A 143,196-nucleotide genomic window follows, 5' to 3' on the forward strand; every position below is an offset into this window, starting at 1 on the left:
GACCCGGCGTTGATTATTTCGGTACGTTACCTTTAGTTTTTCGGCTTATGCGATCGTGAGTTTGCCTTCAGCGACGAAGCTCGTAATGATGGCTTAGGCGGCATTTTTCCGTTGACGGACCCGGCGTTGATTATTTCGGTACGTTACCTTTAGTTTTTCGGCTTATGCGATCGTGAGTTTGCCTTCAGCGACGAAGCTCGTAATGATGGCTTAGGCGGCATCTTTCCGTTGACGGACCCGGCGTTGATTCTTTCGGTACGTTACCTTTAGTTTTTCGGCTTATGCGATCGTGAGTTTCCCTTCAACGACGAAGCTCGTAATGATGGCTTAGGCGGCATCTTTCCGTTGACGGACCCGGCGTTGATTCTTTCGGTACGTTACCTTTAGTTTTTCGGCTTATGCGATCGTGAGTTTGCCTTCAGCGACGAAGCTCGTAATGATGGCTTAGGCGGCATTTTTCCGTTGACGGACCCGGCGTTGATTATTTCGGTACGTTACCTTTAGTTTTTCGGCTTATGCGATCGTGAGTTTGCCTTCAGCGACGAAGCTCGTAATGATGGCTTAGGCGGCATCTTTCCGTTGACGGACCCGGCGTTGATTCTTTCGGTACGTTACCTTTAGTTTTTCGGCTTATGCGATCGTGAGTTTGCCTTCAGCGACGAAGCTCGTAATGATGGCTTAGGCGGCATCTTTCCGTTGACGGACCCGGCGTTGATTCTTTCGGTACGTTACCTTTAGTTTTTCGGCTTATGCGATCGTGAGTTTCCCTTCAACGACGGAGCTCGTAATGATGGCTTAGGCGGCATCTTTCCGTTGACGGACCCGGCGTTGATTCTTTCGGTACGTTACCTTTAGTTTTTCGGCTTATGCGATCGTGAGTTTCCCTACAACGACGAAGCTCGTAATGATGGCTTAGGCGGCATCTTTCCGTTGACGGACCCGGCGTTGATTCTTTCGGTACGTTATCTTTAGTTTTTCGGCTTACGCGATCGTGAGTTTCCCTTCAACGACGAAGCTCGTAATGATGGCTTAGGTGGCATCTTTCCGTTGACGGACCCGGCGTTGATTCTTTCGGTACGTTACCTTTAATTTTTTCGGCTTATGCGATCGTGAGTTTCCCTTCAACGACGAAGCTCGTAATGATGGCTTAGGCGGCATTTTTCCGTTGACGGACCCGGCGTTGATTATTTCGGTACGTTACCTTTAGTTTTTCGGCTTATGCGATCGTGAGTTTGCCTTCAACGACGAAGCTCGTAATGATGGCCTAGGCGGCATCTTTCCGTTGACGGACCCGGCGTTGATTCTTTCGGTACGTTACCTTTAGTTTTTCGACTTATGCGATCGTGAGTTTGCCTTCAACGACGAAGCTCGTAATGATGGCCTAGGCGGCATCTTTCCGTTGACGGACCCGGCGTTGATTCTTTCGGTACGTTACCTTTAGTTTTTCGGCTTATGCCATCGTGAGTTTGCCTTCAACGACGAAGCTCGTAATGATGGCTTAGGCGGCATCTTTCCGTTGACGGACCCAGCGTTGATTCTTTCGGTACGTTATCTTTAGTTTTTCGGCTTACGCGATCGTGAGTTTCCCTTCAACGACGGAGCTCGTAATGATGGCTTAGGCGGCATCTTTCCGTTGACGGACCCGGCGTTGATTCTTTCGGTACGTTACCTTTAGTTTTTCGGCTTACGCGATCGTGAGTTTCCCTTCAACGACGAAGCTCGTAATGATGGCTTAGGTGGCATCTTTCCGTTGACGGACCCGGCGTTGATTCTTTCGGTACGTTACCTTTAATTTTTTCGGCTTATGCGATCGTGAGTTTCCCTTCAACGACGAAGCTCGTAATGATGGCTTAGGCGGCATTTTTCCGTTGACGGACCCGGCGTTGATTATTTCGGTACGTTACCTTTAGTTTTTCGGCTTATGCGATCGTGAGTTTGCCTTGAACGATGAAGCTCGTAATGATGGCTTAGGCGGCATCTTTCCGTTGACGGACCCGGCGTTAATTCTTTCGGTACGTTACCTTTAGTTTTTCGACTTATGCGATCGTGAGTTTGCCTACAACGACGAAGCTCGTAATGATGGCCTAGGCGGCATCTTTCCGTTGACGGACCCGGCGTTGATTCTTTCGGTACGTTACCTTTAGTTTTTCGGCTTATGCCATCGTGAGTTTGCCTTCAACGACGAAGCTCGTAATGATGGCTTAGGCGGCATCTTTCCGTTGACGGACCCGGCGTTGAATCTTTCGGTACGTTATCTTTAGTTTTTCGGCTTACGCGATCGTGAGTTTCCCTTCAACGACGGAGCTCGTAATGATGGCTTAGGCGGCATCTTTCCGTTGACGGACCCGGCGTTGATTCTTTCGGTACGTTACCTTTAGTTTTTCGGCTTACGCGATCGTGAGTTTCCCTTCAACGACGAAGCTCGTAATGATGGCTTAGGTGGCATCTTTCCGTTGACGGACCCGGCGTTGATTCTTTCGGTACGTTACCTTTAATTTTTTCGGCTTATGCGATCGTGAGTTTCCCTTCAACGACGAAGCTCGTAATGATGGCTTAGGCGGCATTTTTCCGTTGACGGACCCGGCGTTGATTATTTCGGTACGTTACCTTTAGTTTTTCGGCTTATGCGATCGTGAGTTTGCCTTCAACGACGAAGCTCGTAATGATGGCTTAGGCGGCATCTTTCCGTTGACGGACCCGGCGTTAATTCTTTCGGTACGTTACCTTTAGTTTTTCGACTTATGCGATCGTGAGTTTGCCTTCAACGACGAAGCTCGTAATGATGGCCTAGGAGGCATCTTTCCGTTGACGGACCCGGCGTTGATTCTTTCGGTACGTTACCTTTAGTTTTTCGGCTTATGCCATCGTGAGTTTGCCTTCAACGACGAAGCTCGTAATGATGGCTTAGGCGGCATCTTTCCGTTGACGGACCCGGCGTTGATTCTTTCGGTACGTTATCTTTAGTTTTTCGGCTTACGCTATCGTGAGTTTCCCTTCAACGACGGAGCTCGTAATGATGGCTTAGGCGGCATCTTTCCGTTGACGGACCCGGCGTTGATTCTTTCGGTACGTTACCTTTAGTTTTTCGGCTTACGCGATCGTGAGTTTCCCTTCAACGACGAAGCTCGTAATGATGGCTTAGGCGGCATTTTTCCGTTGACGGACCCGGCGTTGATTATTTCGGTACGTTACCTTTAGTTTTTCGGCTTATGCGATCGTGAGTTTGCCTTGAACGATGAAGCTCGTAATGATGGCTTAGGCGGCATCTTTCCGTTGACGGACCCGGCGTTAATTCTTTCGGTACGTTACCTTTAGTTTTTCGACTTATGCGATCGTGAGTTTGCCTACAACGACGAAGCTCGTAATGATGGCCTAGGCGGCATCTTTCCGTTGACGGACCCGGCGTTGATTCTTTCGGTACGTTACCTTTAGTTTTTCGGCTTATGCCATCGTGAGTTTGCCTTCAACGACGAAGCTCGTAATGATGGCTTAGGCGGCATCTTTCCGTTGACGGACCCGGCGTTGAATCTTTCGGTACGTTATCTTTAGTTTTTCGGCTTACGCGATCGTGAGTTTCCCTTCAACGACGGAGCTCGTAATGATGGCTTAGGCGGCATCTTTCCGTTGACGGACCCGGCGTTGATTCTTTCGGTACGTTACCTTTAGTTTTTCGGCTTACGCGATCGTGAGTTTCCCTTCAACGACGAAGCTCGTAATGATGGCTTAGGTGGCATCTTTCCGTTGACGGACCCGGCGTTGATTCTTTCGGTACGTTACCTTTAATTTTTTCGGCTTATGCGATCGTGAGTTTCCCTTCAACGACGAAGCTCGTAATGATGGCTTAGGCGGCATTTTTCCGTTGACGGACCCGGCGTTGATTATTTCGGTACGTTACCTTTAGTTTTTCGGCTTATGCGATCGTGAGTTTGCCTTCAACGACGAAGCTCGTAATGATGGCTTAGGCGGCATCTTTCCGTTGACGGACCCGGCGTTGATTATTTCGGTACGTTACCTTTAGTTTTTCGGCTTATGCGATCGTGAGTTTGCCTTCAACGACGAAGCTCGTAATGATGGCTTAGGCGGCATCTTTCCGTTGACGGACCCGGCGTTAATTCTTTCGGTACGTTACCTTTAGTTTTTCGACTTATGCGATCGTGAGTTTGCCTTCAACGACGAAGCTCGTAATGATGGCCTAGGAGGCATCTTTCCGTTGACGGACCCGGCGTTGATTCTTTCGGTACGTTACCTTTAGTTTTTCGGCTTATGCCATCGTGAGTTTGCCTTCAACGACGAAGCTCGTAATGATGGCTTAGGCGGCATCTTTCCGTTGACGGACCCGGCGTTGATTCTTTCGGTACGTTATCTTTAGTTTTTCGGCTTACGCTATCGTGAGTTTCCCTTCAACGACGGAGCTCGTAATGATGGCTTAGGCGGCATCTTTCCGTTGACGGACCCGGCGTTGATTCTTTCGGTACGTTACCTTTAGTTTTTCGGCTTACGCGATCGTGAGTTTCCCTTCAACGACGGAGCTCGTAATGATGGCTTAGGCGGCATCTTTCCGTTGACGGACCCGGCGTTGATTCTTTCGGTACGTTACCTTTAATTTTTTCGGCTTATGCGATCGTGAGTTTCCCTTCAACGACGAAGCTCGTAATGATGGCTTAGGCGGCATTTTTCCGTTGACGGACCCGGCGTTGATTATTTCGGTACGTTACCTTTAGTTTTTCGGCTTATGCGATCGTGAGTTTGCCTTCAACGACGAAGCTCGTAATGATGGCTTAGGCGGCATCTTTCCGTTGACGGACCCGGCGTTAATTCTTTCGGTACGTTACCTTTAGTTTTTCGACTTATGCGATCGTGAGTTTGCCTTCAACGACGAAGCTCGTAATGATGGCCTAGGCGGCATCTTTCCGTTGACGGACCCGGCGTTGATTCTTTCGGTACGTTACCTTTAGTTTTTCGGCTTATGCCATCGTGAGTTTGCCTTCAACGACGAAGCTCGTAATGATGGCTTAGGCGGCATCTTTCCGTTGACGGACCCGGCGTTGATTCTTTCGGTACGTTATCTTTAGTTTTTCGGCTTATGCGATCGTGAGTTTCCCTTCAACGACGGAGCTCGTAATGATGGCTTAGGCGGCATCTTTCCGTTGACGGACCCGGCGTTGATTCTTTCGGTACGTTACCTTTAGTTTTTCGGCTTACGCGATCGTGAGTTTCCCTTCAACGACGAAGCTCGTAATGATGGCTTAGGCCGCTATGGCTCAGAAACGACTCGATTCCGAGTATGCCGAAAGGGAGCGAGTCGCTATGCGAGCCGCTATGGCTAAGAAGCGACTCGATTCAGAGTATACTGAAAGGGAGCGAGCCGCTATGGCTCAGAAACGACTCAATTCCGAGTATGCCGAAAGAGAGCGAGCCGCTATGGCTAAGAAGCGACTCGATTCAGAGTATACTGAAAGGGAGCCAGCCGCTATGGCTAAGAAGCGACTCGATTCAGAGTATACTGAAAGGGAGCGAGCCGCTATGGCTCAGAAACGACTCAATTCCGAGTATACCGAAAGGGAGCGAGCCGCTATGGCTAAGAAGCGACTCGATTCAGAGTATACTGAAAGGGAGCCAGCCGCTATGGCTAAGAAGCGACTCGATTCAGAGTATACTGAAAGGGAGCGAGCCGCTATGGCTCAGAAACGACTCGATTCCGAGTATGCCGAAAGGGAGCGAGTCGCTATGCGAGCCGCTATGGCTGAGAAGCGACTCGATTCAGAGTATACTGAAAGGGAGCCAGCCGCTATGGCTAAGAAGCGACTCGATTCAGAGTATACTGAAAGGAAGCCAGCCGCTATGGCTAAGAAGCGACTCGATTCAGAGTATACTGAAAGGGAGCGAGCCGCTATGGCTCAGAAACGACTCGATTCCGAGTATGCCGAAAGGGAGCGAGTCGCTATGCGAGCCGCTATGGCTAAGAAGCGACTCGATTCAGAGTATACTGAAAGGGAGCCAGCCGCTATGGCTAAGAAGCGACTCGATTCAGAGTATACTGAAAGGGAGCCAGCCGCTATGGCTAAGAAGCGACTCGATTCAGAGTATACTGAAAGGGAGCCAGCCGCTATGGCTAAGAAGCGACTCGATTCAGAGTATACTGAAAGGGAGCGAGATGTTGCGTGCCTTCAGAGAGATAGAGAATTATCACGACAGGCGATGGAAGACCGGCGGTTGAATCTCGAGTTTCGAGAAAGAGAACGAGCGGCTGTCGCGATGAGGCGTCTTGCCCCGGAGTTCAGAGAAAGGGAAATAGAAACTACCGCTTTACATACAAATGACCAGGGCCGGATTAAGACTTTATGGGGCCCTAGGCCCAAGTTTTTTTGGTGCTCCCTTTCAATAGCGAGCGAAGCGAGCTAGGCGCTTCCTCAATTTATAATTGAGAAATGGAAGGAAAATTCATTTTGCTACAAGATTTAGTATGTCGTCAGGGGCTAGACGGCAGTCCGTCAGAGAATGTGACAATCAAACGTTTTTGGTTCATAGGGGTGGACCCATTTACTAAAATTACTCCGGAAAATATTTTGTGAAAAGCAAATGATTAAAGTTTTGTACTTTTATTTTTTTCGAACCCTCTTGGTGCCCTAGGCCCAGGCCTATTCGGCCTATTGGTTAATCCGGCCCTGCAAATGACCCAAAATATCATGAAATGTTATACTTGAAAATGATTAAGGACACACCCTCCCATGTATGTGAAAGCTGTTACCGTTTATGGTTTAAAACGAGCGTGCAAATAATGCAGACGAGTCAGAGGGGAGAGCGTGAAAATCTTTTCCCAACATACGTTTGTATCACTTGCCAAAAAGAGATAAGACAAGGTAAAATACCGAAGTTTTCCATAGTAAACGGGTTTCTGTTCGTGAATCTCCCAGAGTGTCTCAGAAATTTATCCCCTTGGGAAGTGAGATGCGTTTCTCCTAGAATTCCATTCATGCAAATACCTCTCGGTGTTGATCGGCAGAGTGGAATCAAAGGAACTGTCGTTAATGTACCGATAAGCGTTGACACAACGTTATCGACGGTGATTCCGCGTGCCTTTAACGAGACTTACACCATTCAACTCAGGTTAAACCACCGGATGGTGTTTGATCACACTTATATGCACGAGTCCGTTCGCCCACATGTAATATGGTTAGCTGCCCGCCATTTAATGGGCTGCCTCTCTACGTGAAAAACGAAATAGTTTTATCAGAGAACGTGCTGAATGCCAATCTAGGGAGGTTTGACTTCATCGTAGATGAGAAAGATTGTGTTGCGCCTGAGAATCCTGGTACCCAACCAATAGGAGCTGGTCGCCCTGCAACCTACGGGGTTCTGCTTACAACAGAAGTTATTGCGCCCATAGCAATACCTGTTGTTGAATTAGATTCTGATGAAGAATGGAACGAGGTTACTGACAGAGACTTGGTAAACTGCGGTTCAAACGATACTTTATTGTTATCGAGTGAGGATTATATATCGCCGGCTGAATTGCCACCTCCGGGTGATGTCGCAGTGACGATAGCCCCTGGAGAAGGTCGTAGACCAACTGCAGTTTTATTCGATGAAGATGGAGAATGGTTATCTTTTCCTCATATATATGGTGGTCACGGGATGAAATTTAGCGTGAAAGTTACTTACGCTGATAGCGTGAAATGGGAAATGCTAAATGTCGATCGCCGATGCGCCAAAGACAATTCGAAATTGTTTTACTCATTCTTGAAATTAGAATTGCTGAAAATAAGTTCAGCAATTCAAATTTGTATGCGCAAAACCAAAGCTTCCGATGGACTGGTGATTACTGCTGGGGCTGTTAGATCAGAGGGTGGCTTAGATTTATTAGTCAAGCAAGACGACGGCTATAGGATCCAGCCCTGCATACTGGCAACACCGCCAAAAATAATTATTGGCTATGTTATTAGGCATTCCTACTTTTTTTACATGCTCTGCGGCTGAATCAAGATGGCCAGAGTTAATTAACGCACTTTTAAAGACAACGGGAAGACGCGTGTTAAGTGCGGAAGAGATAAAACAAATGGATTTTATGGAAAAAGCCAAACTTATACAGAACGACCCAATTACTTGCGCTAGGTATTTTGACTATAGGTTTAGAGCTCTAATGAAGCTGTTGAGAAGTAAAATGGCACCTTTAGGCATTATAGTAGACTTTTACTATAGGGTCGAATTTCAGCACAGAGGCAGTCCGCATATTCATTCTTTGCTTTGGGTCTCGGGTGCGCCAAAACTAAAATCCGACGGCTCTAACAAGGAAGAAATCGGAAGGTTTATAGATAAGTTTATTTATTGCGCTAAGTTAGAAGGTGAAGAATGGGAGGAGTTGTTAAAACTCCAAACCCACAAACACTCGCGGACTTGAAAAGTAAAAACAAGTGGCGGTCAGAAGCCAACTTGTCGATTCGGGATTCCTTTCCCACCTATGCCCCGTACAGTCATCGTCGATCCTGAAAATCGAGACTGGCCGGAATTGTACGGCAAACAAATTAAGGCATTACTTCCTAAGGTATTGAATGCAATTGCAGATATAAAACCGGAAAATGCAGCCGAGACATTGAAGCCTTTTTGCAGGCTTTAGATTTCGATATCTCGGAAGAAGAATACGTTGACACGGTGTCTTTCTCGTTGAAGAAAAAGGCAGTTTTGCTTAAACGTCAACCAAATGAAATTAGGCTAAATCCTTACAATGCAGATATTTGGCGCCTTTGGAGGGCTAACATGGATCTCCAATACGTTTGGATCCTTACGCTTGCGTTGTCTATATTGTCTCCTATATTGGGAAATCGCAACGTGGTATGTCTTTGCTTCTAGCCGAAGCTTGTAAAGAAGCTAAGCGAAAAGGTTCCAATATCAAAGACAAATTGAGAATTATTGGTAATAAGTTTATGAATGCCCAAGAAATAAGCGCGCAAGAAGCGTCTTACGGTGTTTTACAAATGCCCGTTTCTAGATCTAGCCGTGCGTCTATGTAAACACAAGTCCCCCTGAACAAAGGGTGCATATTTTAAAACCTGTTTCTGAATTAGAGGAGCTCGCTGAAAATAGTACTGATATTTATGCGACAGGCCTCATCGAGCGATACTCGGTTAGGCCTGACGACCTTAATAATGTTTGCCTAGCTGAGTTTGCAGCTTGGTACGAGTTTTCTAAGAACAAGCGAGCGAGTAAACAAGCTCCAGTCGAGAATTTAAACGTAGATAACGAGCCCGAGGATGAAATAGAACCCGTATCTGGTAGTTTCTTGCGCTTGGCGGGTCGAAAAGGTTACGTACGGAAACGTACGCGAGCGAAAGTCATCCGTTTCCGGAAGTACAACATGCAGGTAGATCTCGATAATTTCTACAGGGAACAGGTTATGTTGTTTCACCCATGGCGGGATGAAAACTCGGATATTATAGAGAAAGATATCAAGGGGTTATACGAGTTGAACCTGCTAGCGATATCTGCCAAACAACAGGAGTTTTTTGGAGATACCGACGAAGGAGCAATTGAAAAGGCTCTTCAGGACTTCCACGAAAATGAACTAGTCGTTAATCTTGACAATGTACAACCAATGTCTGATTACCAGGATGCCCGGGATCGTAATTTTACACTTGATGATCCGAATTTTACGGTTCAAGCTGACCACACTGAAGGCGCTGACATTGGGCTAGAGTTGGACGCAGTTCGTCCAACCGACGTCACAATGGTAACTCGTGTGGCGTGTTTGGGAGATTCAGATTACGTTTATTCGTGAGCGGAGGTGCCGGTGTTGGGAAATCGGTGCTTATTAACGCTATTTACGAAGCAGTGTCCAAATATTTTTACAAAAAACCAGGAGTTGATAATTCCAGTGTTATTGTTTTGAAAACAGCTTATACAGGGAAAGCTGCTTTTAACATAGGCGGCACAACTTTGCACGCTGCCTTTAGCCTGCCCACGGCGCAACATAGCGGCCAAATGGCACGTTTGCAATCAGAAGCTCTGAGTAAAATGCGAGCGGTATACAATAACTTGAAATTATTGGTTATTGATGAAATTTCAATGGCTGGAGTCAAAACAATTAACCAAGTTCACGACAGAGCCCAAGATATCATGGGCTCGCAACAAACTTTCGGGGGTCTTTCTGTACTAGTGGTAGGCGATTTCCATCAGTTGCCGCCTGTAATGGACAAACCGATTTTCCAATCTCCTCGCTCCACTTACGGCGCTTGGACTGAAATTATGCGACAGAAAGATGATAAACCGTTTGCTGAAGCTTTGAACCGAATGGCTGTCGGCGCTTTGACAGTTCAGGATGTGTATCTGTTTGATCGTTGTATGCTTTCTAACGCGAGGATACCTCCCGGGGACGCTATTCATCTATTTCATACGAATGTGGGGGTTGAAGCTTTTAATGACGCTAAAATCCAAAGTCTGGTTACTGAGAAAGTAACGTCTGTAGCTTCCGATTCGGCTACAGGTGACGTTTCAAACTTCGTTAAAGAAACGCTACTGAATACAGCTCGAGATCTTCCTGTCACAGTAACGAGAGAAATTTGTTTAGCTTGCGGTGTGCGATATATGATGACTTGCAACGTTGATACCTCAGACGGGTTAGTCAATGGGGCCACAGGACGGCAAGGTTCTACTATCGGGTTTCAAAAAAGGCTATTACAAAACGACCTTCTGAATTACTTAAACTAAAAAATGGAGCTGGTTTTGTAAAGATGAGGGTTAAACCTTTCCTGGTTCAGCACCCAAATCATGATTTAAATACATCTGAATCAGAGTATGAAAAGTTTTATTATGGGTTGTTGATGTTATTTTTACCTTGGAGAGAAGAAAGTTCTATACTAGGGAATCATAAAACTTTTAAAGAATCTTTTGAAAGTTATTTACCAAGGTTAAAGGATATGATGAAGTATCATGAAAAGTTAAATGCTTTACTAGAGGCAGAAAAGGAACTGCAAGAAGCTTTGACTAAAGATACACCACCTGACAATCAGAATAATTTTGTAGTAGCTAGCACTGATAATCCTATTGTGGGAATGAAGTGAACGCAGCTCTTAAGGAAAATTTAATTTTAACTCCTGACAGCTTAACTTGTGCGCTTGTATATTTAGAAACAGATCAGAGGAGTATCTTTGATAAAATCGCTTGTCATTTTTGCAGTTCAAACTCTTCTGACGAAGCACTGCATATGTTTATAAATGGATATGGAGGAACTGGGAAAAGTTTCCTAATTAAAACCCTTAGAATATTTGTATGCTCGCACTTTCAAGATAATTTTTACGTGGCTTTGGCAGCTCCTACTGGATTGGCTGCCTATAACATAGGAGGAGTTACTCTGCATCGTTTGTTAATGCTACCTGTTCAACGTGGAAAAACTGCGAAATATTACAAATTAGGCCCAGACACCTTGAAGATAATGCAGACGCGGTGGAAAAAGAAATGACGAGGCTTAGATTAGAAGCTTCACTTTCGCTTCCGTTTTTGGACGTCAGACCCGCTATTTGTTTACAAAATGTCCAATCGTTAGGTGCGCATATTACGGATATCTGCCACGACGCTGTTATGATAGGTGCTGATCTGCTTTGTCTGGTTGAGACATGGGCCAAAGAAGGTGACGATATCTCACTCCCTGGCTTTGCGTACTTTGGGGGCACTACGTTAAAGCGTGATTCTTTAAGGGTCGCATTCGGTTCGTCCATTTACCATAGGTCATCAGTTTTTGCTACGAACATTTTAGAAAAGGTGGAATATAGTCTCCTCCCCAATCGTAATCGTAATGCTAGGGCTCATATTGAGCGACTTTGGTTCGAATGCACTATTCGAGGCGAGCGATTCGATGTCCCCAGCCGCTAGTTTGAAATTGGTGTTAGACGATATTGGCCCATTGCTTGGCCAAAAGTATAGTAACTCAATTCCGACAGTCATCGTTGGCGATTTCAACTTAAGGAGCTTTTCTGCCCATATGGACTCGAGCTTATGCCTGGTTTGAATGGTAAATTTTCTACTGACGGAGACACGCAAATAGACTTGGCATTCGGCAATAACCTTTTCCGCGAAAAATATTTCGCTCTATACCGTGAGAGTTACTATTCATACCACAAATCGATTTGCTTTTATAACAAGAGCAGATGAGAAAACATTTTTTAATGGCCCTGATGTATAAATAAAAGTCTGAATATGGGTATGGAAATGGGCATAAACGGCGCCTTGATCGTAGCAGATTGCTTTAAAGGGAGTAGGGACTGCAGATTTTATGGTGGACTATGGGGCGCCAAACCGGAAAAAACTAAATGAACTAAATATACACTTTTATAACCAAAACTCGCGTATTAAGAACGAGATTTGTCATTTATTCAGAATGAGACTCGCGTATCCAGAACGAGATTTTTCATATACCCAGAACGAGATTTTTCATATACTCAGAACGAGATTTTTCATATTCCCAGAACGAGAAATTTCATTTATCCGGAACGAGATTTTTCATATTCCCAGAACGAGATTTTTCATATACCCAGAACGAGATTTTCCATATTCCCAGAACGAGATTTTTCATTTATTCAGAACGAGATTACCTTTAGTTTTTCGGCTTATGCGATCGTGAGTTTCCCTTCAACGAAAAAGCTCGTAATGATGGCTTAGGCGGCATCTTTCCGTTGACGGACCCGGCGTTGATTCTTTCGGTACGTTACCTTTAGTTTTTCGGCTTATGCCATCGTGAGTTTGCCTTCAACGACGAAGCTCGTAATGATGGCTTAGGCGGCATCTTTCCGTTGACGGACCCGGCGTTGATTCTTTCGGTACGTTACCTTTAGTTTTTCGGCTTACGCAATCGTGAGTTTCCCTTCAACGACGAAGCTCGTAATGATGGCTTAGGCAGCATCTTTCCGTTGACGGACCCGGCGTTGATTCTTTCGGTACGTTACCTTTAGTTTTTCGGCTTATGCCATCGTGAGTTTCCTTCAACGACGAAGCTCGTAATGATGGCTTAGGCGGCATCTTTCCGTTGACGGACCCGGCGTTGATTCTTTCGGTACGTTATCTTTAGTTTTTCGGCTTACGCCATCGTGAGTTTGCCTTCAACGACGAAGCTCGTAATGATGGCTTAGGCGGCATCTTTCCGTTGACGGACCCGGCGTTGATTCTTTCGGTACGTTACCTTTAGTTTTTCGGCTTATGCCATCGTGAGTTTGCCTTCAACGACGAAGCTCGTAATGATGGCTTAGGCGGCATCTTTCCGTTGACGGACCCGGCGTTGATTCTTTCGGTACGTTATCTTTAGTTTTTCGGTTTATGCCATCGTGAGTTTGCCTTCAACGACGAAGCTCGTAATGATGGCTTAGGCGGCATCTTTCCGTTGACGGACCCGGCGTTGATTCTTTCGGTACGTTACCTTTAGTTTTTCGGCTTATGCCATCGTGAGTTTGCCTTCAACGACGAAGCTCGTAATGATGGCTTAGGCGGCATCTTTCCGTTGACGGACCCGGCGTTGATTCTTTCGGTACGTTATCTTTAGTTTTTCGGCTTACGCGATCGTGAGTTTGCCTTCAACGACGAAGCTCGTAATGATGGCTTAGGTGGCATCTTTCCGTTGACGGACCCGGCGTTGATTCTTTCGGTACGTTATCTTTAGTTTTTCGGCTTATGCGATCGTGAGTTTTCCGAACAACGACAAAGCTCGTGATGATGGCTTAGGCGGCATCTTTCCGTTGACGGCCCAATTCGCACTACTTGGTCCATTTCACGTGGGGGGGGGGGCGTAAATTCATCCCGGCAAATGAGCTCCGAACTAGGGAGAACGATAGTTGGAGTAACTGAGACGGAGAGAGGAAACGAGCTTCTAGGACGTCCATTTCTCTGAGCGGGTTAACTTGCGTCTTCAACTTTTCCGGTGCAGACAATGAACGAAGAGGTGATCTTCGTGTCCATATGTAATGTAGCGGGTCGCTTTTGTTCCAATAAATGATTTTTAATTGGAATTATGTGATTAAATAACATTTGTTTTCTTAACAAAATTATATAAAATTTAAATTTTAATTATTTGATTAAATAACATTTGTGTTTTAGTAACAAAATTAGATATAATTATAACTGAGGGAAATAACCTTGTGCGAACGGCGGTTGTACCTCTTACTTGAGCAACGGACGGGAATAAAACAAAGAATGTGAACGGAAATCCGTCTCACTGGACGGGGTGAACTCACCCCCTTTGTGAAACGAATCAAGTAGTTCGAATAATGTTTAGCTTCACTCAAAACGGGGAAGGAGGGGGCAAGCCAGCTTGTTCTCTCAGCGACTTCTCTAGTTCGAAATTACAAAGTTCGCCTCGTTTTGGGTTTTACTTTTACTTTTAAATAGTCGGCCGTTGAAGTGACTACTCTCGTCCCGGCGTCCGCGACTCCGCCCGTTTGCGGTTACGGTTATAGGCTGTTGCTTCAATTTCGCTGTCAAAGTCAGTTAAGCGACTTTTCTTTTCATTTTGAAAACCAGACTCTACCTAACGACCAAACAAAACTGCAAAATGTATACATTGTAGAAAGACCGTTTTAGTGTCCCATTCCAGATCTGACAGGTTGTTGTTATTATTTTGGAAATGATAACGTCTTAGATATTTTACAAAATAAATAAAGATGTGCTACTTTTGAATGAGTTTGTCACTTTTGTAGTTAGAAAACGCTTAAAAATAAAAATTCCAAAAAACCCCGGACCGACCCCGGACCGACTGAATAACGTGCATCCTGATTTACGTGGAAAAGTTAGTAAAACCTGAATAATGTGGAAACTGAAAAGCGTGGAGTCTGAATAGCGTGGAAACTGAATAGCGTGGAAAAGATTCCTTTTGGCGTTGCTAGAAGTCGCCCCAAACAGAATTTTGAAGGCGTCGTTCTCCATATAAACAAGTTGGTCGAATCGTAACCATAATTTCACTTGCTGATTTCTTCAGTGTAACATTAAATATTTCTTCCTCTCTTTTCTCGACTTTTTAAGAGGCTGTTATTTTCTAAGATGATGTTCGCGGTGGTGGTGATCACTTCACGCCGCCTCCTCATCCTCCGACTTCGGTCAGGAAGGGGCTGGTAACTGGGCGTCGGCTCAGGCTACCGGAGAGGGTTCAGGCAAACTGGCCGCCTTGAAGGATTGGGTAGCCTGCTGTGGGTCTCCGTATGAGGCGCAGAGGTCCTGTTTCCCGGCCTTTTGGGGCTACAACGGGTGTCCGGTGCCAACTGTGCCGGGTAACGTGGGCCTCTGTGTACCTGCCGTTCCCCTTTGTAGCTCTTTCTGTAGGGTATGGTTCTCTACATACGTGGGTAGTGTGTTGGCTGGAGTTGCTAAGGCATTCCCACTGCTGTGTGCGAAGTGAGGGGTTGGTCGTCCCATTGTTGCACCTTTTGCTGGGTTGAGTGGCTTGCGTCGAAGGTGAGACCGTCAGCGGTAGGGTTCTCTACCTGCCTTGGCTGTTCTGTCACCTGTCCGGGCTGTGGACGCTGGCGTAAGGTTTTATGATGATAGACCTCCGGCGGCTGCGGTTAGATGGAACGGCTAGCTGCGGCTACAGCGGTTTGGATCACCGGTATATAAATTCCGACCACAATGCTGCGGCTGGACGGGAACGGCTGATTGCGGCTGCGGCTGGCGGCAGCTTGGAGCACCTGTATATAAATTCTGACCACATGGCTGCAGCTGGACGAACGACTGGCGGCGGCTGCGACTGGACAGAAAGGAAGCCTGCAGTTGCGGCTGGACGGGAATGGCTGGAGGCTTTAGAACTCGTTGTAGAAGCGGCTTATTAGACTCGAAGTCCGACTCATTCTCCCTCCGAAATATATATATATTTTTTTTCTAAATCTGATCAGGAATTTGAGAAAGTTCGAGGTCGGAAGCTATAGCGTCGCGGCTGGACGGGAACGGTTGGCAGCGGTTGCAACTGGACGGAAAGGCTGGCGGCAGCTGTGAATGGATGGAACGGCTGACTGTGGTTGCGGCTGGTGGCGTCAGAACTCGTTGTAGAAGTGGCTTATTAGACTCGGAGTTGGATTCGTTCTCCCTCCCAAATATTTTTTTATAAATCTAATCAGGAATTTGAGGAAAGTTCGAGGTTGGATGTTATAGCGCCGTGGCTGGACGGGAACGGTTGGCGGCGGTGGCGGCTGGACGGGACCGGCTGACGGCGTCAAGACAGGGACGTTCGACGGCGACAAACTCGTTGTAATTATTTTTTGTTTTCTTGTATACTTTTGGTAATAGTGTTTATATCATAGATAAAAACTAGCCCACGTTGTTTAATAGTAATTAAAATTCAAATTAACTTTTAACCTAAATAAATTTCGAGCGATACATAATAATTAAATATAATATATACAGATCATAGAATCAGTGCTTCCCTAGCTTTTTAAGTCCAAGTAGTAATTATTTTGGGAGTTTTACGACCTATAGCGTTGGTCAGTTCCAAACCGAAGGAGCCAAGAGTTTCGATGGCCACTGCTTTAAACATATAGCGTTACTCAAGCGCCAATTATTTGGATCTCTTCTTCGTTTCAGCCTGGGTAGCGGCGCGGAAAGGGGCTGTTGAAAAATTCAGATTCCCACTGATTTAGATGGAGTCCGTATAAAATTATCTTAGTATTCATTAATTCTTTAAGAATATGTATTGGTAATTTATATTCCCTTTTATAACATATCTAAAACGAATGGAATTTAATAAAACTTGGGCACGGAAAGTCAAGAAAACTCGACAACATCTAACAAGTGCTGAATGTATGAAGTATTTTGAAGAATAAAAACTTCAAATAGAAACGTTTGCCCGAGAAAAGGAAGTGTAAAAATATTAAGGCCGGAGAAACCGTGAGCGAAAATTTTGAAGAAGAAAACTGTTAAATCTAAGCGTGGAAAACGATGCGCTACATGTGATTTACTTCAGAGTACGAGGAAAAAGAATGATGAAGGATTAAAATTTTTAATATCTAAATATTAAGATTCTGTTTTTAATTGATTCTATGATCTGCATAAATTAAATTTATTATGTATCGCTCGAAATTTATATGGGGTTAAAGGTTAATTTTAATTACTCTTAAACCACATGGGCTAGTTTTTATCTATTAGGGGTTGAAACTTCAAGTCTGACGTATTGAACATTCGAATAACATGTAATTATTTATTATTATAGGTGGGGTGGCGGAGTGGTTAGCGCTTTCGCCTCGCAGCAAGAGGAGCCGGGTTCGATCCCAGCTTGTGGCACTGAGTGAAAACTCGAAACTACTCCTTCTGCGTTGAGTTTGCAAGTTCTCTCCCCACTGGTTAAAGGGGTTTTCCCCCGAGTTCTTCGATTTCCCCTTCCATAAAAACTTGTAGAGGTTAACGGTAATAGTTAGTGTAGGGAGCTGTTGGCTCGCGTGGCATGTAGGGCTTGCCACCACCCTCCTACGCATTGTAAGCCGGCCACCTGAATTGAAGGCTTCAAAAGTCGCTAGATGACTTGGGCCTAAGGTGGTGCCTTGGGTATTAGCCTAGCTGATTATTATTATTATTATTATTATTATTATTATTATTATAAACACAAATGGCAAAAGTATACAAGAAAACATAAAATTAGTACGAGTTCTGACGCTGTACACTCTGTTTAAAAAGTCTCCAGCAGGTGAAATTTTTGCCCTCTTTTTAATTCTGCTATAAAACTGTAATAGATAGATCGATGAAACCAATTGCAACTATTATTTATTTTCCAATATCTTTCGTTATTTATCGGTTTCGTCCGCCAAAAATTTGTAGTTTTTGCATGTACCGTCAAAGCTCATTTTTGACAACTTTTTAAATATTGGTTCTACGGCACTAACTCGCGCGTTTTTAAATTAACAATGGTCGATTCATATTTAGAGAGTGAAAAACTTTTCCCTCTACAACCAACGGTTGAGAAGTCATCGCGTTTACAAACTTTCATCGAAATTGGGAAACACCTAAAATGCATCAAGCGATTATTAATAACGCAACTTCGACAGCGATCCACCAACATATTTAATTAAAGGCTGTTTTATAACCGCCGCCAACCGTTCCCGTCCAGCCACGACGCTATAGCTTCCGACCTCGAACTTTCTCAAATTCCTAATCAGATTTATAAAAAAAAATATTTGGGAGGGAGAACGAGTCCGACTCCAAGTCTAATAAGCCGCTTCTACAACGAGTTCTGACGCCGGCAGCGGTTCCCGTCCAGCCGCAGCCCGCCGTTCTGTCTAGTCGCAGCCGACGCCAGCCGTTCGTCCAGCTGCACCCATGTGGTCAGAATTTATATACAGGTGCTCCAAGCTGCCGCCCGCCGCACCCGCAATCAGCCGTTGCCGTCCAGCCGCAGCATTGTGGTCGGAATTTATATACCGGTGATCAAAACCGCCGCAGCCGCAGCTAGCCGTTCCGTCTAACCGCAGCCGCCGGAGGTCTACACTGTTAAAAAAATTCGGTCAGAAGACGTTCAACTTAGAACAGGCTGTTCAAAAATGAACGATAGCGTTCTAAAGGTATGTAACCGAGAACGGTGTGTTGAAGATATTTTATTTCGTTCCAATAAGGACGAAAGCTCTTTCGCCCTCTGGAGGAAGGCTTGAAAACTACACAATAGAATAGATTCGTTCCAATAGCTAGGAGATCGTTCCCCTTAGAACAGGTCTTACACACAATCCTATATGGATTTCTTTGTATTGGTTTCAGGTACATGTATTAACATATAAGAGTGACACTTTCATGTATGACCAAAAGTAACAAATAAGTGTGACACTATTTTGCGGAAAACGTCATATGTACAAAAGTAACAAACAAATATAACTTCCATAAGGTAATAAATGAGTGGTTTAGAGTGTGCTTTGTTATAGGTAGTTTTTCGTACATTATTATGTTGTTTTAAGTTAGTGTACTGAATTATTAAACTATTATTCGTAGTAATTTATTTACAGGGTGAGTGTGTTTGGAAATCTACCGAAGATTCAATTTCATTGTTGGAGCGTAGCTCCTTCACTAGAGACTCAAACGCTGGAGTTAGGTCTGTAACGCTGTTTCTCAGAAACTACCCCATCATTACGAGCTCCGTCGTTGAAGGGAAACTCACGATCGCGTAAGCCGAAAAACTAAAGGTAACGTACCGAAAGAATCAACGCCGGGTCCGTCAACGGAAAGATGCCGCCTAAGCCATCATTACGAGCTTCGTCGTTGAAGGCAAACTCACGATGGCATAAGCCGAAAAACTAAAGGTAAAGTACCGAAAGAATCAACGCCGGGTCCGTCAACGGAAAGATGCCGCCTAAGCCATCATTACGAGCTTCGTCGTTGAAGGGAAACTCACGATCGCGTAAGCCGAAAAACTAAAGGTAACGTACCGAAAGAATCAACGCCGGGTCCGTCAACGGAAAGATGCCGCCTAAGCCATCATTACGAGCTTCGTCGTTGAAGGCAAACTCACGATGGCATTAGCCGAAAAACTAAAGGTAACGTACCGAAAGAATCAACGCCGGGTCCGTCAACGGAAAGATGCCGCCTAAGCCATCATTACGAGCTTCGTCGTTGAAGGGAAACTCACGATCGCGTTAGCCGAAAAACTAAAGGTAACGTACCGAAAGAATCAACGCCGGGTCCGTCAACGGAAAGATGCCGCCTAAGCCATCATTACGAGCTTCGTCGTTGAAGGCAAACTCACGATGGCATAAGCCGAAAAACTAAAGGTAACGTACCGAAAGAATCAACGCCGGGTCCGTCAACGGAAAGATGCCGCCTAAGCCATCATTACGAGCTTCGTCGTTGAAGGGAAACTCACGATCGCGTAAGCTGAAAAACTAAAGGTAACGTACCGAAAGAATCAACGCCGGGTCCGTCAACGGAAAGATGCCGCCTAAGCCATCATTACGAGCTTCGTCGTTGAAGGCAAACTCACGATGGCATAAGCCGAAAAACTAAAGGTAAAGTACCGAAAGAATCAACGCCGGGTCCGTCAACGGAAAGATGCCGCCTAAGCCATCATTACGAGCTTCGTCGTTGAAGGGAAACTCACGATCGCGTAAGCTGAAAAACTAAAGGTAACGTACCGAAAGAATCAACGCCGGGTCCGTCAACGGAAAGATGCCGCCTAAGCCATCATTACGAGCTTCGTCGTTGAAGGCAAACTCACGATGGCATAAGCCGAAAAACTAAAGGTAAAGTACCGAAAGAATCAACGCCGGGTCCGTCAACGGAAAGATGCCGCCTAAGCCATCATTACGAGCTTTGTCGTTGAAGGGAAACTCACGATCGCGTAAGCCGAAAAACTTAAGGTAACGTACCGAAAGAATCAACGCCGGGTCCGTCAACGGAAAGATGCCGCCTAAGCCATCATTACGAGCTTTTTCGTTGAAGGGAAACTCACGATCGCATAAGCCGAAAAACTAAAGGTAATCTCGTTCTGAATAAATGAAAAATCTCGTTCTGGGAATATGAAAAATCTCGTTCTGGGTATATGAAAAATCTCGTTCTGGGAATATGAAAAATCTCGTTCCGGATAAATGAAATTTCTCGTTCTGGGAATATGAAAAATCTCGTTCTGGGTATATGAAAAATCTCGTTCTGGGTATATGAAAAATCTCGTTCTGGATACGCGAGTCTCATTCTGAATAAATGACAAATCTCGTTCTTAATACGCGAGTTTTGGTTATAAAAGTGTATATTTAGTTCATTTAGTTTTTTCCGGTTTGGCGCCCCATAGTCCACCATAAAATCTGCAGTCCCTACTCCCTTTAAAGCAATCTGCTACGATCAAGGCGCCGTTTATGCCCATTTCCATACCCATATTCAGACTTTTATTTATACATCAGGGCCATTAAAAAATGTTTTCTCATCTGCTCTTGTTATAAAAGCAAATCGATTTGTGGTATGAATAGTAACTCTCACGGTATAGAGCGAAATATTTTTCGCGGAAAAGGTTATTGCCGAATGCCAAGTCTATTTGCGTGTCTCCGTCAGTAGAAAATTTACCATTCAAACCAGGCATAAGCTCGAGTCCATATGGGCAGAAAAGCTCCTTAAGTTGAAATCGCCAACGATGACTGTCGGAATTGAGTTACTATACTTTTGGCCAAGCAATGGGCCAATATCGTCTAACACCAATTTCAAACTAGCGGCTGGGGACATCGAATCGCTCGCCTCGAATAGTGCATTCGAACCAAAGTCGCTCAATATGAGCCCTAGCATTACGATTACGATTGGGGAGGAGACTATATTCCACCTTTTCTAAAATGTTCGTAGCAAAAACTGATGACCTATGGTAAATGGACGAACCGAATGCGACCCTTAAAGAATCACGCTTTAACGTAGTGCCCCCAAAGTACGCAAAGCCAGGGAGTGAGATATCGTCACCTTCTTTGGCCCATGTCTCAACCAGACAAAGCAGATCAGCACCTATCATAACAGCGTCGTGGCAGATATCCGTAATATGCGCACCTAACGATTGGACATTTTGTAAACAAATAGCGGGTCTGACGTCCAAAAACGGAAGCGAAAGTGAAGCTTCTAATCTAAGCCTCGTCATTTCTTTTTCCACCGCGTCTGCATTATCTTCAAGGTGTCTGGGCCTAATTTGTAATATTTCGCAGTTTTTCCACGTTGAACAGGTAGCATTAACAAACGATGCAGAGTAACTCCTCCTATGTTATAGGCAGCCAATCCAGTAGGAGCTGCCAAAGCCACGTAAAAATTATCTTGAAAGTGCGAGCATACAAATATTCTAAGGGTTTTAATTAGGAAACTTTTCCCAGTTCCTCCATATCCATTTATAAACATATGCAGTGCTTCGTCAGAAGAGTTTGAACTGCAAAAATGACAAGCGATTTTATCAAAGATACTCCTCTGATCTGTTTCTAAATATACAAGCGCACAAGTTAAGCTGTCAGGAGTTAAAATTAAATTTTCCTTAAGAGCTGCGTTCACTTCATTCCCACAATAGGATTATCAGTGCTAGCTACTACAAAATTATTCTGATTGTCAGGTGGTGTATCTTTAGTCAAAGCTTCTTGCAGTTCCTTTTCTGCCTCTAGTAAAGCATTTAACTTTTCATGATACTTCATCATATCCTTTAACCTTGGTAAATAACTTTCAAAAGATTCTTTAAAAGTTTTATGATTCCCTAGTATAGAACTTTCTTCTCTCCAAGGTAAAAATAACATCAACAACCCATAATAAAACTTTTCATACTCTGATTCAGATGTATTTAAATCATGATTTGGGTGCTGAACCAGGAAAGGTTTAACCCTCATCTTTACAAAACCAGCTCCATTTTTTAGTTTAAGTAATTCAGAAGGTCGTTTTGTAATAGCCTTTTTTGAAACCCGATAGTAGAACCTTGCCGTCCTGTGGCCCCATTGACTAACCCGTCTGAGGTATCAACGTTGCAAGTCATCATATATCGCACACCGCAAGCTAAACAAATTTCTCTCGTTACTGTGACAGGAAGATCTCGAGCTGTATTCAGTAGCGTTTCTTTAACGAAGTTTGAAACGTCACCTGTAGCCGAATCGGAAGCTACAGACGTTACTTTCTCAGTAACCAGACTTTGGATTTTAGCGTCATTAAAAGCTTCAACCCCCACATTCGTATGAAATAGATGAATAGCGTCCCCGGGAGGTATCCTCGCGTTAGAAAGCATACAACGATCAAACAGATACACATCCTGAACTGTCAAAGCGCCGACAGCCATTCGGTTCAAAGCTTCAGCAAACGGTTTATCATCTTTCTGTCGCATAATTTCAGTCAATTCGAAGAATCGGAAATCTTCCCAGCACGGACCATCAATCCAAGCGCCGTAAGTGGAGCGAGGAGATTGGAAAATCGGTTTGTCCATTACAGGCGGCAACTGATGGAAATCGCCTACCACTAGTACAGAAAGACCCCCGAAAGTTTGTTGCGAGCCCATGATATCTTGGGCTCTGTCGTGAACTTGGTTAATTGTTTTGACTCCAGCCATTGAAATTTCATCAATAACCAATAATTTCAAGTTATTGTATACCGCTCGCATTTTACTCAGAGCTTCTGATTGCAAACGTGCCATTTGGCCGCTATGTTGCGCCGTGGGCAGGCTAAAGGCAGCGTGCAAAGTTGTGCCGCCTATGTTAAAAGCAGCTTTCCCTGTATAAGCTGTTTTCAAAACAATAACACTGGAATTATCAACTCCTGGTTTTTTGTAAAAATATTTGGACACTGCTTCGTAAATAGCGTTAATAAGCACCGATTTCCCAACACCGGCACCTCCGCTCACGAATAAACGTAATCTGAATCTCCCAAACACGCCACACGAGTTACCATTGTGACGTCGGTTGGACGAACTGCGTCCAACTCTAGCCCAATGTCAGCGCCTTCAGTGTGGTCAGCTTGAACCGTAAAATTCGGATCATCAAGTGTAAAATTACGATCCCGGGCATCCTGGTAATCAGACATTGGTTGTACATTGTCAAGATTAACGACTAGTTCATTTTCGTGGAAGTCCTGAAGAGCCTTTTCAATTGCTCCTTCGTCGGTATCTCCAAAAAACTCCTGTTGTTTGGCAGATATCGCTAGCAGGTTCAACTCGTATAACCCCTTGATATCTTTCTCTATAATATCCGAGTTTTCATCCCGCCATGGGTGAAACAACATAACCTGTTCCCTGTAGAAATTATCGAGATCTACCTGCATGTTGTACTTCCGGAAACGGATGACTTTCGCTCGCGTACGTTTCCGTACGTAACCTTTTCGACCCGCCAAGCGCAAGAAACTACCAGATACGGGTTCTATTTCATCCTCGGGCTCGTTATCTACGTTTAAATTCTCGACTGGAGCTTGTTTACTCGCTCGCTTGTTCTTAGAAAACTCGTACCAAGCTGCAAACTCAGCTAGGCAAACATTATTAAGGTCGTCAGGCCTAACCGAGTATCGCTCGATGAGGCCTGTCGCATAAATATCAGTACTATTTTCAGCGAGCTCCTCTAATTCAGAAACAGGTTTTAAAATATGCACCCTTTGTTCAGGGGGACTTGTGTTTACATAGACGCACGGCTAGCTCTAGAAACGGGCATTTGTAAAACACCGTAAGACGCTTCTTGCGCGCTTATTTCTTGGGCATTCATAAACTTATTACCAATAATTCTCAATTTGTCTTTGATATTGGAACCTTTTCGCTTAGCTTCTTTACAAGCTTCGGCTAGAAGCAAAGACATACCACGTTGCGATTTCCCAATATAGGAGACAATATAGACAACGCAAGCGTAAGGATCCAAACGTATTGGAGATCCATGTTAGCCCTCCAAAGGCGCCAAATATCTGCATTGTAAGGATTTAGCCTAATTTCATTTGGTTGACGTTTAAGCAAAACTGCCTTTTTCTTCAACGAGAAAGACACCGTGTCAACGTATTCTTCTTCCGAGATATCGAAATCTAAAGCCTGCAAAAAGGCTTCAATGTCTCGGCTGCATTTTCCGGTTTTATATCTGCAATTGCATTCAATACCTTAGGAAGTAATGCCTTAATTTGTTTGCCGTACAATTCCGGCCAGTCTCGATTTTCAGGATCGACGATGACTGTACGGGGCATAGGTGGGAAAGGAATCCCGAATCGACAAGTTGGCTTCTGACCGCCACTTGTTTTTACTTTTCAAGTCCGCGAGTGTTTGTGGGTTTGGAGTTTTAACAACTCCTCCCATTCTTCACCTTCTAACTTAGCGCAATAAATAAACTTATCTATAAACCTTCCGATTTCTTCCTTGTTAGAGCCGTCGGATTTTAGTTTTGGCGCACCCGAGACCCAAAGCAAAGAATGAATATGCGGACTGCCTCTGTGCTGAAATTCGACCCTATAGTAAAAGTCTACTATAATGCCTAAAGGTGCCATTTTACTTCTCAACAGCTTCATTAGAGCTCTAAACCTATAGTCAAAATACCTAGCGCAAGTAATTGGGTCGTTCTGTATAAGTTTGGCTTTTTCCATAAAATCCATTTGTTTTATCTCTTCCGCACTTAACACGCGTCTTCCCGTTGTCTTTAAAAGTGCGTTAATTAACTCTGGCCATCTTGATTCAGCCGCAGAGCATGTAAAAAAAGTAGGAATGCCTAATAACATAGCCAATAATTATTTTTGGCGGTGTTGCCAGTATGCAGGGCTGGATCCTATAGCCGTCGTCTTGCTTGACTAATAAATCTAAGCCACCCTCTGATCTAACAGCCCCAGCAGTAATCACCAGTCCATCGGAAGCTTTGGTTTTGCGCATACAAATTTGAATTGCTGAACTTATTTTCAGCAATTCTAATTTCAAGAATGAGTAAAACAATTTCGAATTGCCTTTGGCGCATCGGCGATCGACATTTAGCATTTCCCATTTCACGCTATCAGCGTAAGTAACTTTCACGCTAAATTTCATCCCGTGACCACCATATATATGAGGAAAAGATAACCATTCTCCATCTTCATCGAATAAAACTGCAATTGGTCTACGACCTTCTCCAGGGGCTATCGTCACTGCGACATCACCCGGAGGTGGCAATTCAGCCGGCGATATATAATCCTCACTCGATAACAATAAAGTATCGTTTGAACCGCAGTTTACCAAGTCTCTGTCAGTAACCTCGTTCCATTCTTCATCAGAATCTAATTCAACAACAGGTATTGCTATGGGCGCAATAACTTCTGTTGTAAGCAGAACCCCGTAGGTTGCAGGGCGACCAGCTCCTATTGGTTGGGTACCAGGATTCTCAGGCGCAACACAATCTTTCTCATCTACGATGAAGTCAAACCTCCCTAGATTGGCATTCAGCACGTTCTCTGATAAAACTATTTCGTTTTTCACGTAGAGAGGCAGCCCATTAAATGGCGGGCAGCTAACCATATTACATGTGGGCGAACGGACTCGTGCATATAAGTGTGATCAAACACCATCCGGTGGTTTAACCTGAGTTGAATGGTGTAAGTCTCGTTAAAGGCACGCGGAATCACCGTCGATAACGTTGTGTCAACGCTTATCGGTACATTAACGACAGTTCCTTTGATTCCACTCTGCCGATCAACACCGAGAGGTATTTGCATGAATGGAATTCTAGGAGAAACGCATCTCACTTCCCAAGGGGATAAATTTCTGAGACACTCTGGGAGATTCACGAACAGAAACCCGTTTACTATGGAAAACTTGGGTATTTTACCTTGTCTTATCTCTTTTTGGCAAGTGATACAAACGTATGTTGGGAAAAGATTTTCACGCTCTCCCCTCTGACTCGTCTGCATTATTTGCACGCTCGTTTTAAACCATAAACGGTAACAGCTTTCACATACATGGGAGGGTGTGTCCTTAATCATTTTCAAGTATAACATTTCATGATATTTTGGGTCATTTGCCGGGCCGGATTAACCAATAGGCCGAATAGGCCTGGGCCTAGGGCACCAAGAGGGTTCGAAAAAAATAAAAGTACAAAACTTTAATCATTTGCTTTTCACAAAATATTTTCCGGAGTAATTTTAGTAAATGGGTCCACCCCTATGAACCAAAAACGTTTGATTGTCACATTCTCTGACGGACTGCCGTCTAGCCCCTGACGACATACTAAATCTTGTAGCAAAATGAATTTTCCTTCCATTTCTCAATTATAAATTGAGGAAGCGCCTAGCTCGCTTCGCTCGCTATTGAAAGGGAGCACCAAAAAAACTTGGGCCTAGGGCCCCATAAAGTCTTAATCCGGCCCTGGTCATTTGTATGTAAAGCGGTAGTTTCTATTTCCCTTTCTCTGAACTCCGCGGCAAGACGCCTCATCGCGACAGCCGCTCGTTCTCTTTCTCGAAACTCGAGATTCAACCGCCGGTCTTCCATCGCCTGTCGTGATAATTCTCTATCTCTCTGAAGGCACGCAACATCTCGCTCCCTTTCAGTATACTCTGAATCGAGTCGCTTCTTAGCCATAGCGGCTGGCTCCCTTTCAGTATACTCTGAATCGAGTCGCTTCTTAGCCATAGCGGCTGGCTCCCTTTCAGTATACTCTGAATCGAGTCGCTTCTTAGCCATAGCGGCTGGCTCCCTTTCAGTATACTCTGAATCGAGTCGCTTCTTAGCCATAGCGGCTCGCATAGCGACTCGCTCCCTTTCGGCATACTCGGAATCGAGTCGTTTCTGAGCCATAGCGGCTCGCTCCCTTTCAGTATACTCTGAATCGAGTCGCTTCTTAGCCATAGCGGCTGGCTTCCTTTCAGTATACTCTGAATCGAGTCGCTTCTTAGCCATAGCGGCTGGCTCCCTTTCAGTATACTCTGAATCGAGTCGCTTCTCAGCCATAGCGGCTCGCATAGCGACTCGCTCCCTTTCGGCATACTCGGAATCGAGTCGTTTCTGAGCCATAGCGGCTCGCTCCCTTTCAGTATACTCTGAATCGAGTCGCTTCTTAGCCATAGCGGCTGGCTCCCTTTCAGTATACTCTGAATCGAGTCGCTTCTTAGCCATAGCGGCTCGCTCCCTTTCGGTATACTCGGAATTGAGTCGTTTCTGAGCCATAGCGGCTCGCTCCCTTTCAGTATACTCTGAATCGAGTCGCTTCTTAGCCATAGCGGCTGGCTCCCTTTCAGTATACTCTGAATCGAGTCGCTTCTTAGCCATAGCGGCTCGCTCTCTTTCGGCATACTCGGAATTGAGTCGTTTCTGAGCCATAGCGGCTCGCTCCCTTTCAGTATACTCTGAATCGAGTCGCTTCTTAGCCATAGCGGCTCGCATAGCGACTCGCTCCCTTTCGGCATACTCGGAATCGAGTCGTTTCTGAGCCATAGCGGCCTAAGCCATCATTACGAGCTTCGTCGTTGAAGGGAAACTCACGATCGCGTAAGCCGAAAAACTAAAGGTAACGTACCGAAAGAATCAACGCCGGGTCCGTCAACGGAAAGATGCCGCCTAAGCCATCATTACGAGCTCCGTCGTTGAAGGGAAACTCACGATCGCATAAGCCGAAAAACTAAAGATAACGTACCGAAAGAATCAACGCCGGGTCCGTCAACGGAAAGATGCCGCCTAAGCCATCATTACGAGCTTCGTCGTTGAAGGCAAACTCACGATGGCATAAGCCGAAAAACTAAAGGTAACGTACCGAAAGAATCAACGCCGGGTCCGTCAACGGAAAGATGCCGCCTAGGCCATCATTACGAGCTTCGTCGTTGAAGGCAAACTCACGATCGCATAAGTCGAAAAACTAAAGGTAACGTACCGAAAGAATTAACGCCGGGTCCGTCAACGGAAAGATGCCGCCTAAGCCATCATTACGAGCTTCGTCGTTGAAGGCAAACTCACGATCGCATAAGCCGAAAAACTAAAGGTAACGTACCGAAATAATCAACGCCGGGTCCGTCAACGGAAAAATGCCGCCTAAGCCATCATTACGAGCTTCGTCGTTGAAGGGAAACTCACGATCGCATAAGCCGAAAAAATTAAAGGTAACGTACCGAAAGAATCAACGCCGGGTCCGTCAACGGAAAGATGCCGCCTAAGCCATCATTACGAGCTCCGTCGTTGAAGGGAAACTCACGATAGCGTAAGCCGAAAAACTAAAGATAACGTACCGAAAGAATCAACGCCGGGTCCGTCAACGGAAAGATGCCGCCTAAGCCATCATTACGAGCTTCGTCGTTGAAGGCAAACTCACGATGGCATAAGCCGAAAAACTAAAGGTAACGTACCGAAAGAATCAACGCCGGGTCCGTCAACGGAAAGATGCCTCCTAGGCCATCATTACGAGCTTCGTCGTTGAAGGCAAACTCACGATCGCATAAGTCGAAAAACTAAAGGTAACGTACCGAAAGAATTAACGCCGGGTCCGTCAACGGAAAGATGCCGCCTAAGCCATCATTACGAGCTTCGTCGTTGAAGGCAAACTCACGATCGCATAAGCCGAAAAACTAAAGGTAACGTACCGAAATAATCAACGCCGGGTCCGTCAACGGAAAGATGCCGCCTAAGCCATCATTACGAGCTTCGTCGTTGAAGGCAAACTCACGATCGCATAAGCCGAAAAACTAAAGGTAACGTACCGAAATAATCAACGCCGGGTCCGTCAACGGAAAAATGCCGCCTAAGCCATCATTACGAGCTTCGTCGTTGAAGGGAAACTCACGATCGCATAAGCCGAAAAAATTAAAGGTAACGTACCGAAAGAATCAACGCCGGGTCCGTCAACGGAAAGATGCCACCTAAGCCATCATTACGAGCTTCGTCGTTGAAGGGAAACTCACGATCGCGTAAGCCGAAAATCTAAAGGTAACGTACCGAAAGAATCAACGCCGGGTCCGTCAACGGAAAGATGCCGCCTAAGCCATCATTACGAGCTCCGTCGTTGAAGGGAAACTCACGATCGCGTAAGCCGAAAAACTAAAGATAACGTACCGAAAGATTCAACGCCGGGTCCGTCAACGGAAAGATGCCGCCTAAGCCATCATTACGAGCTTCGTCGTTGAAGGCAAACTCACGATGGCATAAGCCGAAAAACTAAAGGTAACGTACCGAAAGAATCAACGCCGGGTCCGTCAACGGAAAGATGCCGCCTAGGCCATCATTACGAGCTTCGTCGTTGTAGGCAAACTCACGATCGCATAAGTCGAAAAACTAAAGGTAACGTACCGAAAGAATTAACGCCGGGTCCGTCAACGGAAAGATGCCGCCTAAGCCATCATTACGAGCTTCATCGTTCAAGGCAAACTCACGATCGCATAAGCCGAAAAACTAAAGGTAACGTACCGAAATAATCAACGCCGGGTCCGTGTAGAGACTGGAATAAAAGTTTTAAACGTAAGTTTAAATTATGAAATACATCTTATTTATAAATCGCCACCTGAGAATAGAAACATCGTCACTCGGTTTCGGAATTTCAGAGATAATACACCCATAATTTAACATTAAACCAAAAAGACTAGTTTCTAAAAAAATTGAGTTTTAAAAAAAGACGGGTGCAATATTTGGTTTAAAAATATTTATTTACCGACTAATTTCTCAAAAAATTTTAGTTTAAAATTACAGGTACAATATTATTTCGTTCACCACCTAGTTCCTAAAAAATGTTCAGTTTAAAAATAAGGGTAAATCATTATTTGGTTTTACTAACAATTATTTTTTTTAAATTCAGGGGGAATAGGTGTTTTTACAAAAGATCGGTGGTCACGTGTTTTCAGTAAGTTTGCGTCACTACGGTGAAATGATATCTCGAAGTTGGCCGATAATTTAGTGTCGTCCGCTATTTAAGACAAGGCTTACCTGTCGTTTAGTTTAACAGTAAAGTGAAAGTTCTAACTGCTATAGAAGATTATTTATTTTTGCTGATAATTTTATATCTTTTAAGGTTAGTAAATAAAAAATATCTAAAACCAGACTACCTTATAATATACATAACACATAAAAAGATATTTTTAATACAACCCTAGCCTTATCTATTTATCTATTTGTAACGCTGTTAATATTTAAAACTAAAATTGTCTATACGCGGGACTTAGTATCAGCAGCCGGATCTTAGCAGACGATGCCTTGCTCAAACATACTGAATTCCCATGAGCCTCTATAGCAAAAATCTTTTGTAGAACCACCTATTAATTTATTGAGACGCTTTTCAGCTTTGTCTATCGACGGACACGTTGAGGCCCTAACCCCGTCACGCTAAAGAGGGGGGGGGGGGAAAGGAAGCGGTCTTATTTTTTGCGTCCTCGCAGCAGCGTTAATCGCGTCGAGATTGCAATATTACTTGATTATATTAAAGCGGAGGAGCATACCGTGGGCCCCAACGGGTGGAATAGGAGAAACGCTAAAAATAATCTCGACATATTCATTCCTCCTGAATATAAATAAATGCATGCTTGATATCGACTTAACTTTTATTACCAATGTATTCATTGATTTTGAAGGATGAGATATCAGAAAGAACACTTTAAAAAAAATTAATATAGTATCAAAAATGTAGAGCTGTACATTTTCTTACTTAAATTGGAAGTGTATGAATTATTTGATGAAAAAAATAATGCCCTCCCCCCGCCTTGGAAATAACCAGTTAATTAATTGCTCAGATCAGTTTATTTAATCAAAATTTGGGGTCACTGGTCACTGTGTCCAGTTTATTAATTTGAAGTAATAAAAAAACTAGGGCTGTGAGAGTACTCGAAAAACGCGAGTACTCGGTTTCGAGTCCGAGTCGGGTACTCGGACTCGGGATTCGAAAATCATATTTCCAGTACTCGATCGGGTACCCGAGTCCTTCGCCAAGGCTTAAAAATTACTCGAGTGGACTCGAGAATATTAAACAATACCCGTCGAGTCCACTATTTCCCGTCGAGTTTTCTTCTGCCTGTCCCCCATTAAATTAACTTCCCAAATACCCTTGTGGTGGGCTAACATGTTCAGGGGTTGGTCTACTACCAGGGTATTTGCTTTCCAGGCAAATTATTGTAAGTGGGACAGGTGGAAGCAAATCTAGTTAAGTTCTTAATTTTAGGTTTCTCTTTTCTGGTCAAGATTTGTTTGTTTTTGGAAAAAATATGGCGAATAATATTATTAAGTAGTCAATATTTATCATAAAAGTAACAAATCTCTGATAATAAAATTTAGATTTCAGGTTTTTTTTTATAATTTTTTAATTCCAATTGGCAATGGCTCATAAATTTATGTTAAGGACAAACAATAATCATTTAAAAATAATTTTTTCTGATTTCAAATGGTTAGTATAAAATTAAGGGCTCGAATTGGACTCGCTCAGAAAATTTGGACTCGAATTGGAGTTAAAATCAACTTCTTATGGACTCGAAGACTCGAACGAGTATTGAAAAATTGGACTCGAAGACTCGCAAGTCCAATTTTCTTAGACTCGGGACTCGACTCGAAACCCAAAAAACAGGACTCGCACACCCCTAAAAAAACCAGAAGGTGACCAGTTTAATAATTCCAAATAATAGGAGATGACCTATTAATTCAAAGTTGGTATCAATTTTGATTTCCCTATTCGCGGCCGCACGTTTGATTTCCCTATTCGCGGCCGCACGTCGAGGCTTTATGTTAGAGTCCCTCGCTCGCATCCCTCGAACGAGTCGAACACCCCTCTGGCCTCAAAGCCTTAATCCTCTAGTCTCGCTTTCCCCCGAGTAAGGTAGGCTACGCGGTAACGGACCGGGGACTCTGGAGTTACGGGGCCTAGAGAAAGAGAGATAATACCAGAGATACTGACAATATAGAGATATGAAACTCCCTATACATCGCTGCGACCCCTTTTTTTTTCGTTAACGTCGGCGCCATCTATCAACCGGGATAAAACTTTTTCTTCACGTGTTTATTTGTAGTAGGTTTACGTGCGAATGAAATTCAATGAATCATATGTGCAGCTTTAATAAAGAAATACGATTGCTTAGAGGATTTTCAATATAATTTATTAAGATAAGATATAAAGTAAGTGTTTAATTAATTATATTTAATTATTTTAAGAACGTTCATATATTAACTATTTTTTTGTTATTTTAGACCTTTGTTACTTGAATCAGGGCCAGAGGTTAATTAATGATCATTAATCCAAGGATATTTCAGGGATAAATAATTGGAATATTATTAATAAAAGTATATGTTATCGAAATGGTTAATGACTAAAATGTTTGGTAAGTATTTGTTAATGTTGGACCTTAAGTAATTTGCGATCTAGACGTTTCTGGGCTTTGTCATACTTATGGTTTAAATTATGTTTTTCCAATGTACTACGAATGGAAAGTTGTACAAAAAAATTTATTATTTCTTTCAAGTAATCAACACATGGAACATGCTGATGCATCTCATCTTTTGAAATAAACCAAGATTGATCGATTGTTCTTGAAATAATTCTGGTAATCCTCTCTTTGACTTTATTAATGTGTATTACCTTTGGGAAAAGTGTATCAAACTTGTCATTGACCTCTGATACGTAGCTCAGGAATCTTTCAGTTGGTATTGTCAAGCCACTGAATGTTGATGTATCACGAGACTTAAATGATGCTAATATATTTGACTGGTTGAGTGTTTGTTTTTCATCTACAAGTTTGGTTTTGCATGATTCACAATTGTGGTTTTTATTACAACGTGATAAGACATATCCTGAAATATAAGATAGTATGTTTTGTTTTCCAGGCCCTTGGCTTTCAAGTGAACTTTTTCCTCCGAACATGCCCTGGGATAATAATTATTTGCTGATGGAAGACTTTCATCATAATCATCTGGAATTATTATATGGGTCTTATATGAGTCAATGTTAAGAAGGAATTCTTCCATATCATCGCAACAGTTGGCATTTGATGGTTTGAGGAGTGAGTTAACCGATGCACTTCTATAAGAACTTCTGAAATGCTGTGGTGTAGGGTGATCTCTGCAACCTCCCTTTAATCTAATGGAGCCAAACAAATTCTCAAGAAAGTCCTGAGATATGTTTCCAGTTAATAGATATTTAAATCCATAATTTATTTTCAGGTCCTTCCAAATCATTAACATACTGCAGATAGATAACTTCCAGCCCTCAATACATGACAAAGTTTTAGATCTACAACCTTGGATTTTCCATTTATCTAGCCAGGTCAAAGCTTCTTCAAATATCTTTTCATGCATAGAGCAATCATTCATTGGTCTCTTGTATTGATTTTTATGATGGATCTGTCGACTGTTGCAACAGTCGAATAAATCATTCATTCGGTCTACAAACTCAGCAGTGTGACATGCTTCGAACGGCAATTCCGCTGTACCAATTGCAGCTTCCATGCCATTCGCAACACTTTTACTAAATACTTGTGCAGCTAGAGATACTTTCATCTTTGAAAATGCTGGTAAATCCCAATGTTTTTTCTTTAACTTGTAGGCAGCTCGAAATTTACCTAATTTAACATCAATGTCATAAAATTTTCGAAGGTAATCCCATTTGACTGGAACACCATCAATTATGAAAATATATCGCTGCAAGTTATTTCGGACACTCTTGAGCAAGTGGGGCACGTCAAAGAAAAAGAAAATATTTTCTCCTTCAATGGTAAGAAATGGTTGTTTTTAGCTAATTCCAAAATTTTTGAACAAGGCTTGATTGTTTGGTCCTTGATCACAGACAATTGCTTTAACTAAAAGGCCAGCATTTTTCAAGTGGGCTAGGCATTCTTCAAGCAAAAGCTTTAAATTTTCAGCCGAACAGGAATCTTTCGTCAAAAAAAAACCTACAGGTTGTTTCCATTTGCTTTTTAAACCCTTCACCATAAAAACTAACGCTTGGTTTGCATATTCATTAGTGCGACCTATTGGGCCAAAATCTACAAAACCATCTACTTGATCATCTTTGACGTTAACATTAGTGCTTCAGTGAGACTCATTTCATCAAATGCTACTAAGCATAACCTTTCACTTGCTGGTTTGTTTTCAAATCTAGCTTTTATAGCATGAATCACGTTAACATCAAACCCTGGCTTGATCTCACTCTTAGATAACCATTTTTGTAAGGTTCTCTTTGTTGGTAGGCACAGAACATTTTGCCATTGACGATATGCCTGAGGGCTATGATAGTACAAGGATAACGCCCAACTTTTTATTTTACTTGTGTATCGCCTGCCTCTTGCTTTTCTAGATTTTAACTTAAGCTCAGAGTCAAAAATGTCTTTAGCAATGTCTGAAAGGAAATTTGTAGCTGTGTTTTCACCCATGTGTACGTTACTTGCCAACTTTTCATTTAGTTTTTTGATTTTCAATTGCAACCTTTTTATTTTAGATTTCTGTTTGCTTATAGTTCTTAAATGTGATGTTTCCTTTTTTGTCTTAAATCCAGCGGCTTGAACCTTTTTGTTTTCGTATGTTTTGCTATCTTCTGTTTGATAATTTTTGTTTGCATAGGTTTTCAAATCCACGGTTGTTTTATTTGACTTTGTCTCGATATTAGGTTTAGTAGCCTGCTGAATTTCAATTGTAGGAATTTCCACTAATAAAGAAAATCATGTTAAAATTTAATAGAGTTGTTTCGAATAAAACTGTTTACAATCCTGTTCTGTAGATATAGTTTCACTGGAACTTGCTATAACTGAAACACAGGTCCTTTTCGTAGGTCTATTGTTGCGCTCTTCCACCATTTCTACAGACCGTTTACTAGATTCTATTTGAAAATTGAGTTTTAACTTATGACCCCGTTACTAATGTATAAATTTCATCGTACCAGTCCTTGATATCATTTTCTACTAAGTTCTCCGGAACCTTTACGTTTGAGCAAATAGCTAAATTATCATTCCCTAGAGAAATATGATTAATTTAAATTAACTTATAAATAAACAATACTTAAAACTCAATTTTTACTTGTTGGCTTAAATTCATTTGAAAATATTGTTGGAATAGCGTTTGATGTCAGTCTGTTTTTTGTTTTACTATCCATAAAACAAGAATCCTCAAAATGTAGGGCGCATATTTTATTATGTATCGCATCTTTCAAATAAAGATCGCTTATTCCGATATTTATCAGCCATTTCTCAGAGCTAAGTTTATTGACAAACAACATATTAAAGATAGGCCAAAAAAAGAGATATTAATTAATTTTTCCCACCGTTCTTTCTCTTTTGGAAACTTAAACAAGGAGATCCTTTGCTTTTCTTTAGAACTGTTACAAAATTTTACAGAACAATTGCTTCAAGGCATATTTCTCTGTCAAAACGCGTATATAAATTTTTGCGTCTGAAATCCGCTGTTTGGGATTTCGAAAAATGCGCTTTCTCCCGGCCGTTAGGCGTCGCTCCGCTCAGGATTTTTTAAAATTCCGGGGTCGCTTTTCAGGCGGAGTTTCATATCTCTATATTGTCAGTATCTCTGATAATACGGTAAATTACGTGGGTCTTCTAGGCTATGGCAGTAGTCTTAGGTGAGATAGTACTATATTGTACTATCCTTGTGGTACTCATAAAATAAAGTTAACTATTTTGAATACGTGTAAAATTAATGTTACCAACATAATCTAACTTCTAAACATGTAGTAAAGGTGTTGTTAGGCTTATAAATGATATTAGAACATTTTATATAACACCAGTTTCATAATTCATAAGCTGAGGGGTCACTGGTCAGAAGGACCAGTTAAAAAAACTTCTTTCCAAGGCTGGCCCCACAGAAATATTCTCCGAACGCCGCCGTTATGCACTAGCGCGACCTAAGACTATATATCCGCTTTGAGCGTGACGTTGTAATTTTTGTGCGGTCCCCGTCTTTTCCAATTTCCACTCCTTAGTCTTATTCCTCTATGGTGTAACCTAGGAGCAACAAACACAAGGAGAACGCAGCTAGCCTTTAAACACGCGACCGCAGTGTTGTTTACAAATTTCATCGGACGAGCCTTTACGCTGAACGTTTTACGGAAAGGGAGAAGACAATTTCCAAATTCCCCCCTTTCGACGGCAGCAGGCGCTAAAGTGTCTAACCAATGAAAAACTGTACACAAGAAAATGCACAACTTTTGTGTTTTAAAAGGGAAAATCCAAATCACGTATTTTTATTTACTCTTTTTTTGAAGAGTGATTTATCTAATCTTAAAAAACCTACTAGTGGCGAAAACCTTTTTTAACTTTAATTAAATAATTATTAATTAAATATTATTATTAATTATTAATTAAATATTATTATTAATTATTAATTAAATATTATTATTAATTATTAATTAAATATTACTAGAGTGTATATAAACCTAGCTATCAACAACACTTAATTCATGAAGTTTGTAGTATGTTATTTTCTCAGGTTACGGAATGAAGATTTATCATAATACTATGTTGTACCAGTGAAAAGAATCACCAAATTGCCAGGAATGTTAAACCAAAACGCACATAACACGGACACAAAAAATTTAAATACAAAACCAGAACGAACACAAAATTTAAAAAAATATATAGAATACAAATAAAAATTAAACTATATACACGCGAAATTTAAAAAACAAATTATAAAATACTAAGAAAACGAAGAGAGCAAAAATGTGATAACAGCTCTCGAAGTCCCGCTAGCGTAACTGGTGATCACCACTTTTAACACACCAAAAAAACCTTAAATTCCCAAAGAAGATTCCAACTAGCCAATCCCTAACAGTGGCGGCGCTAGGGGGTAGGCCAGGTAGGCCACTGCCTACCTTAAAATTTCGAGGGGCCCCAAAATCACCCTATAAGGGGCCCCAAATTGATCTAGAAAGGGTCTCAAAATTGTCCCAAGAGATAAAATTATTTATAAATGAAACAATTGTCGATAATGAATTTAGAAATTTTTTAGGTATCTCCTAGTAAATGAAACCAGTTCTGTTATATTTGGACTCGTTTTACTGTTGTTAGAACTTTTTTGTTCGTCACATACATCACTACTTTATTTTATTGAAGCATTTCGTTGAGAAAAGGGGGGTCGGGGGCCCATTTATTTGGTTTGCCTACCCTCGCGAAAATTCCTGGCGCCGCCACTGATCCCTAAAACCCCTTCGGCGCGAAAAATGAGGCTGGACCGAATAGTACAACTGGGGGCGTCCAAGGGCGGACCGAAACTATGGAGGAGATCGCAACCGTCAAGATTATAACAACGGAGGTCGTCATAGCCAGGATACTATCGAGAAAACAAACCTGATGTTTGAAATGTTGAATTTTTTAAATAAATGATTAGGCTAATTATAAACCACTTGATTTTAATTGGTTTTAGTATATTCAAACTAATCCTTAAAGTGTTCAAGACTAAAAGTTCCAAACTTCCCACCAAACCAATCCTATAACATTTTTAATTCTTTTTCAAACTAATTGCTCGTTGAAAAACAAATTAACGGCACTGCGCGTTCTATCGTTTGATATAAAACGTACCATCCTAAGTTAAAGAGTTGACTTTAACGTATTGTTATTAAAGGGGGGGGGGTCGTAATTGTGACCCCTGTTGACCTGACAGACCTGAAACTGGCCATCGGTAAAAGTTCTGTAGCCCCACACTGAAATTCAAACTTCCCGCCACACCCGTGCCTAGAAGTCAGCGGAACAAATAAATTTCAATTAATCATTAAAATTAGTATTATTTGTTTTATACGAATAAATTATACGATTAAACAAAGATTTAACTTTATACGACTAAATTATACGATTAAACAACTTATACGAATAAATTATACGATTAAACAACGATTTAACATGCCAAATTAATCATTTTTTTCGAATATTCTTAATAACGATTTAACATGCCAAATTAATCATTTTTTTTCGAATATTCTTAATAACGATTTAACATGCCAAATTAATCATTTTTTTTCGAATATTCTTAATAACGATTTAACATGCCAAATTAATCATTTTTTTTGGAATATTTCTGAATAATTCTCGGTTATGGATAAATATAAACAATCGTATAATTTCTTATCGAAACGCCGACCTCTACCCGCAGCTTCATCTACCGTGTCGTCGCTTTTCCACGCCAAACAACGTACAACATACAACATACAACATACAACATACAACATACAACACTTAACGACAATCCGTCCATAGCAATAGTCCCACTTCGATATATATATCTCGATGTGGAACTAAAAACGAGATAACGAAAATGTTATTAAATTTCTCTGATATCCCATTTACATATGTTATTCCTAAATATTTAAATTTTTCATTATTGGTTTTTTTCTTTTTCTAATTTTCTTTTGATACATAGGCGATTTTTCTGTTTTGAAAGTGCTTTGTTGACGATTTTTACATCATAGCCCCGTTCCAAGGCAATGGCCTTAATATAATTTAATTCTTTATCTAGGGATATATTATCGGAACACAGTTTTAGGGCTCTAAAAATTAATGTTTGAAAAACACCAATCTTTTGGCTCATTGGGTGGCATGATTTAAAATGTGGTACACTAGGTACGCTACAGGTACTTAGATGATTTGTATGTCTAGTGATTTTAATGTCGAGAAATGGGAGTGTATTGTTTTCTTCGAATTCAAAAGTAAATTGGATACATGGGTCGATGGCATTTAAGGATTTTAAAAAATCGGGGAATGTGTCAAGTCCTTCTTTCCAGATAATAAAAATATCGTCTACATAACGAAGCCAACATTTGGGTTTAGTGATTTGTACATTGCTTCTCTGTGAATTCCTCCAAATAGATATCGCATAAAAGGGGGGAGAGTGGACTACCCATAGCTAACCCATTCTGTTGTTGAAAGATTTTGTTATCAAACTGAAAATAGGTGAATTGTCAGAACTAGTTAGACTTTGTCTCTCGTCCACCTATTTTCAGTTGTAAAAATCGTCAACAAAGCACTGTCAAAACAGAAAAATCGCCTATGTATCAAAAGTAAATTAGAAAAAGAAAAAAACCAATAATGAAAAATTTAAATATTTAGGAATAACATATGTAAATGGGATATCAGAGAAATTTAATAACATTTTCAATAAACACAAAATAAAAATAGGGTGGCAACCTAGAAATAAATTAGGTAATTGTTTTAAAAAAGGCAAAGATAAACTGGAAAAAATGAAAAAGAATGGGATATATAATATTACATGTTGTTGCAAAAAAAACTACATTGGTCAAACTAAGAGAAATCTAAAAATTAGAATTAACGACCAAAAACGTAACTCTAAAACTAGCACTAATTGCGAAAATTCGGCCATTTCTAAACATGTATATCAGTCCAAGCACCAAATAGATTGGAACAACATTAATTTATTGATATTTTTAATACGAAACAAATAACGAAATACGTGGAATTTTTGGCTTTAAATAAGCTTAGAACTTTTCGCCATCATTTAACCAAGATTTAACGATAGTAATCGGGTTTTTCCGTTTCAAAATACGCAGTAGATTAAACCGAGGCTTATTAATATTTAAACGCCTTAAATATTTTGTCTACTTTAAAGATACATTCTGAACGAACCAATGAATGAAAAGTTATGAAACTAGCTTTTAAGTAAACCTTGAAACTTATTTCAAGTTATATTTATAATTCACTGATGACAAAATTCGTGAAAAGTATTAATATCGTTCCGAATTACAACCTACTTTCGCCAGAAAACTTCGTATTTTTATTTCCTTCTGACGATTCTTCCTAATAACGTTTGGGAGAGCTAACTTTGAGTTTGTTCCTTAATTAGCCGACTGAAGAGCTAACTAAGTTTTAAAAACCCAGCCAAACCCGCTAACTTTCAATACGCGAAAGAAAACCGAAAAATAATAAGGTTCGCGAAAAGCAAAACTCGAAAGAATACCGAAAAATAATAAGGTTCGCGAAAAGCAAAACTCAAAAGAATAATAAAAAATAATACAGTAAAGAATACGGGCGAAAAGCAAAACTCGCTAACTTTCAATACGCGAAAGAATTCCGAAAAATAATACTGAAAAGAATACGGGCAAAAAGCAAAACTCGGTAACTTTCAGTACGCGAAAGAAAACCGAAAAATAATACGGTAAAGAATACGGGCGAAAAGTAAAACTCGGTAACTTTCAATACGCGAAAGAAAACCGAAAAGTAATACGGAAAAGCAATACTCGCTTACTTTCCCTACGCGGTTTTAACCGCTAACTTTGGAGCCTTTATAATTGTTGGCCGGGGAATAATTAGCGGCTGCGGGAGGGCGAAAACGTAGTGGGACAACCGGAACGGGTTCAAGAGGGCGAGCTAGAGACCGAGAGCGAGGGGGGAGAAAAGTTAGGGGACGGTCGTCGATCGGTCCACGGAAGCCACAAATACACAAACATTGAGGATTATATATAAGATTTAAGCATATGTAACATATGATTTAAGTTCATATAAACGGGAAAAATTGTCAGTGGAATATTCCTTATATTATTTGGTAGGTTAATTAAAGTGTAATTATCGCCAACTTTACATTAATTTCAATGGGGCGGGGGAAAACTTTTAACCAAGTTACGCGCGAGCGCGCCTCTAGAGGCAGCACAGATGGCGTTACTGTCGTTTTAGCCAAGAATCTAATTGGTGCCTTGTCAGTCATTCGATTAAGCGTTCTAGTTTGTTATCCGATTTCTATGTGTACATCCATAGAAATCTTATAACATAGAATGATTCCGTATAAATACAAAATGGGCCAATTACATTTTCGGAGGTTTCGTCATTATCAGCCAATCACGATTCAAAGAGTGACTACGGCAACGACTCGTTGCCATCTAGTTTGAGTTACTGAAAATAATAATTTGATTTTATATTATGTCACCTTAAGAACCCGCATTTGATTGGCCCACGTCAATCGAGTCACGTGAGCGCGTGCAGGGTGCCGTGATCGAGTTTAATGTAGTTTTTAAACATGGTAGACTGTTTCTTTACTCGTAAAGATTTTTCTCTTATATGCAAACGTTTTGGATATATATTGCGTTGTTTGTTGTTATGGCTCCTCGATGTTTCATTTCCACATGTAGAAAACGATTTGCGGTGGACGGTAATGTGTCGTTGTACAGGTAAAAGTTTGGGTTTCCTTAAACCGATCGAGGGGCTAACCACTCTTAGAAAGTCTGTATACCGGACCACGGCCAACTTTGATTTCTTGCGCATCTCTCGCGCTACAGCGGCCATCTCATTCGTTGACGTTTCTGTGTTAACCTATGAGCAAAAGATGTGTATGACGTCAGCACCCCTAGCGGATTATTATTTTTAGTATAGTTTTTACATTGAAGACAATATAACCACCGAGCGTGGCGCTGACCTCCTACACATTATAGTACAGTTTATAGGGGGAAAATCCTTGCTCGCGGAATTTCAACGAATGTGTTGGCCGTAGTAGCGCGAACAACGCGTTATCAAAGTTGGCCGTGATCGGACTACGCTTAGATTACCACTGTCAAAGGCAGGGACTTCAAAGATTACGCGTAGTCCCATTAGTACAGTCAAAGGTACGGCTCTGTACACCGATTACGTGGAGTGATCAGCCCCTCGCCTTAAACCTTGGGGCATTTTGAAATGTTAACAAACGGCGGGCTTTCAAATTGATGATTTGGTAAAAGTTACTTCAGGAAGTTCAGTGAGCCTAGTGGAAAAACAACTCAAGACTATAATTACTGCAATATCCGTTTTTTTTAAAAACACTATTTAACATTGTAAATATCGGTCTTCGTTGAGTACTATCTCTTATGTTGTTTAACAGTGGAATGTTGAATTTAAGCAGAGTGCGAGACATTTATCTTGGCTAAGCTTCTAAGACAAAAGCATATTATTAAATAGAAGGTAAAGTTTTGAAAAATAAGACAATTATCAGTATGATTGTTGCTGTTTAATGAAATGACTGTCGTCAATTCGTCATAAGTGTCATTCGTTAGTGTAATGTATTTTTTCTGGGATATAATAAGGTTTTTGTTTATCCAAGTTTCTACAAACATAATAATAAATATAATATTACTTACTTTAAATGTGAAATAACCTTTAAATACAAAGGTTAATACTAAGGACCTTCAGTCACTGCTTCTCCCAAAACTGCCATTGACATTGCCTGCTATTTTAAAAGTTAGGCCTATGTCAGGCCTAGGCTTAAATATTTTCAAAGCGAACCTAAACGAAATATTATTTATCTTCCTCACAATGGCATTTAAATATTCCTTATAATAAGTAAATATGAAAATAAAACTAAAAGTTCAAAAAATCTTAACACTTTCATTAAATAAAAATCCAAAAACGTTGAAGTGGTTCATGTGAAAAACTCCAGCAAAAACCTATGGGAATTTTGCGAGCTTGGATCGGATGGATCCTGTAAAAATCCTCTGAGCTTCTACTATTTTTAACCGCCATGCTATGGCGCTAGCGGCTTGCCGTAGTCAATTAATGGCCGCTGATTGGCTGAAGCTTAAGCAAAGACTATATAATCATTAGTCGTTGCTACAAAATGACTTGGCGTCAGGTTCTCCCGTAGACGGGAGCATTCTAGGTAGGAGTATAAGATTTCTATGTGTACATCATACAGAATTAGACAACAAATTTAAAGTATATAAAGACAGCATATGTAACATAATTACTCATAAGTATGCCACTGTACCTTTATTCCATTCAAAAATCTTTACTAACGGTTTGTTTCACCACGAACCAGTAAAAAGGTGGACTACGTTAGATTTTAACCTTTTTATTCATCCTAGTAATTTTGGGAGTCACACTATTGGCTACTAACATATTTATTTAAGCCAATGGAAAACTTCTAAATTGAGAAGGAATTTTTTGCGTCGAAATTTTAGTCAGCCCAATTTTGAAATTTATAAACTCGCTCGGCATGCGCTCGGTTTGTGCGGATGAAGTTAAATAATGAGTAGTTTAGAAAAAGAAAAGGTTGGGGAAAATGACCAATACGGTTCGGTTCAGAGATCACTTTCCGAAAACGTAACAAGTAGTCGAAGTGGGATATTTCACCAGCGTTATTAAAACCCATACCAAGCCTAGAAGAGTTAGGCCTAGGCTCAAAAGAATCTGCAAAGACTCCAACCTTGGATTAACATTTAACAAATTCTTAATCCAAGCTCCAACCTTGGAGATGCCCCAGAAAAGCTCAACCTGAATTTCAACTATTTTTTTCAATAAACCTTTTTTTTTGACAATGCAAATTTATTTTAGAACGTGAGTCTCCGAAAACTTTATTAATTTGCATATTAATAGCATTTACAGCACTTGACACTATATTGTAGTTCATTTTAGCTCCTAAGCCTTGGTTGTTCCAACCGGTTTGTTTACTAAAATAATGGCCGTCGTTTTATCAGAAGTAGAGCTAATTGCGCGACGGCATAATCGGTATTGCGGAGTAGCTCGAGTGGGGTTTGATGGGAGCATAGAAATCTCATAGGTAACTAGAATGCTGCCGCCTACCGCCGAGCTTGACGCCAGTTCGCCTAGAACCTTCAGCCAATGAGAGGCCGTAGAGTGGTTCCGCCAAGCGGGAGACAGGTGACGTCATTCTCTCTGGTGACATTAAATTCTTGGCAGAACCACTCTTTGAGCTCTGATTGGCTGAGATCTGGCTATCGTCTGCTACGGCGTTTGGCCCATTTGCCAGTTACCCGGCAGCATTCTAGTTACCTATGAGATTTCTATGGATGGGAGAGCGATTTGTTTTAGTTTTTTTTTAAATGGTCGACTGAAAAATCGCTTAACTAATATTTGAATTTGTTGAGGTTAAGTTAAAGCTACGAATTCAATTTCTATTCGCGAACTGTGAGTTATTGTAACCTTACAAGAAAAAGTCATGAGTTTGGGTTTTTTTAAAGTTTTATTTTTAGCGACTAAATATTTGACTCCTTTCCTTTGGACGCCAATTGAAAAAAGTGCCCGATGGAGGTCCGAATTCTTCGTTCCTCCGTTGTTACCAGGGGGCGAAATTGTTTCGAAATATACTGGTGCAGTATTGAAAGGAAAGGAAATTTTCCAGTGACGCGCGGGTTTTCCCCGCTCATCACTATGTCTTTCCTTTTACGATCGAGGGTTTTACAAAGATCGAGAACGAAATTATTAACAAAGGAGTATACAGGAAAAGTTTTTCGTAATTTACAGATATAAATTTAAATTTACACAATTTTAAGATTCAAATAGTTTTACACGATTTTATATTTATTTTAGGTTTAATTTTATTTTATTTTAGGTTTAATTTTATTTTATTTCAATCAAATTCTTAACAATCGGCATTTGAGATTCGATTACGTCAAATATTACATCAAATATGACGTAAAATATTACGTAGGGTACGGATGACGCAATATCTGTGAAACAAACCGTTAGTGAAGAAATAGAGCTAGTGGCATACTTATGAGTAATTATGTTACATATGCAAACAGCGATAAGAAGAGAAATAAACAAACCAAAAACAAAACTATTGGACTCGGTAAAGTTAACGAATGCCAAAGGCGCGGAGCAGAGTACACACGTCTGAAATAATCGGTAGTGCACGGTGCACCTCGAGAAAAGGCCATACGGAGACCCGATACAGAATGGAGAAAGTCACCTGCAGTAAGCGACGCCAAATACGAATGGCGGCGACCTCTAGCAGCCCGACATTCAAAAAGAATGTGGTGAAGCGCCTCTATCGCCGCGCACTGACCGGAGCGACACACCGAAGACGTTCTTAAGCGAAAACGGAAAAGCACCGCAGCAGTTGGAAACCGTTCACAGTTAACACGTGGTACTAACGAGTCTTGCCAACGTGGCAACCGAAGACCCGCAATATAGTCCCGTGACGGATCAGTCTTGTACCACCCGACGCCCCGAGCCAAAACAAAGTGATTCCATGAAACCTGCGAAGAGTCCGTAACCAGAACCGAAATCCGTGTTTTAAGGTAGCTTTTTGTGCGAGGCAAAAAAACCATAGGCCGCGCAGGATGGTCGATAGCCGCTACTGTGGCACATTTGTCCGCCATCTCGTTCCCTGGGATACCGGCATGAGCCGGACACCACAATAGTTTAACACGCCCGGAAACGTAGCACTTGAGGGTCAGGGCCGTCCCCCAAAATCATAGCCAAGGCCGATTGTGAGTCGGAGCATACGACAATGTTCCCTAGACCTTCACTGCGAGCGAAAGCCACCACTTGATTAATTTCATAGATCTCCACCGTGTTAATCGGGTGGCCCGGATCCACAACGAACGGACGAGTGACATCGCGATCAGGAATGCAGAAGCTGGCGCCGGCACAGCTGGATACGTCCTGGAGGGAGCCGTCGGTATATATGACCACGGAATCGCCGGCCATTGCATGGAGTTCGAAAAAAAAAGAGCTGGCGCAACTCGACATCCGAGAACTCGGACTTTGAGGAGCTCAGCCAGCGACAGTTGACGTCCGCCTGGACAGGGGTCCAAGAAGGAGGGGAAATCAGGCTGGGAGAAGGAACCAAATCATGAAGCCAGTCAAGATTAAGAGTGAGAAGTTGACGCCAGTATTTAAGGATCTTTGGAGTATTATGTATCGTCCAGATGTGTTCAAAGTGACTGAGAGTGGCCACCGAGCCAGTTATGTAGCGCCTGTAGTAGTCGGGAGCATCGGCGGCGGCGGCCAGGTTGACAAACTGCATACCCAGCAGATCTCTACGGTGGGAAAGCGGCATGATCGCCGCTTCAGCTTCCATTAACTGAATACTCGTCGACTTGGGAACACCCAAGATGACACGAAGCGCAGCATTTTGGAGACGGTCCAAGCGCCGTAAGTGGGTGACAGCTGCGGAGTTATAGACGATGCTAGAATAATCGATCCGGGAGCGAATAAACTGCAAATACAACACCTGGAGGGCGCGGCGAGAGGCTCCCCAGTATGTACCAGAAACTGCGCGCAACAAATTTAGCCGTTGCATGGACGATCGATATAAGGCATCAATGTGGGCGCGCCAGGTTAGTTTATGATCGAGGGTAACACCGAGGTAGACAAATTGTTCCACCCTCGCCAAAGGAGAGGTCCCGAGTGAAAAGTAGATATCATCGTAAAAGGCCGCGCTTCGTTTGCGGGAGAAGACCATGTATTTGCACTTAGAAGGTTGAAAAGTGAGGCCCCATTCGCTAAAATACTCCACCATATTGTCAAGTGCAATCTGTAAGAGTCCGTGATGGCCCCGAGAATGACGTTGAAAAGCGTTGGGCTAAGTGAACTCCCCTGCAGTGCGCCTCGCTTGACCTCGAAAGTGTCCGATACCGTCTCCCCAATACGTATCGCCGCCGTCCGTTCAGGTAGAAAATCTGCCAGCCAATGGAAAAGGGAGCCGGATAAACCCTTCGCCCGGAGTTTCTCCAACAGGGCATCATGGTGAATGCTTCCAAAAGCGTCTTTCAGATCCAAAAGATAGCCACACAAGAGTGTCCCCTGGCAAGGGCCAATTGAGTATCCTGCACGAGGCGCACTAAGTTATCCGTGGGCCGCCTGCCCTTAAGAAAGCCGGATTGGGAATCCGGGATGACAGCGTTGTCGTCCAAGAACCAAGTCAAACGACTCTGCCCCAGTTTATCGAAGACCTTGCCAAGTGTCGGAAGTAACGAAATTTCTCGGTAGGAAGACGCCTTTTGGAGATCTTTGCCTGGCTTGCAGATCGGGTGCAAGATAGCGTATTTCCAAGCCTTTGGGTAGGAGCCCGCTTCCCACAAGGAGTTAAATAGCTTCAGGAGGGATTCGTGGAAGAGCGAGGGTGTGTTCGTCAACATCAGATTGGAAATATCGTCGGCGCCTGGAGCTGTGTTCTTTAGGGACGACAAGACCGTAGCAAGTTCCGCAAACGAAAAGGGTGCGTTATACTGGGCCCCCTGAGGGAGGTCAACGACCGAAGGCTCGGCTAAAAAACGGCGTGTTGGTGGAAGATAACCAGGGGCCTGGGCGGAGGTGGCCAAAATTATCGCAACATCAACCGCATTGTGGTAGGTGTGTCCACCATCAACCAACGTAATGGCTCTAGGCGAGGTGGATCCTTTCGTGAACCATTTTACTTGGTTCCAGACTTGCGTCAGGGACGAGTGACCATTCAACCTATGACAGTACTCTTGCCAGCTTTTCCGCTTAAGCGATTTCACGTGGCGCCGAAACTCGGCCGAAGCCTTACGGAATTTGATGTATACTGCTGTGTCTTTGCTATGAATAGCCCTCCGCCTCAGAGCCGTCACTTGGTTAGCCCGCGTAGCGCATGAGGCATCCCACCACTGTGGAGAACGAGGCTGTGAGGCGGGGCCAACCACCCTCTTCGGAATATGCGCCTTGGCCGCGCTCTGGAGAAGAGACGTAGTGGAGGCCACCGTTGCTTCAAATTCCGGTTCGGCCACACCAGCCTCCAACATCCGACGGAAGCCGTTCCAATTTGCTAGCGGGTAGTGCCAGCGTGTCCCACTCTTGGTGTGGGTGGCAAGCAGAGCATCGGACTCCAGAAGTATGGGGAGATGGTCGCTTGAGCCGCCCTGGAGCGTCAGCCAAGACAGAGTGGGCGCCAAGTCAGAAGTGACGAACTCCAGATCCAGTCACTATCGGCAGAGGACCGGGCATGACGAATAATATCGCCCGTATTAAGCAGGACCATCCTACCTTCATCTTCTAACCAGTAGACAAGGAGGGTACCCGGCGCGTTTACCTCCTGACAGCCCCAGAGCGTATGATGCGCATTGAAGTCACCCAAAAGAATACATGAGCGGCCAGCAACCCGTAAAACGCGATCCAGAAAAGACCGATCCACCGAGCGCTGGGAATCGTATACATTGGCGAGAGCCACACGTTGACCATCGAGAGAGAATGAGATCATGCACGCTTCGACCCCGCCACCCCTGGGTGGGGGTATCTGGGTAGGGTTGAGACGGCGATCAACTAGAGTAGCGACCCCGCCGCCCCTCCCGAGCGGTTGGTGCGGACGGTCAACACGGAAGACCTCGTAAATAGCAAAGTCTAAACGAAGAAGGTCATGGGGTTGAAGCCATATCTCTTGAAGCGCAATAACGGACGGCTGATGGATGCGGATGAGGTTAAACAGTTCTCCAAGTCGGGAGTTAACGCTTTTCGTGTTCCACTGAAGAAGGGCGAAGTTATGTAGCCCCATCTTGGTGTGTGGGAGGGGGAGCTGAGCGCCTACCAGTGGGGGCGGAGACAGCGACATAGCTCTGAGGACTAACGGTGACGCCTGAAGAGTTGCCAAAACGGCCCACAACTTGATCCACCAAGACGGAGAGAGCAGCATCCAATTGTTGAGGAATAGCTGGTGCCCCCGTGAGAAGTTGCGCCACAACTCGGATAAGGGTCTCCAGCAAGTCGCGAAATTCGGCCACGCCCCAGTATGTGGTGTTATCCCCTGGGGCTGGGAGGAGGGCGGCTGTTGCGAATTCTCCGAGGAAGTAATGCGGGCCTGCGTAATTTGGGGAGGAGAGGCCCGTTGCTGGACAAGCTGGGGTCCGGGAGCTCGAGACCTGGTCCGACGGGAGACCTGAGCATAGCTCCGTGATTTGGCCAACTCGCGGGCCTCCGGAAACGGAAGGTGCCCCGTGCGCTGTAAGGTGACCACCGTTTTCTCGAAACGTAACTTCGGGCAGTGACCATCCTTGCAGTTGTGCGCACTCTTGCAGTTAACGCATTTTTGTGGATTCGTACACGGGGTCATTTGGTCATAAACATGGTCCTGGCCACATTGGGCACAGATTTCGAATTGCACCGAGGCTTTACACTCCTGGGCAAAATGGCAGAAAAGGTGACACCTGTAACATTGGCTAGGACCCGCCTCATAATCGAACAGCCAGTAAGAGGCGCAGTAGAACATAACTCGGTGGGGGGCCTGTCCAGGAAATCCCAAAACAAACGCCGAGCTACAGCCCCCAAAGCGACGGATACTGGAGATCGCCACACCAGTGTCACGTAGAACCTCCAAAATGTCATCCCGTGTAATATTTTGCGGTACTCCGATAATCTTCTTGAACACCGTTGACGTAGTGGAGTTACCCGTCCCCACCGTGTAGGTGACGTCACCGAGAGCGAGAGTCTGCAGGATACTTTGTCGTTGCTCCTCCGTGGCAGCGGAGACCAGTAATTCACCGCTTTTCAATGCTTTCGCTTCCACCCCCCTCCCGAAAGTGGACTCTACCAAACGATGCAACGCCTTCGTCCCAAGTTCGTGGAATTTTTTTGATCCCACAGCGGGGCGCAATTTGAACGGGAAGTCCTTCGTCCGAAGCGGGAGGATAGTCACTCCCTCCTGCCGTTCGTGTGTGCGCGCCTTTTTTCTGCCTCTCTCTACCGTTGTAAAGCCCGATTCTGGGAAATCCTTCTCGCCCGAGCTCATCAACATGGCCGACCCCTCATCCACACCAAAGACTATAGAAGCTTACGCTACATAGACTGGTTTGTGCTACTGAGAAAAGGTTGACCATTTTTTTCAAGCATCAGCGCCCCAAGTAGTAGTGGAAGTAACTATTCATTAATAAAATAAGGCCACGCGAGCAGCTGATCCGTGGGACGCGGGTCTTCTCTTCGCCAAGATAATGGACAAAGCTACGTGTAGATGATAATTTTTAAGTTTTCTTTTTCCCCTCCCTTCTGTCTTGAAATGGATCGCGAAAAACCTTTAGAAACTATTAGTAGTTAATTTTGTGCATTTCGTAAATGAAAAAATGGTAGAAAGAAAACCAAAACATTAACTTTTTTTAGGTTCCCAAAAGCGTAAGCTTCTATAGTCTTTGGTCCACACTCAGCCCGGCCACTTCGAAGGACTTGGCCGTAGCCAACTTAAACAATAACGGCAATGCGAAAGGGAAGGAAAGGGGTGGGAGACAGAAAACAAAAGGGAAAAGGAACAAAAAAACTGGGGCTAAATAAGCAAAAGAACCGTAAAACAAAACTTACAAAACGGAGAGCAAAAAACTGCGATCAACTCGCATGACGAATGACGATTTCTACTCCCTCCGTTTCTTACGCTTATTTCTAGTTTTTCCAGAACGGTGTGGTGGCGCTACGTACTTCTTCCCTATAACGCATTCCAGGGGGGGGGGGATGAAATTTCCATAAAAAAATAAGCTCTTTTTTCCCCCTTCTGGGCCTCTACTTATTTTCTATCTCTATGGTTCAAGCACGGCCAACTTCGATCGCGCGTACCGCGCTTTAGCGGCCCCGTCAATCGCCTCGCATCAAAGATAATATAACTCCGTACCCTAGATTGGAAATCAAGCTCCTTGCACGTAATGCAGGTTTTTACTGAGGTCCCGGTGGAAGTCGGAATAAACCGCCTCCATAGAGCCGCTGCTGGCAGGGCTACCGACATCTAGTTAAAAAGTTTTAGTGAAAATTGCGCCGTGGTTTTTGACTTGCGGTTTTCAAGACACCAGATATTTTTGCGTTATATTGTTTTAAAACAATAATGGATCATGCCTGTAGCTCTAAAAAAAATTCTAAACGAAAGAAAACTAAAGGTAATACAATTTTGGGTTATCTATTGAAATTCCTTATTTCTCACCCTGCTATTGAGCCTGATTTTTCCGAATTCCGGTGCGAACTCAGTATTCAGTAAAAGCCTCACGAGAAAACGGGCTATCGAGAAACGCCGAGCACGGGGAAAAAAGGGATTTTTTAGCTTTTTTTGATAACAAAGCCTGTTGTAGTCGTACTCTAAATGTATATTTAGTCCATGGATATGTTATGAGTCACAGGTGCAAAATAATAATAAAGAAAGTCATGATCTACATATCCATTTGCGACTTTTGAGGATATATTTTTATAAAATTATTCAAATATAAGTAATTTTGTACAAAATAAAACCTTATATTTGGAATTATTTTCAGAATTAAACTGAATATTCATATAAATTAGTACTAAAAGCTCCAAAATATAGCGAGTGATAAAAATTGGTATTTCCAATGCAAAAATGGGATAAAAGGGATTTTTTGTTTAATGAAATTATCACCAGAGGGAAATTTTAGACATCAAATGTGGAAGCCCTGGTTCAGGCTTAGTCGTCTGCTTCTTCAGTCAAGGAGGAAAAAAATGGAGTTGTCATTGGGACTTAAATGAACAGGAAAAACTTTAAACTGTAAGAAAATGTTTTATGAAGATAGTGGTAGACACAAATTTTGTTATGTATACAGTTGCGATTTGAATATTAATCTCAAAGTCAAAGTGTGAGTATTTTTGATTGTGTATCAGTGTGATGGTTATATGAAACTAGTAACATTGTAACCCTTGGTTAAACTAAACTTTTTTTTCTTCTTCCATTTTCAAAGAGGAACTCTAGAAGGGAAACGAAAATCACCTGGCTATAAAGACTTATTGAGTGACCCATTACTGAAATTTTCTGGTCTATACGAGGGTGGCTGCTCTGACTTATTTGTAACATGTCAACTTTTTAGTGATGGAAAGAGATTAGGGCTTCCAGTACAAACATCATATAAACCCTTTACAACTCGTTGGAAGTAATATAATTTGAAAATAATGAATAAATGGTAGTTTGGTTATTAAAATTATTTATACTTGTTAGTTGGAATGAATGGTTGATCCTTCCACTAAAAATAAGTGATTTACCACGAAATACTTGTCTTGCTTTTACTGTGTGGGATGTTTACGGTCCAAGGAAAGCCATTCCCGTTGGAGGTACAACTGTATCAGTTTTCGGGAAATATGGGTAAGGGTGCTTATTACTTGAAAATATTGTGTATCGATATGCATAGGCAATTATAAGAAACAATATAATTCTTTAAGTTTAACATTAGTTATTTTTTGCAGTGCCTTAAGGCAAGGAATGCATGACTTGTGTTTGTGGCCAAATGTAGAAGCTGACTGTAAATGTAACTCTTCAACACCGGGAAAAATTGAGAGTCATAAAGAACAAATAGTTCGTCTTTCAAAAGTATAAGAATTTAGGTTTTTATAATATGAATTTTGGTACTAAATTTGGTTTCTATAGCTTACCAAAAAGCACAGAAATGGTAGAATGATGAAGGTTGATTGGTTGGATCGGTTAACTTTTCGGGAAATTGAAATGATTCATGAACGTGGAAAGAGAAACTCGAATTTTATGTACCTCATGATTGAATATCCTTCAATTGTTTATGAAGGACTAGAATACACTGTTATGTATTTTGAGAAGGTAACTACTCTGAAAAAATTTAATATGGCGCCTTTCAAGGTATTTCTCTGTATCGTCATTCTTTTTTAGGATGCGGAAGAAAAGTGTAGGAGACACCACCAAGCTGACATTGTAATAGTCCCTGATCCGGAAATAGCAATTGAAAACCTTGTAGAAAGTAAACATCACAAATTAGTCAGGAGTGTTCGAAGTGGTCTAAGTGATCGGGACCTAAAACCAAATACCCAAACTAGAGACCAGTTAAATGTAATACATGTCTTCTAGATGTTTGGTATTTAAATGACAAAAGGGTATTTTATTTTTAGAAAATTGTTAATTATCCTCCAACTAAAGTATTAACTTCCGAAGAGCAGGATTTGGTTTGGAAATTTAGATTTTACCTAACTTCCCAAAAGAAGGTATGATTTTTTAGGATAAAGCAATTAAATATTTATTTTCTTCATTTCGTTTTCCATTATACAGGCATTAACGAAATTTTTGAAATGCGTCAATTGGAATGTTCCTGGAGAAGCCAAACAAGCGCTTGAACTGCTTGGAAATTGGCAAGCTATGGATGTTGAAGATGCTTTAGAGCTACTATCACCGGCCTTTACACATGCTTCAGTCCGCCGATATGCTGTAACTAGACTTCAACAGGCGCCAGATGAAGTAATTTTATTGGGAGATCCAATTTTTGGCAAATTGTCAATGGGAATACCTAAAGTATTTTCACAATTTGGTTTGCTGAAAGGTTTATCTGATCTGCTGTTGGGATGTTAAATTTTTCATATGCTGCTGACAAGAAAACCTATTTTATTGATTTGGTGATAGGCAATCCAATTTTTAGCATGCATTTACAGGGAAAATTTTCATAATTGATTTGGCAATGGTAAATTCAATGTTGCGCATGCCGTTGACTGTAAAACATACACCATCTGGTGATCGGTTTAATTTTCTGTGTGCCATCAATGGGAAAACATATGCAATCCTGCGACTTGATATGCCATTTTACACATGCTGTTTATGGAGAAACTTATTTTCAATTACTAGCAATGGAGCTCATATTTTTTGTGTTACATTTGATGTATATTTTTGAGAATGTGGATTGTCAACCCAAAATTATGATAAATATGACAGAAAATTAAATTAATATATATTTCTAGGACTTGTTGCTGTACCTCCTTCAGTTGGTACAAGCTTTAAAATATGAAAACTTTGAAGAAATATTTACTGGGCTAGATCATAGAAAGGATTCAAATATTTCAACTACATCCGGCGATTCAGTAGCTGCTCAAGATAATAAGTATGTTGGTTTTTGTAAATTTCTTTTATTGTTGTTACACGTATTCGGTTTCTTTAGGTCAGATAATTTTTTCAAAGAAAACTATAGCCATACGGATTCCTCTATTGAGACCAGAAAAGAACGAGATGTATTTGAGGATGATAATTATAATCAGGACATTGGAAATGTATTATTATTTTTTTTATAGTTTTAACAAATGATTTGATTTCTTAAATATTTTCAGTGTGATTTAGCCTCATTTTTGATTAATAGAGCTTGCGCTAATGACACACTGGCTAATTTCTTTTATTGGTGAGTGTGAAAGTTCCCGAAGGAATTAATTATTCAATTGTTTATACTAAAATTTTGAATTTTGTTCCAGGTATTTATTAGTGGAATGTGAAGATCAGGAAAGTACAAAAGACTGTAGTCTTTCCAAAGAAACCCAAATGTACACAACTGTAATGAAAAGATTCAGTCAAGCTCTTAGCAAAGTTCGTTGTACTATTTTAACCAAATTTAATCTTAGTGTAACCAAATTTTTTTTTCGAGGGTGGGAAAGATCTCCGTTTACGTCGTTCCCAGTTAGCCAGGCAGCAAAATTTTGTCGATAAACTTGTCCTACTGATGCGAACCGTCGCCAAAGAAAGTGGAAATCGGAGGAAAAAAGTTAGATTTTGGTTAATTTAAAGATTATTGTAATTTTATCTTTAAATACTTTACAGATTGAAAGGCTACAATCACTGCTATCCGATCCTGAAATTAATAAAATCAACTTTACCAATTTTGATTCTTTGCCTTTACCTTTACATCCTGAAGTTAAGGTTAAAGGGATTCTGCCTGAAAAAGCAGCCCTTTTCAAAAGTGCATTGATGCCAGGAAAATTGACCTTTGTAACAGTCGAAGGTGTAGAATATGTGGCTATCTTTAAACATGGAGATGATTTGAGACAAGATCAGTTGGTTTTGCAAACAATAACTCTTATGGATAAAGTAGAAATTAATTATTGATATGCAATTTGCCAATTTTATTATTTATATTAATTGAACTTTTTACAGTTGCTTAGAAGAGAAAATTTAGATTTAAAGCTCACTCCCTATCGGGTTTTGGCCACAAGTAGTAAACATGGTAAACTGAAGCAGGATTACTTGCTTTGTTAGTTTAGTCAAGTTTTGTAATTTTTCTTTTAAGGGTTTGTTCAGTGCATTGAGTCAGTAGCTGTAGCGGAAGTTTTAGCCACTGAAGGCTCCATTCAAAATTATTTTAGGAAGCATGCACCATCTGAAACAGGAACATATGGAATAGCTTCCGATGTTATGGATGCATATGTCAAATCATGTGGTATGTAAAATAAATTCTAATGTTTACTTTTTTTTGGTTATAAATACATAATTATTACTTTAAGCTGGATATTGCGTTATAACGTATTTATTGGGTGTTGGAGATAGACATTTAGACAATTTACTATTGACCAAATGTGGTAAGTTTGTTGGAATTTGTCCATAAAGACATTCTTATGCTTAAAATAAAATTTTTTGGTAGGTAAATTATTCCACGTTGATTTTGGATACATTTTGGGTAGTGATCCAAAACCTCTCCCACCACCCATGAAGTTAAGTAAAGAAATGGTAGAGGCAATGGGAGGAATTAATTCAGAACATTACCAAGAATTTAGGAAACAGTGTTATACCGCTTTTCTACACTTAAGAAGGTAAGTTATTTAAAATTTTGTGTTATTACACTTAATTAAATTTTGATTTTGACTTTCAGGAATTCTAATTTGATACTTAACTTGTTTTCTTTAATGGTTGATGCTAACGTTCCTGACATTGCCTTAGAACCCGATAAGACTGTCAAAAAAGTATGGCAGACAACTTATTTTGGGTATTTTTTACTAATTTTTTTTTTAAGTTGCAAGATAAATTCAGATTGGATTTAAATGATGAGGAAGCAGTTCGTTACATGCAAAATGTCATTGATATTAGTGTTAGCGACGTGATGGCTGCCCTTGTAGAACAAATACATAAATTTGCCCAAGTAAGGAAAAATGGTTCTTAGAAAATAGTACAACCTATAACAAATGGGTGTTTATGGAAATTGACATAATTCTTTTTTGTAGTATTGGAGAAGGTGAAAGTATGCAAAATGCTTTTTGTATTGTACAGTTTAATATTGTTATGGTATATTGAAATTTGTATAGATTACACTGTATAATAAATAATTTAAAACCTTTGGTCCAACAGTGATTAAACTTAGGAATAATTTTTACCTTCCTTGACGTAAGGAATGTATTTTTTTCCACATTGAAGTATTGACTAGATCATAACAGTGAAAATTAGCAAAAACAAGCAGTATGCTGGTAAAATATCACACAAGATTAAAAAAGTTTCACATCAAGGAACAGGCGTGAGTGAAAAAACAACATGTACACCGTTTATTTAGAGGAGTAGGCGGGATTAGGTCTAAATCTTCATCATCAGGTGTGGAATCCAAATTATAACCGTCTTTTTTCAGCTGGTTAGTTATTTCTTTATCGGAAGACTTGCTTGTGGAATGAAATTCAAACTCCTCGTCACTATCGCTTTCCCAACTAACCAAAGGTTGTTCATCTGATTTGGTTACAACAGTTAAGATGGAAGATTTATTTGGCACAGGTAATCTACTTTTGAAAAGAGAAAAATCACATTTTGAGCTAATAAAAAGGACTAATAACAAACATTACCTGTTCCTCGGGATTAATGAACATTTTTGAGGTTCTAAACCATCACTTTTTGCTTGTTGTCTAATTTTTTTGGCTTCTTGAATTTGGCGTTCAAGCCTTCTCTGTAGTTGAATTGTACTCATTAGTCGTGGGTGTGATTTTGGCAGTGAATTTTCTGCGCTGTTTTCTAATTGCTCTGTTGACTATAATATTTAAAATGTTTATTACCATTAAGTATTTTTTTTTATAACAAGTTGTTTTACGTCTTTGGCCATAAGACTTGGGCGTTCATATGTTGCTGGGTCAAGATCATCATCGGATTTTACGCAAATTTCGTGTTCTAGTTGCGAATAACATATTTTACTATGTGGCTTGGTAGAATCGCTATCGATACCACTATCTTCCATAATATAATTATTTAATGTGAAAAAAATTACTGTCCATAGTCGTAATATTTGGAACAGCTCGAACAGCTGGTAAAATATTTTAGCAGACGATGCAACATAGAGGTCTTACCCAAAGACTATTTATACGCTTCGCTTACTAGACAGCAGACTTGGAATTAGCGGGAGTCTTGGGGCCAATGGCTCTTAATAAAAATCAGTGGGCTCTTAAAATAAATCATTCGAACGGGGGTTGCGGGCCACCGAGGCTCTCAATTTAATTAAAAAATATTTATTAAACATTTTACGGAAATTTCTGGAACATGATGTATACGCCGTTAGAAATGATTATGTATGATATTATAATATACTTGCTTGTTTTAAAAAATATCACTATTTCCAAGTCTGCTAGACACATAGAAATCTCATAGGTAACTAGAATGCTGCCGCCTACGGCCGAGCTTGACGCCAGTTTGCCTTGAACCTTCAGCCAATGAGAGGCCGTAGAGTGGTTCCGCCAAGGAGGATAATAATCCTCCTTGGCTCCGCTAATATAGCGGGAGATAGGTGACGTCATTCTCTCTGGTGACATTAAATTCTTGGCAGAACCACTCTTTGAGCTCTGATTGGCTGAGATCTGGCTAACGTCTGCCACGGCGTTTGGCCCATTTGCCAGTTACACGGCAGTATTCTAGTTACCTATGAGATTTCTATGGCTAGACAGGCGTTTCCATACAAAAAAACCTGTTAACACCATTGAGTTGGGAATAAATAGAGGTACAACTAAATCTGGCTGGCGCGGGACCAATTTCATTCGATAAGGAGACTTTATCAGTTTATCGTTCTACCGTGGCGGCATCTGTCTCTAGTGGTGGAAACTATATTGCAATTGAATTTTTTAGCGAATCTGATGCGAAATTGAAATGCCTGATTTCTCGTAACAAACAAACCTTTGAAGTTGTTTAAAAATAATTTTATTCTGTCAACACAATCCTTTTTAACTCAAGTTACGGTGAGTTAGCTAATAATTATTTATTTTTAGCCATGTAACTTTACAAAATATAGATGGCGCTACCACCTAATTATAAAGATGAATTTCGTACAGTTTTATCAGAACAGGTCCCGCGTAACCATGGCAACCAAAATCGTAATTGTAATTCTAGCAGTATTATTCCCAAATATTATTAATTCAAAATAATAACATAAAAACAGAAGGTGACCAGTTTAATAATTCCAAATAATGGGAGATGACCTATTAATCCAAGGTTTATATTAATTTCTATGCATAGCGACTCCGCTTACTACCGCCGCGGCCGCACGTCGAGGTTTTATGTAGAGTCCATTCGCTCGCATCCCTCGAACGAGTCGAACTGTCTAACCCCCCTCTGGCCTCAAACCCTCAATCATGAACTATAAATTAAATGCCTCAATCCTCTAGTCTCACTTTCCCCCGAGTACGGTAGGCTACCTGGCTACGCGGTAACGGACCGGGGACTCTGGAGTTACGGGGCCTAGAGAAAGAGAGATAATAGAGTGTTGTCATCTTATACGATTTTGAAAACTTGTAACGTCACAGCTGTAGTGTTAATAGTGGCCGCCATGACAGTTACCGTTTTTTATCAATTGGCAAATTACAACGGTGACGTCGCAGGGTTTCAGACGACAACACTCTATACGGTAAATTACGAATGTCTTCTAGGCTATGGTAGTAGTCTTAGGTGAGATAGTACTATATTGTACTATTCATGTGGTACTCATAAAATAAAGTTAACTATTTTGAAAACGTGTAAAGTTAATGTTACCAACATAATCTAACTTCTAAACATGTAGTATAGGTTTTTTTAGGCTTATAAATGACTTTGGAACATTTTATATAAGACCAGTTTAATAATTCATAAGCTAGGGGGTCACTGGTCATAAGGACCAGTTTAAAAAAATCCTTATTTCCAAGGCTGCTTGGGTCATGATTGACATTGACCAATGTTAAAGGGGCTCGAACCATAGAAATCTCATAGGTAACTAGAATGCTGCGCCTACGGCCGAGCTTGTCGCCAGTTCGTTTTGAGCCTTCAGCCCTTGAGAGGCCGTAGAGTGGTTCCGCCAAGGAGGATAATAATCCTCCTTGGTTCCGCTACTATCGCGAGAGCTAGGTGACATCATTCTCCCTGGTGACCTTAAATTCTTGGCAGAACCACTCTTTGAGCTCTGATTGGCTGAGATCTGGCTATCGTCTGCCACGGCGTTTGGCCCATTTGCCAGTTACCCGGCAGCATTCTAGTTACCTATGAGATTTCTATGGCTCCAACATAGAGATAGAAAAGAAATAGAGGGAAGATTACCACGTTAAGGCACCCCTGTTTTTGACCGGGAAAATTCATCCCCCCCGCGCATGCATGAAAGCGGAGATGGGCAGAATTTGCAACGCCATTTATCCTTCCTTTGATCAAATGACAGTTGATTTTCAAGAAGGCATAATGTATTTCGTTTCACCGCGTGTCGATGGCGCCACATAATCTGCCCATCTCAAGGATTCCTACATTGTCGAAAAGGGGCTCGGCACTCGCGGTCAACTTCGCCAGATACAATAGTGGCTCTATTTCTTTTCTATCTCTATGGGCTCCAAAGTTCGGTGGCAAACTGAGTGTTAAGTCAGTAAAGTGCGAAATTTACGGTTGACTTTGCCCGCCTCTGCCAAGGCCGAATGAGGGGTTGGGGGGGGGGATGAATAGCATGCTCAATTTTCTTTTTTTTTGCCACCAAACTTTGTAGCCCCTTTAAAGTAACTTTTAGTTAAATAATAAAAATATTTTATCTTGATCGTAAATATATTTATTAAAATTCTTTATCTTTCAAATTATCCCAATGTGTATCCGTTTCGGGTGTTCCCTCTCCATCGCATCGTTTTGACGTTGGCCGTCAAAGGTTTGGGTAGGACTGTGTGAACAAGCCAAGCCCCTTTTTACACACAATCCCTATGTATTTAGGGATTGTAGTGTATTAGGTTCACGTACAGTGTAGTCCGCCGCCGCCGTTCGTTCGTTCAATTACTCTCGAATCGTTCGCAATACAAAATCAAACGATACGTCAGTCGATTAAACTTAGAAAACCCTCGTCGCCATTGCCAATTATTTTTGAATCGGGTGCTAAGACGTTGGTCATTTGCCCAATTTAGTAGACCACCACGCTTCTTGGCGATTAAAATTTAAACGGATTTCGCGTTATTACTCTTGAACCGTTTGCGTTACAAAAACACCAAATATGCCAATCGATGGGGACTATTAAAACCTAGCTGCCACTGTTAAAAATTTTGAAATTGAAAAACAAGAAGATGGTCATTTGCACTTTCCAATGGGACAGAATCCAAATTTCATCGAATTTCGAATTTCCCGCATCACCCAAGATAAACCAGATAGCTTGAAAAGAGGTATCAATTAGGTGTTACTAGGCTCTTATTTATTTCACGAGTTCTTGTTAATTATTTTATCTGTTCCAAAATTCACGTTTGCTACTATTTTTACCTCTCCGAGGGGATTATGTCCTCTAGGAGGGGTTTTACAATCACCGTGTCTGTCTGTGTGTCTGTGTGCTGCGAACGCGTTACCGGGGCAAAGTCAAAAATTGTGTTTGCAGTCTAAAGGGAGGCAAAACCACCGCGTGACGGTGAGCGTTAACGGACGATTTTGCGGTTGGGTTGGGTGCGGTTGGTTTTTTCGTTAACGCTCACCGTCGCGACGGTTTCAACTCAGTTTTATTGGAAAGTTTGTTTTTTGTAATTTTTATGTGTAGCGTGGGAATGTTGAGTTTGTGTTATGGCGGTTGTGGGTGATGAGATTGTTGTGTATGCGTTTAGTATGTACGGGTGTTTTGTCTCCAACTTCTTCTTATTGACTTTTGGGACGAACCGAGTGCTGAGGGTTACGATAAACGTCTAAACGTCCAAATGGCAGGGTGGTTTCCACTAATTGTTTACGGTATTCGTCATAGTATCAATTTGCGATCGCATTGGGCGGGATTCGAACCCGAGGCCTCCTGCATGACAGGCGAGTGTTCTACCACAGAACCGACGATACATGTTACAGTTCAAAGAAAATTACAAGCTCAGCTTAAGTGGAAGAGTATATTAATAGTTTTTGAAGTCTAAATTTTTTACGTATGAAAATTTAAAGGTCAAATCTTGTTTTAGCGCAGTCAGCAGATAAGATGGTTAAAGGGTAGAACCCGTTAGTTTTTTGTAATTTATTTCGTTTTTCAGTCGTATATTTTTATCTATTGTGTGTTTAGCGTATTAGTTTTCAAGCGTAATCGTTCATTTATGAAGAAAATACCGAGTTGTATACATCGTGCTCTTACACTTATGTTGGTCTGGTTTTTAACTGGGTCGTCATTACTTCGTAATTTATTTTAAACGTTTTCTCGACTGATTAAGATGTTTAATGCAGTTCATCAATTCGGTTCGTTCGTTTTTATTTATAAAGAGCCCTAACTATTCCGTCTACGGTCCTTTATTGATATACGAGCTGTCGTTTAGTCAAGTGGCTTTCTGTGCTTTATGAATGGTAAGTTTTTCGCTTCTTATTAATACATTTTTTATTGGTGTGGATATTTGGACATCTACGATTCCTAATGCAGTCATTGATTTCCTGGGTGTGCGAGTCATTATATGATATTGGAAATTGGACGGCATTGGTCTTTTTCATGCGGTAGGTTTCACAACGTCAACAAGAAGTCTACGAGTCGTCCACTACCAGATGTTGAATATAGCTATTCTACGGTATCTTCATCAAGGGCGAGTGTTGAAATAAAATGAGCGTTAAAGATGTGGCAAGTATTTCGTGAGCGAGAAAAATACAAATACCCTCTGTAGATATTTCTTTCATTAAAATTTGCTTAGTATTATATTTAACTGTAAATAGGGTTAAATTCAATTGTGCATTGTTTTAGTACGTTGTAACTACTTAATTTATATTATTCTGAATAAATTAAACTCGGTTGTTTCGTCTCAATTATTTTAATTATAATAAAAAATTTATATCGGGCGGGATTGAACCGCGATTACGTTTTTAGTAAATAACTCTGAATTGCGGAGATATCTTTAAGGGTCGTCTCGAGAAATTAATACCACTAGGGACATATCTTCCGAGGAGAGGTATATTTTGGCTTACCAACTTGTTGTTTTTGCTATACACGGTGGTTGTTGGTGAATAAGAAGGGCATTGTAATGAATTTTTTTCGTTCAATTTAATAGTCTGATTTGATACGATTTTTTTGCACAGGGTGAATGTTTTATATCGGGTTTGATTATTTACTGTGTTGGACATTTTCTGGTGTGAATCGTCATACAGGGTGAATGTTTTATTTGGCCTGTGATTTTTGAAATCACAGGGGTGAATGTTTTATATCGGGCTGTAATTATTTACTGTGTTGTAGACTTTATGGAAATTCTGGTGCTCATTTTATTGTGAATGTTTTATATCGGACTGTGGTTATTTACTATGTTAGAGGCTTTCTGGGGCGAATTTTGATACAGGGTGTGTTACATACCAACTACATTCAACTATGAACTAAACCGCATTCGAATTTCCCACGCTCCGCCTAGTGTTAAAACTCTAAATGGCGCTACCTGAGCTGCATAGGAGACTTTGCTTAGCTACGTAGTAACCCCCGGGTTTTGGGGCATTCTTGTTCCCGGCTCGACCATGAGCGCTAGCTCCTGTTTTTCCTCTGGTATTATATGTATATCGTCTATCTTCATTAAACTATATGCTTAACCAAACAAGTGTAATTAATGAACATAACAAAATGGCGACGGAGATATGATCTCAACACTGAAAAACAACTCGTAATTTTGACGAAAAATACGGGCAGACGAGATCCTACGATCGAATATCAACGACAATCATCATGGCAATGATTGGCCACGTAAACGTTTTCGACAACAAGAAGGAATCTTGGGAGCAATACGCCGAACGGTTGGATGCGTACTTTACTGCCAACGGAATCACAGATGCCGGTAAGAAGAAAGCTGTTTTACAGACTATACTAAACCCCGAGACGTTTACCTTGTTACGGGATCGCCTACGGCCTGCCGACATCGCCTCAAAAACTTACGATGATCTCCAAGTGGCGTTAACGAAACACTTCAACCCGGCGCCGCTGCGCTGTATAGCGCGCCTCCGCTTCCATAGACGCAACCGTCAGGAGGGCGAATCGTTAGAAGCGTTCATCGCTGACTTACAAGCGTTATCCGTAACAATGTAAGTTCCGCGACAGCGACGAGATAATTTTCGGGGTAAACGATTGTGCAATGCAACAGAAACTTATCGCAGAGGAGGAAGAAAAGAAAAAAGTTACACTAGAACGAGCAACTGCTCTCCTAGTGGCAATGGAGAGTGCGAAATGAACGCCGAAGATAAAGCGAAGGCGGCGCCAGTAAATCAAATTCATACACCCAAAAAACCGACGAATAAATCAAACCGAAAACGCGACAACATTAGCACATCCGGGCGATACAGAAATGAACATCAGCAGTCAACTTCGAAGAGCTACACAGCACACACCAAGGAGTTGTCGGAATGAAGGTGGTGGCCAGATCTCGAATCTGGTGGCCCACCATCAACGCAGATATAGAGGCCATGTCAAACACATGTGGTACCTGTCGTCAACACACAGCACTACCAGCAAGGACATAACAACCATGGCCAGCGACAAAAACACCTTGGGAAAGAGCCCACATGGACTTCACAGGTCCAATAGAAAGAAAATACTTGTTGCTCATCGTAAACAGTTACAGCAAATGGGTGGAGGTCTTCATAACTGCATCACAGACTACGCAAGCCGTGATAACATCCCTACGCCAATGCATATCGAGATTCAGTATCATGCTGACGCTAGTTACCGACAATGGCACATGTTTCTCGAGTAGCGAATTTGACGAATTCACTCGGAACAACGGTATCCATCATTTGAGAACAGCCCCTCACCACCCAGCGTCAAAGGCGCGGCTGAACGTAACGTGAGAACAATTAAAGATAACCTGAAAAAGATGTCTGACGTGAACTCCGAGGCCATGGATGTTATAAACAATGGTTTGAACACTCATAAGTCCGGATCTCTTGATGACAGACTGGCACGAATTTTGATTAACCATAGAAGATCACCTAATTCTAGCGGAAAATCCCCCGCGGAACTAATGTTTGGCAGAAACATCACTACCCGCATTGATCTTTGTCATCCAAAACATGCGATTTCCCGAACCACAGTGGACAATAACGAAAGAGACGTCCCACCGACTTACAAGTTAAACGACAATGTTTACGCCTACAATTTTGGTGTGGGAACAAAATGGTTCAGCGGTTTTATAACCCGACACTTGGGTAGAATGATGTACAGTATTGAAACTGACAGGGGAGAGATCCACCGCCACCAAAACCAGATACACCCACGTCATGCAATGGCAGTCTGACACCCACCAGGGCTATAATTGCACCCGCACAAAATTGCAGTCCACCACCCATGGCGCCAACTGCACCAAGTCCAGTACAGTCCACGCCAGAAAGAGATCTGGCACCTCCGGCTTTAAACAAGGGATCCGAAAAATCACCAGACGGCCCCGACACTGCGAGGCAATCACCGGTTGAGAGATGCACACCAAGGCGATCAGCGGATAGACCGGACCGAGAATCAACCTCGTCGACGACCAATCAGAGACTGGATTTCCCCCAAACACCACGCAACACAAACTCGACTGACGTTCCAACGCCGCGCAATACAAACTCGACGGAATCCAACATAAGGCAAAACAATACCACGCCAACTGAAGCGCAGCGCATCAAAAATTCGTTCGCCAAGACAAAAGGATCACGGCAGCCAAAGAGACCGGCTCGTTATCGATGTTAGTGACCGGGAAAAAAACCCTTCGTATTGTGTAATCTTTAAAGGGAAAGTGTTGTTACATACCAACTACATTCAACTATGAACTAAACCACATTCGAATTTCCCGCGCTCCGCCTAGTGTTAAGACTCTAGATGGCGCTACCTGAGCTGCATAGGAGACGGGGCATTCTTGTTCTCGGCTCGACCACGAGCGCTAGCTCCAGTTTTTCCTCTTGTATTATATGTATATCTTTATCTTCATTAAACTATATGCTTAACCAAACAAGTGTAATTAATGAACATAACAGCAGGGGCGGCTTAAGGGCCGGGCAACCCGGGCAACTGCCCGGGGCGCCGTTTTGAGAGGGGCGCCAAAATTGAGTTGTGCGCCTTTTTAGTTTACCAAGAATTGGATTTCTTTATAAAAATTTTAATGAAAGCATAACATAATTTGAAAAATCCTTAGCTAATTAGAAATACAAACCGTTTTCCCAACCAAAATGTCCAACATCGTCGATGATTGTTTTTTTGCGACTATTTATTTTAAAATAGTAAATAAACCATAAAACTACGGTGCTTAGTTCTGACGGATAAAGCATTTCCCTGGTATTTCAATTATAAACCAAGGTATGTAATATGAAGAAGAAAAAGTGGTTGGGCGATACTACAAGAATAGAAGTGTGTCAGAATTTTTAGCCCGGTGTACCTAGCAACAGGGGCCATACCACCGGAGGCCTATCATCATAGTGCCCTACGCCAGCGTCCCCAAGCCCGGACAGGTGACAAATCCAGCATGGGTAGTAGCGTGGGTCTAGCCAGTAAGAATTTGCCTGTACACCGATTACGTAATCATTAATGAGTTCAGATGATTACGATGAGTACAGAATGATTACGATGAGTACAGAATGATTATGATGAGAACATAAGGATTACGATGAGTACACAGGCAACCCAAAACTTTAAAATTGTTACAGATGAGTAATTGAGTACGGGATAATTCCAATGAATAAGCGTGATTACAGATTATTACGCACTTTACAAATGATTACAAGTGATTACAGATGAGTACGCGTTATTTCATAATGATTACGGTGATTACAGATGAGTACGAAGATTACAAATGAGTACAAAGGATTGCAGAATAATACGTAATCATTACAGTTAGGGTGTACACCGATTACGGGAAGTCGATAGCCCCTCGGGTAGTAGTACCCTACTACTGATGGTCGGACCTTTGACGCAAGCCACTCAACCCAGCAGAAGGTGCAGCAGCAATGAGCGGACCAATTCTCACTACAGCCGTGCGAGTAAGAGTGGATGCTATAGCAACTCCTTCCGAAACCCTACCTACGTAGGTAAAGAGTCATACCCTTTGTAGAGAGCTCCTAAAGGGGAACGACGGGACACAGCAGTCCACATAACCCGGCACAGCTGACCACGGAGATCGCGGTGTGACTCCAAAAGGCCGGGAAACAGGACCAACGTGCCCTCACACGGAGGCCCGCCGCCCCACAGCAGGCTACCCAATCCGCCGAGGTGGCTAGTTTAAACGGACCCTCTCCGTTAGCCTCAGTCGAAGCTCAGTTTCCAGCCAAACCTGGCCAAAGTCGGAGGTGGAGATAGGACCATTTGATCAGAGCTAACATCTACCAGTGCGCCACCGCCCTTATGGGTTACAAGAGCCAGACCCAGACTCCCCGGTAAACCCACTAGTTATTGCACACTCTAACCAATTTAGGGCCACAAGAATAGAAGGAACCCCAAAGTAATACAGTACTTATATGTACTTGCTAGCTATTTCGTTGTCATTTATCCAGCTTTATGATAAATAAACTAGCAGGCCATTTTCAAGAATTCTATTTGTTTCTTAGACTATTATGAACCTGCATTTAATATTCTAAAATGCATTTAAATCGTTTTCGATGGCTAGTTCTTAAGCAGTCTATCAGTACGATTTAATCTGTCGTGTGTCCGTAGTTACAGTTAGTCTCTCTCTTCTATTTTACGCGCACGCGCAGAAAGCCATTTATTAGTTTCAGTTTAATAGTTTTTGTTAGATAGATATTAATTGAGTCACGTTGAATTGAATTAAGATGACCGAGAAATACAAGCATTCTGGTTCTTTTAAAAAAAAGTAAATTAAGAGAAGCCGTTAAAGCAGAAAAGCAAGCGACAGCTTTAAAAAAGTTCATAAGTGTAGGCCTCAAAAAATCCCGCAAAAAGTTTTTTAATTAAGTTGTTAAAGCAATTAAGGTAATGAATAAAAGAATAAAGTTTACTAAGAACAACCCGTGAGTTAAAGATAAAAATAATCCCTGGATATTTTTATTTTTAACTCACAGGTTCTTCGTAAACTTAATTCTTTTATTTCACATATTAACCGTGATACTATTCAGTATGGACATTATAATTAATGTACTTAAGGTATACTAGTCTTGCCACCTTACCTAGTGTTTCAAGCTCCATGTAAAATGACCCTGTACCATAAAGAAGGTATTAGATATGTTTACACAAAGTATTTAGAAAGTGATTAAAGGGATTATTTATTGTTATGAAAACCGTAAATTTATAACACGGTCATGTTAATGTTTTTACATGTGGTCAGAAATTTATATCCCGGTGCTCCAAGCGATCATACAGCCTACTACACCGCCGGTATCATCAGAATGCCCTACGCCAGCGTCCACATGCTCGGACAGGTGACAAAACCAGCATGGGTAGCAGAACCCCACCCAGCAGAAGGAGCAGCAATGGGGCGACCAGCTCGCCACTTCGCACACAGCAGTGGGATAGAGAGCGGATGCTCTAGCAACGCCAGTCGACACCCTACCGAGAAAGGTAGGGAGCCAAGCCCATTGGAGAGAGCTCCTAAAGGGGAACGGCGGGCACACAGCAGCCCACATAACCCGGCACAGCTGGAACCGGATATCCCGGTGGAACCCCAAAAGGCCGGGAGATGGGTCCGCCGTGCCCTCATACGGAGGCCCGCAGCCCCACAGCAGGCTACCCAATCCGCCGAGGCGGCTAGTTTAAACGGACCCTCTCCGTTAGCCTCAGTCGAAGCTCAGTTTCCAGCCAAAGCTGGCCAAAGTCGGAGGTGGAGATGGGACCATTTGATCAGAGCTAACATCTCCCAGTGCGCCACCACCCTTATGGGTTACAAGAGCCGGACCCCGACTCCCCGGTAAAGCCACCAGTTATTGCACACTCCGACCCCTTGAGGACCTTAATGTTTTTACAGGGGGGGGGGGGGTAGTTTAATTTAGTTACAAAATAACAGGGGCGCCAAAAATCCCCCTTGCCCGGGTGAAAAATATTTCTTGAGCCGGCCCTGCATAACAGGGTGAATGTTTTATATCGGACTGTGATTATTTGCTTCTTTGGAGACTTTCTGGAGCTAATTTTGATACAGGTGATTTTTTTATATCGGGCTTGATTATTTACGGTGTTTTGCATTTTCTGGTGCGAATTTTGATACAGGGTGAATGTTTTATTCGGACTGTGATTTTTGAAATCTGGGACAGGGGTGAATGTTTTATTCGAACTGTGAGGATTAACACATCAGCGGGATTGTGTGTACGGAAATGTCTTTGACATCTTGTTCTTTGTAATGGCTACGGACCGAAGGCCCGTTGTCTCCTTGGGGTCCATGGTGGTTTATGGGCAAAAGCTACCGTGCCCCCTTGGATCTTAGTGACGGTTTTTTTAATGGTGTAAAAGAGTTGTCCCCTCTGAAAGTTACATGGCACGCTTCTCCATCTCCCCCAGTTCATTTTCTTATTTATGGTCCCTTATTATAAAATTGGGATACTGGGGTAACGTTTGGTATGTTAGTCATTTTGTATTTTATTTTGTATCTTACGATTATGTTATCTCCGTGAATTCTTTGCAAATATATTTTAGTTATCGTTGAATGGCCAACGAAATGAACGTCTTTCTCTGTCGGTGAGTTGTAAAGGACACAGATGCCCATTGTCGTACGGAATTCAGGGCTTCGCACGCCTGGATTTTTATGGTGTGCTTTTATGCCAACCGAACCACGAATCCACGTAATTAAAGTAGCGCGGGCGCCCACGCCCAGTGATAGGCTAGGTCCGGAAAAGGGCGAGGAACACCATACTGGTGATTGGATGGTAACCAAGGGTCCCAGAACAAAACCTCGACGAGGAACCCAAAAGAAATTCGAGCCCTAGAGCCGAAGCAAGACAGAGTCGTAAACCAAATTAGCAAGGAGAACGCAACCCATCATAAGTCGTGCATTTTCTGGTGTACATTTTTCATTGGTTAGACGCATTATCATCGCCTGCTGCCGTTGGAACGGGAAAATTCGGAAATTGTCTTCCCCCCTTCCCGTAAAAAGTGCAGCGTAAAGGTTCTTCAAATGAAATTTGTACACAACACTGCGTTAGCATGTTTAAAGGCAAGCGTCGTTCTCCTTGTATTTGATGCTACTATTACAAACAGTATTTTTCAAGACTACAAAGCTATTCCTTGTTATAATCGTTATAATATTGTTTAAAATAATTAATGTGACCTATCACTAGATGGCGCTAGCGGCCTAAGCCTGCTAGGGGATGTGGGGGCAAGGGAAATAGTAAAGAGCACTTTTTAGAGGCCGGTCTCCAGCGACAGTCATGTATATTGAGCTTCTATTTTAAATCACTTCACATGGTACTTTAATTACCCAAATCTAACATGGTGACAGCGGCGGGATCACGCTCAATGTTTTTACTACAAGTACAAATTATTATTTCAAATTCGGATTAATTTCTTTTGTGTTTTATTTCGTGTTTCGTTGCCAACACGAGGATTTCGACTTCGTTCAAAATCCCTCCTGGTTTTGTTCCTGGGGCCTCCTCGTGGGTAGCTTACAACGAACGCTACGACATTTATGCCGCTGCTGCAAATTTACAAGCTACGCCAATTACACAACAACGTGCCACATTTTGGCATATTTTAAGCCCTTTTGGGCTTGCAATTGCTTCCAAACCAAACAAACTTCTTCCCAAACGTTTGGTCATTTCTACACAAGCTTGAAAACCAAGGCCTAGAAATAAGAATTTGCTGCACTACTGGCTTCCCTCATCACCACTTAAATTGTTTGTGGTGTTCACCATGACAAACTACGTAAGGAACTTTTATCTATTCCTACACTCACTCTTGACGATGCTGTACGCCGCTGCAAAGCAGATAAAACCTCTACTATCCATGGTGCTACCATTTCCCCCGACGTCCCTTCACAACACAGCGCACCCTCACCTGTTCCTGCTACTGATGTGTCCCTGGCTGCTCTCCATCGTCACCGTCCTCCGCTACAACCACGGATAACGCCGTCCCTACGTCCGTGGTTTCCATCCAACGCTTTTCGTCGTGGGAACCCACAGTCTTCTTAACCAAGACCGTTTCTTTCTTCCAATGACTCGTCCCTATTCGTATGCGTACTGCCTACCTTTTCAGCCGACTAGTACTTATCGGGCAGCCTCTCGTCGGGCTTCTTGCAATAACTGTGGACACTCACCTCCTGTGTGCCGTCCGTAACTCCACCTGCCTTAAATGCAACCGTCCAGCTCATTGGGTTGTAGTCTGTCGTTCTGCCCATGCGCTCCAAGAATTGGAGTACTTTCCCGACCCATCTCAAATCGCCGATATATGACTCATACGACTCCTCTCCACATTATGACTGTTGCAGTTGGTCACTTGTTCGTGAATTAATTCACTTACACACTCATGCTATTACAGATGATGAAATTTAAGACTGGGTTTTTTTTTAACCAACCTGTAAATTTCAAGATATAGTATACTGGGGTCCAAGTTAACATCATCTCATTGCAACTTTTTGAGTCTTTTCTTCCCAAGCCCAAGTTGCGCAAGCCGTTGTACACCGTCATAGCCTACTCAGGACATCCCGTGCCTATGGTGGGGGTGCTTGATGCACTGCTTCCTCTAGATTTCCCTTCTACGTTACTACGGACAATCGCACACCCATCCTTGGTGCCTCTGCCACCCTTCAACTGGGAATTATACAACACCATCACCATACACTTGTTCCTACCCCTACAACTAAGCTTGTAAAGCTAATAGCTGCTCTCCAATCTGGTCCTGACGCCCAGCGCCTCACGCTATCACCTGCTGACATTGTTGCTCGGTCTCACGCTGTCTTTGATAACTTTGGGGTAAATCCATGTCAAATCACCCGATGGCTCCCACGGCACCATTTTCGATTTCGTTTAAACTTTAACCACTTATATTATAGACCTTTTGAGCAGGAAAGCCAAATTTTTAGCTCTGAAATCGAAGTATTTTTGAAGATACGATTTTTTTAAATAACCTTGCAAGTAGTCGAGTGTTTTGACAAGTACAATTCTGTCATTTTTGAGCATTGATATCTAAAGATCGGTTAATATCACGTAGATGTATTTTTTGTAACGATTTTACTGGTGGTAAAGATAACTTAATAATCATTACGAGGTTCGAAAATAGTGTCGTTAATTTTATAAAAATCGGCGAATGTGCCATAAAAAATCGCATTACAGGTAAACAGACCAACTTCGTCGGTCTTTAAGACATCAAAAGAATTTTTTTTAAATTCATTAATTGACCTATATAGAATGAAATTAAGCCGGGGAATTCAAAAAAGCAACCAGAATTACTTGCGGAACTATACTTTTGGAGTTATAGGGGTTCAAATGTAACGTTTTTCTCAAAATCGGGAAAACATGGTAGTGAATAGTCGCGTTTTTGGCCATGTCGGATACTGAAACACAAAATAATGTTGATACCACCTGAAAGTACAGAATTCACTATATATCATATGAAATTTTCATCTTGTGTTTCCAAGTCGTTCAAGGTCAAACGTTAAGGTCAAAACGAACCCGATTTTTAAAAACTTAAAACTGAGCACTCCACGTCAAATCAACCAGGCCCATACCACTCAAGTCACCGAATATGATTAAATTTTTTGGGCAGGTGTAGTTATGGGTAAAACTAACCCCTGTACAGCAAAAGTGCTGAAAAAAGTTTATTTGGAAGTTATAGGATAAAATAATTGTTTTGCGATTTTCCGAAAATTCGTTGCACCCAAAGAATTAATAGCTATAACTTCAGTTCTAAGAGAGATAAAAATGTGATCGATGACTTATTTTAAAGGTAATGAAATCCTTAACACACCATATTATAATTAAAAAAAATAAAAGGTTTAAATATCTGGAAATTTGAAACTTGGAAGTAAGTTATTCGCAGATCCCCAAAATAGCTAAATTTAGGAAAATTAATTTTTGGCCTCTATCGACTTATTTCGACATAACATATTCTCTGTTAAAACATTTTCTTGGGGAATTAACGTTTAAAGGGAATATAACCTCTGGTATTTCTGTCGCCCTCCGAGGGTTCGAATATTGTCCGCTGCCTCCCATGGCTTTTCACACCTGTGGCGCTGATAATCGTTGATTGTGAAGGGAGTAAAGGATATTGATGGGGTCTTCCATAAAGAACGCGTTGGAGGTTCTATTCCCTTTAAGGAAGTTACAACCAAATTACCGTAGCCCCCCCCCCCCTCCAAGCAATTTTAGATTTTAGAAGTTTTCATACTTTAATTTATTTTTCCTTCTGGTTTTATTTTTTTTATTTCATGAGATATAAAAATTGAAATGTTATTATTTTATTACTTTTGGAATTACTAGCAAAATGTTACTGCACGGTTAGTACGGACATATGTAACATAATTACTCATAACTATGCCTCTATATAACATATGTGTATTAAAATTTTCAATGAGACCTTCGTTTCACAGCCACGAAAGAAATCACGAACGAACTACGCGCAAAACCGGTTTAACTTCCTTCCCTCCCCGCCAGACCTGGTTTTGATGACAAAAAAGCCGTCATCGATTGGAAAGTGACGTCAATTACGTCATATCTTGTGAACAAGGTCTCATTGAGAAGACGTTCTTTTTGGCACACTTACATATGATAAAATGGTAAAAGAGGGTTGCTCAACAACAAAATTGGTACCAACTTGCAATATGGCCTAAAAATTCAATTTTGGTGTCTAATAGTCCTTTAGATAAAAGGTCATTAAATCCGATTATAGAGTTTGTGCTGCTGCGATTGGACCTATAACTGGTCTGTCTATGGTTTCCCTTCATACTGCCAAAGCTGAGAATTTTCTATTCATAGATCTATCGGCATTTTTCAACAGGGGGGCAAGACATTCAGAGAGGGGTTTATTTATAAGCGCCTATTTGAGGATCTGATAAGTCCGCAGTGATACGGTATAGACAACATAATTTGGGAGGGGATAAAGGTGGCAAGTGGGGCAGTTTCTCCCAAAATTTGCGACCAACGAATTGGACCGTGTTTGGTGTCGTAATGGATGGTAGTTTTCACGCTGAGTCGAGTGCTACCAACCGTTTCTGAGTTAATACCGAATTTGCACTGAATTACTTGTTTTTTTTTCTAAAAAAACAAATTTAGGAATTGGGTAGAGTTTGGTATCGTTTCAGTAGTTTGTTTTAGGACTAATAGTTTCGGACAAAAAGTACATCCAAAATGTGTGTTTTATTTTTGGAAATTTCAATAACAATTGAAAGGTTATATCGAGATTTTGGCCAGGGTCAACGTATTGTTTGGTGCCGAATCGAATGGGACCAGCCGCAAGTCCTTAGGAAGTTAGGATGAATCGTTTCCGAGTTATAATGAAATATTTCGTAAAATTGGCATTTAAACCTCGAAAATGTACTCTTCCTGCGTACCGTAATGTGGTTGTAACTTTCTTAAAAGTTACTCCCTCCATGAAAATGTTTTAACAGAGAATGTATTATGACGAAGTAAGTCGAGAGAGGCCAATTTTTCTTCTTCTAAATAGCTATTTGGTAGATCTAAGTTTCAAATTGAAAATATTTCAAAGGTTTTAAAAAAATTTTAATATAATAATATAATGTGTTAAGGGTTTCATTACCTTTAAAATAAGTCATTGATCACGTTTTTATCTCTTTAAGAACCGAAGTTCAGGGGAGGGAAGGGGGGGGGCGTCCATCCCGGGCGACACTCATTAAGGGGCGCCAGAAACTGTTTGGCGAACTTTCGATCAAGGAACAAAGTTACATTTTGGAATTTTTAAAGGAAAAAGGGCGCACTTCAAGAGATTTTCCCAGGGCACCACAAACCCTCGCTACGCCACTGCCGAAGAAATCGCTATTTTATTCTTTGGGTGCAATCATTTTATCCTATAACTTCCAAATAAACTTTTTTCAGCACTTTTGCTGTACAGGGGTTAGTTTTACCCATAACTACACCTGCCCAGAAAATTTAATAATATTCGGTGACTTGAGTGGTATGGGCCTGGTTGATTTGACGTGGAGTGCTCAGTTTTAAGCTTTAAAAATCGGGTTCGTTTTGACCTTAACGTTTGACCTTGAACGACTTGGAAACACAAGATGAAAATTTCATATGTTATATAGTGAATTCTGTACTTTCAGGTGGTATCAACATTATTTTGTGTTTCAGTATCCGACATGGCCAAAAACGCGACTATTCACTACCATGTTTTCCCGATTTTGAGAAAAACGTTACATTTGAACCCCTATAACTCCAAAAGTATAGTTCAGCAAGTAATTCTGGTCCTTTTTTTTGAATTTCCCGGCTTAATTTCATCCTATATAGGTCAATTAATGAATTTAAAAAAAATTCTTTTGATGTCTTAAAGACCGACGAAGTTGGTCTGTTTACCTGTAATGCGATTTTTTATGGCACATTCGCCGATTTTTATAAAATTAACGACACTATTTTCGAACCTCGTAATGATTATTAAGTTATCTTTACCACCAGTAAAATCGTTACAAAAAATACATCTACGTGATATTAACCGATCTTTAGATATCAATGCTCAAAAATGACAGAATTGTACTTGTCAAAACACTCGACTACTTGCAAGGTTATTTAAAAAAATCGTATCTTCAAAAATACTTCGATTTCAGAGCTAAAAATTTGGCTTTCCTGCTCAAAAGGTCTATAATATAAGTGGTTAAAGTTTAAACGAAATCGAAAATGGTGCCGTGGGAACTTTTCTTGAAATCGGGTGATTTGACATGGATTTACCCTTTGGGAAGCTTCCAGGCCGGCCTCACATAGAATGTCCTATATAAGGAATATTTTAGTAGAACCCATCAAAATAGGTCAAAATTAGAGATATATTTCTGTTTGAATTCTAAGAAACCACTTTTGGGCTTCGGGGAATAGTAGCTGTCTCTTGGTCGCCTGTCGGTATCAAGCGCCCCTTATTTTTTCCAGAATATTTTCTCTCGGACAATGGTCATACCCAGAGTTCGGGTCGGGAGCTTTTAGACCTCCCGCAAAATTATCCTGTCACCTTTGATTCTATTTTTACTTTATTTTTGGGGAATTGCGCATGCTTTATTTTTGCCGAGCAGATTTTATCATAGTTTTGGAATGCCAGGGACGACATATTTTAGAAGAGAACTGTTCTCTAAAACAGACGGGAGCAACTTCTCCACCCAGTCCATGGGACCATGGCACCCTAATATAAAAAGAGAGACATAGTCTCCACTCTCAGCTTAAGTGAGTTCCCGCCAGTCGTGAATCTGTAAATTGTGCCTTGGATGTGCTCACCGTGTAGAATTTATTGTCTATTTCTCTTGCTTAGCAATAACTAATTTACTTCAACTAGAGTAATGTCTATTAAAAACTTTTATTACTACAATTTTACAGAGAATGACATACAAACTGAGTGAAGCGTTAGGCTGAACCTGCTGGCACTGGTAAACAGGCAAACACGTTTGATTTATATACTTAATTTTAAAAACAATATTTACACAATAAAAAATGAGGCGACGGAGAAAATTTCTAATCTTTTAACAGATAAGAAAAATAAAAAATGGCAATAGTTTTTATGATATTTCTTTAAACAAAAATAGTTTTCACAAACTCCCCGCCGATGAGTTTCTTAAAACTCATCAAATTTATTTTTAAGTATTTACGAATTTTAAATTCATTTCACTTCTAGATAATATAGTAGTTGGATTGGTTGTCGTATATATTTACCATTACCAAGAAATACACGACAAGCCCGAACTTTTTTGTCTCTACCTCGGAACACTTCGTCTACGCGAGATATTTTTGAAAAGGTTCGCGGTATCTTCTCGTTGTGGACTAGCACAATATCTCCTTCTTTAATTTCTTCGTCTTCTCGAGGGCTACGAAACTGGTGTGCAGTACGAAGCTCTAGGACGTAGTCTTTTCGCCAACGTGCCCAGAATTGATCCAGCAGAGATTGACGATACTTAAGTCGCGTGGTGAGATCTTGTTTCGTAGAGAGTACTGGTTCACTGGTGTCGAACGCTCTGGAAGGTACTGACATGAGGCGTTCACCAACTAGAAAGTGACTATAGCACAGTGGTGAAGGCTCTTCGGCATCGTTGTAGCTGAATGTTATGGGTCTCGAATTAAGGATTGCCTCTACTTCTGTTAGAATCGTCTAAAATTCTTCAGAGTTGAGCGATGCCTTTCCAAGGATCTTCTTGAGTGCGCTTTTGACTGATCTGACCAATCTCTCGTAGAAGCCGCCCCACCACGCAGCCTTTTCCACAATATATTTCCAGGTTATTTCGTGACCAGCGAAATATTCTTTCATCCGCGCTGACTTCAGGTGTGTCCAAATGTCTCGTAGATCTTGGTCCGTTAGTTTGAAAATCTTGGCATTGTCCGAGTACACTACGCTTGGTACACCTCTCCTGGACACGAATCTTCGAAATGCCATCAAAAACATCTCAGCCGTCATACTTGACACCAGTTCCAAGTGAAGGCCTCGAGTAACTGCGCATGTGGAGATTGTTATATATGCCTTGACTGTTTTATTCTTACCGACTCGAACAAATAAAGGTCCTGCAAAATCGACGCCGGTAATGCTAAATGACGGTGCTTCGGTAACTCGGTCTTTTGGTAAAGGTGCAACGCTGGTTGATCCAGGCTTTGATGTAAATCGCTTGCAAATAATGCAACGATTTAGTAGCGTTTTTGCCACCTGTCTTCCTCGTATTATCCAGAAATTTTCCCTGACATCGGTCATAGTATCACGTAACCCGGAATGCATCAATCTTTCATGAGAAAACACAATGATTAGTTCTGATAGTTTATTTTTACCCGATAATATGCAAGGATGTCTTTCGCTGTACGAGAAGTTCGTCTTCTGCAACCGTCCTCCGAGACGAATCAGTCCGTCTTGGTCTAAAATTGGATTTAGAGAAAATATCTGCGAGCTACTTGGTAAACCTTGACCTTTTCTTAGTAACATCAATTTTTCGTGAAAATCTTGCGTTTGAGCTACCATTACCAGTATTTTCTCAGCCTTAATTAGTTCTTCTGTTGTCAGCGTCCCCTTCGTCAGCTCTTGACTCTTGATAAACTGAAAGAAACGACAGATGAAGGCCATTACTCTTTTTGCCTTCGTGAATGAATGATATCTGGACAGATCTACGAAGGGTATAGGTTTTTTAACGACAGCGCAGTTGAATTGAGTGGTTCCAATGTACTTTCTACGACATTCGTCTTCCACGTCTTCCTTCCGTGGTTCGCTTGTTTTTGTCACGGGCCAGTACTCTTCTTCGAGCAGTAACCACTTGGGACCTTCCCACCATATTTAATTGGAAAGAATGCTTTCAACGTTACAACCTCTGCTTGGGATGTCTGCAGGATTTTCCTTGCCTCTGACGTGATTCCAGGTACTGGGTTCCGTCAACGATTGCACTTCCATAACCCGATTGGCTACGAAAGGTTTCCATTTAGTCGCTTTGCCCTTGATCCAATGAAGAGTTACCAATGAATCAGTCCACATCTGTATTCTGGAAATTTCCCGCGGTAGGATTTTCTGAAGGTGATTGACAAGACGAGCTCCAACCACAGCTCCCATCAGTTCCAATCGTGGTAAGGTTATCTTCTGAAGTGGTGCTACTCTGGTCTTAGCTGCTATGAACGCCACTTCAATGTTGCCGTCTGAACGAACGTAGCGGCAATATGCTACAGCGGCGTACGCATGTTCACTTGCATCACAGAAGACGTGGATCTCTCTGTATAGTACTTCGGAATCATCGAGGCCATTGTGATAATGTCGAGGAACTGACAGTTGACTTAGGCGCGGTAGTTCGAGACACCATTCATCAAATTTCTTCAAAGGCTCGTCTGGTAATGGAAGTTCTCCATGTGTTTGTCCACAATTCGGACTTGATTTCCAAAGGTTCTCGTTAGAATCGATACGGCTTCGTCGTACGTTGCGTCGCTGATAGCAAGTCCTTGGATGGCTCTGGCTGCTCGGCCTTCCAGATACGATTTTAGGTATGTGAATTTTTCTACGTGGCTAAGTCCTTTGTTTTGGTGTACGGCAACATTGTACTGACTCCAGAACGCTGTCCATTGAGTTGGCTCACCAGAAAACTTCGCCATTGTCAGTTTGAGCAACTTCACGGTTTCGTTAGATATTCTTGTCCTCTGCAATGGAGGACCTTCTCGTACATCACGTATTTTTTGCTCAATGATCGTTTTGCAATCGCTGATCTAGTCCATGTAGTTAATGGACTCTAGAATATCTTTATCGAAATCTGCTTCTTCTGTTATAAGGTCTTGGATCTCTTCGTCCATCTTTGGCAAATCCTTTTCCTTTTGAATTAGACGATTCAACGAGACTTCCAGAACGTTGATGTTGAATGGATCGGTCTGCAAATCATTATCCACCTTCTCTGAGTTTCGTGATCGACATTCTGATAGCTCCTCGCTTCCTTTTCAATTTGTCCATAATCCAGATTTCGAATACTTGAAGGATTCTAAAAATCTTTCCCGGGTTTCGGCACCATTAGTTTGTAGAATTTATTGTCTATTTATCTTGCTTAGCAATAACTAATTTACTTCAACTAGAGTAATGTCTATTAAAAACTTTTATTACTACAATTTTACAGAGAACGACATACAAATTGAGTGAAGCGTTAGACTGAACTTGCTGGCACTGGTAAACAGGCAAACACGTTTGATTTATATACTTAATTTTAAAAACAATATTTACACAATAAAATATGAGGCGACGGAGAAAATTTCTAACCTTTTAACAGATAAGAAAAATAAAAAATGGCAATAGTTTTTATGATATTTCTTTAAACAAAAATAGTTTTCACACACCGACAGCAAACAAGTCAACGTGTATAGTTGAGTATGAAACCAAGATCGATATAACTCTAGTAGAGCAAAAACACGAGAACCACCAATGGTCTAGAGAGTGAGGAGTAAAAACGCGAACAAGTAAAGAGACCAATAAGAAGGGGAGAAAACTAAGCTTTAATGGGGAAAAATATGCGGTACTCCGGCCGATAGGCCTTCAAGGCGAAAAACTTTAATACGACTAACCGACAATTTGAAAATGTTTAAAAAAAAAAATACAAACTATAAAATGGTTCGCCACTGACCCCAATCGTATTAAAATCCCTGGCATCCATCCAATGTTTAGTAGTAGTTTTGTAGGATTTAATTAATTAGTAGTTGTGCACGTTGCATGTTTCATTTTGGGGGAAATGTACGCGTAAAATTTAACATTAGTAAAATTATTGTAAGATCAAATTTAAAATTCTTAGTAATGATTGATATATAATAATAAATCCATTTTAATTAAAGTAACTCTAGATATGACCAAATTCTTTCGCTCTAAACCCTATCCCCGAATATAGATAAAAGATTTGGTCCCACTTCAATAGAACTGTTTAAATTTTTACCCCAACTCTCTACGAGAATGGATAAACAAAATTGTTCCAAGTTTTAACTACATTAAATCGGATCATCAACTTTTAATAGCATTATCTATTGATGAAACTCGTCAATCGAGAAACATACTGAATGGACAGGAAAATTTACCTTTTCTCTCTCGAAATATCGAAGTTGTTTACATTCTACAATGACGTCATAGAGCCCAGCTGGTTGCTATAAAGGGAGTTTAGTTTCTTAGATGGCCGTTTGTGGCGCCACGTGTTTTCTTCACTATAACGCATAGCTCGTAAAGGGGGATAGCACCGCGGAACAAACCCTCAGATTTCATTGGGCCTCTACTTATTTTCTATCTCTATGGTTTCGAAGCTCTTCAATCCATAGTCGATTTCTATCGACACTATCATAGGCCTTGGTGATATCCAGAAATGCCAAGTAAAGATTTAGTTTTCTGTGTCGTCCTATTTCTATTAGTTGAGTCAGAACGAATAAGTTGTCGGCTATCCGACGATCTTTCCGAAAACCGCCCTGCGCTTCGTGCAAAGAATGACTATTTTCAAGTTCCGCATTCAGCCGCTCTCGTACCAACATTGCGTAAATCTTGTACAGCACGGATGTGACTGCTATCAGCCTGTACGAGTTCAGTTCATCTTCTGGCTTATCTTTACCTTTATAGATCAACGTCACGCGCGCTTCGGTCCAAACTTCTGGAATAACCCGATCTCTACGGAAGGCATTAAGGATTCGCAACAAGCAGCGTCTAGCATTAGGACCCAGTGTTTTAACGCTAGCAGGTCCTTAGCGCTACAACCTGATTAGCTACTGCCTGGGTAGCTATACCCAAAAAGTTACAGAGTAATTAACTGCTACTGGCTCGAACTGCTACAAACGCTGATAGTTGCGGCAAAAATAAAAAATGAGTATGTAAAAATAGATCAAAACTTTCCATTTACCGTTTTCGGTAGTTTGGCTTTGTGTGGTAGATATTTGGTTAAAAATTAAGTCCGGTAACGTTAAAAAAATATTATTGGACAGGTTAGGATTCAGCGGAACTATCCCTTCGGTTATATCAGTAACTATTAAAGTAATTTAAGGTACCCCAATGTTCTTGGTTTTATATTTCCGCCTGAAAATCGACATAACGTTCCTTAATTTAAATCCGATTTTCATGAAAGGTATATTTTTGAATAGCTGTGGTTTCCATAGTGATTCATTAACAATCAATTTCTCGGCTTCTAATTTGTCAAATTTGGTCGAATCAAAGTTATTTCAACTAATAATATGACGAGCAACAAAATCCGTAAGCCCAACGGTTTTCGAGATAGTTTTTGAACGTCCTTGAAGACATGGTTCAAGATCGTTCAATTTTACACTAGTAAAAGTCCCCCGGCACGAGGAATGTTCCATAGGAATTGGAAATTTTTCAAAAAGCCCGTTTTTCACTTATTTATCATTTTTCGATTTTAGTGGACACCATGTAGACCTCGTACCCTTGATTCGAAATGACTGCCTCGTGCATCATCAATCTAGCTTTTTCCTGCCAAAACTTCCAAAAATTAGCCCCATAGCAAACATGGTATCAAACTTTAGGTAGCGCACTACAGGTAGGTAGGTGGGGTGGTGGAGTGGTTAGCGCTTTCTTCTCGCAGCCAGAGTAGCCGGGTTCGATCCCAGCTTCTGGCACTAGGTGAAAACTCGGAACAACTCCTACTGCGTTGAGTTTGCAAGTTCTCTCCCCACTGGTTTAAGGGGTTTTCCCCCGAGCTCTTAGGTTTCCCCTTCCATAAAAACTTGTAGAGGTTAACGGTAATAGTTAGTGAAGGGAGCTGTTGGCTCGCGTGGCATGTAAGGCTTGCCACCACTATCCTACGCATTGTAACCCGGCCACCTAAATTAAAGGCTTGACGACTTAGGCCTATGGTGGTGCCTTCGGTATTAGCTGATTATTATTATTAGCAACCGAGGGATTCTGATTTTTCGGAGGTCACTTGCCGGAAGTGGGTAATTCCGCACAATCGGAAATATTTCTTAATTCGAATTTAAAGTACGGGGTCCCATATTATCTTCCATGCTGCTTTTAAAGTCATATAAATATATGCCTTTACCTCTCTTTTTCTCAAATTATGGGAATTAAACTAGGCATACCTTCGGTGTGTACCTCCGTGTACCTGCGGCGATGCCACGTTAGAGTCGCGAATGAGAGTCAGAAAAAAATGCGACGAAAGGGTCTTAGAGTTTTATAATGTACATTGTAGAAAACTTGGACATAAAATATGAACTATTCTAATAACCAACAACATGTAAATTGCCATTTTCCTTTAGTTTGAATCCTTTGTTCGTGACTGCATAAATTCAAGAAGGTAAATTGTATCAAAAGTATATTTGTTTCCTTGAAGAAGTATCCATGAGTATTCTGCTAATGATATTTTCTAGAAACACGCATTTTCGCTGATTTTTACCTCTCCGAGGGGACAAAGTCCCCTAGGAGGGGTTATACAACCACCGTGTCTGTCTGTCTGTGGGTCTGTCTGTCAGGCCTGCGAACGCGTTCGCATTTTCGGGGCAAAGGTTAATCATTGCGTACGCAGTTTCTCGAAATCCACGTTCGCAATTGCTTGGAATTAGGAAACGAAGTCGAAAGATTGGCAAAACCACTGTGTGACGGTGAGCGTTAACGGATAAATTTGCGGTTGGGGGCTGTTCACAAATTACGTAACGCGGTAGGGGGGGAGAGGGGGTTTGTGCAAGCGTTACTAATTGTTACGTGGGGGGGAGGGTTCACTAAAATGTTACGTAACGCATATTATTTTTAATATCGTAGAATAAAATTTTCATCACTTTCAGAAACAGTCGTAATTATTAAAAACATAAGCATTTTCATTGGTTTACTCACGTTTAAAAGAATTTCATATGACCTTGATCTACAGTTTCGCCTATTTTCCCCCGCTCGGGATGGACAAAAGTGCGAGAACGATTAGTCTGGATCTACCACGTGAATTTTAAAGTTTTAAATTTTTTCCTCAGTTTAGATTGATTTTTCATTGTTAAAAATGGACAAAAGCGCTCTACTTACGTCCCTCATATCTGCTTACGGAAAAGCGTTCCCCGATAAGACACCACAATAAAACCCATGGGTGGGTATAAAGTGTTGCATAAAAATACAGTTGTCATTTCAAGTTTAAATTACAAACAATAAAATTTAGAACCTGATCTTATTGTACTTTATTACCAGCATATTAGTTGTTACGTACTATAATAATATAAGGGGGTGTCGATATTTGTTACGTAATTTGAGAAGAGGGGTCTTTCCATTTGTTACTTTTTGTTACAAGGGGGAGGGGGGGGAGTCTAAAAAGTGGTTTTTCTGCGTTACGTAATTTGTGAACAGCCCCTTGGGTTGGGTTTGGTTGTTGCTTTTCGTTAACGCTCACTGTCGCGGGAGTTTTAACTCAGTTTGATTGGATATTTTTTTGTAATGTTTCTGTGTTGAGTGGGAATGTTGAGTTTGTGTTATGACGGTTGTGTTTGTTTGTGGCGATTGTGTTTTTTCTCCAACTTCTTCTTATTCTTGACTTTTGGGACGGATCGAGTGCTGAGTGTTATGGCAACCTCTCAATATCCAATGGCAGGCTTTCCACCACACAATATTCGTCGTAGTGTCAATTTGCGATCGTATCGAGCGGGATTTGAACCCAAAATTTATTACGGTTCTTCGGAAATTAGACTTTCATATTTAGCGGAAGTGTATATTACTAATTAATAGAGAATTAAATTTCGGTGTTTATTTATATAGAACGAAATTTCGTGTTCGATTTAAATTTTTGCATCGAAGATATTTTAATGTAGCGTCTTCTCTGTTGATTAAAAACCAAATCGCCACCCAGGTTTTGACTTTTGGGACGGATCGAGTGCTGAGTGTTATGGCAACCTCTCAACATCCAATGGCAGGGTTTCCACCAATTGTTCACGATATTCGTCTTAGTGTCAATTTGCGATAGTATCGAGCGGGATTTGAACCCAAAACCTCCTGTATGACAGGCGGACGTTTTACCACAGAACCACCGATACTTATTACGGTTCTTCGGAAATTAGACTTTCAGATATACCGGAAGTGTATATTACTAATTAATAGAGAATTAAATTTCGGTGTTTATTTATATAGAACGAAATTTCGTGTTCGATTTAAATTTTTGCATCGAAGATATTTTAATGTAGCGTCTTCTCTGTTGATTAAAAAGAAAGGCGCCACCCAGATTTTGAAACCGGGCCGTTCAGTTAGGCAGTTGAGCGCTCTACCACAGAACCAACGATAACTCCTTAGCTATACTTCAAATAAGACACTCATCGTAAGCATAATAGTTAATAAAGTCTTGAATTTTTTGTTTAATATAATAAGTTGCTTAATTTCAATTTGGTACTTTTGTTTAGTGTTTTTTTAATGAATGGAGTTAATGATTTTTTTCTTCTATTATTTGACGTTTTATTTTTGCTGTTGTATATTTTTTGCTGTTGTATATTTTTTATCTTTATTCTTTTAAAATTATTTACTTCTTCCGCGAAATGGTTAATTTTTTTGGAGGAACCTTTTTGTCACTTATTTTTTGTCTATTAATGTTTTGATAACATTTACGTTTTCGGAAGGAATCATTTTTGATGGAACCTTCAAAGTGTATACGTCGTATTTTCCAACTTCTGCGGTTTGATTATAACTAGGTCGAAAGTTCGTAATTTATTAATGCTTATTCTTATCGACTTGAAATTTGTGATATTGTTGTATAATTGCGGTGGTGTTGGTTTGGCGTTTAATATTTAAACAAGTTGGCAAGCCAAAATATACCTCTCGTCGGAAGAATGGTCCCTAGTGGTATTAATTTCTCGACACGACCCCCAAAGATATCTCCGCAATTCAGAGTTATTTACGAAAAACGTATTCTCGGTTCAAACCCTGCCCGGTATAAAATTTTAATTTTAATTTAAATAATTGAGACGAAACAATCGAGTTTAATTTATTCAGAATATTATAAATTAAGTAGTTACAACAGCGAGTTAGACTTACTAAAACAATGCACAATTGAATTTAACCCTTTTTACAGTACATGTTTATCAGTTGAATATAATACTAAGCAAATTTTAATGAAAGAAATATCTACAGATGGTAATTGTATTTTTCTCGCTTACGAAATACTTGCCGCATCTTTAACGCTCATTTTATTTCAACACTCGTAGACTTCCAGTTGACGTTGTGACACATACCGCATGAAAAAGACCAATGCCGTCCAATTTCCAATATCATATAATGACTCGCACACCCAGGAAATCATTGACTGCGTTAGAAATCGTAGATATCCAAATATCCACACCAGATATATTTACAAGAAGCAAAAACCTTACCATCAACAAAGCACAGAGAGCCACTTGACTAACCGCCAGCTCTTAAAGCAATAAACGTTAAATTATCGTCTTTGAATTAACACAACTATATATAGGTCGTTAATAATACCCGTAAATAAATAACCAAAAACTAACAAAGTGGACCACCCACAGGGTCTACCCTTTAACCCTCTTATCTCGGCTGACTGCGCTAAAACAAGATTTAACCTTTAAAATTTCATTCGTAAAAAAACCAGATTAGGCCTACATAAATTCATTAATAAAAAAAGACTTTATTACCTATTATGCTTACGATGCGTGTCTTAATTTCAGTGAACCTATGCAGCTATCGGTGGTTCTGTGGTAGAGCGCTCGGCTGCCAAGCCGAATGGTCTGGGTTCGAAACCTGGGTGGCGCATTTGTTTTTAATCAATAGAGAAACGCTAAATTAGAATTTCTTCGATGCAATAATTTCAATTTCAATTCTATTTCAATTAAACCAAAATTTCGTACTCTATGAAATACGCTTCCGATAAAGCTGAAGGGCTAATTTTCAATAAGTCGACAAGTGTCGGTGGTTCTGTGGTAGAACGTCCGCCTGCCAAGCAGGAGGTCTCGGGTTCAAATCCCGCCCGATGCGATCGCAAATTGATAATAAGACGAATACCGTGTCTAGAGCCCTTGCGAAGTTAAATGATTTATATTAACATTTTGATAAGTACTTTTTTCGTAAGAGACATGGTATACAGGGTGTCCACTAAAAAACGATCCAGGGCGAATATCTCGGAAACCGTTTTCTCTAGGAATTTGAAATTTTGATGTTACGTAGCACGTGCAGGGGGCCAAAGAAGAATGATAACCTCAATGACCTTAAACCATGTCTTCAAGGTCATCCAAAAACTATCTCGAGAACCGTAAGTGCTAGAAAGTTGGTTCCATTTAGAAAAGTGTGCCCCGTCACGTTTTATGCCTACTTAGCGTGAACACGATCGGATTCGACCAATAGTAAGTCGATAAAATTGTTACCAAAATCACAAAGGTCGTAAAAGGGAAAATTGCAAGACAGCGCTAATAACTCCAAAACAAGTCGTGCTACATAATCGAAATTTGCTAGACAATCGCATCATGGTAGGATATTTTAATATTTGGAAAATTGTACGACCTTGAACCATGTCTTCAAGGTCATACTAAAATTATCTCGAGAACCATTAGTTTTAGATCAAAAATTCCAATTAGAATTTTTGCTCTAAACGTAATGGTTCTCGAGATAATTTTAGTATGACCTTAAAGACAACGGTTCAAGGTCATACAATTTTCCAAATATTAAAATATCCTACCATGATGCGATTGTCTAGCAAATTTCGTTAATGTAGCACGACTTGTTTTGGAGTTATTAGCGCTGTCGTGCAATTTTCCATTTTACGACATTTGTGATTTTGGTAAACTTTTTCTCGACTTACTATTGGTCGAATCCGATCATGTTCACGCTATGTAGGCATAAAACGTGACGGGGAACACTTTTCTAATTGAAACCAACTTTCTAACACTTACGGTTCTCGAGATAGTTTTTGGATGACCTTGAAGACATGGTTCAAGGTCATCGAGGTTATCATTCTTCTTTGGCCCCCTGCACGTGCTACGTAACATAAAAAAATTCCTAGAGAAAATGGTTTCTGAGATATTCGCCCTGGATCATTTTTTAGTGGACACCCTGTATATATTTTTGAACTTCCAACAATAGTCATTTCTACAACGTGGTAATTAAAGTCACGAGGAATTTAGGATTTTCTAGCTCGTGTGCGACGAGTTTACTAATAAACCTTTATAGATTTGTTCCATTTAATAATATGAATATCGTTCTCTGATGATTGCCAGAGAAAACGGGTTTACAGCCGAGATTTTCGGTCACAGTAATGTACTTCATGTTAATTCGCAGTATGATTGCAAAAGAGCCTTAGACATTCGAGTGTACACACATATAACTCTTGTAGATATCAACTCGGTGTTTCGAAATCTACTTTTTTTGGGACATAATTAAATATGATTAAAATATATTAAATGTGTATATATTTTTGATCAGATTAATTAGCTCTATACGAATATATAACTTATATTCTTGTAACTTCCACCAGAGGGCCGAACGTTCCCCTCTCGGAATTTCGATAAATTAATTTTTTCATATCTATTAGCGTTGTACCCTGATATTGTTGAGGTTGAGGGTAACACAGGTCTTGATGAAGCTGGATTTGGTGTTGTTTCTGTTAGAAACAATGTGTAGCATTTGAAATTCATTAGTCTTTATATTATTCGGTTTGTATATAACAGCCTATGGAGTACCTTTAAACTGACAATGGTAACAGTAAACTTATTAAAATCTAAAAGGGACATGGAAGATCTAAATGAAAATAACGAAGATTCCATTGACATATTTGAAACTAACACAGAACCGGTTTTTCTCCAAATTGAAGAGTGTACTGAAAATGGATATATATTTACCCAAACACCTGGTAAATATGAAATAATTGTGTGGATTATTCTAGTAGGTGTCATAAAGAGTAAATATAATTATCGGCTTAAAACAAATCAAATATGAGTCAAAGCACCTTAAAAAATCAGTTTGTTAAGTCAATTTTGGGAGATACAAATACCAATAGCAAAAATAGTCCATAATTCATTGGTAAGAAATAGTTATATATATTTCTTTTTCATAGTTTAAACTTTTTTATTTTCAGTTAAAGTTACACCTAAAGCGAATGAAATTTCCAAGCCTGCTTTGAATAATAAGCCAAACACTTTAGGTGGTTTTTTTTCGCCTGTTCTGGGTTTTTTGAGCAGGTTCAAAAGTGTAGCTCTATGACGTCCATTTACTCCAATTCTATCTGGACGAAAAAAACGAGTTGGAGTAAGAAGGGAGTAGTTAGAGGTTAAAGGTTATATATCTGTTTTGTTTTTAAGATGGCGACCGGTGGTGAGATCATCAATATAGGACTAATTTTTCTTATTTATTTAATAATAATAATAATCAGCTATAGCTAGGCTAATACCCAAGACACCACCTTAGGTCTAAGTCATCAAGCAACTTTTAAAGTCATTAAATAGCATTTAGCAATTGGATATTCGTTATTAAAAGCTTGCCACATATGAAGTTGTTCAAAACCCGTTATGTTTTCGTGAATAGAAATTTAAGCAGACGAATTTTCTATATAAGCTAGATTACTCCCTCTACACCTTCTTTCGAGGAGGAGTAAAAAGTGTAACGTTTGAGCTCTGGAACAAGCGAACAAAATTCGGGACAGGGTAAATCTTACCCCGAGAACAGGCGAATAAAACGTTTTAGGGTAAAAAGTTTACACTTTTTGTCCTGGGACAGGCGAAAAAAAACCACCTATTGAAGGAGATTTTAAACAAATCTAACTCTGTTACTTCAAAAGATAATTGTGATCAAACTGGTAAAAACTAATTTACTGATATGTAGCCATGTGCAAGTCTTGATTTTGGGGCTTCGAGTCGAGTCTCGAGTAAATAAAATTTCCGTTATTGAGTCAAGTTTTATTTTTTCTCGAGTATTCAAGTATTTAGGCTTACATAAAAAATACGGCTTCGAGTATTCTAATAGTTAGGTTTGGTTTAGCTTTCGAGTACTTGAATAGATAGGCTTAGCTTTCAAGTACTTGAATAGTTAGGTTTAGGTTTTTGAGTACCTAAATAAGAAAGCTTATTAAATATCTGAAAAAACAATTTAAATAAATGATAAACGTTACAAAGCGTAAGTTAACCTTAACCGCTGGGGTACTTTCAAAAATACTGAGCTCACCAAGACTTTTGTCTAAATCCGCATGCCTTAAAACACCTTTGGGTGGGACTATCGGAAATTAAAAAAATTACGCGTTTTTTCAAAATTCGCGAGTGCCTTGCATAAAATAGACGTTTTGAGTACTCATTAAATTAAGCCTATTCGCCGAGTACTCGAAAAACTAAGCCGATGTCTCAAATGACAACTCGAAACTTTTTTCTAGTTTTTCAAATAAGGTTTATAGAGTTTCGAGTCTAACAAAATTGAGTACTCGCATATGACTACTAATACAGGGTGTCCACTAAAAAATGAACCAGGGCGAATATCTGAAAATCGGTTTTATTTACGAATTTTAAATTTCCAGGTCACATAGAGTGTGTAGGGGGAACACCTACTATGAAAATGTCGATGACCTTGAACTATGTCTTCAAGGTCATCCAAAAATTATCTCGAGAACCGTAAGTGTTAGAAAGTTGGTTCCAATTAGAAAAGTATTCCCTGTCATGTTTTAGGTCTAACTAGCTTTGACCCGATCTGATTTAACCAATAGGTAGTCGAGAAAATTGTTACTAAAATCACAAAGGTCGTAAAAGGGAAAATTGAATGAAAGCGCTAATAACTCGAAAACAAGTCGTGTTACATTATTATAAGTTATTTCTCAAGGTCATTTTCAAATGTTCTTGAAGACATGGTTCAAAGCTACTAGGACGAGAATGTGGTGATAAGCATTTTTCTAATTGAAACCTGGTTTCTAAACCCAATGGATCGCGAGATAATTTTTTCACGACCTTGAACCACGTTTTCAAGGTCATCCAATTTTTCAAAATTTAAAGACTCCCACCATGATGAGTTCGTCTAACAAATTTCAATAATGTTACACGATTTGTTTTCGAGTTATTAGCGCTTTCTTGCAATTTTCCCTTTTACGACCTTTGTGATTTTAGTAAAACATTTATCGACTTCCTATTGGTCAAATCCGATCGGGTCAAAGCTATTTAGACATAATACGTGACGTGGAATACCTTTCTAATTGGAACCAACTTTCTAACACTTACGGTTCTCGAGATAATTTTTGGATGACCTTGAAGACATGGTTCAAGGTCATCGACATTTTCATAGTAGGTGTTCCCCCTACACGCTCTATGCGACCTGAAAATTTCAAATTCGTACCTAAAACAGATTTTGAGATATTCACCGTTTCATTTTTTAGTGGACACCCTGTATAACCTAGAATTGCAATTACGTTGCTTAATTTTAATTCTAAGTAAGGTTTTTTGGACAGCGTAGACGTACCCCCCGCAACTTCCAACATTAGAAATACGCGTGGTTTTAGAGACTATACGCGAATTTCTCTCTGGCATTTTCCAAGGCCGTTCTAATATGACCCAAAGTGGACACTTATCGGAGTAATACGTGATGCTTACAACGTATGACCTGAAGTAACCAATAAGAGGGACACTCAATGTGTGACTATAAGTAAAAAATAAATGTGATACTCAACGTCTAACCGGAATAAACAAATAAGTGTGACCACAGAAGTAACAAATAAGTGTAAATACAATTATGTGTGGCCGTGGATATATACCGGCGGCGTTGCAGGTTGCTGTAAATAGCTCAAACAAACTAAACACATCAGGAGGATTGTGTGTATTCCGACCGCTGTACGTCTTGTTGTTAAACTGTAGCTGTTCGAGCCTGTAGCTGTTTTATACTCTGTAGGTGTTCGGGTGTAGCTGTTCTGGTGCAGCTATTCAGGCTGTAGCGCTTAGGACATGGAAGGGTTTTAACCATAGAAATCTTATAATCTTAGAATGATTCCGTATAAATACCAAATGGGCCAATTACATTTTCGGAGGTTTCGTCATTATCAACCAATCACGATTCAAAGAGTGACTACGGCAACGACTCGTTGCCATCTAGTTTGAGTTACTGAAAATAATAAATTCGATTTTAGATTACGTCACGTTAAGAACAAGCCTTTGATGGCCGGGAGTAGTGGCTCACTCCTGTAATCCCAGGCGTCCGGGAGGCAGAGTTTGTGGATGGCCGTGTGAGGACGACCACCAATCCCCCAACGGGTGGTCGGAATACTTCCGCCACGGGTGTCCCCACCCCTGTCCCCACGTATCCCCCCGTTGGCGTGGCCGTTACACATATCTCACCCTGATTAATCAAATGGACGAGAGGACTGAATTGTCCCACACGTCACAATCGAATAAAAAAAAAACAAAAAAAAACAAGCCTTTGATTGGCCCACGCGAATCGAGTTTAATGTAGTTTTTAAACATGGTAGACCGTTTCACTTATATGCAAACGTTTTGGATAACTAAATTGCGTTGTTTGTTGTTATGGTTCCTCGATGTTTCATTTTCACATGTAGAAAACGATTTGCGGTGGACGATAATGTGTCGTTGTACAGGTAAAAGTTTGGGTTTCCTTAAGCCTCGTAACAATTTGAAATGTTAACAAACGGCGGGCTTTCAAATTGGTGATTTGGTAAAAGTTACTTCAGGATGTTCAGTGAGCCTAGTGGAACAACAACTCAGGGCTATAATTATTGCAATATCCGTTTTTTACCTCTCCGAGGGGACAACGTCCCCTAGGAGGGGTTATACAACCACCGTGTCTGTCTGTGGGTCTGTAGGTCTGTAGGTCTGTGGGTCTGTCTGTCAGGCCTGCGAACGCGTTCGCATTTTCGGTGCAGTGTAATCACTGCGTACGCAGTTTCTCGAGATCTCTGCGTTCACAGTTTCTCGAAGGGTTGGCAAAACCACCGTGTGACGGTGAGCGTTAACGGATTCATTTACGGTTTGGTTTGGATGGTGTTTTTTCGCTCACCGTCGTGACGGTTTGGTGTTTTACGTTTTTGTAATGTTTATGCGTAGGTTGTGAGTGTTGAATTTGTGTTCTGATGGTTGTGCATGTTGAGTCTGTGGTGTTTATTTGGGCGTTTTCTCTCCAACTTCTTCTTAATGACTTTTAGACGGACCGAGTGCTGAGTGTAATGCTACCTCTCAACGTCCAATGGCAGGGTTTCCACCAGTTGTACACGGTTTTCGTCTTAGTATCAATTTGCGATCGCATCGGACGGGATTTGAACCCGAGACCTCCTGCTTGACAGGCGGACGTTCTACCACAGAACCACCGACACTTGTTACGCCTTATTGAAAATTAGACCTTCAGCTTTATCGGAAGCGTATTTAATAGAGTACGAAATTTTGGTTTAATTGAAATAGAATTGAAATTGAAATTATTGCATCGAAGAAATTCTAATTTAGCGTTTCTCTATTGATTAAAAACAAATGCGCCACCCAGGTTTCGAACCCAGACCATTCGGCTTGGCAGTCGAGCGCTCTACCACAGAACCACCGATAGCTCCTTAGTTTCACTGAAATTAAGACACGCATCGTAAGCATAATAGGTAATAAAGTCTTTTTTTATTAATGAATTTATGAAGGCCTAATCTGGTTTTTTTAAAGGTTATATCTGGTTTTAGCGTAGTCAGCCGAGATAAGAGAGTTAAAGGGTAGACCCTGTGGGTGGTCCACTTTGTTAGTTTTTGGTTATTTATTTACGGGTATTATTAACGACCTATATATAGTTGTGTTAATTCAAAGGAGATAATTTAACGTTAATTGCTTTAAGAGCTGGCGGTTAGTCAAGTGGCTCTCTGTGCTTTGTTGATGGTAAGGTTTTTGCTTCTTGTAAATATATTTGGTGTGGATATTTGGATATCTACGATTTCTAACGCAGTCAATGATTTCCTGGGTGTGCGAGTCATTATATGATATTGGAAATTGGACGGCATTGGTCTTTTTCATGCGGTATGTGTCACAACGTCAACTGGAAGTCTACGAGCGTTGAAATAAAATGAGCGTTAAAGATGCGGCAAGTATTTCGTAAGCGAGAAAAATACAAATACCATCTGTAGATATTTCTTTCATTAAAATTTACTTAGTATTATATTCAACTGATAAACATGTACTGTAAAAAGGGTTAAATTCAATTGTGCATTGTTTTAGTAAGTCTAACTCGCTGTTGTAACTACTTAATTTATAATATTCTGAATAAATTAAACTCGATTGTTTCGTCTCAATTATTTAAATTAAAATTAAAATTTTATACCGGGCAGGGTTTGAACCGAGAATACGTTTTTCGTAAATAACTCTGAATTGCGGAGATATCTTTAGGGGTCGTGTCGAGAAATTAATACCACTAGGGACCATTCTTCCGAGGAGAGGTATATTTTGGCTTGCCAACTTGTTTTAAAAACACTAACATTGTAAATATCGGTTTAACAGTGGAATGTTGAATTTAAGCAGAGTGCGAGACATTTATCTTGGCTAAGCTTCTAAGAGAAAAAGCATATTATTAATAATACCATATGTAACATAATTACTCATAAGTATGCCACTTTACCTTTATTCCATTCAAAAATCCTCACTAACGGTTTGTTTCACCACGAACCAGTAAAAAGGCGGACTACGTTATATTTTAACCTTTTTATTAATCCTAGTAATTTTGGGAATCACACTATTGGCTACTAACATATTTATTTAAGCCAATGGAAAACCTCTAAATTGAGAAGGAATTTTTGCGTCGAAATTTTAGTCAGCCCAATTTTGAAATTTATAAACTCGCTCGGCATGCGCTCGGTTTGTGCGGATGAAGTTAAATAATGAGTAGTTTAGAAAAAGAAAAGGTTGGGGAAAATGACAAATACGGTTCGGTTCAGAGATTACTTTCCGAAAATGGAACAAGTCGTCGAAGTGGGATATTCCACCAGGGTCATTCCATGTGAAAGTTTACACAGTTAAACTTTAGACATTTCTAGTGCTAAGTTCAAAATTTTAAGTCTTAATTCGATATATTTTCTGAGATATTAAATTTTTAAAAAGGCCTTACAGATGGTAAGGAGATGTCACGTTCCAAATCAAGTGATTTTGACACCCGATATCTAGAGAATGACTTCAAAGAAAAAAATTAAACTTTTTTTACGGTTTAAGTGGGTGGTATAGAGTATAGATATCTCAAAACCCTTCCTCGCAACTGTCCTGTTTTTTCGTCGTAAATTTCGAAAAACGCCAAAATTTTCATTTAAACGAATAAATAGGCACATAAAAAGAACCGATAATTTTCGAAATTCTATCGGATCATAAATTCTAATAAACGTTTCTGATAGTGTTTGCCCTGTAGAATTCGAAAATGATAGTCATTTTGCACTGCGATCAAAAGTGCATTAGATAAAGAACACCAAAAATTATAAAATATTAAAAATAACAAACACGACAGCTTTCAAAGCCGCGCCAAGGTACCTACGCAATTGAAAGTCCTACAAAAGTATACATTGCCTGAAAGCTTTTGTTTCATTGGATAAAATATCCAAAATTCAAAGGTGATATAAGATTCCTTCATAAGTAAACATGATAACAAACTAGAATGAAAATTAAAAAAAATTGCGACTTCGGTGGGCGTCACAATATTACGTAAAACGCTTTAAAAGTGAATACAGACATTTATTTTTTTGTGGATCAGGTCGCGTACAAAATTTTACTATATTATTGAGGGAATGACGAAAAAAATCGATGATCTTTTATATCTTTGATTTCTTCCTAAGTTACGTTTATATAATTTTTTTTTAAATACGCGTGAAGTTGAAAATTTAACGTAATGACTGTCCAGACACTGAAGCTAGTCATATTTGTTTAGCAAAAATTTAGTTTAGTTTAGTGTACTTTTTTGGGTTCGTCAATAGTCCCACGTTAGCTGTATTGTAGGAAGGGTTTTGAGATATCTATACTCTATACCACCCACTTAAACAGTAAAATGCCGATTATGCCGTCGCTCAATTAGCTCTACTTCTGATAAATCGACGGCCATTATTTTAGTAAACCACCGGTTTGAACAACCAAGGCTTAGGAGCTAAAATGAACTACGTTCCAAATCAAGTGATTTTCATTTTGACACCCGATATCTAGAGAATGACTTCAAAGAAAAAATTTAAACTTTTTTTTCTGTTTAAGTGGGTGGTATAGAGAATAGATATCTCAAAACCCTTCCTCGAATTGAGTTTAAAACCACAATACCGCTAACGTGGGACTATTGACGAACCCAAAAAAGTACACTAAACTAAACTAAATTTTTGCTAAACAAATATGACTAGCTTCAGTGTCTGGACAGTCATTACGTTAAATTTTCAACTTCACGCGTATTTAAAAAAAAATTATATAAACGTAACTTAGGAAGAAATCAAAGATATAAAAGATCATCGATTTTTTTCGTCATTCCCTCAATAATATAGTAAAAATTTTGTACACGACCTGATCCACAAAAAAATAAATGTCTGTATTCACTTTTAAAGCGTTTTACGTAATATTGTGACGCCCACCGAAGTCGCAATTTTTTTTAATTTTCATTCTAGTTTGTTATCATGTTTACTTATGAAGGAATCTTATATCACCTTTGAATTTTGGATATTTTATCCAATGAAACAAAAGCTTTCAGGCAATGTATACTTTTGTAGGACTTTCAATTGCGTAGGTACCTTGGCGCGGCTTTGAAATCTATCGTGTTTTTGTTATTTTTAATATTTTATCATTTTTGGTGTTCTTTATCTAATGCTCTTTTGGTCGCAGTGCGAAATGACTATCATTTTCGAATTCTACAGGGCAAACACTATCAGAAACGTTTATTAGAATTTCTGATCCGATAGAATTTCGAAAATTATCGGTTCTTTTTATGTGCCTATTTATTCGTTTAGATGAAAATTTTGGCGTTTTTCGAAATTTACGACGAACAAACAGAACAGTTTCGAGGAAGGGTTTTGAGATATCTATACTCTATACCACCCACTTAAGCCGTAAAAAAGTTTAATTTTTTTCTTTGAAGTCATTCTCTAGATATCGGGTGTCAAAATCACTTGATTTGGAACGTGACATCTCCTTACCGTCTGGAAGGCCTTTTTAAAAATTTACTATCTTAGAAAATATATCGAATTAAGACTTAAAATTTTGAACCTACCACTAGAAATGTCTAAAGTTTAACTATGTAAACTTTCATCAAAATCGGTTATGGTGCCGTAGGGACCCCTGCCTGATTTGACATGGAATAACCCACCAGCGTTTTTAAAACCCATACCAAGCCCATAACCAAGCCTAGAAGAGTTAGGCCTAGGCTCAAAAGAATCTGCCCCAGAAAAGCTCAACCTGAATTTCAACTATTTTTTCAATTAAACTGCTTCTTTTATTTGCCAATGCAAATTTATTTTAGAACCTGAGTCTCCGAAAACTTTATGAATTGCATTAACAGCACTTGACAGTATATTGTAGTTCATTTTAGCTCCTAAGCCTTGGTTGTTCAAACCGGTGGTTTACTAAAATAATGGCCGTCGATTTATCAGAAGTAGAGCTAATTGAGCGACGGCATAATCGGCATTTTAGATTCAATGACCCCAAATATTACATCAAATATTACGTAGGGTACGGATGGCGCAATATCTGTGCAGTGGCGCCGATCGCTTTTTTCCCAATGGGGGCCGAAGCATAATGGGCCGAAGCTCACTAATAAACTTAGAATGAAGCTGCTGGCAACACTTTCTTGCTACGGATGCTTAAAAATAAACGGCCTTTAACATCGGCGGTTTTACCAATGGGGGCAAATTGATTTTTCCCAATGGGGGCTTCGGCCCAGCCGCCCCCATGGGATCGGCGCCACTGTATCTGTGAAACAAACCGTTAGTGAAGAAATAGAGATAGTTGCATACTTATGAGTAATTATGTTACATATGATAATACTAAGGACCTCAGTCACATGACTGCTTCTCCCATACTGCCATTGACATTGATTTCTATTTTAAAAGTTGGGCCTATGTCAGGCCTAGGCTTAAATATTTTCAAAGCGAACATAAACGAAATCTTATTTATCTTCCTCACAATGGCATTTAAATATTCCTTATAATAAGTAAATATGAAAACCAAACTAAAAGTTCAAAAAATCTTAAATAAAAATCCAAAAACGTTGAGGTGGTTCATGTGAAAAAATTCCAGCAAAAACCTATAGGAATTCTGCGAGCTTGGATCATATGGATCATGGGCCAAATAATTTAATTATTTGGCCCATGGATGGATCCTGTAAGAATCGTCTGAGCTTCTACTATTTTTAACCGCCATGTTATGACCATAGAAATCTCATAGGTAACTAGAATGCTGCCGCCTACGGCCGAGCTTGACGCCAGTTCGCCTTGAACCTTCAGCCAATGAGAGGCCGTAGAGTGGTTCCGCCAAGGAGGATAATAATACTCCTTTGTTCCGTTACTATAGCGGGAGATAGGTGACGTCATTCTCTCCGGTGACATTAAATTCTTGGCAGAACCGCTCTTTGAGCTCTGATTGGCTGAGATCTGGCGTCGTCTGTCACGGCGTTTGGGCCATTTGCCAGTTACACGGCAGCATTCTAGTTACCTATGAGATTTCTATGGTTATGATGCTAGCTTGTCAACTCTATACCCGATTTTCCTGAGTCATGAGTTCGGAACTCAAGGAGCGGGTGCACGGGTGGGTTCTAGCAAGGTAATTTAGGATCCTTGGTTCTAGCCTATCGTTTTCCGTGTTTGGTGATATTTTTTTCTCTCTCCTTAGTCTTGAAGAGCTAGGGCTAGACATAGCCTTAACAGCTCTGAGAGTCCAAATTGGGAAGACGCGGGAAAATAGATATATACAAAAACCAAATAAACAGAAGTCAATTACACAAGGCTATAGGAGACTTGAGGGCACATTAAGTTTTAAGTTTTAAGCGAATTTTAAGTTTAGCTTCAAAAAGATGAATAGCCCTCAAGGAAACAATTTCCTCGGGAAGAGCATTCCAATGAGGCATAACTCTGCGAAAAAATGATGTTTTAAGGGTTTCCTTGTTGGAGGTCCTAAGAAAAAGGTTACGGGAGTGACCACGAGTGCCAGTATTACCATTCGCAAAAGTAAAATAAAGTTGGTTGGGGTCACATAAAATTTTAAAGAGCGATGCTAAGTCTAGATAAAGTCTACGATATTGAAGGGGACCCAATTAAGTTTAGCCAATCGTTCAGCACGAGATAATTTTCGAAGGGAATAGGGAACACGGGAGGCACAAGCTTGAACATTATCGATTAGTTGAACATCCTGAGACAGATAGGGGCTCCAAATTTGACTAGAAAATTCCAAGAGCTAGGGGTGGACGTAACAGTCAAAGAGGCGACTGAGCATAGCAGGGCTGATTCCCGAAAAATTAGCTTTAATGATGGCAAGGATGCCAGAAGCACGACCACAAACCTTAGTAATATGTGTGCGAAAAGATAGGATTTTGGAAACATGAACACCCAGGTCACGACACTCGTTAACTCTTTGAATATTACGGTTAAAGAGGTAATATGGGGATGGAATTCTCGTATCACATTTCTCTTGTTGGATATAGAGCACAACAGTAACTGATTTAGAGTAATTGGAAATGAGTCCATTGGTTTGAAACCAGAGTTCAAGAGTTCGAAGGCAGATTGAAGGGTGATGATGTCAGCGAAAGATTTTATCACACGAAACATTTTGAGGTCATCAGCGAAAAGTCTAAGGCTTCTGGCCGACGCCATTAATTTTGTGCTCATTTCAAAAATGCCTTTTCTAATTAGCTTAGAGAGGGGAGCGGTGCCCCCCTTGATGACGCCCCTGGAGTTACTCTGAGAATGACTTTGACCAGCCATTGTGTTAAAGCCATTCAACCTCCAAAATGACCTATCATGTAGCATGAAACCTCATTCATTGGAAAACACCAAAAGACAAAATCACATAAATCAAGTTACATGATTTTGAGCTGGTAACAAAATTCGCGATACGCGGTTAACCAGTAATTATCGGCACGTGCTTTCTATGTTTTTTTAATTGTTTAGAAAGTCGATTTCTATTGTATTTTATAAATTTCGAAGAAATACCAAGAATTGGTGAGAAATTTAATAGATTAAAATTATTTCGAGGCATATTTGACTACTTTTGTGTATGTAATAATGTGTTGACGTATAGGCATAGGGTTATAAGTCTTTTGCTTAAGTTCACAAGAAACTGGAATTTTGTGGTGGTCAGGGACGGGTTGAAATTATAAAATTTAAGCTATGGAAATCTATACACATGAAAATGCGACTGAATAATTATGATAGGATAAAGTACTGAAGCATAACGTTGCAAGTTTTAATTATGGTTATACTACTATCTCATAGAGTCCGTACTCCGATGTTGGCGCCGTAAATCGAGAAAGTGGGGTTAGTGTGTAATTCTCCTTTATATATTTTAGATATAATTAAACACCACATATTAGTCCCAAAACCTAACTTTCAAATTATAATATTATATACTTTGTCAGTTAGGTTTCACTTAGTGATATCTCAAAATTGTTAATTATTTGTTGTTGTTCAGTAACTACCCAAAATTTTACAAAATTTGGATATGATTGGTATAGAATTATATCACTTTTGGCCAAATTTACTACTGCCCAAAAGATTTTCTGACTGAAATTTTTTGGGTAGTACTCAATTTTAATACAACCCAAATACCGTAAAACTGCCAACTTAAATAGGCCCTATTGTTGTTAAGCATGGATTAAATAAGTAGCTTCGCTTATTTAATCCATGTTATAAGTACTGCTATAAAGCTTAAAGCGGTTTTTCATTCTTCCTTCGTTGATTTGATTTAGCAATCTTTGTCTATTTTCACTATTAGCAGCTTTTGTTTTCTTTGTTTCTCAAAAATTGACCTATATTGAAGGATTGTGTATATATATACAATGTATCAAATTTCGCAGACTCATTGCCTTCTAAGAGGTAATACTAAACAATCAATCACACTTGAAATGACTCATTTGGTGTTTGTTTATGGCACTCTGAAGAAGGGAGAGCCAAATCATTATGTTCTTGAAAAATATGATGCTGAAGCGTGCCAATTCATTGGTTCAGCTGTAACTGACCATAGGTTCCCACTTGTTATTGCCTCTCGGTACAATATTCCTTTTCTACTTGGTTTAAAGGATGTTGGTGAAGTATGTACAAAAACCAAATATTTTTGTACTTGTACCATATTTTCATTAAAGCTTTGCGAAAATATTGAAATTGTGGTAGCTTATGAGTTTATTCAGTAATATTGATGCATTCAATGTAAATCTTACAGAAAATATTGGGAGAAGTATACAATGTAAATGGTGACGTGTTGCTAGAATTGGATAAATTTGAAAATCATCCAGATTATTATACGCGAACGCAAGAATTTGTGACATTATCATCAAATAATGAACAAATACTCGTGTGGATATATATCTTGCACACTTTTAAGCCAGAATTGCTAAATTTGCCATATTTGTCCAATTATTCATCCGAGGGCTCACATGGTCTCAAATATGTAACAAGGTACAAACAAAAAGATGATGTTCCATACATTTTCGATGTTAAATGATAAAATTTTGAATTGTTTCACACACACAGTGAGGAAACAAGCTCCCAAGATGATATATGATTTTGTCGCTTGGTTATTAAAAACTAATAAATTTTGTTTATAAGTTTCCTATTTCTTTATTTTAAAAGATTTTCACTATGAGCCAAAATTCTTCTTTACTTGTTTGGCCCAAAGTGGTTTTTTTTGGTGATTCATTGACAGAGGTAAACACTTCTCAAAATCTGCACCAGAAAGTGAACTATGGTTATTGAATATAAATGATTTAAATACATTTCAGATTGCATTTAACACTGAATCAGGGTTTTGGGCTTCGGTAATTGCCAATAAATTGCAAAGGTAAAGGTCATCTCACCTAACCTTTGTTTTAATAGATCCGTAACTAACCTTGACATCTTGATTTTTAGAGTTTGTGATGTGGTTACACGGGGCTTTAGTGGTTATAATACAAAACAATGTTTGAAAATACTGCCAAAAATTTATGACTCATCAAATAGCAGTGATATAGCGGCATTTTTTATATTCCTTGGTGCTAATGATTGCTCCCTTCCTGCAAATTCTATTCAGCATATCCCCCTGCTAGAATACGCCAATAATTTAAAGGAAATTGTCAAATATTTAATGGTAATTTTCTGTGAACAATTTGATTATCTCGCTTTTTAAAAAATATTTTAATTTCTAAGGCTATGGGTATTGACAAAGAAAAAATTGTCTTGATGACATGCCCACCCTATTTTCACGATGTTTATTCCAAAATTAAACCCGAATCTAGTAACAAAGCTTTTATTTTTTTTGCCAAATACATTACAGAATATTGATGTAATTATTCAATAGTTAATTTAAGATGCTCGGAAAAACAAGTTCTATATTCCGAGGCATGTTTAAAGGTTGGAAGTAATTTGGGTTTGCAAACTGTTGATCTTTTTCATTCATTTCAAAATCACAAAGTAAGAAATTCTATTACATTTGATAATAATTTTAGTTGAAGGTCAGTAATTATAAAAAAAATTTGGTTAGAATCCAAGAGAGCTATTTGTGGATGGGCTTCATTTTAACCAACAAGGAGCCAGTCATTTAGCAGAAATAATCTGGCCAGCTGTTCAAAATAAAACTGAAATGATCAATTTCAAATTTCCCTTGTGGAGAGATTTTGATTCTAGCGAATTCTCTTAATAACAATATCAATGAAATATGAAAATAAAAAATAAGGCACTTAAATTTTGTTATTTGATTAATTCTAGGCTATCATTAATTCTTACGGTAATACCACTCGTATCTATTTCTATGGAATGTACAGTTACTGTTTCTGAAAAATTAGACTTTTTGATTAATGCCTCTATGGTGGGTTTATCATTGGGTTTCTTTGTGACAATGCACATAAAACCACCTCCACCCGCACCCACCAAAAGTTGCCCGTATGTGTTGTTTTCTAAAATTTCCATAAGCTGTCTAATTAATAATGGGTCGCAGCCGGGGGCTAATGCTTTTTTTATTTCCCAATAGCAATTCATTTCTTGACCCACTTTCAGCAAATCACCCTCGCTTAATGCGCTCGCCATGGATTTGGAATGGACTAGAAGGTCTTGGAAGCACTTTACAATGTTTTCTTCTCGAGCATACCAGTTTCTTATGACATTTTGAAGCAAGTTTTTAGCCAATCGCACTTTTCCAGTGTACACTAGTAGTAGATGCTCATTTAATAGCTTGATATTACTTTCTGAAACAACAATTTTATCTACTAGAATTTCTAATGGCAATTTTGGTAGTGAAAAACCACGGTTTATTCCTCCCATAACTCCACCAACTTGGTCCTGCCAACCACCTCCTGTAGTCATTAACTGTTCTAAATAGAGAACAGCATGCAGTATAGATTTTTTGGTATAACTCTTTCCATTAACTGTCCATAAAGCGGCCATAACAGCGCTTGCTAAAATACTGCTTGTACCAAGACCTGACCCTTGGGGTAAATTTGACCAGATATGAAGTTCAACTCCACCCTTCAAATTGCCCCGAGATAGTTGCTCTTGGAGGGTATCCTCGCTGGTCAAAGACACAATATCTGCCACTATTACCGCCGCTTTCAATAAGGCTCCTGGCGCTGAGGGCTCGTTATAATCACATAGATCTTTAATATTTACTATATCAATAATTTCTGGAATATTGCTTTGGTAAGGGATCAGATGAAATACAAGTTTCAATTCATCTATCCTTCGGGCTTTTGCACCAATTGGCCTTTTACCATCTACCATCAGTGCCACATTTACCACACTCCCTCCTTGTTCGTAACAAATTGGTGGCGTATCTGTCCAACCACCTTGTAAATCGGCCCTAGCAGGGCATTCCACAGTAACCCAGTCATGGTTGCTAAGTATATTACTGGGTTTAGTCTCAATGAAGTCTTTGACTGACATAACAGCATTTTGAATTAGGACTTGCAAAGCTCTTTCATAGTGTCTAGCTGCTCTTACTATAGTATTGTTTCTTGTCATCCATTTTTCACGTTCATGCTTCAAAGCTTTCAACCCATTAATGATATCTCCTTGTTTCAAATATGAAAAAGAAGACTCCCAAGATTTATTATTACCTGGCCCACTTCTAATCTTTCCCAAGTTTCCTGCCATTAAACCTAATAAATCAGCTGTACTGGATAAGATGCGGCACAATTTATAATAATCCCCGATAACAGATAAAGCAGCTGCTTCTAATACTTCCAAAACTTCTCTCGCCCATCCTTCTGAAGTTGCTAATTTAAAGTAATTTAAAATAGCACTGTTGGAATTGTTATTAAAGATGTCTTGTATTACTGAAAAACAAATTCTTTTCCTTATTGTCATTTTCCACTTTTGTTCTGTTTCCAAATCCACTTGGTGTAATATTTCTCGTAAACTAAGTCGCTCATTTTTATTTTGGTTTGTTATTTCCATTTTGGTACTATTGATCAATTCCAAATATTTTTCCAAACTAACACTTGAAGGGAAAATTTTGCAGTTTTCTATGAGTTTCTCTTCAAAATCTACATCATTTTCGATCAAAACTTTCAGTTTGCTACATTCATTTAAGCTGGATATTAATTCTTGGGGCATATCATCAATTCCTAACAATATATACAGTTTGTCTTTGTATTCTTTTATATGGAAACCAATGACAACTGTGCCATTTGGAACACGAAATGATGCTGGATTATCGTTTTTGAAATCAATCCCACATAAATAACAGTCCTCTCCAATACTGATTTCTTCCGCTTCTAAGAAACAGTGAGAAATGGCTGAATTTTTTCCAATTGAAATTTTGGAATTCAAAGTATTTTTCATGTAGGAATTTGTAATACAGGTCTTCTTTTTTAGGTCACTAGGAATTTTTGGATAAGTGTATGACCACCGTTCCATTCCCTGGTTAAATTCTAATAAGTTTTTGACATGATGGCTGCTATTCAGCCTATCATCCCAGTAAATGTGCTTGCAATTTTCAATTTTTATGGCTTTCAATTGGAATTTATTCAAATAAGACCAAACGATGCTTCTTGCTTTGGTTATCGCACCCCTTTGGGTATTATTTAAATTCACCTCGTATAACTTCCCACAATGTCCTCCAATAAAGTCTTCCTCGGTTACCTCTAAAGCCATGGCTATCAATATGTCAAAAAATAAGGACACTTGAAGCGGTTCACCACCACCATCAATGCCCATATAAGTACAGCGGTTTAGAGGAGATAACGAGTTGAAAACTAACATACTTTCTATTATGTTTACAGGAAGATACACAATCCCGCAAACAATATTTACCTTATGGCTTTCATTTTGATATTTCTGAATTGTATCCTTGGTTCCGCAGTAAATTATATTTTCAACAAAATAATTTTCATTAGTGCAGACTGTTCCATGTCGGCTTGCGTATTCTATATCTGCATCAACTGTGAATATAGTTGGAAAGGCGACATCGAAATTAGTTACAGAGACTTGCTCGTGAAAATGAAATGACATGTCTGTACTGCAAACCCAAACTCCAGAATGTTTTTCATTGTTATCAGCCTTCTCACTCAAAGTGGTTGCAATATGAATTAGATGTTCTAAATTCTTTATAGGTTCCAACCCGTAATTTTGAGATTTAGAGCAGGTGGCGTTATCCACATTATTAGAATTAAGAGTTGTCAATGCTTTTAAATTGCCACTGTCAAAGATATTTTTTCTCCCACAATGTATAATTAAAATTTTAGAATTTAACAATACGTCGGTATTGAGAGTGGAAAACCCATTCAGGGCACTTAAATATTCGGTGAGTATGACCAAAGCATTTAAAGTGGCAGCGCCACTGCCTACATTTTCTGACGGATCTTGTACGCCCAATATTTCTGTTTCTTGCGATATGCAGCCTTTTATTTTTAAATCATTAGTTTCTTGTTCCAAAACATTTAAATCATGTTCATTTGTGCCAGTTAAAATTATAATAGTCCAATTATTGGCCATTTTCATTTAGAAGCAATATGATAATTTGAAATGTTAATACAAGCCAAGTCTTGATAGCAATTTTTTTTGGGATTTATAGATAAAACATTTTGCTGATACGTTGACTTGGAGATGTACACCTGTACTTCGTATGAGAACTATGAAGCAATACAGCTACATATAAAGAAAATTGATATGTTCCTTTCTATGTACTCCTGGCTCACTGATGCTTATGTGTTGGTACTGTTAAAATAGATTAATATATACATGTAAAAGTTTATAGAATATACAATATATAAGTTTTTAATCTATAATAAGATTATAAGCTTTTCTATTATATATTACCTCTAACATTAATATATTTATAAAAAGGATTTCTTCACTGAATCACATTGGGATAAAGTACCAAAATGTTGGAGATCTGTCTTAGAAGACATTAGTACAGATGAAATTTCTTTGTTTTTATCATTTGAAACGAATATGTAAGCTTACAAAATTTATTAATACTGCAGCATTGTGTATATAATTCCAGAAATATCATTTATAGAAGTCCTTCCACAATATCAAAATTTCCATTAAGTTTATTGGCATTTCGAAAAGTAACTCAGTTGCTATCATGCCCAAGACCTCCCATAGGATACAGGCATTTCTTAGATATTTTGAAAAATATAACCCACTTGCCTGAAACATTAAATGGTATAAAACCACCAATACTTTTTTTTTACTGGAAACTAAAATAATATCATTGCTTCATAGATAATGATGATATTACAGAGGATTGGAAAGAAAGTAAAGAGGAATTTCACGCAAGTGGTGGACATCATACATGTATTGATGGTGTATTTAGAAAACATGTGAAACCGAAAAAGCAACATGAAATATATCGCCTATCAAAGGTGAATTAATAATCTTTTCCCAGGGCCGTGCTTAGGGACACAAGCTGGGTGGCCACCCAGGGCTGGTATAATTTTATCTTATGGATATAGATACCGGAGGGCCGCTGCACTCACAATTTGTCAGTTTCGCCCAGGGCCGCGAGACCTCTAAGCACTGTCCTGTCGATTGTCGTTATAAAAACCTCAAAATTACTTTTTAAAAATTTCAGGTAGTTCAGCAAGTATTAAAGTATACAAACTGTGATCATGTTGTCGATATTGGATCTGGTCAAGGGCACCTTTCTAGATTTCTGTCATTTTCCTGCGGTTATAAAGTTTTGACCATCGAAGCGGAAGGCTGTCACGTAACTGGAGCCAAAAGAATAGACCAAGAAGTATAGAAAAGTCATACTTCTAATTCTTTCCTCTCATTTGCCAATTTCTTATTAGGTTGCTAAAAATTTGATCAAACAATCAATAAAAACTGAAAATGATTATAGCTTGCAACCCCCTGATCATAAAATTCAATTTATATCACCCGAATCAGATAACACTGCTTTTCTTCAAGTAAATTGTATTATAATTATTACATAATGTTTTTAAACAAATTTTTCCACTATCACCATTACTTAGATTTTGCAGGAAACGTGGAAAAAGGTTGAAGATTTTTTGATATTGGGGCTCCATACATGCGGAAACTTATCAACTTCTATATTTAAATTATTCATTGAAACCAAAATGGCAAAATCATTAATATCTGTTGGCTGTTGTTATATGAAAACTGACAAAAGTATTGAAATTTTTTTGAGGTTTATAAATAAAAAGGGTCAACATTTATTTTAAGGAAATTTTAGGTGGTTTTCCTATAAGTGATTTTGTGAAGCATTTAAATATATCAAAGCTTAGCTACGAGGCGAAAGAAGTTTCATGCCACGCAATAGAAATTTTCAGAAAGAGGCTAATCAGTTAGTTACAGTGTCATTATTTTTGAAAAATAGGGTCGGTAATTAATATGGTTAATTTTCCAGGTCACCCTGAGCTGCTACGCGTGCACTGTTATAGAGCTACACTAGAAGACATCATTGTCAAAAGATATCCAAACATGAAAAGAATGGGTTTAAGAAGCATTAAACATGTTGAAAATCTGTCTTTCACTGAGTAGGCTAATTGATATATTATCCTATTCCTTAAACTTGATGTTCGTAGTTCAATTTGCACATTTTAGGTACGCTTCTAAAGCATTGTCTAAGCACAAAATCCTTATTCCCTCTGAAGATTTTGAATCTAAATTGATTGAATCTCGTCTTAAAGACTGGAAAAAGGTTGTTATATTTCACTCACTGAGGTTGTTACTGGCCCCACTCATAGAAACGTTAATTCTATTAGACAGAATGATATATTTATTTGAATTTGGTGAGTAGTTTTATCAGTTTACATATAAACACCCAAACTTAAACACATTTGAAATTTTAAGGTATATCTTCAAGTTTGATACCTGTATTTGATCCAAGTTTATCACCCCGAAATTTAGTACTAATTTCTGTAAAATGATACAATAAAAGAATATGTTAGTTAAATGCTATTTTTTTATTGTTTTTTATTAACCTTGAAATCGAGCTCGCCTATCTTGCACATCATCTATGCATGCACTCACCGCCATCCTTCTCCCCCTAAGTCCTAACCCCCTTTTCCTCGAATTTTGGTAATCACGCGCTTGCTAGTAATTCTCTTCTTTCCCCTGCTTTTTGAGACCCCTCACCAATGCAAAAGAAACGCTTATTTTGCGAATGGTATTTACAACAAGAAGAATTCTAATGCCATTATACGTATTATTTGGCGTTCATTTTATAATTTAAGTAAGAAAGAAATCTATTTAAAAATGACAGATGAAAATAACTTGTACCTTAGTGAGGATGAAGACGACTTAGAAAATTTAGTTCAAGCCGAGTCTCAGGGTAAGTTGATAAGCCTTTGCTAAATTGTAATGATAAGTTGAGGGCTGGGTTCTGCCGTTCTGGTGGCGAATTTCTATACGATAATTAATGTGTCAAGGTAGTTAGATAGTGTTAATTAGTGTTCTTAGAGCTTAAGTAGGATCACAGTGTCTATGAATGGTTATCTCTGAAAAACATTAGGTGGAAGAAGGGTTGGAGCTTCTGCTAGAAACACCTCATTTTCAGTAAATATAGTGATAAAATTTTATATTCGAAGTAAAAACTAATTTGATTGATTACGGTTGGTTGATTCAGATTGCAGGTAAATAGGATCTAAAAAACATAAACAGACCACCTTTTCAAAATCTTTTGTTAACACCACCTAACCTGACTAACTGAATTTTCACTAAGAGTAAGAAGTTTAGTTAATGGTCATTAGCCCTAGTTGAACATCATTTTGGCTTAAAATTTGATAAATGCAATTAGCAATTTTTAGACAACATGTCACGCACACAGTTAACGTTTGCCTAGTTTGTATTCAACCAAATAATGCCCGTAAACTTTAAACAAAATCCCATCCCATCTTAGATTAGATTCCAGGGTTAGAGATGAAAATTTTGGAATACCTGTAAAAATACTTGGTTTAATTATAATTTTTTTTTTCACAGCTCGGGGTATTTTGAGTAAATGGACAAATTATATCCATGGATGGCAGGATCGGTTTATAGTATTAAAGGATGGTTCACTTTCCTATTATAAGTCAGCCAACGACACTGCCTATGGTTGCCGAGGTGCTATCAGTATTATAAAAGCAACGATTAAGGTAAGCAGATAATTTCAGTTGCCATTTTTTTTCTTAGCAAAGTTTTTCAAAGTTTCTTTGGAGAGGGGTCTGTTAAGGTATTCCTCTTGTTTGCGCTATTTTTATTCTTAGTTCCAGAAATGACTTCTTATAAATTATTAATCTTCTGTTGACTTGAGTTAAGGTAATAGGTGTCTCTAGCGTAAGAGCTATGCGCTTAACTGTTATCTGGAGACTATTTTCTCATTTTATGTTCCTAAAGTTCAATGACAAGGAAAATCCCAAATTGGGTCATAGAAATTGAACACAATCATTGGGGAAGCTAACTTTAGTTTTCTTTTCTATACTCGTGTGAGGACTTTGTTTTATACTTTAGTCTGTTAGGTCTTTTAGTTAGTTTTGTTTTGTATTATTACTTCTTCATTGTTAATATGTATAATTTTTCTTTAGCCCCATGAATTTGATGAATGCCGATTTGACGTTAGTGTTAATGATTGCGTTTGGTACCTGAGATCTGAAAACCCTGAAGACCGGAATCGATGGGTTGAGGCCCTCGAAGCCTATAAGGTAATTAAAAAGTTAATTGTTAAGTTGCACATATAAGTTAAATGTTATTTTTAATAATCCAGCTCGTAATACCATCTTCTAATGTGGCTGATTAAATAGGGTTTAGAAAATAAAGTAAATTTTTTAACTAAGGTTTCAAACTATAACTGTAATCGCTTGGTCTAAAATAAACCAATTGGGGCCAATTTTTTCATGTGGTGAGGAGTGTAAAATGCTATTTATGTAGGTTGTTTCTTCATTCAAGTTTCCCCATCAGAGAGTATCCTGAACTGTTTTCAGTGTTACATTTATGTTCATTATTGTATCTTGAATATTAGATAATTTCAAAAACATGACTGTATTTTCTCTTGATTATTTAAGTTAAAGTAGTGGGTTTATGAAGTGAATGACCTAAACAATACTCATGATTTTATTTAAGATGGTGGGGGAAAGGGGGATGTTAGCTTAAAATATGTTTGCCTTTAGGGAAAAGTACAGAATAAGGATATTCTTGAACATGACCTAAATCTTCAAGTTTTTTATGTTTTGGCTTTTTATAGTATTTTGGTCTTTTTTCTGTATTTTATAGATGGACTCTGCCTATGGAAGTGAAAATAGTCTTCGCCGTCATGGCTCTGCTCTTTCTTTAGGCTCCACGAGTCTATCAGGCACCAGCGTTTCGTCTCTGAAAAAAGCCAGAGGACTACGTGAAAAATTGGCAGAAATGGAAACATTTAGGGATATTCTCTGTCAACAAGTGGAAACTTTGCAAGGATATTTTGATTCTTGTGCTGACTCGGTTTCTATCAAAAATGACAAGAACAGGGGTTTGTAGTGTATACCTTTTCTTCTTTAACCTTTTTTTAAAGAACATTAGGGGAGGGGGGGGGGGACTGACCTAGAAAGAAAGGTTTCCTATTACTAATATTTCTTGTAGGTCAGAAAAATGTCTTTAGATGAAAGTAAAATTTACTTTCCCTTAATTTTTATTCCTTTCGTAATATAATTGATTTAATGATGCTAAAGTACTCCTACATATTTGCAAAACAACTACCATTAACTTGGAAGAATCCTAGATAATTATAATTATGTATATTTGATTGTTCAGTATTTTATTTAAATCAATGTATGACAGGCTTTGACAGCTTTATAAGTGGTTTGTCTTATTTCCTTTATTTTTAGTTAATCACGGAGATTCAGATGATGATGAGGAAAGTGTAAATGAAAAAACTCTAACTTTTGAAAACCAATTAAATCACTCCCCTTCTTCCACTCACAGAAGTAAAACATTTTAAAAGGGCAATTAAGAAAATTGTGTTATTTGTTAATGTCAATGTTAATTTTAGGCCAAAATTTTATTAATAAAGAGTCAGTTATGGAGCATGCTAAAAACGCTATCGATTTCAAAGGAGAAGCTTTCACATTTAAAGCCACTACGGCTGGAATATTAGCGACATTGGGTCATTGTATAGAGTTAATGGGTCAACGGGAAGAAAGTTGGAAAAGACGCCTTGAAAAAGTAATGATAAAATTTGGTAAATATACTGAAAGCAGTAAGGATAAATTTATTATTTTGCAGGAAATAGACAAACGGAAAAAAATTGAAGACATGTACAAACAAGCTCTCAGTGAAACAAAACCACCACCACCGATAGTCTTAGGGGGTCCTGATTATGAAGTATTTAATTTACATGGTCTGTCATAGACAGAATGAATCTTTATAACGGGGATCGCAATATCATTTTTCATCTAATCAGGAAGGACCTCACTGCATGATAAACGAAGATGAGTTCTTTGATGCGGTAGATGCTGCTCTTGACAAGAGTGAACAACAAGAGGAGGAGTTACGATTATTGAAGTGCCGATCTAAGGAAGTTTGTCACCAAGCTGGTCCTTCCCCTCAAGCAAGGCAACATCAGTTGTGGCCAGAAATTGATAAAGTCACGTTAGAACAATATAGAAATGCCCGTATGGGAGTTGGGGAAGGAGGATGGCAGATATTTGCTGAAGAAGGGGAAATGAAAATGTACAAAAGAGAAGTTGAAGAAGGGGGAATGGTCGTTGACCCCCTCAAAGCTGTCCACACTGTTAAAGTATTTTATTTTCTGCCCCTTCCCCTGACTATTGAAATGAAAAATTATGAATAATTTTGTTTTATAGGGAATTACTGGTCACGAAATGTGTCATTATTTTTTTAGTCCAGAGTTTCGTTATGACTGGGAATGTAAGTATCGCGAGTTGGACCTTCTTCTAGCATGCCTGATAATGTATAATTTTGTTTCTCATTGGGTAGCGACTATGGAGTCTATGAAAGTTGTGGATGAAATTGACCCAAATTCCTTAGTGTTCCATCAAGTGCATAAAAGAGTTTGGCCAGCGACCCAAAGGGACGCTCTCTTTTGGTCGCATATCCGTAGAATGCCTAATGAAGATGATAAAGATGCTAATGATATATGGATAGTATGTAACAATTCAACTGATTACAACGAATGCCCAGTAAGTCTCTTGTCTTTTGACAAAAACCTATTATTTAATATTAATGCGATATTAAACATTTAGGTTGGTAAATGCGTTAGAGTTAAATTAACAGTTTGTTTAGTCTGTCAGACAATTGTTGACCCACCAAGTGACGAAAACAAAGAAATTACCAGAGACAATCTTACCTGCAAAATTATATATTGTTCAACCAGTAAGGACATAATATTGAATAATTGTAGGTTTGAATTGAGTTTTTAAGACAATGTTGTTTTTCAGTTAACCCTGGTGGTTGGGCTCCAGCCTCTGTTTTACGCGCTGTGTATAAAAGGGAATATCCAAAGTTCCTGAAACGTTTTACTCAGTACGTGAAGGATATGACTGAAAGCAAGGCGATCCTTTTCTGATATTTGTTTTCTAACAATTATCTTTCTTTGGTCCAAAAACAAATTCCTCCTGTGTATATTTTGACAAAAAAACAACCAAATGAAAATGCCACAAAATATTTATCTTAGCACTTATTTTTTAACAAATTATGTGTATCTATAAATGTTTATATAATGTCGATACTGCGAAAACTGTTAAAGTTTTAAAATGCAAAAACGTATTGTCCTGGGAATTTGTCACGTTTATGCAGAAACAAAATAAATGGTATAGTGGAAAACTTCTTCCTAATACGTTATAAAAGATAATGTTTTCTGTGTAAATAGTTAAAAATTTTATGAATGCTTTGTCACAATGTTTTTGCTAAAACAGTGTTTAACAATGAAAAAATTTATTACGCTGATAAATTTGCCTTTCATTATTTGATACAAATACAAACCCATATTCCTGAACAACTCCCTTATATTTAGAAGGAATGGAGGGTGAATATTGCAATGGTCATTTTTCAATATTCACCTTGATTTTTCGAAGAAAAACTCTATTTATGCAGAATATATAACATTTTTAATTACTTTTGCTTTTTCTAGTATAGACGTGGAAGAAGTCGCAACTGGCAGTCTTTTAAAGGAAACAATGTTTCTTTAAAAAGAATGTACTATATACAAAGATCGGAGAAACATTTTAAAAGATTACAGTTGAGACTAGAAACGAGTTATTAATCAAGCGTTAATTCAGTTGTAAGGAAAATCTACAAACTATTTGCAATACCCCATTACAAACACCCTTTAAAGTGGCACTATAGGTTGTTTTTATGTACAATTAGAAAAAAGGTGGGGATTACAAGGATGATTTCAACAAAATAATATAAGAGTGAAATTAATCAATAATAGCGTAACAAACATTTTGTACAAAACCTTGTTTGGTAATGACAAGTATGTTTCAAAAATGTGCAGTAATTCATCAGTAGGTTTTTAACTTAAAATCTATATTTAACTCCCAGCAACCATTTTTTATATATGTATAATTAATTTGACAATTTTAAGTTCTACTTGGAAGAAGTAGTTCTTCCAAATTGTCATGGAAAAAGTACCTTTTTCTTAGAAATTTTATTGTTACTAACATTGGCTAAGATTTTTTGGAACTAATGATATTTTTCCATTAATTTTCTAATTTAAAATTTCACATATATGACAGGAAAAAGAATTTCAGCTAAAGAGTTATTTTGCGAAGGAAGCGAAAACTCCCCACATGGCCTCATTTGCATTAGGTTTCATACTCTCTGCTTCCATTTCTAGTTCAAGAAGTTCGCGAACCCTTTTCATGGCAACTTCGTAGTCTTCATCAGAGAGAGGAGCAAAGGCATTTTCAAGAACATCAGAAGCGTGAGCTAAAACTATTAAGGACAATAACCGCTTGTCCATACGATGGGCGTCATTGACCCATTTGGAGAGGACAGCGTCTTGGACCTTTTTCACCAGCTTATTTTTGGCTGTCGCATCAACTAAAGGATGCGTAGTCATGTCAAAGAGAAGAAAGTTCTGTTTTTCAGTTGTACACACTCCTTTTTCAACCAAATTTTTAGCCAAACGTTCCCGTACATTCCTAAGTTGGTATCGTAATTTCATAGGATTCCAGGTTTCACCTAAGATTTTTAAGAACTATTAATTTTGTTTGTAAGAGCTGTTAAATCCATTTTGATCATCTCACCACTTAGATACTCAATCCAGCTTTGTAACGTTTCTGGTGGTGAAGTTTCTTTTACATGTTTAAGAGCTTCATCTAGTAACACATCACCGGTAGGAGCGTCATTTTTCAGGATTACTTTCCTCATGAGGAGGCTTCTTCGTCTCATTCCAGCTTTTTCTAGTTCCACTCTTCCACGTAAAGCTAATTCTACAAGAATGCAACCTCTTAAGCCTGAAGAAATGCAATCATTCCAAAAAGAAGTGTATCCCTATAAATTGAAAGCATGTCAAAATGTAGTTGTGTTTAGTAAATAGGACAATTTCTGAGTCTGACGGCTGATACCTCTTTATCCTTCAAGCCTAAAAGAAGGACCTCTTCCATTAGAGTAAGTCTAGTCTCTTTAGAATCGGCATCATCTTCATTGTCAGAGGGTTTAGAATCATCGGTGTCCCGGGCATTGCTGTCATACTGCTTTTCATTGTTTTGATTTGCTTGGGATACGTTTTTCCGCTGAACCAAACCTTCTGATCTGTTCATTTTCAGCTATGACCTAATAGGCAAAGGCCTAGAGATTTTTTTTTTAAAGTTTTTTCTTTTACGGTTAGGCTACTCTAATTTAAATTAAAAACATTTTAAAACCTTCTAAACTTATATTAATGGTGAGATTTCATCGCAAACAGACTAATAATCAGATTTATTAATAACCGTTTTCAGTACTGGTAAAATGGCGAGGATCCGTACTTTATCATCTCTTGTTATGAAACGTCACTGTGTCATCGAAGGGGGCAAGGCGACGAAAAATAATATTGGTTCAAAAAGACTAGTGATGAAAGTTCAAAATAAACTATCGACAACCATATGATTACTGTTAACCTTTGAAAATAATAATTTATTTATTAAAACAATCACTTGATTTTCTTGCAATCGCTCTTAAGCTCTCAAATCCTAGAAAGTTTTGTTTACCAATTACCAAAATCTATCATCTAAAGGCTGGCAACCCTGAGGTGTATCTTTCAAAGCGTCGTCTGCTTATACAAGTGGTCTGCTAATTTTGAATATTAGTGTGGGCCTGCTGGAATTTATTGGTCTAACAACCTCATATTAGCGTATGTCTCTAGTAACCTTGTAACAACCTTTGAGACATCCGAAGTCTAACCCACCGATTTTGTTCAAACTCGGGGGATTGGTGGACGTTCATGTAACTTGAAAAATCCTAAAGGGAGTTTTTTCAATGGGCAACCGTTTTGCCATGGCAACGAATTTTATTTTGACAACAAGATATGGAAATTTTCCCATTGAAAATAACTTGGGATTCTGACCGTTCCTAGGGTCCCCCATGTGAAAATATCAAAATTTTCAAAATGCCAAAAGTAGAAAAAAATGATACAAAAGTAACAAAAAAATCAAGATTATTAAAATTTGATCAATTTGAACAAAATGGGTGAAAATGAACCAAAATGGCTTAAATTGCAAAAATGTGAGAGAAAATTTAAAGTAGTACAAACATTGAAAAAAATATTTCGGAATTGTTTGAAATAAATTATTTTTTTAAAATTGAAAAAATAATATATTTTAATTTTTTTTATCAAAAACGATTATAATTGATTGAAATAGATTATTTGTGAAATATCGGAATAATTTATAGAAATTGCTGTATTTGAAAAATAAAATAATTTTGGTCAAGTTTGACCAAATTGATAAAAATAAATCATTTTTTTCAAAAAACACAATTTATCTGTATATTAATCTAATTTTACACAACTTATAAATTTCAATTAATTTTTTCAATTTTGAAAAAAAATTATTTTATTTCAAACTATTTTGAGTTTTTTTGTAAAATTTAGTCATTTTTTATTATTATTTTTTTTAATTTAAATATTTGTCTAATTTGATCTATTAATTCGAATTTTGATCATTCTTGACCAAATTGACCAAAATACTTCTTTTTTCAAATGAACCAATTTATCTATATATTATTCCAATATTTCAGAAATTATTTATTTCAATCAATTAATATCAATTACAATCGTTTTTGATCAAATTTGCTGCTTTTGATATAAAAAATTTATTTATTAATTTTTTCAATTTTGAAAACATTATTTATTTAAAACAATTTCGAAATATTTTTCGATGTTTGTACTTCTTTAAATTTTCTCTCACATTTTTCCGATTTTAGCCATTTTGGTTCATTTTCACCCATTTTGTTCAAATTGATCAAAAAATGATCAATTTTGACTTTTTTCGTCACTTTTTTATCTATTTTTTTGTATTTTTGTCATTTTTAAAATTTTGGAATTTGTTAAAAATTTTCACATGGGGGGCCCCTAGGAAAGGAATCGTTCAGAATCCCATGTTATTTTCAATGGGAAAATGTTCATTTTTTTGTTGTCAAAAACATTTTTCGTTGCCATTGCAAAACGGTTGCCAATTGAATAAATTCCCTTTAGGATTTTCCAAGTTACATAAAGGTCTATCAATCCCCTGAGTATGAACAAAATCGGTGGGTTACTCTTCATGATGTCTCCTTGTAAGTGTGGGCACAGCCGTGGTGTGGGTGTGGGCCAAGGTTCGTAAATATTTTGCACTGGATGTGGGCATAGATAATATAGTCTCGTACCATATATTCGAAACTACTATCACGGACCACTACACCAGATTAACAAATTTCTGACTTTCCTAAAGTTACACTACTCTCCCAATGGAATTCAAAAAAAGTTATTTTAGCTTGCCCAACTTGTCACTTTTTCAAGTCGTATTTTTTCAGTGAAAAAGATGTCCAATTGTTTTCGCGCCAACGCTATTTGTACGTTTTCGGTAAAGCTCTACAATTTTCTCATGGACAATTTTCTTATAGCACCTAGCGGTTAAAATTTAAATTTCCAAAAAAGTGAAAATATTTTTCGATTTAGATGAAATTTTGGTAGAAAGTGTCCCCCGGCACGTATAATGTACAGTACAAATTTCAACTTTCTAGAAAACATAGTTTTTGATAAAAATCACTTTTTCGAGCAAACAAAAACACCCTGTATATGCCAAATTCCGTAAAAATCCGAAATGGTCAGGTTAAATGAGTGTGTTAATTTCACGTGGAATTTCCCTCCTCAGAGGCGGATTAACCCTTTCGGCGCCTCTAGGCACAGAAAACTTTGTCACCCCTTGGCCTTGTCTAAAGGGTTGGTCAGCTAAGTAGGGGCGTATCGGTTTTTAACAAATTAATTATTAAATAAATAAACTAGGACGTTGCAAAAACCGAAAACGGAATTTTCAACAAATACTTGAGCGGAGCGAGATGCAAATCCGGTGGTTAATTAGGCTTAGATTAATTAAACTCAAGTAGAGAAAGGAAAGCGAGATAAATAATTTAGTTTTTAAAGATTACTCTTTATTTCAATTCGTTTGCATTAATGAGTGGAGAAACAGTTATAAGATGCGGGGAACGACTTGCCGGTGTGGAATCTGACGTCGACGTCGACGTGGCCCATTGTTTAAATGTTCTTTTACGTAAAATTTCAAAATAAATTTTTAAACGTGTTGTTTTTTTTAAATAAAAATATAAATTTCAAAACTCATTTAAACGTTTTGTTTTTTTCGGTCAATAAAAATATAAATTTAAAAATTCATTTAAACGTTTTATGTTTTTCGGTCAATAAAAATATAAATTTCAAAACTCATTTAAACGTTTTGTGTTTTTCGGTCATTGTCAGCTGTTGAGTCTTTTTAGTTTTACACGAGCCTAGTATAGGATAGAGTAAAACTCCCGTAGCCGCTACGGTCCCCGCTGCCGCCGTTTGCAAACACGCCGTTTTCTAACGCCAGTACGCCACAGTAGGATTATTACCGTCCGCAATAACGTCGTTCTCTTACGCCACGGTAGAATTCTCCTACGTTCGCGTTTTAAACCAGAGAGGGAAAGGCCGTAGAAAGCTAGCCATATTCTCCTATAGTTAAACCAGATTTTCGTCCCTAAAATTCACGCGCGTTCGACAACCAATAACCAAGCAAGTCGGGCAATCGGGATTCGGCGATCTTCTGGCGTTTCCGTCTCTGGCGTTTTGGCGTTTTCGTTCGCACACGGTTTCCGCAACAGCGCTTGCCTCTCGCTTCCATTCGGGTGGGGGAGGGTAAGATATGGCGACTCTCCCACCGAGCGCTCCTATCTATTGTTGGCGACTCTTCGGAGCCCAGCCATTCTGTGGAATTTGGGAACTATGCTATCACCTTCCCTGAGCCCCTAGGTGTGAAGGGAGGGGAGGGGGCGGCATGGGTTTTCGTAAGTGCATCACTAAACGTGGTGAAATCGCTTCTGTTGGTTTTTTAACCCTTTAGCCCAACCACTCTGGGTAATTTTTGAAATTTTCACCCCTATATTTCCCACAAACATATTTCGAGCGGTTCCCATATTACCCACAAAAATATTTTGAGCGGTTTTTCTCGACCGTTTATTTTATTTGTTCATATTTCCGTTACCGGTTATACTACTATTCGTGTGTTCGTAAAGCTTGGCTCGTGTGAAACTATTATTTGGGACTGCCGGGCCCACTTGTTTCCCCTCTCGTGGCTCCGTCAGACAGCAATTTTCTGGCGCCGGCTCTTCTGGAGTCGTTTTTCCCCCCAACACGACCGATTAACCACTCTTTCCCTTTCAACTCGTTTTCCGAAACCCCACTTTTTTTCCCCCCAATTCATCGCAGTGAGAGAATACCAATTTTTTTTAAAGCGCGGAACAATCACCCGTTTTTCCCTCTCGAGTCGTTTTCCGAAACGCCCCTTTTCGTTTCATCCAATAGCTTCTCTAGGACCGGACAGCCACTTTTTCTGCCAGTTTCCACAGTGTATTTGTTCATGTTTCCGTTACCGGTTATACTACTATTCGTGTGTTCGTAAAGCTTGGCTCGTGTGAAACTATTATTTGGGACTGCCGGGCCCACTTGTTTCCCCTCTCGTGGCTCCGTCAGACAGCAATTTTCTGGCGCCGGCTCTTCTGGAGTCGTGAATAGTGTGGTAAAGGTGGTGAAGTTATGATTTTTTTTATGGTGATACGTGTCATAGTCAGTGCCCCCGCCAGCAGTAGGCACAAGTAGGCACGTGCCTATGTTCAAAAATTTTAGGCCTATTTTAGGGGCCTCTAAAAGTTTAAAAAAATTGCCTCTGGGGCCTCCAAATGTTATTTTTAAATTTTATTTATTTTTAAAAATTGGTCATCTAGCCCCCTAAAAAAAGAACTCCCATACAATTCCAATTTCCAAGAGTCCTAAATGGACCTAACAAAACGTTCTCTTTTGAACCACCTATACTCGAAATCAATATTACTTGAATACACAACCAAAGGCAGCGAACTCTGTGGTTTCTGCTTTTGGTAGTGTACTCTGTTAACATTGATATAGAGTATATGACAAAAGACTGGCCCGGGACGGGGAAGTCCGTCGTGCAAGGAAAGCAGCAAAAAAAACCACCTGTTCGCCTCAGTGATAACTTAGCTCCAACCAACACAATAAACATAAGCTTAGTTTCTAGGAATTCTACAAAAGGGTGCTTAAAGTGAGAAACTGGATTTCTTTAATACGACTTAAACCGTTGTAACGCTGAAGTCGAAGCGTAAAGCATCGTACCAGTCACTACTTTGAATAGAGAGCGTCCTGGGGATTAGGGTGTTTTCTTTTTTACACTTTGTCCCTTTTGCGAAATCACGTGATATCAGTGACCACTGATCGTAGAGAAAGGACCTAGACCTTCGGTGGTCGGACTTGTCCCAGATAACGCGCGTTTCTTCATTTCGTTTTCTGCTCCTGAACAAACAGGTAGTTCTCAATTTCGATTCTCTCCCAGTCAAATTTTTTCAAAGTCTCTTCCGAGACTTACTTTGCCAAACAGCCTTTTTAAAGGCTATTTAGCTGTTTTAAGCTAATTTTTAAACAGCCTTTTTCAAGGCTAATTAGCTATTCTAGCTAAATTATTCAAAAAGCGTTTTTCAAGCCTAATTAGCTATTCTAGCTAAATTATTCAAAAAGCCTTTTTCAAGGCTAATTAGCTATTCTAGAAAAAATATTCAAACAGCTTTTTCATGGCTTTGATATAGCTGGTATTATTAAAAAGTCTGTTTGAAGACTACATAGCTTTAGCTAAGCTTTATTTTCTTAAACCGTTTTAAGGTTATTTCGCTATTAGTATATAATAGTAGCATTTTTAAATATGAGTACCAGAAAATTTTTATCTGGGTCCCAAAAACGAGAAAAACGGAAAAGGGAAGATAGTTTCGTTAGTAGTCAGAAAGGTGCAATGGCACGTTTTTTGAAATCGTCGGCGCAAAGCCATAACTATAGTTCTGAGAAAAACCTAGTCAAAGAATTGGGAAAGGGTTTAGAATCCTTGGGGACTGATAACAGTCACTGTTTTAGTAATACTGCTGAAGTTCTTCCAAACGTCAGTACTGATATGGAAATGGAACTAACTCATGAAGGAGAAATTGCAGAAGTAATTGCAAACCCCAACTCTAACCATGCACAAAATACATCAAACAACGTGTCCAATTCAAAAGAAATGGGCTTACACGCGTTGAATAATTCTAAAGGGATTTTCGGAATGGAAAAACATGGGGAGACAATTCGAAGAACACTTCACTTCCAACAAATCTTTTCACCAACTAGCCTACAAAATGTACTTAGACTACATGGAATCCAAATCCCGTGGATCAATAGTTTGCCAGGTTAACGACCACCATAGACTAGACGTTATTAGAAACAGAGAGGTCCTATCTACACACGTGGAAGTGATTATTTTATGTGCCCAACAAGATGTAGCACTTCAGGGGAACACTTACACACCCGCCGACAATATTGGGAATAGGGGAAACTTTATTGCAATATTAGATCTTTTAAAAAGAAAATGTCCTGATTTAAAAGCCAAGTGCGATAATATGCCGAATAATGCCAAATATTTGCACAGCACCATACAAAACGAAATAATTGGCATTTGTGCAAGTTTAGTGAGAAAAATTATTGTTCAAGAGGTCAACGAATCCGGTGGATTCTACTCTGTAATAGCTGACGAAACACGAGACAACGCGGGAGTAGAGCAGTTAAGTCTGTATTCGATATACTAAAGCAGAAATAGGGGTCGTAGAACGATTTATAGGGTTCACAGATTTACACAAGTTTGATTCTGAGAGTATCAGCTTGGCAATTATAAATCTTTTAAAAGAGGGTGGTTTCAAACTGGAGAATTGTGTTGCACAGACTTATGATGGAGCTAGCGTAATGAGTGGACACGTAAAAGGAGTAAGGGTTAAAGTAGAAGAAGCAGTAGGTGGCCATTGTCCGTACGTTCATACGGTTCATTGCTACGCCCACCGCTTAAATTTAGTTTTAGTTGACTGTTGCTCCAAAATATCGACAGTTAGGGAATTACTTGGTTTGGTTCATGCCATTTACAACTTTCAAAGCAATTCGGTTATTAGAAGTGAATATTTTGAAAACTCTCAAAAAGATCTAGGCTACGATATACTTAAAATGCCACACAGTTGCGAGACTCGGTGGTGGAGCAAAAAAAAAGGGCTTCACTATATTAGAAATAGACTCGATTCCGTAGTTTTAACTTTAGATAATCTGATTGAAAACGGAAAACCCGACGAGGCTGCTGAGTGTCGTGGGTATATATCCCAATTACATAACTTTAACAACTTAATATTAGTCGTTGCATTAGACGAAGTATTAGGCGTAACAAATTCCCTGTCGGAATATTTACAAAGTTCCAAAGTTATTTTTACCGAAGCCGTTGCCATTTGCTAAGCTACTGTCAAGACCTTAGAAGATTGTAGAAACTCTGAACGCTTTGATTCTATTTGGGAAGAAGCTACTAAAATCGCGGAATCGGCTTTTATTGCAGTAGCTGACCGTAACAACGAACCATTAGCTTTACGTGAACGTAAAATTATCCCTAACAGGAGATTAAAACATAGTGTGGTAACAATTACAACGGGGACCAGGGAAACTGAAGCAAAAACCCTAATAGACCAGATGAGGTCCACCTATTTCAAATTAATAGACAAATTTATTTCTGAAATGAAAATCCGGCTATTAGAAAACTCTGGTCTATATAATGGTATCATGGCGTCTGACCCTAACTATGAGAACTTCCTAAACGAAATCGATATCCTAACACATTGTAACACATACGATAGGTTTCATTTCGACCTTGATTCCTTAAAAAGTCAAATTAAAATTGTGAGAAATCTAATTATCCCCAAAAATTTAACAGCGTAAGCGACTGCTTCCACTATTTAATGCCCATGGAAGATGGCTTCCCTGACCTTGTTAAGTACTACAAGGTTGTTCAATGCATTCCTGTCGCAAACACCATCTCAGAAAGAAGTTTCAGTTCCCTGAAAAGAATAGAAACACGTCTTCGAACAACTATGGGATAATCTAGACTTTCAAATCTGGCTACGTTGTCCATTAATCGGGATTTGTCGAATTGTTTAAAAGAAAACCCTAATTTAGGGGTTGACGAATTTGGTAAAAGCTCTAATCGAAGAGTATCATTCTTTGATTAAATTGCGAGGGCAGAAAATTTTATCTTTCCTAAGAAAACGTTTAAATTAACATATTAGTGTCATAATTTTAAAATTTTAACTATAGTCAAGAAAATTCTTTAAAATCGGACAATTCAAAATTAAAATATATAGATAGGGGGGAGGGGGGGTCTTTAAATCAGACCGGGCCTGTGTGTTAAAAATTCCTGGCGGGGGTACTGGTCATAGTACTTCTTAAAACCTGATATGGAACCGCGTACCGTAATATATTGTTTTTAATTTACTTTTTTCTTAAATTTCTAGGGTTTATTTATCTGAAATTGTCTACGTTTATAACATCAGGAGCGTAGGAACGTTCTAGAAGTTGGAGGGGGCAAAGAGAAACGAAAGGGGGTCTGGAGAATGGTTTTGAATTTTTAATGGCGTGTAGCTTCTCCGAATGCATGTGTACATTTTACTACTTTGTAAATTGGCGGGAAAAGACTGAAATTTAAACTCAGTAAATGTTCTATAAGCTTTATATTCTTTTAAAATGAGAATTTGAGCCTTCTGAAGATTTCAACTGACTAAAAAGTTGGCGGGGCAATAACATTAGTTGCCCCTCCCAGCAAAATTCTAGGGACGGGCATTGCCCCCCCCCCGGTTCCTACGCCTCTATAAACATACTTAATGCAATATGATTTTTTAAATACACAAATTAGAATTATTATAAATTTATAATTATAAAACAAAAATATGAAAATATTGAAATTATGCTTTTGCATTAAGGGAAACTGCATTACTTGAACATATTATACGGGTACGACATAATGTTAAATGTTCTTAACTATCACAATCACCATCACACGCGCACAGGGCCGGCTCAAGTAATTTTTTTCACCCGGGCAAGGGGGATTTTTAGCGCCCCTGTTATTTTGAAACTCAATTAAACTACCCCGGCCCCCGTAAAAAACATTACCAGGTCCGTGTTATAAATTTACGGTTTTCATAACAATAAATAATCCCGTTAATCACTTTCTAAATACTTTATGTAAACATATTTAATACCTTCTTTATGGTACATGGTCATTTTACATGGAGCTTGAAACACTAGGTAAGGTGGCAAGACTAGTATACCTTAAGTACATTAATTATAATATCCATACTGAATAGTATCAGCGCCCAAAAACACTTCCAATTCAGCGACCGTATCGGCCTGACCGTCCGAAGTTACCTCTCAACTCTCTGCCCTGCTATTGTCGCGTTAACTGAGACAAAACTGGACTCCTCGATGATTTCCTCGGAAATATTGGGCTCGGACTTTGCCGTATACCGTCACGACCGAAATCGACACTGTGGTGGTGTCCTGATCGTGGTCGCCAATAGCATAAAATCTTATCCAGTGCGCTCCGAGGATACCGTTGAGGTGGTTGTGGTGTGACTTAAAATGGGCTCCAAATGTCTGAGGGTCGCTTGCGTCTATCGTCCCCACTCGTCCAATAAGTCGTATTCTGCCCGGGTCAACGCCTTACTTGAAAAGCTGTCCCAGGGTGTCTCTGATATCCTAGTAGTTGGCGATTTCAACTATAAATCCATAGACTGGGATCCGTTACAAACCCCTTTAACTCTCAATTCGAAGTTCTTGTGCACTGTGCTCTCGTGCAACTACACGTCTTCCTGTGAAAGCATTCTCGACTTAGCGCTATCGTCTCCCGCAGGAGTTGTTGGTGACGTGATACACCGCCCAGGTCTCGGGGACCACGACTTCCTTAAATTCACTCTGCCGGCTCTCCCCTCACCACCTAGACTGCCCCCCCGCACCTGCCTAGCGATCGGCAAAGCGGATACTGAAGGTATCTCCCCTGAATTCCAGTTACTGTGCCTCCCAAACCAAGGATATGTGTGACAAGTGGGACACTTTTAAGGTTACCCTCTCTGAGGCGCTCTTACGTCACACCCGTCACGCAACATCTCATCCAGATTCGGTGTCCCCCTCCTCCCCCGGTCTGCCCCCGTATGGAAGATATCACAATCTCAAGCACGGGAATCCTAAAGCTCCTTCAGCAGCTAAGTCCCCATAAAGCGCCAGGGCCCGATGGACTTAACCCGGCAATCCTGAAACGTTGCGCGGGCCCACTGGCCTCTCCAGTGGCGGACATGATTGCTTGCTCACTCTCAACAGCCACACTCCCCAGGACTGGAAGCGCGCCAATGTAACGACGATTCCAGAGTGAGGGCCCCCAGATGATCCTGAGGAATACAGACAAATCTCCCTGTTGGCCCAACTCCTAAAGGTTGCTGAGCACGTTGTCACCTCCTCCGTCACCACCGACTTGGAGCTTCATAATGCCATTACTCCAGCCCAGCACGGCTTCCGCCGCGGTTACTGGAGACCACCCCCCAAGTGGATGTGGTCTTCCTAGACTTCAGAAAGGCATTTGACACGGTGCCTCAGCAGCATCTTCTTTCGAAACTACATAGCTACGGCGTACGCAGCCCCACTCTACGGTGGCTAGCCTCCTACCTGGAGGGGCGTGAGTTCCGTGTAGTCCTTCCTGGTGCCGAGTCAGATTGGTATCCCGTCACTTCAGGCGTACCACAGGGCTCAGTAATTGGCGCTCTTCTCTTCACAATTTTTGTCAATGACGTAGGCTCTGGTGTATTCTCTCGTTTGTCCATTTACGCCAACGACGTCGCCCTGTCTCGAGCAATTCGCTGCCCCAACACCCTGCAGCTGGACCTCAACCAAGTCATGCTCTGCAGCTGCCACTGGAAACTGAAACTAAACTTCAAAAAATGCAAAGTGCTAAGCCTTCACCGCCCAGGGTTTAAGCCCACCTTCTTCAGGTACCAAGTTGAAGGCCGCGCCATCGATCACGTTCAACAATTCAAGTATATCGGTGTTACTTTAACTGCCACGCTCTCCTGGGATGTCCACGTTTCTATGACTGTCTCTAGGGCACACCGAGCTCTTGGCTTCCTCCGCCGAACCCTCCACGGCCCTAAAAACCTACATCACTCCGATTTTGGAGTACTGCTCAGCCGTGTGGTCCCCACAAACTCGAAATGGTTCAACGAAAGGCCTCCGTTTTGCCACATCGGTCGGGTACTGGTGGGACATCAGTATCTCACAAGTACTTGAGAATGTTAAATGGCCCACTCTCGCGTCGCGTCGCCGCATCAAACGTCTTGTGGCGATAAACTCCATCATCCATAAAGCGAATGGGGCGCTTTCACCAATCGCGCATACAATATCATCGTGGATGCGTGCCCCCGCGGTTTGAAAACCGGCCAATCCTATGTTATTCCCTATCTGAAAACTAAGCCTCGGAAGCACGCATTTGTTCCCTCGTTCATCAAGTACAGGAACTCTCTCCCGGACCACCTGAAGTCCCTGCCAAACCACGTAAACTTCACAAGTGAAATATCGAGGTCAGCTCTAAGCTGACCTTCTCTTTTACTCTGACGTGATGAGCATCGCCTTTTGCCGGAATTAAAATACTTTAGAACTTTAATATATGTGAAATAAAAGAAGAACCCGTGAGTTAAAGAAAATAATAATGTATATTTTTACCTCACATTTTATTTATACAATCACCATGTCTGTGTGTCTGTCCTGCGAACGCGTTCGCATTTTCCGTGCAAAGGTTAATCATTGCGTTCGCAGTTTCTCGAAATCTCTGCATGGCATCATTTATCTTCAGTCTTACCATGACTATGGTTTTTCTGATCATAAGGAAATAATAGCTCGATTTCAATATTTTCTTCGTTTCTGGAGAAAACTATTGTTACTAAATCTTGGAAATTACTTCACAAGGTTGAAAGATAAACTAGTCTAAAAGTTCAGTGATAAACTCAACAAGAGACGTTAAAGAACTTCGTCACGAGATTCATCACGCAAGGTTAAAAGACCAACTATAACAAGGGAGTTTCATATTCAAATAAATCAACAAGAGACATTAAAAAACTTCATCACTCGTTACACCAAACAAAAGGTTCAAGACAAACTACGAGTTCAATCCACACCTGACGAACTTCCTTTTGGGTAATAAAAGCAATAGAACCATAAAGAAACAATTATAAATTGAAGTCACTATCGGGAGAAGGTATTATATTATTAAGAACACGCGTACGCTTAAAAAGTTAAAGCATTGAAGACTCTATTTCCCTTCACACACTTACGTACCACCATTATTAATTATTGGACTCCCATACTCATCCAAAAAACTAGGGGCATTCGGGCATATGTAGTTTTATATCTATGAAGGTAAATTTTTATTACGATAATCTTTGCCGTATACCATTCGCAAAACTTAGGTATATTAACTTACAAGTTCACGTAAAGACTACCCGTTTATAGCTCTGCCACAAATAGATCGAAATTTAAAATAAAACTTTTTGTCAAATTACCTTGCAAGTTAAGTCAAAACCAATATCCATTAATCAAGAATGTATTTATGAACTAAGAATATGGGATACCAAAAAATCCAAAGCAGTCGGACTTAAGCTTAATTACATTCAAGGGTATCTTTTTGAATTTGTGCAATAATAGGAATTTTGGTGTTTGAACCATATCCAAATGTTTGATATAAATTTCCTAAAATAAACACATTTAAATCCCAGTTTAAGAATTTCTTTAAATCATTTTTCCACTAATTTCAATAATTTAAAAAAATTATATTTGTCGTGTTTTGCTTACCTATTTCACCTTTGATACTTTCCGTCTATCTAACAATAGTAAATCAAATGGCCTCAACAGCTTTTGTATTGGTTTGCCCACCCGGGTATCCTGAGGGTGGGTGGTGGCCACTCTTTAATATAGGATGGTGAATTATATATAAAACAATAGGAATACACCGATGTGGAACTAATATTACGGCCTGGGCCGACTTGTTATTTCATTACCTCACATATGTGGCAATGAAATATAAAGCCGCGTTCACAAAGACGTTAAAAATGGTAAATAGCTTAAGTTGAAAGCGAAAGTAAGAAGACGAAGTTAGAAATCGGCGGTTCACAAACCCGCCGAAAGTCGAAAGGGGAGATAAAACTTCTCAAGACGAGAGGGAAATCGTCGGTCAACCCGTATCTATTCCAGTTTGATATTTCGACCTTCGGCTGAAAATCAGGTGCCAGTTTTGGCCAATACTATCAATAGAGAAGCGGTTATGACGTCGTGTCGGTCATGTGATACACAAGCACCGGTTTTCTCGAGAGAGAGTGGAGTCCGAGGCCCGAGGGAACGAAAGACTTTGTTTACCTCGTGGTTTCGGTGCGCTATGGCTGCCACAAATAAAACTGTGTATCTGTTAGGAAGTCTTTGTGAACTGCTGACCTTGTGCAGAAGCGAAAGAGAAATGTCTTTGTGAACGCGGCTTTAGAGAGGGTCACGCCGCTGCCGCCGCCGCCACCAGCTGTAGAACCGATTTTGGGGCAGGAAGGAAAAGGGGACCACCGGACTTTACCAGAAGAGCCAACTTTTTTAAAAAACCCTCGTCACCGAGATTCGAACTCACGGCCCTCCGCTTCTAAAACTGACGCCTTCACGATCTACGCCATCCTCTATCTCGTAAAATATGTTTTAAAACTTCTAGTGTAAAATTGTTATAGATTGGAAAACCTAATTGATAGGTGGCGCGAAATGCCATCTTTACCGCGAAAATTTAAATCCCATATAATATCTTGGAGGAGAGAAGTATTCTGGAGTGGAAAAGTCGGGCGCCATCTGCGGCTTTGTAAAACTCCCATAATGCTATTTTTGGTCGGAAGTCATCAAGCCAGAATGATGGCAGATAAAGCTGACGTCCGACCGAAAACCAGGGTAGTCTGGGTAATTCTAACAGCAATAGGTGGGAAAGGACGTTCTTATTACCGCTATGGGATTTTCCACTCCAGAATACTTCCCTCTTCCAAGATAATATGGTGCGTTATTTAAAAACCTTCTAGTGTCAAATTGATATAGATTGGAAGACCTAATTGATAGGTGGCGCGAAATACCATCTTGACCGCAAAAATTTAAATGCCATGTATTATTTTTAGTCTTGTGAAATAACATCCTGACCGCGAAAATTTAAATATCGAGTGTACATATCTCGCCATTGTTAGCCTTTCATAAAAATTTTAAATCGAAACCCAAGAAGTTGGGCATTTGCCCAACTTACCGTTTTCGGGAGTTTGGCTTTGTGTGGTAGATATTTTGTTAAAAATTAAGTCCGGTAACGTTAAAAAAAATTATTGGATAGGTAAGGATTAAGTTGAGTTATCTCTTCGGTGCGATGCTTACAACGTATGACCTGAAGTAACAAATAAGTGTGTCACTTTACGGAGGCCGTACTAATATGACCGAAAGTGACACTTATCGGAGGCCGTTCTATTATGACCGAAAGTAACAAAGAAGTGTGACACTTATCGGAGTAATAGGCGATGCTTACAACGTATGACCTGAAGTAACAAATGAGTGTGATACTTATCGGAGTTATAGGCGATGCTTACAACGTATGACCTGATGTAACAAATAAGTGTGTCACTTATCGGAGGCAGTTCTAATATGACCGAAAGTAACAAGTAAGTGTGACACTTATCGGAGTAATACGCGATGCTAACAACGTATGACCTGAAGTAACAAATAAGTGTGACAATTATCGGAGGCCATTCTAATATGACCAAAAGTCCAAAACTAACAAATAAATGTGACACTTATCGGAGTAATACGCGATGCTTACAACGTATGACCTGAAGTAACAAATAAGTGTGACACTTATCGGAGGCCGTTCTAATATGACCAAAAGTAACAAATGAGTGTGGCAATTATCGGAGTATGACGCGATGCTTACAACGTATGACCAAAAGTAAAAAATAATGGTGACATTTTTCGGAGTAATACGCAATGCTTACAACGTATGACCTGAAGTAACAGATATAACGCGCATCATCCCTTTTGCCGATTGGAAATTCGTTAGTTTTAATTCAAGCTCTGAAGTATTCTTTGTGTTATGAGTATAATTGTGATTCTATACAATATGACCTATTTGATAGTTTCAATTCTTTATTTTATCTTGTAAAGTATCATTCACACAATATAAGTTTCGATGGTTCTCTTCTTTAGGCTTAACTAATTTAAAACTTCGATTTGTCAGTCATTTCGGAACCTCTTTCAACGCGATCTAGGAGGATTTATACTCGATACAAGAGCAGGCCTTAGACTTCACCCTTCCCCTCCCCCCTTCTCTCCTTTAAAGACATAATCACATAATTAAATAACCTACTCTTTATGGTAAAGTACAAAAATTATATTTACATTATTTTATTGATTAAAACCAACTTTTAATTTAATAAAATCATCGTGTATAAATATTAAATTGCCAAAAGTATACGAAATTTTTCTTCGCGACTTGGGTGTGGGGATTACACAGCGTGGGCTTCTGGCGTTCAGAAGATTGCGGGCTTTAATTTTAAAAACACTCTATAGTAAAAAGTTTGTACTATAGAGTGTTGTTAAATTAAATTTTAAAGAAACCAATTTAACACAGTTAAACTTGATATCATAGGTCGGGGGGCTCTGGGCTTCAAAGATCGCCAATGCCCTAGGTTAGGCTGGGGCTCGCGAGCGCAGTCGCTCTCTGTTGTATTAGAATGCCGATCTCTGCTTGATATATAACGGTTTAATTGAGAGCCGTGCAATGAAATAATATTACCGCCTTCTTGGCGAACTTGTTTTTAAATCTATTGTGTGTTTAGCGTATTAGTTCATTTATGAAGAAAATATCGAGTTGTTTACATAGTGGTCTGGGTTTTTAACTGGGTCGTCATTACTTCGTAATTTATTTTAAAAGTTTTCTCGACACTGATTAAGATGTTTAATGCAGTTCTTCAATTGGTTTCGTTTGTTTTATTTATAAAGAGCCCTAACTATTTCGTCTACGGTCATTTATTGATATACGAGCTGTCGTTTAGTCAAGGGGCTTTCTGTGCTTTGTGAATGGTAAGTTTTTCGCTTCTTGTTAATTCATTTTTTATTGGTGTGGATATTTGGACATCTACGATTCCTAATGAAGTCATTGATTTCCTGGGTGTGCGAATCATTATATGATATTGGAAATTGGACGGTATTGGTCTTTTTCATGCGGCATGTGTCACAACGTCAACAGGAAGTCTACGAGTCGTCCACTACCAGATGTCGAATATAGCTATTCTACGGTATCTTCATCAAGGGCGAGTGTTGAAATAAAATGAGCGTTAAAGGGGCTCCAAAGTTCGGTGGAAAAATGTGTGAAAAGTCAGTAAAGTGCGAAATTTACGGTTGACTCTGCCCGCCTCTGCCAAAGCCGAGTGAGGGGTTGGGGACGGAAAAGCATGCTCAATTTTATTTTTTTTTGCCACCGAACTTTGGAGTCCCTTTAAAGATTATAACAAAAACAGTTCTTCGAACTTAAAAAAACAGTTAAGAGCTCGTTAAATTTGCAGCCTTAAAGGGACATATATTATTTTTATTGTTGATTAATATGTCAAAATCATTTAAAGTATTAAAAAATATTCCTGTGAACAACAGAATGACGTCATTCCACCTTTCAAATCACAGTCCACTGCTCCTCCAATTTTTAACACAAAATCTTTGATCCAATTTTGCAGACAAAGGTATCCATATTTATATTTATTTTCTTCCCTACACATTTAACATAAAATTTTAAAATTTATAATTATTATTATGTATTATTTATTTATTGCAATAATCTGCAACAAAAAATAAAATAATAATAATATAAAATTTTAAAATTTGTATGTTAAATGTGTAGTTAAAAAAATAAATATAAATATGGATACCTTTGTGGGCAAAGATTTTGTGTTAAAAATTGGAGGAGCAGTGGACTGTGATTTGAAAGGTGGAATGACGTCATTCTGTTATTCACAGGAATATTTTTTAATACTTTAAATGATTTTGACATATTAATCAACAATAAAAATAATATATGTCCCTTTAAGGCTGCACATTTAACGAGCTCTAAACTGTTTTTGATATAACATATGCCCATTTATGAGACGTGGTACTTTACAAGAATTACATCCCAATTTTATAATTTTTTTAAAAATTAGTGATTTCTAAAATTAAAAATTAAATGTTTGTAGTGTCTCTAATAAAAGTGCCGAACTAAGGCCTGCATAGAAAAATAATTAAAAACTCAAAAAATATTGTTATATTAGTTCATTCACATAAAAATTATTACCTTTGCTGCGCAAATACTCAGCCCGTCGTTTTGCCTTTTTATTTTGTTTCTTTGGCATTTCAAATTTTAAAGCTCGAAAATTATTAGTTGTCAAACTTAACAGCTGTTAAAAAATTAAACATTAAAAAAATACTGATCCCACCAAAGATAATACGTACCCTATATTCGATATCACGGTGCTTTTACATTGACTATACGCCATGAAGCTGTTACCGAATTCCAGGTGAAATTCCGAAAAGTCGGCCTCCTAAATTATAATAAGGGATTATTATTAAAAATTAATAATTATTGGCGCTTGTACATTTGTAATATGAAATCGACAAATTAAAAGACCACTGTGTGTACAATAAAAAGTTTTATTTAAAAACTCGACGACTAGTGTTACCCCTGTGGAGCCATATGGCGAGAGAAAAGGTTTTTTGGTTTATATATTTGTTTATTTTTAAAAATTTTTCGTTTTGTGTATCCCATTGATGAATGTTAATAGAATTAAGATGGTTTCCCATTTGTGTATCCCATAATCCTATATACGATAATTTACCATAGTATACATTAAGTTTAATCAAAAATCCCCAGTTAATAAAAAGCCTTTAATACACTTAATTAACCCCTGCTATACTTGGTATGTCATGCGTGGTATGGCTGAAAAGCCCCAGAAAAATCCCAGAAAATAGATATAATTTTAGATTTCTAAATATTAAAATTAAATTAAAAAACCCATAAAATTGAAAAGTTTATTTAAAACCAGAATTTAGACAATCCGGCGCCCAGAAAAATAGAAAATCCACCCAGAAGGTCAAATTACACCATGAGGCGACAGTTCGAACGGGAAAGAGCGTCCGAATCCCCCCCCCTTTTCCGTGCAAACTATGTAGCGGCCGACCTAACCTATGCCTTACAGTGTGAAAGGTCATATTCGGCTCTGGAAAAATCCCCGAAATTTAGTTGCCAAGGACAAAAAATAGAAAGTCATCCAAAAGGGGTAGAAACAGAGACCCCTCCGATATAATAACCACGCCTTCCAAACCCCGAGAAAGTATAACCGCAAGTAAATACCACTACCAAGCCTACACTTCGGACACCCGACTTTTCCACCCCCCCTAGACGGAAGAACAACAAAACCAGAGAATGCAAAGGAAACAGCAAGACTTTTAGACAGGAAGAGCCCGTAACAGAATCGGAACTAGAAGAGATCCCCAACCCAGTCCGGGCTTAGGCCGCGATGTCCCAAGAACCCAGTAAACCAAAAGATGCATAAAGCACAAAATAAAGATATCCCAAAAAGAGGCGAAATGCCCATCGCGAATAATTTTCAAAGTCATCCCTAAACATTTCCCCCGTTACGGAAAAAACCATCAGCAGATCGAATCAACTAAAGGCACTCCTCCAATCCACCGTCGTCGAAATATCATCCCACTGGCAAAGGACATTCCTGGGTTCCATTCCCCTTCTTTAGAAGCAAGTGTGCGTGTGTCTTGCGTAATCCGGCAGATACCGTCATCCGGAAATCCCGTCAGCGAAGAGCAGCCACAAAGAAATAAAGTCGTCCAAGTTGCTTTGCAGTAACCCGATATTCGAGACATCAAGAAAAGAACCAGCTGAAAGTAGACAACTTCCCTTGACGGAGAAAACCGTAACGTTGAAAATCTTCTTAAAAACCCCACCTCACTAATCCCTGAGAAGGAGAAATATGTCTAAGCATACAAACCAAACCCCGACAAGCTAAAAATTGAGTCTAGGACCCCTAAAATCCATGTTAAATCGATACCCCTCTGCGATCTCCCCACTACCAAGTTAAAGTGCTCAACCAATTTCCTGTCCGGGAGCACTTCGCGAAAACTATCCCTTTGTATCGACTAGTATAAATACAGAGCCCCTAACCCCTCATCGTATCTTAAACGATTCTCACTTGTGCCACGCCAGTTTATTATAAAATCTCCGTTATTACCCCGTTTTTTTTTACATTTCTCTTAAATTTAAGCGTCTCACGCCAGTTTTTTCTATATTTTGTACGCCCCCTATTAAAGTTTAATTTCTTGTTAAATCATGGCCGCCAGATTTCCAGAGGACACCCCGGATTTTTGTAAGATTTCCCAAATTTTCATATAAATATTGTTAAGTAGTGTTATTTTATATCAATAAAGGCATTCTAATCAAAGTTTCATTGAGTATCCTAATTACTGTCCTTTATCATCATCTTTCTTTTACTTATTGCCATCGACGCACTGCTACGTATCGTAAATAATTAAACGATATAGGCGCGGGAGCGAAGGGGTAATCAGTGTTTCCACTTTGCGGCGAAAAAGGGCGTTTTCGGCGAAAACTGTCTCGGTGGGCACCATAAATTTTAAAACCGGCGAAAAGGCGAAAAAGCGGCGAAAACCATTGAAAACGGCGCAAATTGCGGCGAAAATATTTTTCGATATTTTCAGTCAAAAAAACTAAAAAATCGTCGTCTCTGTAGTCCCTCTACTCTGCCCCCTATGTCCACCCATTCAATTTTTATATATACCAATAAAAAATGTATAACATTTGAAGAAATAAAATGTATTTTTTTTAATAAAAAAATATTGCCCAAATCTAAGATTGGAAATAAAGAGAAGTAAAATATGCAGTGACATTCACTAAAAAAATTAAGGTAAATCTAATGGGGCGAAATTGCGGCGAAAACGGCGGCGAAAATCGACTATAGAACCGGCGAAAACTGGTAAAATTTCCCCTAAAATAGGCGAAAATCTCTACCGCAGAGTGGAAACACTGGGGGTAATACTAGTTTCATTCCCGTTCGGGAGCTTCCTCAGGTCTGAGGAAGCTCCCGAACGGGAATGAAACTAGTCGTCGAGTTTTTAAATAAAACTTTTTATTGTACACACAGTGGTCTTTTAATTTGTCGATTTCATACTCCTAAATTATGGGAGTGATAATAGAGTAATGACACTCCGTAGCTTTGTTCATGGTCGATATTTTGGTCGCGATTTTTAATCTATAGGAGAAAGCGTGGGTGACGTGCCGAGACGTCACACTGCCATTACTCTATACCCAAGGCCCAAAATTTTAACTTAACTTTTATTTAAATCGATTTAGAATTACCAAATACCGTAAAGTGACAAAACTTAGGTTGAAATGAAAGCCAACTATATTATTTACCTCTTATCATCGAAGATTTGTTCGTTTTAAATCATTATGTTTAAACATGTTAGAATATGAAAATTAACATTTAACGCGGGCACGCGGCATGAAAACCGCCATCAAAACGAAGCCGTGTCGGCAAGTTGGCAACTTTTTTCCGACTTCCACCTGTTCCCGTTGCGCATGCGCGCCAATCTGAAACTTAAGAGGGAAAATGGATGCCTCGAAACCGTAATTTCCTGGCTTCAAAAACTTATATTTTCTCGGCGTTATTGATTAAATTATAAATCGTGAAAATACGGGCCCATGAAATGAAACACGCTGATTTTAAATCCGTTTACAGAATTAAAAAACGACAAGTGGTTGATGTTAGAGCGCGACCCAAAAAAGGCCTAAAAGTCACTCAAGCTGAGTTGACGTCTTCCACGACCAAACCGGTGGTATTGGTCTTTTTCATGTGGTATGTGTCACAACGGCAACAGGAAGTCTACGAGTCGTCCACTACCAGATGTCGAATATATTGCTATTCTACGGTATCTTCATCAAGGGCGAGTGTTGAAATAAAATGAGCGTTAAAGATGCGGCAAGTATTTCGTAAGCGAGAAAAATACAAATACCCTCTGTAGATATTTCTTTGATTAAAATTGGCTTCGTATTATATTTAACTGATAAACTTGTACTGTAAATAGGGTTTAATTCAATTGTGCATTGTTTTAGTACGTCTAACTCGCTGTTGTAACTACTTAATTTATAATATTCTGAATAAATTAAACTCGGTTGTTTCGTCTCAATTATTTTAATTAAAATTAAAATTTTATACTGGGCGGTATTGAACCGGTATTACGATTTTAGTAAATAACTCTGAATTGCGGAGATATCTTTAAGGGACGTCTCGAGAAATTAATACCACTAGGGATAATTCTTCCGAGGAGAGGTATATTTTGGCTTGCCAACTTGTTATTTTTAACTCACGGGTTGTTCTTAGTAAACTTAATTATTTTATTCCTTACATTAATTGCTTTAACAACCGAGGGGTAAGGCACTCTGCGAACTCGGTGTACACTGCCGTACCTTTGACAGTTTTAAATGGAACTCGCGAACTCTTGAAAATATGTACCTTTAACAGTGCTAAGTGCACGAACTCGGTGTACAGGTTATCTGAGACCGTCTTACCCCTCGTTAAAAACTTTATTAAAACACTATTTAGCGGGATTTCTTTAAGGCCTACACTTATGGACTTTCTAAAGCTGTCGCTTGCTTTTCTGCTTCAACGGCTTTTCTTAATTTCCTTTTTTATAAAAAGAACCAGAATGCTTCTTTTTCTCGGACATCTTAATTCAATTAATATCTAACTAAAACTATTAAACTAAAACTAATAAATGGCTTTCTGCGCGTGCTTATAAAACAGAAGAGGCTAACATTAACCACGGACACAAGACAGATTAAATCGTACCGATAGACTGCTTTGGAACTAGCCATCGAAAACGGTTTAAATGCATTTTAGAAGATTGAATGCCGGTTCATAATAGCCTAAAAACAAATAGAATTCTTTAAGATGGCCTGCTGGTTTGTTTATTTATCATAAAGCTGGATAAACGACAACGAAATAGCAAGCAAGTACATTGGAGTACTGTATTCCTTTGGGCAGGCTTCTATTCTTGTAGTATTATATACCCTGGTTTATAATGAAAATACCAAAAAAATGCTTTATCCGTCCGAACTATCCACTGTATTTTTTTGGATAATTTACTATTATAAAGTAAATAGTAGAGAAAAAACGTTCATCGACGATGTTGAACATTTTCGTTGGGAAAGCGATTTGTATTTCTAATTAGTTAAAGATTTTTCGAATTATGTTATGCTTTCGTTAAAATTTTTATAAACAAATCCATTCTTGGTAAACCAAAAAGTAGCGCAACTCAATTTCGGTGCTCCACTCAAACCGGCGCCCGGGCAGTTGCCAGGCAGGGCCGTAGCCAGGACATCGATATAGAGCGGGCGAACCATATTTTAGGAGGGTCAAATTGTCCCAAAAGGGGGCGTCGGAGTTGAGTTGCAGAAAAGGCTAGGTCGGGCGAAAGAGATCCCAGTACGGGCGGCACCCGTACTGCCCCCCCCCCCCCTTGGCTACGGGCCTGTTGCCAGGCCCTGCAGCATTTGAGGTTAGCATTCGCACATTTGCAGGTGGTGCAGATAAATGTTTTGCAAATTAGAAGAAAACGGGAAGAAAAATGTAAATATCTCGATGTGGTTCCATATCAGGTTTTATGTAGTACTATGACGCGTATCACCATTAAAAATTTCATAACTTTATCACCTTTACCACCCGAGCTACATGCGATTTACAATTTTGGTTTGGATGGTGTTTTTTCACTCACCGTGACGGTTTGGTGTATTATGTTTTTGTAATGTCTATGCGTAGGTTGTTAGTGTTAAGTTCGTGTTATGACGGTTGTGAGTGTTGAGTTTGTTGTGTTTGTGTTTTCCAGTTCTATTTTGTATTTATTGCCTTGAGAATATTCTACTTTTTTTTGGAATAATTTCAAAAAGGAGTCGGAATCTATTTTTCTTTCCTGGTAGCAAAATTCTGATTCGAAGACTTTTGGATAAGCTTGCATTTCACGAAAAACACCAAGTTTCTGAAGACCACCAATGAATTGTATTCTACCTTCGCTAACACGGTTTAAAACCCAAAAACGAATGATGTGGTTAACAAACTGTTGTCTTTCTTCCAAGTTCGGAACCAATTTTGATATTCCAGCTGCAATTGCAATGGTTGATATTTCTTCACTCAGACTTTGTAAATTTTCTTGACTTGTGCAGTCTAGAATTTCTTGTAGTGTGGTTTTCAAATCTACGTCATGTACCTCATCCAAAGTAACTTCAATCTTTCTTAAGTCTAAGGTTACAAGGCTTTCAAATGTCACTTTTGAAAGACATCTGGGACCACTACCACCATGAACTAATGACATAGCGAAAGCTTGCCCAGCATTGAAATACCAATTATCAGTCAGTGCTTTAGCATTGAGTGTTAGACTTCGTGCTTCATCGGGTCCAGAAAATAGATGGCTTTTGATAACTTCGTTTATCAACAGTCTTAAAAACTCTCGTAGTGGGCCTCCTTCATCAATAGCACCTTCAGGTATGTCAAATGCGTCCATGAAAATCACGTCTATTTTGTTTTCAGGTTTAAAATTTTTTATATTAAAGGCACGAAGAGTAGACTTCAATACTGTATCACGATTGATATTGAACTTTGAGGTTATTTCAACTTTAATTTGTTTGGTTAGTCTTTCCAAAATTTTAGATAGTGTTACAGTTTTAGAGCAATCATTCTCGACTTGAGCAAGATTTTCTTCACATTTTGTGATATCACATGATTTTTCATCATCTGAAATTGTCAGGTAGTTTTCATATTTCAATCCAAAAGTCTCACTTTCCGACAAGCATGTTTCGTAAAATGATATACTGTCACTATTACCTAAATAGTCTGTACTGGCAGCACTGGCATAAGAATGATTAATGATTCCTGACTCCGCTGGTTTACTAACTGCACGAGTTTCACACTTTTCTTTATCAGAAAAAATTTTGGAATCATAATAGAAATCAAAAACATCGTTGGTTGAATTAGGCACTTTAACTTCCAAATTTGTTGATTCTGGCCGTGTTTTCAGGCTTTCTTTGATGTCAGGCAGTTCAAAGTCGCCAGATTCGTCTTCTGATGACGAAACTAAGTTGCAGAGTTTTAAATCTGATTTATATTTGACATACAAAATCTTTTGTTTCCATATATAACTTATGTAATTTGCATCAAGGGATTCTCCTTTGCAGATTTTTATTTTATCCAGTTGTTTATCAGTAGCCATCACTAGATCAAAACTATTCGAAAATAATAGTTTAAATGAATGATATAGTATAAAATTTAATTAGTTATGTTACTTACTTCCCATTTTCAAGTTTTGGGAATTGTTCTTTAATTGCTTCTTGAACTTCAATTTCTGTCCAAGATTTATTGAATTTCATTGCATCGATCACGAACCCTTTTTTGCGCAATCGAAGCTTTTCCTGTTTCTCTGGGATTTTGGTTATGTACTCAGGAAGTAGGACGACTTGTTTAAAAAAAAAACTGGGTTTACTGTCCTTATCATTAGGTTTCCGTTTCCTTAAAATATATTAAATTTATATTTAGATTGAGAAATATTAAAAATTTGAGTTATAAATACGAACCTATTATTTGGCTTAAACTTCATGTTATCAGATTTACGGAACAGAGATTTCATTTCCGACTCCCGGGTAGATTCCCTATGTGGTCGATTACTTATGATGTCTCTTGGTCCTCGTGGATGTAATTGCGGATTAGGACTTGAAACTGATGATTGACTATCATTAGTCATTTTTGTGCTCACTAGAACGGCTAGAAACGCATTGAGAACATCCGTTTCATTAAAAGGTTTAAGATAATTTTTTTCACGAGAATCCATGTTCAGGCACGACTGTTTTCGCTCAAAAAATGATCGGTGAAAATTGCCGGCTTATTAGACGAAAAATCCAGAACTAACTCGAAAATCGTTTCTGCGCATGACAACAGTAGCTATAGCGAAAGTGAAAGTGGTACCTCTGAACTTTGCACTCTACTACTACCGCGTGAGAAAGTTAAATTTTGTGTGTCTCACGAAGACTGATTTTAATATTTCGGCAATAGTTCTTTTTGGGCGGCGAGTCTTTAGGCAGTCAGTTTCGGGGGGTGGGGGAGAAATTCGTGATTTTTCCAACTCAGCTTATGTGTTTCCAAAAGAAAATAAATAGGATGAATTGCAAGTGGATCTCGGGATTCGTTAGGCCTATTTAATTCCGGTGGGTTGGATTCAAAGTATTTCCAAAAAATTTAATTACAAGTATTTTAACATAAACACCGGGAAAACGTCGATTCATAAACATTTCTTCAAACGTTTTTTTTTAAGATCCGCCGATAGAATGAGCAAGCACTAGAAAACATGTCAGAATTATCATGAGCATGTTCACTTTAATTAGAATTTTCCCTTATATACGTATCGGCAGAAGTAAATGAACCGAAGTTATCAGACTGCTATACTCGCCATGTTGGAAGCGTTTTCCTTATGAAGTTACATTTTACCTCGAATTTGAAATTTTGCGCGAAAAAACGTTTTTATTTTTAAGAAACCATTTTTTACACATAGAAATAGCTATACCAACAATTCCCAGGTGCAATTTATCACGTCAAAAGACGGGGATGGAAATTAGCTTTTATTTGACTCGATTTTCTCATCATATTCATAAGGAAAACGCCTTCCGATTCTGAACGCTATTGCAATAACTTCGGATCATTTACTTCTGGTATCGGGCAATGCTGCTGGCATAACTTGATAAATCCATATCGAATGACCCATAGGTATTTAATTATTTAATTTGGTCGTATACCCTACTGGAAATTGAAACTGTACTTATTACTCCTGATGTCAATGTTTCGAGAGAAATAGTTAGTGGTGTAAATAGGGCAGGGCGATGCAATCAATGCAGAAAATAATTACAAGTTTTAGGGGCTGATTTTTCAAACTTGCATTTTGGTCCCCAAAAATTACATTGTACTAAGCAAATTTTCGTATCTCTCATTGGGTCCAATTTTCCTCATTACGCCACTCGAAATTATATATACAGTTTCCGTTAATCTATACTTTCAGGTTTGATCTGCGGGAAGGGCTAAGCGCTATCGGGTAAATCTTCGACGGAATGGGACGAATGATCTACCTTACGATTTATATTTTGTTTGTAGTCCCCGGGCTCAGGAAGCCAAAATTTGTATTGGGATAAAACTGACTCAGATGTATTTATATTATGTTTTATTATTAATGAATGTATGTTCTTCTTTCATTTATTTTGTTATTTTTTTATTATATCAAATGCATGATCTGGGTAGCCTGTAGCCCCAAAAGATCATGTCTAAATCCACCCCCTCCCCGGGGGGTTCAAATCGAAAGAGAGTTACGAAGTACAAACATGTAATAACATGAAAAAAAATATGTTAGAAATAAAACATAATACAAAAATATTACAGTGGATAGAAACATAGGATTGACTAAGAAAATTATTGAATGCATTAATAATATAAACTGTTATGTTACTTATGATAACAGAGGTAAATTATAATGATTTAGGAACTTGTGGAAGTTTTGGTATGATAATTTTGAGCCCCTGGTACGATAAACACTTCTTCCACGGTTGGCAACGCTGCTCTCGGGGCTCGGGCCTAATTCGGAAAAAAAATGTACGGGGATCGTCTCACTTTCACCTTTTATCTCTGTCTGGCAGATGAAGTTACTTGTTTCGTAGGACTGTGGTTACGACGGTCGGGGTACGACGATAAAAAGCAATTTTGCACAATATAGTTTTATAGAAAATTATCATTTAAAAATGATGAATTTGCCAGGACATACATTATTTTTCATTTTGTTATTATTTACTTTGAACGTTTTATATTTTCCTTGTAAAAGTGACGATGTAGAAGATTACCTTCGCGAATTATACCGTGATTTTGAGCAAAGTTCGAGAAATAGGTATTCTGGAGACATTCGAAAGAAACCAAAGACGACTTCAAGGTCATTGTCAAGTATTAGAGGCAGTTGTAACTTCACTTCAAATTAATTACGAGTCATCTAACGACAATGAAATAGGACTTCTTTATAACATAATTTTAAATTTGTACACCACCATATCGTCCCTTTCCAATGAACTGGAAGATGTCCTGTTAAGAGAAGAAGATACTAATGATCCATATATTTGCCCTATTTTGAATACTGGAGCAATAGGAAGGCCAAGATATGATATTTCCTCGGAGCAAATTAGATTTTGTAGAGGAGGACTAGGTTTGTCTTGGACACAAACGGCATCGTTTTTGCGTGTATCAGTACGTACATTATCACGGCACAGGCAATACTTTAATTTTACTGAAAATGATATCCCAATATCGGATGAAGTTTTGGATACTTTCATTTTAAATATTTTGGGTAGACATCCTAACATAGGTGAAACCTGCGTCATTGGTGGACTTAGAAGTTCGGGGATTCGTGTACAAAGATGGAGAATCAGACAAAGGTTAAATATTCTGGATCCAGTTGGAAGAGCCTTAAGGAGACGTAATTCTATAAGAAGGAGGATATATAGAGTTCGTGGAGCAAATGCATTATGGTACGATATAATTGTGATTGTTCTTAATATACAGGATGTCTCAAAACGGATGGTACAAACGAGTTTCATCTGTTCCTGACGTCATTTGGAGAAAAAAGTTCATTGAATTTCTTCTTTTTGAAACACCCTGTATATGTAAATTTCAATTGCTACCACCATATGTAACATAATCACTCATAAGTTAATAATTTATCTTCGATAAGTATGGCACTTCTATTATTTTACATACAAATTTTCTAATGAGATGGACAAAATTAGATGGACTAGCCACTAGTGCCTAAACCCATTCATACATACTATATTCTATATGTTTACTTTTTATTGGTTGTGCTAAGTTCACGCGTTTTTATTGGATACTACATATGTATCCTCGCACTTTTTCGTCTCATTTTGCTGTCGCGCACGGTTAGAAAAAATGGTTTCCTTGGGATTTATTATGGTTTGCTTTGGGTTTAAAAATGTTTTTGGCTAGAAATTTAAACCTTTAAGGTTGGTTTTGGCAGATTTCCTGGTTTTAAAAGGGTTTAAATGTTTAAAGGAAACCCCTTAGGTCACTTGAAAATCCTTAGGTTTCCAATTAAAGAACCAATAGAAAAAACGTAATAATTTATAACTTTTTAAAACTCATTTCATTAAACTATCTCACGCCATCTACTTAAATTTTTTTATATAAAATTGTATTTTAAATTAAATCAATTAATTTTAATTTAATCTATAAATAATAAAAATCTTACTGAATAAGTTGACTTTTAAAATCTTATTAACGTAATTTTTTTATAGAATAAATTGACGTTAATAAGTTCATACAAACTTAGAGGAAGCCGGACTTTCCCCATAGCTAAATGATATTAAGATGTATACCGTAAACATTCGGTGGAAACCCTGCCATTTGGATGCTAAGACGTTTAAGGTTAACCAGTGGCGTAGCCAGAAATTCGTCAAGGGGGGGTCGAATTATGTGAATGTTAAGAGGGGGTCGAGAAGGGGGTGGAAATTTAGTACAGTCAAAGGTAGGCCCAAGGGGGTGGGGTTGGACCCGGAAACCCCCATTGTCTACGCCACTGAGGTTAGCCTTTACGCCCGGTCCTTCCCCTCCCCCCGGAGAGGTAAAAATTAAACCTAGTGGTGATTGATGAATTCCAATACGCCAGTGGCGTCGGCTGGGTTGCCAAACACTAGGAAGATTTTAAAGGGTTTGAAAAAGTTTTAAATATAAACCCTGTATCTACAGGGTTTCGTTTTAATACCTACGAAGTTTTTATGGGTTTCTATTGGTTTATATTTATCTTTAAGCTAGTGGGTTTCAAAATTTCCGTTATAGGGTTTTTGGGGGTTTTGGAATTTTTTTAAATCCCTTGGGGGTTTATAATCAAATCGTTTTTTTTTTCTAACCGTGCGCGCTTTGTCTCACTGAATTGTTTCTTATTAGGTGGGTTTTTTTCGCCTGTTCTGGGTTTTTTGAGCAGGTTAAAAAGTGTAGCCATATGACGTCATTTTACTTCGATTCTGTCTTGACGAAAAAAAACGAGTTGGAGTAAGAAGGGAGTAGTCAAAGGTTAAAGGTTATTTACAAAAAGCTTGCCTCGTGTGATGAGGTCTAAACGAGTCATGTTTTCGTTTAAGCAGACGACAAAGCTAGATTACTCCCTCTACACCTCCTTTCGAGGAGGGGTAAAAAGTGTAACCTTAGAGCTCTGGAACAAGCGAACAAAATTCGGGACAGGGTAAATCTTACCCCGAGAACAGGCGAATAAAACGTCTTAGGGTAAAAAGTTTACACTTTTTGTCCTCGGACAAGCGAAAAAAAACCACCTACTGTGGTCACTTGGGGCACTATTTCTTGTGCCTATGACGTCACAGTGTCGTCTGCTTGATAAGAAGCTCATTAGAAACAGTTAGAAAAACCCTATGTGGCACGCGC

At 39.4% G+C, this 143,196-nt stretch overlaps 9 protein-coding genes across 19 annotated transcripts; 5 read left to right on the top strand and 4 right to left on the bottom strand.

Annotated features, from left to right (window-relative positions):
- The first annotated feature begins 51,374 nt into the window (after positions 1-51,374).
- Positions 51,375-55,979, top strand: Pi3K59F (phosphatidylinositol 3-kinase 59F). Its single transcript, XM_090162789.1, has 21 exons — positions 51,375-51,518; positions 51,621-51,809; positions 51,875-52,018; positions 52,120-52,243; positions 52,301-52,483; positions 52,553-52,729; positions 52,789-52,881; positions 52,946-53,131; positions 53,626-53,765; positions 53,823-53,931; positions 53,989-54,056; positions 54,127-54,238; positions 54,297-54,413; positions 54,470-54,736; positions 54,803-54,872; positions 54,936-55,085; positions 55,150-55,224; positions 55,287-55,455; positions 55,515-55,605; positions 55,656-55,781; positions 55,864-55,979. Exons 1-21 carry the CDS (start codon positions 51,439-51,441, stop codon positions 55,876-55,878), a joined length of 2,685 nt encoding a protein of 894 aa, XP_090018915.1. The 5' UTR covers positions 51,375-51,438; the 3' UTR covers positions 55,879-55,979.
- On the bottom strand, positions 55,925-56,958 carry LOC149923225 (uncharacterized). Of its 2 annotated transcripts, none has more exons than XM_090162791.1 (3): positions 56,709-56,958; positions 56,467-56,648; positions 55,925-56,403 (listed from the first exon to the last, which is right to left on the bottom strand). In XM_090162791.1, the coding sequence occupies exons 1-3, from the start codon at positions 56,850-56,852 to the stop codon at positions 56,133-56,135; spliced, it is 597 nt and encodes a 198-aa protein (XP_090018917.1). In that variant the 5' UTR covers positions 56,853-56,958; the 3' UTR covers positions 55,925-56,132. The 2 variants fall into 2 exon arrangements, with proteins under 2 accessions (XP_090018917.1, XP_090018916.1); XM_090162790.1 differs by having other exon boundaries at positions 55,925-56,406.
- Positions 56,959-76,190: 19,232 nt separating this feature from the next.
- On the bottom strand, positions 76,191-78,151 carry LOC149923226 (uncharacterized). Its single transcript, XM_090162370.1, has 3 exons — positions 77,979-78,151; positions 77,384-77,931; positions 76,191-77,338 (listed from the first exon to the last, which is right to left on the bottom strand). The coding sequence occupies exons 1-3, from the start codon at positions 78,149-78,151 to the stop codon at positions 76,191-76,193; spliced, it is 1,869 nt and encodes a 622-aa protein (XP_090018496.1).
- Positions 78,152-97,939: 19,788 nt separating this feature from the next.
- On the top strand, positions 97,940-106,951 carry LOC149923227 (methyltransferase-like protein 25B). 4 transcript variants are annotated; one of them, XM_090162746.1, is made up of 13 exons: positions 97,940-98,190; positions 98,269-98,577; positions 104,615-104,754; positions 104,887-104,996; positions 105,062-105,210; positions 105,271-105,410; positions 105,620-105,784; positions 105,840-105,956; positions 106,023-106,179; positions 106,244-106,354; positions 106,418-106,547; positions 106,615-106,802; positions 106,864-106,951. In XM_090162746.1, the coding sequence occupies exons 3-13, from the start codon at positions 104,647-104,649 to the stop codon at positions 106,938-106,940; spliced, it is 1,452 nt and encodes a 483-aa protein (XP_090018872.1). In that variant the 5' UTR covers positions 97,940-98,190; positions 98,269-98,577; positions 104,615-104,646; the 3' UTR covers positions 106,941-106,951. The 4 variants fall into 4 exon arrangements, with proteins under 4 accessions (XP_090018872.1, XP_090018873.1, XP_090018871.1 ...); XM_090162747.1 differs by having other exon boundaries at positions 98,274-98,577; XM_090162745.1 differs by having other exon boundaries at positions 97,940-98,577.
- LOC149923228 (gamma-glutamylaminecyclotransferase C-like) lies at positions 98,587-100,175 on the top strand. Its single transcript, XM_090162756.1, has 3 exons — positions 98,587-98,892; positions 99,432-99,665; positions 99,794-100,175. Exons 2-3 carry the CDS (start codon positions 99,480-99,482, stop codon positions 100,073-100,075), a joined length of 468 nt encoding a protein of 155 aa, XP_090018882.1. The 5' UTR covers positions 98,587-98,892; positions 99,432-99,479; the 3' UTR covers positions 100,076-100,175.
- On the top strand, positions 99,983-101,383 carry LOC149923229 (isoamyl acetate-hydrolyzing esterase 1 homolog). Its single transcript, XM_090162755.1, has 7 exons — positions 99,983-100,029; positions 100,204-100,278; positions 100,353-100,411; positions 100,480-100,696; positions 100,756-100,843; positions 100,907-101,019; positions 101,090-101,383. The coding sequence occupies exons 2-7, from the start codon at positions 100,213-100,215 to the stop codon at positions 101,243-101,245; spliced, it is 699 nt and encodes a 232-aa protein (XP_090018881.1). The 5' UTR covers positions 99,983-100,029; positions 100,204-100,212; the 3' UTR covers positions 101,246-101,383.
- On the bottom strand, positions 100,848-104,695 carry LOC149923230 (L-fucose kinase-like). The gene has a single exon (XM_090162742.1). The coding sequence runs from the start codon at positions 104,539-104,541 to the stop codon at positions 101,296-101,298; it is 3,246 nt and encodes a 1,081-aa protein (XP_090018868.1). The 5' UTR covers positions 104,542-104,695; the 3' UTR covers positions 100,848-101,295.
- A 117-nt stretch (positions 106,952-107,068) lies between the features above and the next one.
- On the top strand, positions 107,069-111,837 carry cert (ceramide transfer protein). Of its 2 annotated transcripts, none has more exons than XM_090162744.1 (13): positions 107,069-107,179; positions 107,247-107,344; positions 107,992-108,146; positions 108,576-108,692; positions 109,261-109,498; positions 109,854-109,952; positions 110,039-110,190; positions 110,251-110,349; positions 110,429-110,764; positions 110,832-110,895; positions 110,965-111,167; positions 111,231-111,360; positions 111,426-111,837. In XM_090162744.1, the coding sequence occupies exons 1-13, from the start codon at positions 107,151-107,153 to the stop codon at positions 111,551-111,553; spliced, it is 1,848 nt and encodes a 615-aa protein (XP_090018870.1). In that variant the 5' UTR covers positions 107,069-107,150; the 3' UTR covers positions 111,554-111,837. The 2 variants fall into 2 exon arrangements, with proteins under 2 accessions (XP_090018870.1, XP_090018869.1); XM_090162743.1 differs by having other exon boundaries at positions 107,070-107,179; positions 110,018-110,190.
- Positions 111,838-111,885: 48 nt separating this feature from the next.
- sau (Golgi phosphoprotein 3 homolog sauron) lies at positions 111,886-114,045 on the bottom strand. Of its 6 annotated transcripts, none has more exons than XM_090162752.1 (4): positions 113,934-114,045; positions 113,559-113,766; positions 113,238-113,484; positions 111,886-113,172 (listed from the first exon to the last, which is right to left on the bottom strand). In XM_090162752.1, exons 2-4 carry the CDS (start codon positions 113,751-113,753, stop codon positions 112,748-112,750), a joined length of 867 nt encoding a protein of 288 aa, XP_090018878.1. In that variant the 5' UTR covers positions 113,754-113,766; positions 113,934-114,045; the 3' UTR covers positions 111,886-112,747. The 6 variants fall into 6 exon arrangements, with proteins under 6 accessions (XP_090018878.1, XP_090018876.1, XP_090018877.1 ...); XM_090162750.1 differs by having other exon boundaries at positions 113,559-113,781; positions 113,934-114,041; XM_090162751.1 differs by having other exon boundaries at positions 113,922-114,034.
- Between the last annotated feature and the right edge of the window lie 29,151 nt (positions 114,046-143,196).

This window comes from Leiobunum rupestre, chromosome 11 (assembly GCF_980474605.1).
Source record: "Leiobunum rupestre chromosome 11, qqLeiRupe1.1.hap1, whole genome shotgun sequence".
NCBI lineage: Eukaryota > Metazoa > Arthropoda > Arachnida > Opiliones > Sclerosomatidae > Leiobunum > Leiobunum rupestre.

Coding starts and splice junctions, on each gene's coding strand:
- sau (XM_090162752.1), bottom strand. CDS start 113,753: ATGAACAGATCAGAAGGTTTGGTTCAGCGGAAAAACGTATCCCAAGCA. Junction 113,485..113,558: donor TAGGCTTGAAGGATAAAGAG/GTATCAGCCGTC, acceptor TTCAATTTATAG/GGATACACTTCTTTTTGGAA. Junction 113,173..113,237: donor CTGGATTGAGTATCTAAGTG/GTGAGATGATCA, acceptor TAAAAATCTTAG/GTGAAACCTGGAATCCTATG.
- Pi3K59F (XM_090162789.1), top strand. CDS start 51,439: ATGTTTTATGAAGATAGTGGTAGACACAAATTTTGTTATGTATACAGT. Junction 54,737..54,802: donor CAATAACTCTTATGGATAAA/GTAGAAATTAAT, acceptor AACTTTTTACAG/TTGCTTAGAAGAGAAAATTT. Junction 55,086..55,149: donor TGCATATGTCAAATCATGTG/GTATGTAAAATA, acceptor TATTACTTTAAG/CTGGATATTGCGTTATAACG.
- LOC149923227 (XM_090162745.1), top strand. CDS start 104,647: ATGTACACCTGTACTTCGTATGAGAACTATGAAGCAATACAGCTACAT. Junction 104,755..104,886: donor TCACTGATGCTTATGTGTTG/GTACTGTTAAAA, acceptor ATTTATAAAAAG/GATTTCTTCACTGAATCACA. Junction 106,548..106,614: donor GAAAATCTGTCTTTCACTGA/GTAGGCTAATTG, acceptor TGCACATTTTAG/GTACGCTTCTAAAGCATTGT.
- LOC149923225 (XM_090162790.1), bottom strand. CDS start 56,852: ATGGAAGATAGTGGTATCGATAGCGATTCTACCAAGCCACATAGTAAA. Junction 56,649..56,708: donor CAAGTCTTATGGCCAAAGAC/GTAAAACAACTT, acceptor TAAATATTATAG/TCAACAGAGCAATTAGAAAA. Junction 56,407..56,466: donor TCATTAATCCCGAGGAACAG/GTAATGTTTGTT, acceptor TCTTTTCAAAAG/TAGATTACCTGTGCCAAATA.
- LOC149923230 (XM_090162742.1), bottom strand. CDS start 104,541: ATGAAAATGGCCAATAATTGGACTATTATAATTTTAACTGGCACAAAT.
- cert (XM_090162743.1), top strand. CDS start 107,151: ATGCAAAAGAAACGCTTATTTTGCGAATG. Junction 110,191..110,250: donor GGAAAAGACGCCTTGAAAAA/GTAATGATAAAA, acceptor ATTATTTTGCAG/GAAATAGACAAACGGAAAAA. Junction 110,765..110,831: donor AAGCTGTCCACACTGTTAAA/GTATTTTATTTT, acceptor TTTGTTTTATAG/GGAATTACTGGTCACGAAAT.
- LOC149923226 (XM_090162370.1), bottom strand. CDS start 78,151: ATGGCGAAGTTTTCTGGTGAGCCAACTCAATGGACAGCGTTCTGGAGT. Junction 77,932..77,978: donor CTTGCTATCAGCGACGCAAC/GTACGACGAAGC, acceptor TTGGAAATCAAG/TCCGAATTGTGGACAAACAC. Junction 77,339..77,383: donor TGCAGACATCCCAAGCAGAG/GTTGTAACGTTG, acceptor TATGGTGGGAAG/GTCCCAAGTGGTTACTGCTC.
- LOC149923229 (XM_090162755.1), top strand. CDS start 100,213: ATGAGCCAAAATTCTTCTTTACTTGTTTGGCCCAAAGTGGTTTTTTTT. Junction 100,279..100,352: donor TTGGTGATTCATTGACAGAG/GTAAACACTTCT, acceptor AATACATTTCAG/ATTGCATTTAACACTGAATC. Junction 101,020..101,089: donor ATTCATTTCAAAATCACAAA/GTAAGAAATTCT, acceptor AAATTTGGTTAG/AATCCAAGAGAGCTATTTGT.
- LOC149923228 (XM_090162756.1), top strand. CDS start 99,480: ATGACTCATTTGGTGTTTGTTTATGGCACTCTGAAGAAGGGAGAGCCA. Junction 99,666..99,793: donor GTTTAAAGGATGTTGGTGAA/GTATGTACAAAA, acceptor TAAATCTTACAG/AAAATATTGGGAGAAGTATA.